Source organism: Prunus persica, chromosome G2 (genome assembly GCF_000346465.2).
Source record: "Prunus persica cultivar Lovell chromosome G2, Prunus_persica_NCBIv2, whole genome shotgun sequence".
Classification (NCBI taxonomy): domain Eukaryota; kingdom Viridiplantae; phylum Streptophyta; class Magnoliopsida; order Rosales; family Rosaceae; genus Prunus; species Prunus persica.
Genome location: NC_034010.1, coordinates 21,894,123 through 22,011,493, shown reverse-complemented (window position 1 = coordinate 22,011,493; position 117,371 = coordinate 21,894,123). Strand labels below are relative to the sequence as shown.

The 117,371-nt window shown below is 36.7% G+C and overlaps 15 protein-coding genes, 1 long non-coding RNA gene, 1 other non-coding gene and 1 pseudogene across 24 annotated transcripts in view; 10 read left to right on the top strand and 8 right to left on the bottom strand.

Moving 5' to 3' along the window:
* LOC18787483 lies at positions 605 to 3,133 on the top strand. Its single transcript, XM_007219228.2, has 3 exons — positions 605 to 1,608; positions 1,977 to 2,041; positions 2,246 to 3,133. Exons 1-3 carry the CDS (start codon positions 1,468 to 1,470, stop codon positions 2,889 to 2,891), a joined length of 852 nt encoding a protein of 283 aa, XP_007219290.1. The 5' UTR covers positions 605 to 1,467; the 3' UTR covers positions 2,892 to 3,133.
* LOC18786108 (syntaxin-71) lies at positions 7,231 to 10,008 on the bottom strand. The gene is made up of 9 exons (XM_007220882.2): positions 9,612 to 10,008; positions 9,202 to 9,327; positions 8,710 to 8,875; positions 8,537 to 8,622; positions 8,255 to 8,323; positions 8,117 to 8,161; positions 7,894 to 7,956; positions 7,696 to 7,772; positions 7,231 to 7,529 (listed from the first exon to the last, which is right to left on the bottom strand). Exons 1-9 carry the CDS (start codon positions 9,768 to 9,770, stop codon positions 7,517 to 7,519), a joined length of 804 nt encoding a protein of 267 aa, XP_007220944.2. The 5' UTR covers positions 9,771 to 10,008; the 3' UTR covers positions 7,231 to 7,516.
* LOC18784645 lies at positions 11,711 to 19,701 on the top strand. 2 transcript variants are annotated; one of them, XM_007219497.2, is made up of 14 exons: positions 11,720 to 12,056; positions 12,517 to 12,575; positions 12,831 to 12,936; positions 13,504 to 13,613; positions 13,806 to 13,874; positions 14,707 to 15,321; positions 15,747 to 16,282; positions 16,462 to 16,526; positions 16,855 to 16,934; positions 17,308 to 17,412; positions 18,142 to 18,281; positions 18,353 to 18,481; positions 18,940 to 19,092; positions 19,202 to 19,701. In XM_007219497.2, the coding sequence occupies exons 1-14, from the start codon at positions 11,873 to 11,875 to the stop codon at positions 19,347 to 19,349; spliced, it is 2,499 nt and encodes an 832-aa protein (XP_007219559.1). In that variant the 5' UTR covers positions 11,720 to 11,872; the 3' UTR covers positions 19,350 to 19,701. The 2 variants fall into 2 exon arrangements, with proteins under 2 accessions (XP_020412289.1, XP_007219559.1); XM_020556700.1 differs by lacking the exon at positions 19,202 to 19,701 and having other exon boundaries at positions 11,711 to 12,056; positions 18,353 to 18,432; positions 18,940 to 19,024.
* Positions 19,941 to 22,755, bottom strand: LOC18787585 (calmodulin-binding receptor-like cytoplasmic kinase 2). The gene is made up of 6 exons (XM_007217960.2): positions 22,379 to 22,755; positions 21,566 to 21,810; positions 21,310 to 21,478; positions 21,080 to 21,169; positions 20,675 to 20,976; positions 19,941 to 20,567 (listed from the first exon to the last, which is right to left on the bottom strand). The coding sequence occupies exons 1-6, from the start codon at positions 22,632 to 22,634 to the stop codon at positions 20,319 to 20,321; spliced, it is 1,311 nt and encodes a 436-aa protein (XP_007218022.1). The 5' UTR covers positions 22,635 to 22,755; the 3' UTR covers positions 19,941 to 20,318.
* On the bottom strand, positions 23,381 to 26,864 carry LOC18785042 (pentatricopeptide repeat-containing protein At2g46050, mitochondrial). Its single transcript, XM_007220988.2, has 2 exons — positions 24,762 to 26,864; positions 23,381 to 23,768 (listed from the first exon to the last, which is right to left on the bottom strand). The coding sequence occupies exons 1-2, from the start codon at positions 26,647 to 26,649 to the stop codon at positions 23,611 to 23,613; spliced, it is 2,046 nt and encodes a 681-aa protein (XP_007221050.2). The 5' UTR covers positions 26,650 to 26,864; the 3' UTR covers positions 23,381 to 23,610.
* Positions 28,416 to 31,413, top strand: LOC18786143 (probable E3 ubiquitin-protein ligase RHB1A). Of its 5 annotated transcripts, none has more exons than XM_007218395.2 (6): positions 28,451 to 28,588; positions 28,886 to 28,994; positions 29,528 to 29,653; positions 29,863 to 30,235; positions 30,390 to 30,499; positions 30,849 to 31,413. In XM_007218395.2, the coding sequence occupies exons 3-6, from the start codon at positions 29,585 to 29,587 to the stop codon at positions 30,879 to 30,881; spliced, it is 585 nt and encodes a 194-aa protein (XP_007218457.1). In that variant the 5' UTR covers positions 28,451 to 28,588; positions 28,886 to 28,994; positions 29,528 to 29,584; the 3' UTR covers positions 30,882 to 31,413. The 5 variants fall into 5 exon arrangements, 3 of the variants coding, with proteins under 3 accessions (XP_020412291.1, XP_007218457.1, XP_020412292.1); XM_020556703.1 differs by having other exon boundaries at positions 28,886 to 29,016; XR_002270120.1 differs by lacking the exon at positions 28,886 to 28,994 and having other exon boundaries at positions 28,452 to 28,588; positions 30,849 to 31,041; positions 31,137 to 31,413.
* Positions 33,619 to 36,893, top strand: LOC109947162 (G-type lectin S-receptor-like serine/threonine-protein kinase SD2-2). Its single transcript, XM_020556699.1, has one exon. It carries the CDS (start codon positions 34,038 to 34,040, stop codon positions 36,741 to 36,743), a length of 2,706 nt encoding a protein of 901 aa, XP_020412288.1. The 5' UTR covers positions 33,619 to 34,037; the 3' UTR covers positions 36,744 to 36,893.
* On the top strand, positions 37,229 to 41,162 carry LOC18787165 (protein DETOXIFICATION 34). The gene is made up of 7 exons (XM_007219459.2): positions 37,229 to 38,399; positions 38,763 to 39,388; positions 39,515 to 39,571; positions 39,742 to 39,980; positions 40,156 to 40,274; positions 40,538 to 40,624; positions 40,796 to 41,162. Exons 1-7 carry the CDS (start codon positions 38,124 to 38,126, stop codon positions 40,898 to 40,900), a joined length of 1,509 nt encoding a protein of 502 aa, XP_007219521.1. The 5' UTR covers positions 37,229 to 38,123; the 3' UTR covers positions 40,901 to 41,162.
* LOC18785070 (AT-rich interactive domain-containing protein 1) lies at positions 44,648 to 49,605 on the top strand. Of its 2 annotated transcripts, none has more exons than XM_007220563.2 (3): positions 44,648 to 45,312; positions 45,796 to 47,067; positions 48,218 to 49,131. In XM_007220563.2, the coding sequence occupies exons 1-3, from the start codon at positions 45,274 to 45,276 to the stop codon at positions 49,061 to 49,063; spliced, it is 2,157 nt and encodes a 718-aa protein (XP_007220625.2). In that variant the 5' UTR covers positions 44,648 to 45,273; the 3' UTR covers positions 49,064 to 49,131. The 2 variants fall into 2 exon arrangements, with proteins under 2 accessions (XP_007220625.2, XP_020413494.1); XM_020557905.1 differs by having other exon boundaries at positions 44,649 to 45,312; positions 45,821 to 47,067; positions 48,218 to 49,605.
* On the top strand, positions 52,198 to 55,455 carry LOC18786978 (ubiquitin-conjugating enzyme E2-23 kDa). Of its 2 annotated transcripts, none has more exons than XM_020557906.1 (6): positions 52,198 to 52,220; positions 52,566 to 52,645; positions 53,151 to 53,265; positions 53,380 to 53,432; positions 53,536 to 53,664; positions 55,149 to 55,455. In XM_020557906.1, exons 1-6 carry the CDS (start codon positions 52,213 to 52,215, stop codon positions 55,277 to 55,279), a joined length of 516 nt encoding a protein of 171 aa, XP_020413495.1. In that variant the 5' UTR covers positions 52,198 to 52,212; the 3' UTR covers positions 55,280 to 55,455. The 2 variants fall into 2 exon arrangements, with proteins under 2 accessions (XP_020413495.1, XP_007218489.1); XM_007218427.2 differs by lacking the exon at positions 52,198 to 52,220 and adding an exon at positions 52,281 to 52,466.
* On the bottom strand, positions 55,879 to 66,996 carry LOC18784757 (ATP-dependent helicase BRM). Its single transcript, XM_007220375.2, has 14 exons — positions 66,283 to 66,996; positions 63,955 to 65,280; positions 62,471 to 63,823; positions 62,163 to 62,275; positions 61,806 to 61,893; positions 61,615 to 61,701; positions 61,340 to 61,432; positions 61,178 to 61,261; positions 60,894 to 61,097; positions 60,125 to 60,367; positions 58,475 to 60,049; positions 57,838 to 58,383; positions 57,307 to 57,558; positions 55,879 to 56,811 (listed from the first exon to the last, which is right to left on the bottom strand). The coding sequence occupies exons 1-14, from the start codon at positions 66,487 to 66,489 to the stop codon at positions 56,167 to 56,169; spliced, it is 6,816 nt and encodes a 2,271-aa protein (XP_007220437.1). The 5' UTR covers positions 66,490 to 66,996; the 3' UTR covers positions 55,879 to 56,166.
* On the bottom strand, positions 69,672 to 69,759 carry TRNAY-GUA. The gene is given in 2 exon segments: positions 69,672 to 69,707; positions 69,723 to 69,759. It is a non-coding gene; the product is annotated as a tRNA-Tyr (tRNA).
* LOC18786519 (L-3-cyanoalanine synthase 1, mitochondrial) lies at positions 70,679 to 74,383 on the bottom strand. The gene is made up of 10 exons (XM_007218083.2): positions 73,985 to 74,383; positions 73,013 to 73,122; positions 72,816 to 72,873; positions 72,429 to 72,692; positions 72,127 to 72,264; positions 71,979 to 72,030; positions 71,655 to 71,734; positions 71,460 to 71,519; positions 71,229 to 71,309; positions 70,679 to 71,073 (listed from the first exon to the last, which is right to left on the bottom strand). The coding sequence occupies exons 1-10, from the start codon at positions 74,165 to 74,167 to the stop codon at positions 70,975 to 70,977; spliced, it is 1,125 nt and encodes a 374-aa protein (XP_007218145.1). The 5' UTR covers positions 74,168 to 74,383; the 3' UTR covers positions 70,679 to 70,974.
* On the bottom strand, positions 97,889 to 100,727 carry LOC18784980 (annotated as a pseudogene).
* On the top strand, positions 101,450 to 103,309 carry LOC18787431. The gene is made up of 3 exons (XM_007218327.2): positions 101,450 to 101,848; positions 102,436 to 102,564; positions 102,914 to 103,309. The coding sequence occupies exons 1-3, from the start codon at positions 101,513 to 101,515 to the stop codon at positions 103,091 to 103,093; spliced, it is 645 nt and encodes a 214-aa protein (XP_007218389.1). The 5' UTR covers positions 101,450 to 101,512; the 3' UTR covers positions 103,094 to 103,309.
* Positions 107,317 to 113,802, top strand: LOC18785369 (leucine-rich repeat receptor-like serine/threonine-protein kinase BAM1). Its single transcript, XM_020557089.1, has 2 exons — positions 107,317 to 108,419; positions 111,368 to 113,802. Exon 2 carries the CDS (start codon positions 112,197 to 112,199, stop codon positions 113,790 to 113,792), a length of 1,596 nt encoding a protein of 531 aa, XP_020412678.1. The 5' UTR covers positions 107,317 to 108,419; positions 111,368 to 112,196; the 3' UTR covers positions 113,793 to 113,802.
* On the top strand, positions 114,021 to 115,619 carry LOC109947217. The gene is made up of 2 exons (XR_002270178.1): positions 114,021 to 115,103; positions 115,313 to 115,619. It is a non-coding gene; the product is annotated as an uncharacterized LOC109947217 (long non-coding RNA).
* The window catches only part of LOC18786000, a 2,149-nt gene continuing 1,615 nt past the window's right edge, over positions 116,838 to 117,371 (bottom strand). Inside the window, exons 7-8 of the mRNA XM_007218748.2 lie at positions 117,258 to 117,334; positions 116,838 to 117,138 (exon numbers count right to left, since the gene is read on the bottom strand). Of these exons, the coding sequence (XP_007218810.1) occupies positions 117,038 to 117,138; positions 117,258 to 117,334 (178 nt within the window). The 3' untranslated portion in view covers positions 116,838 to 117,037. The remainder of the gene's footprint in view (positions 117,139 to 117,257; positions 117,335 to 117,371) is intronic.

Sequence of the window (117,371 nt, the reverse complement as noted above, 5' to 3'; positions counted from 1 at the left end):
TCATGAACACCCTCTAATGTGAACACACGAATTTCATGCGTGTAGGTTTCATCCACACAAAAAATATAATCAGTAAATATGATGCAAATAACATTATAAATAATTAAAAGAGTATCTTATCAAGTGTTTGACTGTTGAATTGCCGATTCTCTTACGATGTATAATTCCTTTCTTTTTCTTCTTCTGGATTCTCTTATTAATGATGTTATTTGGAATACGACTTCTTTTATTAATATGTAATTCGTAAATATGATGCAAATAGTTAATTATTGGAATGCAAATGGCCCCAATTTATATATAGTTTTACACTTTTGCCCCTTGCCCCCTTATTTGGACAGTCATAATATCTAACCAATTGATAGATATTTTACCATAATTTTCTTGGCATTACCATAATAAGTGGGGAAGGTGAAAAATCAAATAAAATGCCTACCAAAAAACCCACCACAAAGCGACACGTAAGGCTGCCTCCTCCAAACACTTAATACATCCCAATCCTAGTATCGGATTCTGTGCCACCTCATCCATCCGACCCCCATCTGGACCGTCCATTCTGTTGACTCAAACTAGGGCCCCACACACACGTACGCTCATCAAACCTTTTTCATGTGGTTGTGGGCCAAACGTGTTCCCCACTTGCTCCACTCGAGCGTGGCCTTGCCATGTTTTCCCGCGTGAAATCCACGCGCCACTTCTCCATCCTCCTCTCCCATGTCATGAGAAAAGACGTTAGGTTTTTTTTCGTTTTACCGGTATTTTTATTTTATTTTCAAAAAGGGTCATTGAAATTACCAAAATACCCTTCTCCCTGGGATAACTATCACATGCTAATGCACCCGCGGCCTACCCTACCTTGCTCATTAAAACTTACGAGAAAATAAAAAATTTTAAAAGAAAAAACACCCGCAAATTCCTAATATGCTGTATGGGGAGAGACGAAACTACCCCTATGCTTTTGATTTCTGCAGACCCACCATAAATTATTGTGGGGGCGAGCGCAGAGGAGCCATTTCTGTCGCTGTCTATTTAAAAAAATATGGGGTTTTTAGACAACTATCATGACGTGTAATAGCGGCAGGCTTTCCTTTCCGCTCACATCCAAGTAGCGAGCCACGAACTGTGAATAAGACGAAAACCTAGGGACAAAATTGTCAATAAAAGAAATGTAAATCGAAAAAATATATATATACGAAGAGGCGAGAAAGCAACAGAAAAGTTAATAAGAAACCCTGATTATATCGAGTTGTGTGAGATCTGCACAAACAAACCCATCCCCCACAAACCCACCACAACCCCCGAGCCCCCCAACCCTCTCCTCTCTCAGCGAGAAAACACACGAGAAAGTGCGAGAAAAAAAAATCCCAGCAGCCAAACACATCCCTGCGGCTCTCTATCTCTCTGTGTTTTATCTATCTGAGCTGTTGGTTTTTGAAGAGGAGGAGGAAGAAGAAGAAAGAAGATTTGGAGATGCGGATCAGGAAGAACGCCAAGGTCTCCCCTCTCCTGTTCTCGTCGCACGCTCCAGCTGCGGAGGACCTCCAGGCACACGTGTGCCAGTTAAATCAATCCCCATGGGATGTTATTTCCTTTGGTCCAGACTCGAACCAGGTCACTCTCTCTCTCTTGCTTATCTCTCTCTATCTGAGCTTTTTGTTCTTCATTTTTAATTTCTGGGTAGATCTGTGGAGACCCTTTTGGAAGCAGAAGCTCCCTCTGTTTAATTCGTCTTCCTCCACCTGCATTTCCTTCACTAGGGTTTTCATTATTTCTGGGTTCTTTGGGTTCCATGGGTTTCCCCTCCCCCAACATTAGGGTTCCCCAAAAACCCTAAAATTTCCCACTGTCGTCGTGTATTTAGCTCCCGATGCTCGATTAGGTTAATGGGTCTTCCTCATTTTCTGATATTTTCCACAGAAAATTCGAGCTTTCGTTGGTTTTTATTGTTCTTTCTTTTCCTTTTGGGTTGCTGTGTGTAGTTGGAAGAGAGCTTCTATGTAAATAACAATGGGAGCTTCGGTGATTCTCTCGGAGCTGCTGAAAGGTACACCACTTTGATCTATACCTCGATGGTTCCAATCATTTGTCTCCAATTTCGTACGATATTATCATTTCAGGCATTAGGGTTTTTTCTGCTGCCTTTCGTTGTTATTTTTTTTATTTTTTCTTCTCGCTCTTTATAATATTATTCAAAATTCTCGCGGCTCTGCTTGAAATGTTGCTGTGTATAAAATAATGCAAAACGCAGCGTTGCGTCGATGATGGATATCGGCAAAGAGAAAGCCGTGCAGATGGAACAAGAGCCCGTCGCTGATGACAAAAAGGATTCGAATTCGAAAGAGTTATTGGACGACGATAACGAAGAGGAAGGGAGGAGATCAAGCTACGCGTGTTGCCAGAAGAACGATGGAAAGGGCTGGCATTGCAAGAAGAGAGCCAAACTCGGCCAGTCTTTCTGCAACCATCACTTATCCCTGCTTAGGTCTAACCATAATACCAACATTGCTTCCAACAATAAGGGCCCCCGGGAAGCTGCGAGCAAGGTACTGTCAGCTGGAGCCCGCCGCTCCCGGGCCAAGGCGAAGAGGGGATCCTCCTCAAACCCTTACGAATTCTATTACTATTCGGGGTTTGGCCCGCTGTGGGGGCGAAAGAGGGGCGGGGATAAGGAGAAGGAAGAGCCCAAGATTGATGAAGATAGAGTCACTACTACTACTTCAACTACTCCTCCTACTCAATCTTCGTCTTCTCAAATTGATGAGAAGAAATTCGAATATGTGGATGACTACGATGACGACGAGGATGACTTTGATGATGATGTTCGCAGCGGGGAGAGCGGGCGGAAGCGGATGAGAAAGCCGGTGAAGGCGAGATCTCTGAAGTCCCTTATGTGAGTGAGAGTGGAAGAAATTTGTGATTATAGGGGTGGGGGGGAGGGGGACGGGGACGGGGGGTGTTTAGGGTTCACAGAAATTAGAGGTAATTTAGTTGCACATGTCGTTGCATTTTGTCGCGGGTGAGCGTAGTCCCTCTCCGGTACATGACAGAAATGAGAGAGCTTTGTTAGAGTGTGAATGCGGTGTACTCAAACAATTGTGCTAGTGAAAGTTTAAAAAATGAAAGGGCCGTTTCGTAATTTCCAGCAGTTTGTAGGTTCGGTGTGATGTGGCTGAACGAGAGATTCTTAATGATGAAAGAATATAAACTTATAAAAATCACACCCTTTTTAAATTTTTTTTTTAAAAAAAGAGTTATTTTCTTTTTTGGGAAATTATCTCCATGCAAAGTACACAGAATTTGGTGGCCCACATTTTGGTTGCGCCACGTGGCGGTGTGGTTAGAGAGCGGCCCATTCAAGTTCACAGTCTTCACATGATTTTTTAAACAAATTCCCTCTTTTTTTTAAATAGAAAATAAAAAATTCGTACGTAATTATTTTATTTTTGTATGTAAGCAAATTTCAGGTTATTGTTATTCGAAAGTGACGTGAAACGTAAACAAACATCCTAAGTGACTTTCAGTTGGTCTTTTCCCAAATATGGATATTTAACGTTGAATTATTTACAAGCAAATCCCTAATTCAGCAGAGGTACACGCATGCATTAGTATATATTATTTTTTTAAAATTCAAAGTTATCCCTAATTTATAATACGATTTTATTTATTGTAAATATTGTGTTCTTGTATTTTATCATATCATTTGAATGAGGAGAAAGGGTAAGAGAAAGGTGTTTGGACATTGGAATAGAATAGGCTGCCTAAACCCACAAAGAAAACGCATGTTTCATTTTCATCAAAATTATCACCTTTGAAGAAAGAGGAAGCAAGGAGACATTTAATTTCACAAAATCAATTATGAAAATGAAATATGTTTAGGGTTTCTATAATTTACTATCCTAAAATGTAGTAGGTTGCTGGATTCAGATGAATTTTCTCAACATAGTCTGGTGTTTTAAATTGTGGTACTTTGAATTAGAGTTGTTCACTAGGTGAAATCGTGTCTAGAAGTGCGGTTATATTCGTTGTACAACAGCTTACATAATGTCTGGCAAGAGTTATTACTAATTGGACTCTTCTAACCACTTGTAATAGTCAACCGACAAGAACACACGCGTCATTTTCTATTAAAATTATCAATTTTGTGTGGAAACCAAGAAGCTATAAACGTCACAAAATTAATTATGAAACAAAACTTGTTTTAAAATATATACAACTTACTCTACGAAAATGTAAAAGATTGCTGGATTTGATGAATTTTCTCAAGACAATCTGGCATGTTATTGTCAAAATGTGAATCGGAATTGAAGATTGGGTGAATGTAATCATGTCTAATTGCGCGGTCATATTCGTTATATGACAACACCAATTATATGATTGTCTAACAAGAGGTCATAACTAGTTGAATTCTCCTAAATCTACTCTATAATATGTTTTCAATCACATATTTTATTTTAAAGGTTTTTTCTTTATCGTAGAAGATCTTCAAAGATGGCTTGAACATAAAAGAAAATCAAGAGCCACAAACACCCCAAATTTGTTGATCATACCCCCTTTCCATTACCATATCAGTTTTACCCTTTAAAATTTGGGCAACGAAAACCAGCGGCCCCACCTCCTTATGAATCGAAACCCCCCATCTCGTTCTGCTTGCGCCAACATGTCTCTCATTCTCTCTACCCCTTCCTCTTTCCCTATCTTTTCCTCTATTTCCTTCTACTTCTCTCTTATCCCTCATCCTGCATTGGCAGAACTACTCAATGCCAACTGTGGGCATCTGCGTACACTCCAGTGAACTTGTCAAGCTTTCATACAACAAAATAGGTCCAAAGTACTACTTATTAATTGTTTTAGCCCCCCACGAAATCCCATTTAGGCCACCAAATAGCAAAAATTAATTTCTGCAATTTATTCCACAACCCACCATGCCCCCATATAGACAAAATATTGAGGCCGTCAACTGTACACACACTTCTTTTTTTTTATGAAAAATGGTTAACCGACAACTATTGATAGACTTGCAGTGCTATATATGAGTTGCGAGTGTAAATGCATTGCACTTTACATAATATTTTTATTTATTATGTACAATTTTTTGTTAAATTGGATTAAATAATATTTGAGTGTGTTTAGGAAAAAAATTAGTTTCTTTTATGACTTATTAGTTAAACTTAAAATTTAAGAAATTTAATAGGTGATAATGTCATGTTGGTTAAGGAAAACAAACACTTTAAGTCACTAAGGCTACTTAAGAGTGTTTGGTTAGTTTTTATGTTAATGTGTGGTCATTTTTGCTAAGCTTTTGACACTTTTTACGCATAGGATTGAGAGTTTAGTTTTCCCTAATTTGCATGAATAATTTTAATTGATTGATAAAAGGAGATCGTAAATTGGTTAATACTCACAACCCACCTAATCATCTCATTTTGAATTCCCACTCCTCTTTTATTCACTTACAATTTCCAACAAAGGAGTGTAAATAGACAAACGAGGAGTGAGAACATAAGATTTTCAACAAAGGAAGTGTAAGTGAACAAAAGAGGAGTGAGAAAATCAGCTTCCTTTAAAATAAAATAAAAAATTTACTGGGTCTACTCTTTTTTATAGGAATTTTACATGATCTACCTTAAAATCTTAAAATAAATTAAATGAACATAATGTAGATTTTTACAGGATTACCTTTCTATGTGTTGCAAAAATACGCTCAAAATCATAAATGAACTTAATTTCCAAAATCAAATTGGAAATGGACTCTCCAACGGCCCTCTTGGCCTGAAGTGCTTGGGCTTAATGAACAGCCCTACTGATCGACACGTGCATTTACAGCTAGGCAACAATTTTTTTTTAGGATCAATTTTATGATAATACAACCACTAGCTAGTCTTTGGAAGATCAAGCATTTGTTTATTCGTTTGAAAAAATAAAAAAAAAACTTGTTTATTGATCTATAAATTCCTCGTGATATCATATCACTATTATTTTTTAAGTTGGGTACCAATAAATTAATAGATTTTTTATAGTGACATTTTATACAAAAATTCTTAAGCGCCTACTTGACAAGAAAAATTCTCACCTAGCCACTTGTCATTTTCTAATTAGTTCTTAGTGTGTTTCAATTTTTTAACAACAAATTAGAAAATGACTAGTGATTAGTTGAGAATTTTCTCTCCAAACAGGCTCTCTAAGAGCATCTACAAGGGAAGAAGAAAATGAATAGGCAAATCTCATTTGCCTTGCCATATAAGTATTTTCATGCTCCAAGGGAAGAGGCAAATGGGTAGACAAAATATACATACTCTCTCCAATAAGGCAATATTGCTTTCTTCAAAGTAAAGAGGTAATATTAAGCCATACTTATTTTTTATAATAAAATATCATCTTCACTCTCTCACATACTCTCTTTGGGCCTGTGTGCCCACGTGGTTTTTGTTTGTAATTTTCATTTTTCTTATCAATATATATAATAGTAAATGTAAAAGATAAAAATAAATAATATAAGTGTTGTTTGGGCTTAGGCCTCTCTTTACCAATTTTTATATATATAAATATAATAATGATTTGTACATTTGCATTGCCTAGTCCTTTGGAGTGATCAATATTTTTCACGAGGCAAATGCGTCGGCAACATGCCACCTAGGTTGTTATAGTACAATTTTGCTTATTTCATTTGCATACTCCCTTTAAGCATCTCCAAAGGAAGAGGCAAAAGAGTAGGCAAACCTCATTTGCCTAGTCACATCAGCATTTTCATGCTCCAAAGAAAGAGGCAATTGGATAGTCAAAATATACATACTTCTCCTCAACAAGGCAATATTGCCTACTTCAAAGTGAAGAGGTATATTGGGCCCTACTTGCTTTTTATAATATAATATCATCTCCAATCTCTTACTTACTTTTTGTAAAATATAATAGTAAATATAAAAGATAAAAGTAAATAATATAATAATGATTTGTAAACTTGCATTGTCTAGTCCCTTGGAGTAACTAACTTTTTTCATGAGGCGGTAGGCAACATGCCACCTAGGTTGTTATAGTACAATTTTGCCTATTTCATTTGCATACTTCCTTGGAGATATTCGGATTTTTGTATAAAATGTCATGTTGGAAAACAAAAACAAAAACAAAAGGTTAATGTATTGGGTGTTTACATGAATTTTTCAGGTAAAATTGTACCCTTCCAAATGGCATTCCTTTGCAATGTTTTGCTAAGACTGGTTATTTAAGGAAACGTAGAAAGTTAGGGTCAAGTATCATTGATATAAAATTGGACGAGGGAAGCTCATATACACCTAGAAACCTCACGCCACACATTGATATAACCTCTAAAATTGTCCCCCCTGAAAGGATTATTCCAAAATAAATGGGTAAGAAATTTCAAACTTTCTATTACACACATATCCGTTAGAACTAGTATTTGGGTATTTCTGTTTGAGCCGTATGAGATGAAATCTTCATATACGGTTCCCTTATCCGTAATCACTGAAGTAGAGGACTCCTGGAAATAGTTGCTGGATTACCTAATTCACTTCAAGACACTGCAACAGAGAAGCATAAATATAAAAATCACATGATTTTTTAGTTTGGTTTTCTGTGGTTCTAGGCTACATACTGAGAAATGTAACACAGGAAGACGGTATCGATGCAACGAAAGAAACCTGGTCAGACTTGTAATGTTTAATGCAGCAAACAGATCAAACTTACTTGTACAAATAGGCTGCAATTCCTAAAATTAGAATCAGGAGGGTGATGTCGATGCAGAAGTTCCGGCTGGACCTCAGCTGAAACAAAATTGTAAGGGTGTGAAGAGGTGAAAGGCAGAAAGAGGGGTGTTTTGCTCAACCAAAGCTTTCCTTGCTTCCCGTCAAAATTGAATTACAAAAATGCACAACGCATATTTACCTTGATTATGGTATCCTTGAGTCTCACATTAGTATTTTTAAGGTCAGCATTTGCCCTGTCAACCTGGAATGATTTCAACGTAATTAAAATAGAGATTTTAAAGGATGATCTTATAATGTTATGACAAATCGGAACAAAATAACGATATCTCTATGATGAACCGGAACGAAAAAACACCTCATCCAGAAAAAAAGAAAAGAAAATTAAAAGACAGAGGATTTACCTTATCATCAATTTCATCCATCAAGGGAACTTGCCTATCTATTTCCTGTACAGAAAATATATATAATTAAAACAATCACCATTAAAAATAAATAAAAATAAAAAAATAAAAAGTGACTGGTTAATGGTATGAACTAACCTCATTCAAGTCACCGGCCATATTTTTCAATGTGTCCAATCCTTCTGCTATAACATCTAAACCTTGATCCTGTATGAAGTCAAATTAATCTCCCACGTAAGGATTTTCAGCACCAACTAAGTTGAACAAAAATGACCTAAAATTTCCAAAGCCCTATTGCATTGAGAGTTCTTCAACCAAATGGTGCAATTAAAAAAAAAAAAAAATTACAGCAGGAGCTTGCATTCCATCCCCTTGCTAAGCATGTGAATTAGAATGAGAATTTCAATTACAGATACTTGCCTGTTTCATTCTTCGCATTTCAAACTCCTGCCTAAAGCGATCCGACTCCTCAGTGTGTTGAAAGTACTCAGTATCATATCTCCCATCTGATTCAAATTAGGTGAAGGCATTAAAATAAGTTAAAAATGGTTTAATTAGCCTCTAATCCGTACGGAAACAATAGTATTGATTACCTGAAGTCGAATCAATTTTGATTCCTGCGTATGGGGCTGAATCTGTCCACCCACCAGTTTGTTTAGCTCCACTTGTGGATCCATCTGGTATTGATTCTATCCTCTCCTTCAGTACAGAAACTAAATCGCTCCGAGCAACAAGGTCTTCTTTCGAAAGCCCTTTCACCTATGCATGATTAACGTTTGTAATTCTTACAGTATCAGCAGACCAAAATATGCTAAGTCTAAAATTAACCGCAAAATGCAACCCTAATAGCACAATTGAAAAGATTTCAGTCTTTAGTTTGTATGATACGCAAACATTCTAACCAAACAATGCGAGTGACAACCGCACCAAGTAATTAATCTCAAGCCAAAAAGGAGTATTTTGGATCGAAAACTAATAGCAAGTTGCGAAATTTCTTGAAAACCAAGGAAAAAAATTAAGTAAAGAAACCTATTTGAACAATCAAACAAAGACACAAGCATCAAAATGAGAAAGGATCATCAAACCTTTTTAGGGGCAAGTCTTCGCAGTTTGGGGAGCTCCTCAAGCAAACGAGCCTTTGTCCGTCGAATCTCGGCATTCATAGCAACAGCAGTAGCCCTGTTCTTCTCGGTTGATACCATCTCCGATTTCTTACAATACCAACGAATTATACACATAAGTCATACTAATCCAAACATAAAGCTCCAGTTTAACTAAACACAGAGAAAATTTGTGGGATAAAAAAAAAAAAAAGCTTCATTTCTCAGAGTTGACTAAAACTGCAAACCTCAACATACATGAAACATGGGATTAGATTTTCAATTTCCATTTATTTTCTCTTTCTTTCTTTCAGCTTTCTCAGCAGCCAGCCAGAGACAACGCATATTTTGTTACGAAAAAAAAGTAGAGAAAAGAAGAGGGCAGAGAATGAGACCTGTAAAGCTGTTTCGAGGTCAGCCTGGACTGCACCGTATAGACGAGCAAATCCATCGTCCCCAGAAACATTGTTGAGCTCCCTCTGCTTATCTATGTCGTACTTGTCGTATTTCTTGCATATTGCATCAACCCTCGTGATCAAATCGATCATACTCATCTCTCTCTCTCTCTCTCAACTCTGCGACTTTGTTGTTGTTGTTGTTGTGGGTTTTCTTTGGAGGGAGACCAACAAAACAGAGCCTCTGCTTGTGTCTTTGTGTGAAGTTCTAATGTTTGACCGTTTTGATCTCAGAAATGAAAGAGAGAGAACCCAAAAAAAAAAAAACGTAAAGAAGACAAGGAGAGAGAATTTAGATGTGGAGGGCCATGGTTGTTTTGTTTATTGAGTATTTTTATTCCTAGCTTAGGGGCGGAGATTTTAACGCACAGAGCACAATGTCGTGTGTGTGTGTTTTTTTTTGTCTTGAAGCTTGTTTGGAGATTCTTATGTACGATTCTGACAAGTGTACTTGTGTGATGTACTGTCTACAAACAGTCTTGATACCATTTTTGGAAAAATCCTATATAACAATGTGATCATCGCAGTCAATAATTTTTTGCATTTGTTGGTCGTTATTAATATTGGGAAACTATTATGTGTTTTAAGATGTATATAACGCTACTATCATAATAAATTAATCATATAACTAACAAGTGAGGAGATACTGCGAGAGGCAGGGTAGGACCATAAATTTGACAATGGTGAGAAAAAAAGATTGTGTTTATCTTGTGAGTTGTTTTGGTTGGAGTGGAACAATCTTTACTAAGGTGATGTGAGTAAGCTATTCAATTAGACGAATGAATAGTTAGAGTGAAACACATATAATCCCATTTAAAGTTTATTTTGATTGCACATATTTTACATACTTTTCGTCTTTGTGGTTAAGTGGGTAAGCTATTCAGTTAGACCAATGAATAAGCCTGCATGTGTAGAGAAACTCGCATAATTCTCGATGACATAGTCCCATTTTTATACTAGTTGCGTATCCTCCTATCAATCAATAAAACACTATCGCTCTTCCATATAAAAAAAAGTTTATACTATTTGTGTTAAAATGAAAACTTAAGCATACATGAGAAAATAGACCACAATTGGAAAAGTATAACGGGAAAAGCATGCATCACAAGAGCTTTACTAATAAATCATTCCATCTTTTGCTCTTTAGCGAGTAACCAATTATCTCTTAGCACGCATCACAAAATTCCAATTAAGCATATTATTTATTTCGAGTTTTATAGATGCACTCCATGTGTGGTGTCTATTTCTCTATCCGACGGCTGAATTCAAGTGCGTGTCCTCTTTTTTTTTTTTTTTATTTCTACGATCTTGTGATTTTGACGTGCATTTGTAACCACTTATTATTATTGTAATAAAATAACACATCTTTGATTATTTACCGAAATTAGAAGAATATTATCTTTATTATGCATACCTACTTTATTATTGCACACTCAAATATTTTTTTTTTTTGGAAAGTACAAACTCAATTATTTGTTGAAAGAAACCATAAGGCTAGTCTCACTAAATTTATCATCAACTAAACAATTTGTTTGGATACATATTAATATTTTACATTTTAGAAATTAATTACGAAACAATTTTTTTTTGTTTTATAACATAGAGTTTGAAATCTCCTCAAACAAATATATAAGTGCTATTAGATTAAAAACTATTTAATTTTTACATAACAAAATTTATTCTCTCTATATTATTTAAGATAAGAAAATAACCCACATCAATAATTTAAATAATGAATTTAAGTTTGTTTGGGAGTGGTTTTAGATATACAAAAATCACAAACACATCCAAAATCACTTGAAGTGATATATGGAGAAACACGCTCCATTAGTGATTCTAGCTTATTTAGAATTACTTTTAAACGAACCCTTAATAACTATACTCACACCTTCTGATTAGTAAGGACAATAAAATCTTTTTATTTTGACAATTAAGGACAAAAAATTCTATAACGCTAATTTATAGCGTTTCGTTTGGTTATTTCACCTCACCGTCCAAAAACTTTAGGAAAGAAAGAAGACTGAAAATAAAAACAGACCGGTAGCCATGGATGACTAAGACTTGCACAAGTCAAAGGCGTCCACTCACAAATCTCCCTCAATTTACCATTTAAACGACCGCTAATTGACTATACTAAAGTATTTGAATATAAGTACTCTTAATAAACAATAAGCCCGTCTCTTCCAAGAATCAGAAGCTCTATGGCTTCGAATTCGATTCTTTGTACCTCTTCCTATTTGAATCTGAGACTTTTTGTGTGTTTTATATGCTTCATTAGCCGTTGTTGTTCATATGGCGAACTGGGTCCGTACAATAGCTTCACTGTCTCCAGCTTTAGCTACCCACCAACCACGGTTGGGCCCTCTGGGTTCCGCTATATTAGAGGTGAAGGAGTAGCTTTTCAATAACCCTTTTAGAATTTTGATTCATTTGGTTCTTATATGGTTTGGGAAGGAATATGGGGTTTAATATTCGATGGGTCGTAGTCAAAATGTTGAATTTTTATTTATTTGAAGAGTTGTGGGAATTTTTATAAGTGCATTGATTTTGGTTTTACTGTTGTTAAATTATACTATGTTTCTAGTTTTGAGATTGTTTTGTTTGAAAAGTTCTTAACTTTTTCTGTGATCATGTTTGAAACCAAGTCTGGAAAATATATCTTTCTGGTTCTTGGCTTGGGATTGGTTGAATCACAAGCAAGCTTATTTCAGTATTTTATTTGTATGTCGATTATCATGTGATGAGTGATTTGTTTAAATGGCAGTTTTATTTTAAACTCAGCATCCAATATCTAATCGTTAATTGCACAATATCTTACTGGTTTTCATGTTTTGCCTTGTTATAGTTGAATTGCCACCATGGTTCTCGTCAATGTCAGTGGCGATGATCTCGGACGTACACCGTGTAAGTATATGTTTATCAGGGTTTAAATCTTCCACTTCTCCTTTTGTGAAAGTTGATTCCCAAATGAAAGTTGTTTTCTGGATTTATTTTTTCCCCAATTGCTTTTCTATTCATACGCACTTTACTTTTTCACTGTTACATTGTATTAATGAAATTGGAGTTTTGCTATGAAACAAGCCTCTAGATCCATCAAAATTATCATTTAATACATTTTGATTACTTTGCATCCTTGCTCATGGTTCATACTACTCTCAGGCTACTGGAGACATAGCAAAGGTTCCTAAAAGTACGTTGCCATTGATTTGCTTCAGAGATGGTAGCCCCCCGCTGCCGGATGTTAACAGTTCACTAATGGATTCAGGTAATCTCACCTAGATTTAGATAAAGGGTTGGATTAAACTGAAGTGTGTGTGGACAAATATTACCCCATAGTCTCCATCCATATGCATACTTCTTTGACTTTGTGCTCGATCTAGTGCTTTGTATCCCGTAATAACATTTCTGATCAACATGCATGTCAAAAGTATTCCACGAGAGCTTAACTTGACATATAGCTATACCTCAGGAGAGTCAAGACTGCAAAGTCTGCCATGATTAATTTCCTTTTCATCGAATTGGCATTACGAATTCCCAAAGGTTCTACTTGCTGAGTCATTATGACAAAATGGTTCCTTTCTAGTACTTTATATGCTTTGGTCACATGTCTCTGGTTAATCAGCTACAGTTCGTGCACCCGACATTGTTTGTCAACTATTACTTAACATGAATGCATCTGCTTAATCAATTAATAACAGCTGGTATACTTAAACAATCTGTTTGACTGTTGCAAACTACTGGTTTTTAGTTTAGATGCATTTAGATTTTCAGTTGTGCATCCTACTTGAATTATGATTGAAAAGATTATTGAATGGATATTCTACTATGGCAGTTCTAGTTCCCCATTCCAATGGTTCATTTAAGGGAATAGAAGCTCTTCAGAGTTCAGAGCAGTGCTATCCCATGCAAAAAAATTTTACAGTGAAGTTGACAAATGAGCAGGTCTATCGTCAATTCCTTTACTTATTCTTTGTATCATAAGTTAAATATATAATATTGGAGAGGGAATATGCTGATGGAACAATTCGGTAGTTCGTTCATGATTCTTTTCTTGTTTTTGGTAAAAAAATTATTTTCTATATACCCAAAAAAAAAAAAAAAAAAAATTGTGGGTCTTACGAAACTGTTGTTCAGATTTCTCCAGGAGTTTGGTATTTTGGTCTTTTCAATGGCATTGGACCTACAAGGACACAATCAAAGATGGTATATTTTATTATCCTTAGATTTTTTACATTATTTTTATGACTTGTTTCTGATATCTACCACTTAATGTTTTACATTTGTTTTGTTTTATGCTATGCCTTTTGGGAAGTCTGTAGTTATGTTGATCCCATCTCTCATCAAAATAATATAAGAAGCAAAATGCGTGTTATTGGAAGATGAAAAGGGCTGATAATTTTTCTTTCTTTTCTTTTGTTTATTATATAAATATCAACATCGTGATGTACAGGTAATAGGGAAATGTGCATGGTATTCATGCTCAAAAATGAAAATTGTGTGAAAAACAAAACCACTTCAGAAGTTGAAGCTAATTGAGTGGTTGTTCATGTTGAGTTAATAGGAGCTGTATTTTTGGTACCCCATAGAAGGCATTAGAATCTGCTCAAGTGCAACTTTTTGTTGCATTCGTAGTGAAATGAAGGAAAGTCCAAAAACTATATCTTGAAGTTGATATCTGAAAGGTTAACCTGCCTTTGCATAGAAGGCGTTGGAATCTGAGTGGTTGTTCATGTTGAGTTAATAGGAGCTGTATTTTGGTACCCCATAGAAGGCATTAGAATCTGCTCAAGTGCAACTTTTTGTTGCATTGGTAGTGAAATGAAGGAAAGTCCACAAACTATTTCTTAAAGTTGATATCTGAAAGATGAACCTGTCTCTGCGGATGCCAGTTCCAAGCAATCCTAATAGACTGTAGTTTTGGTTTTTCTTTTCTAGTTTATCTATTTCTTTCTGTTTTTCAGTGAAGGGTATTGTATAATCATGAAACTTACATTAATTTGAATACTTAATTAAGTCTATGATGCTAAAATTGCAGATTAATCGCGCTCCAGCTTACTCCTTCAGTGCCAACATTACCGTGGAAGGATGTACAACCCTAACCATGTGGGGCCCAGACTGCAATCAGACAATTAACCCACTTTCTTGTGCTCTATCTGACAGCTACAGTCCTGCAGACAATTCTTCAGAAGCTGGTTTTTACAACCAGACAATTGAATATGTGATTTCGTGCAAAAACAATTTTGACACTTCTTGTCATAGAGATGGAGAGCCAAAATTCTACTCTTTGGATGTAGTGGGAGTATCACAAGAGTTAAAAATTGTTGCAATTGATGTTTGGTTAAATGAAACATCATCGAATAAAACCAAGAATGCCAGTGGTATTAATTTAATTTGTTTTGCACGGCATGGTGCAATACCTTCAGAAACTGTGAATGACTATTCCAGTAATATAAACAAATCCCCAATAGTCATACACTTTCCAAAGGTTGGTCGCTGGTACATTACTATTTTACCTGTCAACCTCTCAAAAGAACTTGGAGGGAGTTCAGATACTGACATGAAAGTTTGCTACTCCATGGAATCAAAACTGCTTGAATGTCCAGTGGGAAAGGCTGGAGCAAATTGTACAAGGGAAATGTACAACCTTCAGGTGAGTTTGCTGATAAATGTGTTTCTGCTTATGCGAAAGTTCTGGAAAATATTAATTTCTTTAAAGTACCAGATTATTTGTTTGATTCCACAATACAGAAATTTTCTGAGGAGGACATCCGACCTTTGGATGTATTTTGTGTTGATATTGTCAATAATGTATCGATAACATGGCAATACTTTTTTTTTTTTGCCAAGGTTCAGGCTACTTTGAACAATGTTTTGAAAATGGGTTTCAAAGAACATTCTGCATGTTGCCATATTAGATGAATTTATGTAATTTAGATTTTCTTATTCATGTTAGTTTCTCTTTAAAGAGAGTTTACAAATAGATTAATTGCTGCAGTATTTTATCTTTATCTTGATGCTTCAAGAAACCTATTGGCAGGAATTATTTATTGACAATCTGAAAATGGTTGTCTGCAGACGGCTCTGAGGAAAGGTTCAGGCTACTTTGAATCCTATTATTTACCTGTCAGTGAAAAAGTGTCTCCTGATTCAGCCAATTTTCCTCTTGATTCGCTTTTAACCAATTCTTCGCTTCATGGAGAACCAGACGAAACATGGACTTACTTTATTTTGGACATTCCTCGTGGTGCAGCTGGAGGAAATATCCACATTCGATTAGCATCAGATGCAAAAATTAATTATGAAGTATATGCTAGATTTGGCGGATTACCATCTCTTACTAGCTGGGACTATTATTTTGCCAACAAGACAAGCAGTAGTGTTGGCTCCATGTTTTTCAACTTGTATAATTCAAGTGAAAACAAAGTTGATTTTTACATTTTGTATATTAGAGAAGGTACTTGGGGTTTTGGACTAAGGCATCTCAACATCACCAGTGGTGTGTCCAAATTTCAGACTACCATGTCTATTTCCCTTGAAAGATGCCCAAGACGATGCTCCTCACATGGGAGATGCGATACTAGCTTAGATGTTAGTGGATTAACAACATACAGGTTTATGTTCAACCCTACCCTTATGTTTTTTTCTTATCTACTATGTTTAAATTTAATTTTTTCGAATGTCTTTGTTTTAAATTTCTTTGTTGGAGAGATAGCTGACACCTAGATTTGTAATCTTTCCAGAGTCACTATGATCAGTATGATTTGGTAATATAATTTTTTTTTTCTCACAGCTACTGCTCATGTGATCGAGACCATGGAGGCTTTGACTGTAGCATTGAACTTGTATCACATCATGGTATGTATTATGTCAAATTTATATGAAACTGTTGTCTAGGCAACTGGTGTTTGTTGACTTTTGTTTCCCTTCGTTGACTTTTTATTAACTTTTGTTGCCCTCCGGACTCGATCAATGCCCTCCATTGATCGATCAAACTACTTCAGTGCTGTGTTAACTTTCCATAGTTCTTAGCTACGTGAGACAATACTTAGAAAAAAAAAAGACTTTGAAGTGGTTTTATTTTATTTAACATAGATATTAATCACATTGCAAACTAGTTCCACGAGTCAGTATTATGCTCAACAATTGTTCTTTTACCTATTTCTCTGGCTGAAAATTGGCATAGGGCACGTATGGCAATCAATTTTTCTTATTGCGTCGAATGCTGCGGCAGCACTTCCTGCCTTCTGGGCCCTTCGACAGAAGGTAATGCTCTTGTTACTTATCTTTGAATTTGATTCACAATAACTAAAGACTTCTTGAAACAAAAAGCAATAATATACTTTGGCTTATATAAGAAATACTTCTGGAAGTGAACAGCTTTTCCCATTAGATTATCTTAAAAGGAGTTTGAACTGATACCAACGAGAGTGAATTCTTATATTTGAAAAACTACAGAGAGGTCTAGTGATTATGAAAACTCAAGTAGGTTCAGTAATTTTTTATTTTTTTCGTGATATACCAGGGTAGGTTTCTTGTATTTGTACCAACTCTTTGATAATTAAACCTCAACTACTTATCCAACTGGAATCCTTTTTTTCTTTTCTTTTGACAAGGAGACCATGATTTCTATATATAGGCATTGGCAGAGTGGATAATATTTACATCTAGCGGAATTGCAAGTGGAATATATCATGCATGTGATGTGGGAACCTGGTGTCCTCTGGGCTTTGGAGTTTTACAGGTGCACTTCTTTCTCTCTTTTCCTTCTTAAAGATATAATTATGGTCAAACCTAGGGGTGGGCATGGGTTGGGTTGGGTCGGTTTTTGCCTCAACCGGCAACCCAACCGAACATATCGGTTTGTGATTTCCTGGATCCAAGACCCGCTCATTACAAGGCCAACCCAAACCAACCCAACCCTCTTGTGATCGGGTTGGGCGGTTAGGTTAGGTTGACTCAAAATTGTGCCCATCCCTAGGTTTTGGTCCTAACCCCAACCCAACTCATATATAGCGGTTTATGATTTCTTGGACCCAAGACCTCTCGTTATTAGGCCAAACCAACCTCTTATAATTTGGTCGGTCGGTTTGGTTGGGTTGACCCGAAATTGTGCCCACCCCGAGTCAAACATTTGTTTTACATATTATAGAAAGATAATATTCTCAAAGATTTGGTGTCACAAACTTGTGAAGACACTAGTAAAATAGAATAAACAATGAGAACAGAATATGCAAAATAATGGCAAATGCGTAGGGGTTTTTGAAGTTAGTGTTCAATCGTTTAAGAGATGGGTTTTTTCGTGTGATAGAGAGAGATCCATATTATTAAGCAGTAATTTACATTGTGCTAAAGCTCTCTCTCGCTCTCTCACCCCATGATGCTTAGTTGCCACAGTATGAATTCTCTCTCTCTCTCTCTCTCTTGTTGTTTGTAGTTAGAATAATATTGATTAGTTATCTTGAATTTTCAGTTCATGGACTTCTGGCTTTCGTTCATGGCTGTAGTGAGCACATTTGTGTACCTAGGTACACTCGATGAAGGTCTTAAGAGAGCAGTACACACAGCCGTTGCAATCCTTACTGCCCTTATGGCATATACTAAGGCCACCAGGTACCTTCGGTTGATGGACATAAGATTCAGTGCATTTTAAATCATGCATCTAACCATGTTGAACTTTGCAGGCCAGCCAACATTATTCTTGTAATGGCAATTGGCACCGTGGCTCTTCTTATTGGATGGCTGGTAGAATTGTCAACCAAGTGTAGGTCATTTTCCTTTTCGATCAGATTCTCCTTAAATATGCATGAGAGGTGGGTTTCTTAACTATATCAATCATTAAGCATTGCCAAGAAAATTTATCTATTTCAGCTAAATATGCAATCAATACATAAAAAAAAAACCTCAAGACTTTTGTTAAGTACATTACTTTGATTTGTGGAATAAGTTTCTTTTTCTCTACTACTTACATTTCATTTTTGAACGACCAATGCCGTAAATTTTGTGCACACATATGATATACCTCACTGTCAATTTATGACTGAAGAATTATAATAAAAGCAATCCTTCCAACATTTAGATGTTATTTTGAATTAGCATGGACTGAGCAGGCATCTTCAATGAGCTCAAACCCCGTTTGAGTTTAATAGCCCTACCGGATAAGTTGCGGATACCCCTTTGCCCTTAAGTATAATAGAAATTTTGTGGTGCCAATTCTGTAGTTGTGATTATCTATTCCACTTCGTTTTCTAAACTACCAAGTATTACACAGGATGCAAGCAGTTAGGGGGTGGCTCAAGAATCTTTTTAAGACGATTGTTAGAAGATTTCGTTGGGGCTTTGTACTTGCAGGTGTAACTGCATTAGCCATGGCAGTAATTAGTTGGATACTGGAGAGCAGTGAAAGCTACTGGGTTTGGCACAGGTACATATAATGAAAATCTCTCTCTCTCTCTCTCTCTCTCTCTCTCTCTCTCTCTCTCTCTCTCTCTCTCTCTCTCTCTCTCATGATTGGTGCATAAAATGATCTGCAGCATTTGGCATATCACAATATATACATCTTCCTTCTTCTTCCTTTGCTCAAAAGCAAGTACTGCAAGTACGGTAGATACGGAGAATCAAACACTCCCAAATGGAGCCTATGAGTTGACTCGACAGGATTCATTTCCAAGAGGACAATAAAAAGCAGAAGAATAGTAAGAGCATTTTTGCAGAGTTAAGGTTATAGAGAAAAGAAATTATATTTTTTTGTTTATAGAAAAAGGTGAGAATTTGCTGCAAAGAGATGAAGACTTGTCCGATTGCATCCCTGAAGCAATTTTCTTGAGAACCAATTAAAAGGCATTTGATTTTCATGAAATTCTGGCCCCCATTTTCTTTCTTGGTAAAATGTTTTGGGAGATAGTTGGTTTGTGAATATCTTTGTGTGTACATAGGCAGTAGTATAAGTTTGGGGGCAGATGAGAAATGTTATTGTAGGCCCTGGGTGGAAAATTGATACATGAATGACAAACATGAGTGCGATTTTTGGTCACGCTATTATAAAAAAGGTATATTTCCCAAATGACTATTTCTTTTTTAGATCTTTTATGAAGACAGAGCAGTTCAGAATAAGTCTTTTTGACTTGGCTTTTGCTTTGTCAATTTAGAATAAGTCTTCCTGAAACTCTTCTGATTGTCACGGCCTGAATGAGTCGTCTTGCATGGCCATGTGGACCAAAAGATTGTATAAAACAACACAAACCACAACTTCTAAGAAATTGGAAGAGATGGTGACAAAGAAAAAGACAGTAAATAAAAACAGTATTTGGCCCTAATTAAAAGAATACACTCATATCGTTTTCAATACCTTAGACAAAAGCAATAAACCAAAATACACTCGAAATCAGGATTTCCTACTGATCTGGCTGTTCTATGCACAAACCAAACCTAACAAATTGCCTTGGGTATCAAAACAAGCTGATTGTGTTTTTTTGTTTCAAAGTCACGGCTTCATAACTATTTTTCAAGAACTTATTTGGCTTCCTACTCAACTTGCTCATGCATTTACTGTATGCTTCTTCTTTGTAAAACCCAAGCCTCTTGGTTTTCCTCTAACTGGTAAACCTTTACATTCCATGGGGAGTCCTCAGGCTCTCACTCTTGTCATGTTTAAGCACTCATTTGCGAACGAGAGGAAAATGAACGGAAGATTGGAGGTGCCACCTCTCTGTAATCCTTACGGATGTTCCAGAGGATCTCTGCGCATCTCCTCATGCTAGGCCGACTCTGTCGGCGTGGAGCCAAGCATTGTAAGGCCAGTTCAAGAATCTTTTCAATGGCTAAATTATTTGCCGCAGTCTGTTCAAGCCTAGGATCCAAAATTGAAAGAGCATCTCCATCAGTAAACTTCTTCATAGCCTGCAAAACCAACCCGAGTCACGCTTTACATTCTCCTGTAGGTTGGTATGTGGAAGGGATCTTAAATGAAAAAAGAATAAAGAGTGAAAAAGATAAGGAGTTCGCACCCATTTTGCAGTTACCCGTTCCTTGATTTCCCGTTTTGGTTCAATGGGACGCCTGCCTGTAACTAGTTCAACCATTAGTACACCAAATGAGTAAACATCACTCTTATCTGTAAGTTGATAGGTTCTCAGGTACTCTGGGTCCAAGTAGCCAGCGGTTCCTTTAACTTGAGTAGAAACATGGGTAGCACCTGAATCGCTATCAGCGGCAAGCCTAGCAAAACCAAAGTCAGCTACCTTGGCCCTGAAGTTTTCTGTTAGGAGAATGTTGGAAGACTTTATGTCTCTATGAATGATAGGATGATCTGTGAAGGAAACCCAAGCATGGTCCAGTTAGTTCCCCCTCACACAAATTCTATAACTCTTAGAGCAGAACTTTTATTTTCTGTGCTTCTACCAGAGTCTTACCTGTGTACATATGAAGATAGGTGACGGCATGGGCCACATCAATTGCAATGTCAAGCCGTGCTGCGAGGTCAAGAATGTCGCCACGCATACCTGCATTATGCCTTGCATTACATTTCAGGCGCTCAAGGACATGCATCAATGAGGAAAAGTGCACAAAGACACATGCTCTTATGTACATGGGTATAGACAAAGGGAGAGGGAGAGAGAGAGGGTACACAAACAGAACTTACAATCCAAATGTTCTCTGAGGGTTCCATTAGGAACATACTCAACAACAACAACTTTTTCATCTTCATCCTCCACATAACCATAGAACTTGACCAAATTCAAATGTTCCACCTGTGCCAGCATTCTAATTTCACTTTGGAATTCCACACCCAAATGCTTGTCATATACACTCTGCAAACAAAGGTAACTGCGTACTTGTTAGCCATATAATAATCATAAGATCAGAAATTAAATTAGTGTAAATAACTTCTACCCAACCTTTTTAGCACGTTTGATTGCAACAAAGGTCCCATCTTCCAGTCTCCCCTTATAAACTATCCCAAAACCACCTTGTCCAATCTTGAAAGAGGGAGAGAAGTTCTTTGTGGCCTTGTTTATTTCTTCCATGGTGAACTTTACATTCCCAGGCTCTCTCTCATGCTTCGAGTTGTTTGAATTGGCATAGACGCCACGACTTGAACTACGTCTTCTCTCACTCCCAGCTCCCGAAGCATCCGAAAATACTAAGAAATTAACTAAGTTGTTCAGTCTACGACATAATACAAAAATAATAAAGGCAAATAAAAAAAAGTGGTTAACTGGTCACTGTAATTCCATTAACAACTTCGACCCCTGCCGTCTGTGAAGCATTTTCGAAAAATAATCCATAATCGCCGTTTGCGCTGTTTGGTTGCTGAGAAAATGTTGTGAATGAAAGGAAAACCGCTATTCAAGAATTTAACATATATAAAGTTTGAAAAATCTTGAGGACCAAATGAAACGTCCATTTTGAACTCAGTCTAATGATAATTATCTTAACGAAGAGACATGAAAGTTGAAAAATCTTGGGGAACAATGAAACGTCCATTTTAAACTCAGTCTAATGATAATTATCTTCACGAAGAGACATGAAATTTCTAAAATTTCATTTTTCTTTCCTTTTTCCACAATGTTTCTCAGCAATCAAACACAACCCAGAAAAGAAAAGCAAGTTTTAGTACCAGATCGTGACTCAGAATCTTCAAAAAGTCTCTACTTTTTCCCAAACTCAGCTAAAACTCGTCAAAATACAGAATTACAGAAATGGAATACCAGAGGGAGCTCTGAACTCTGCAGAATCAGCGAAGCTCACGGAACTCTTGGTCTCCGGTGGAGTGAAGCATGAGACGAAGACTCCAGCGACGGAGCGGGCGGCGACTGCGACCACGCCCCGGCCGGAGCCTGACTTCCTTTCGGTTGAGGCGACGGAGTAGGGCGAGCTCGGCGACGGCGAGTAAGGAAACCGGTCCGGTGTGCTCCGCGAATCGGAGCTAGGGCGCCGGCGTCCGTACGACGGGTTTTGGCTCATTTAGTTAGAGAGAGAGAGAGAGAGAGAGAGAGAGGTACGTAGACGTAGAAATGGCGGTTAGTTGTGAGCTGTGAAAGTTTAGAGAGAGAGAAAGAGGGAGACGAGAAGACTTTGATTTTTCAAAAGACCCGTGAGGCTAACGTGCGCCGTTGAGGTCACGCGTGTTAAGGAGCAGGACCATGAAAATAATTGGACATTTTCCAATTAATGTCGATTTTATTTTTTATTTATAAAAAATTTATTTTTAAATGAAAATTTTGCTTCTATTTCTGTGGTTACAGTTTGAACAAGTCGGTGTAAAAACATTGGCCCGACAGATTATATTCATGTAACATGTAAATTGTAATTACCAAACATGCTTGTCTCGGATATGAGCAAATGCATTATTTTGTGCACAACTCCTACCCAACAAAATTACAAATCATAATTGATAGATATGATGACAGTGTAGTCACAATCACATCCGTAGTACATAATTGATGTAACAAAGTATTTTCTTTGTTAGGAAATTTTACCGTACAAATTCGTATTTATGGAAGATGCGGTTGTAGTTGTTATAAATAGACAGATTCATTATTCTCTGTATCTAGGGTATAGATTAATTTGTACGAAGAAAGATCAAGTTACTAACACTTTGATTAGAAGTTAATCAAGTATATCAATCCAACAACACCAAGAGGGTGAATTTCAAGGACAGAATTCTGCAGTTTGTTGAGTATTGCCAGAAGTTCAAGGAAACCCTTCCAACCAACATTCTCTTTTATTAGGAAGAAGACAGCTTAATCAAATTATAATTTATTTTGGGTTGATACTGATAGAATTAGACACATTATATGGGGTGAAATGATGTGACTGCCCAACAATCAGGCAAAAATGGTATGATTTTCTAACACACAGATGTCGGTGATTCAGAATTATACAGCACTACTGCATCAGAGATATAAACTTTTCTCCTTCATCAGCCTGAGCAACAACCCTAGCATAGCATACACCTCTGGTGCTTGTGGGTGGGATTCATCACCTGGAACAAATGTACAAATGCCGCCGCCGATCTCCACCCAGTACAGTCTGGAGCTTTATAATCACAACTGTGCCTCATCATCTTCCGTACTCTTGAGACGTCACCCCGACGACCTTGAGAAGAGTAGATGTTAGACATGAGGGTGTAACATTTAATTTCAAAGCAAATATAATGGGTAATTAAATAATCTTGTGCAAATTATATTTTTAATTGGTCAAATTGATTTAATGTTATTTTATTAACTTTAATCATGTCAAGGAGTGTGACACTCAAAGATAATATGCTAGTGGCGAATTAAAAAACTTCAACTTATCCATGCGGCAATGATGATGAAGGAAGGAAATTTTACATAAACAAAGATGAAGATATGGAGGAATCCGCAAGCACTAGAGGAAATAAACAAAGGAAGCATCTAATGGCAATTGGCTTGGTGGCAAGGTGGAATAATAGTTTAATCAGAGCAAGTTGCAAATGTTGCAACCGGAGCAATTCTCATTCTCTATAAATAGAGATGTTGCCGTAGAAGGAAAAAAGACACCAAAAGCTCCACACCTTCTTGAGCTTTTTTCTTCTTCCTCTCTAAATTTCTGCTATAGTTTTATTTTATGGGGAGACTCCATACCCATAAAACTTGGTAACAATTGAATCATACCCGGTTTAAAATTAAAATTATTATCATTCATAGGAAATATAATACAAGATGGCACACTTCTTCGAGTAGGATGCAAATAATCATGCAATGTTCTAACAAGTAGATTATCATAGTGTATATTCATAGCATCATTATTTTCATTATGAACACTATGATTATCTTCAATTTGAGGAATTGGTTCATTGTTTTCATAATTTTCGGCCATCCTAAGTCAAAAAGAAAATTTTCAAAAACAAAAACAACTTCAGGTTCTAATTGAGGTGTTTCTATAAATCTACCAATTTTATCACGAGTTCTCATACATAAAATTAAAATAAATTCTTACATAAAGTAAACAAATAAATAAACAACAGAAAATTAAAAACAAAAAGAAAATAAATAAATAAAATATTAACAATGAGATGAGTTTGGAAAGAGTGTATCAGATGTGAAGAATTTCACATAACCAGCAAACCTCCGACCAAGGGGATCTCTGTACAGCCTGGAGCTTTATAATCACAACTGTGTCTCATCATCTTCCGTACTCTTGAGACGTTACCCCAATGACCTTGAGAAGAGTAGATGTTAGACATGAGAGTATAATTCACAGGCTTGTTTGGCTCCAATGCAAAAAGCTTTTCTGCTGCCCATTTTGCTAGTTCTATGTTTCCATGGACTTTGCACGCCCCCATGAATGCTCCCAAGGCGCTTGGATCAGGTTCGATTGGCATTGAGGTCAAAGCCATGAAAGCCTCGTCTAGAAGACCAGCTCGCCCAAGAAGGTCAATGAGACAGGTATAATGTTCTGAATCTGGAAAAATTTGATAGTCATTAGACATTAGTTTAAAGTAATGAATCCCTTTCTGTATCAACCCTCCATGGCTACAAGCAGAAAGAACCGCAAGAAAAGCAATTTGATCCGGCATTATGTCATAAGCTAACATTTTCTCAAAAACCGCCGTAGCTTCTTCGGCAAGGCCGTGGAATGCATAAGCACATATCAGTGAAGTCCATGTAACTAGATCAGGCTCAACAACCAAGTTGAAACATTTAGACGCACTAGAAATACTACCACATTTGGAGTACGCAGTTATAAGAGAATTCGCAATTGATGAGAAGAAATGAAACCCAAACTTCACCATGTAAGCATGAACTTGCATAAGTTCACTGGCAGATGATACATTGCCACATGAGCTAACAATACTAGCCAGAGTTAACTCATCAGGACACAAATGTTCTCGAAACATTTCGCGCAGAAGTCCTATAGCCTCCTTCTCTTTTCCATGTAGTCCATAGCCCACGATTATAGTGGTCCACGAAATGACATTCCTGATGGACATTGCATCAAAAGCCTTCCAAGCATCACCTATGTCATCATTCTTCGCATACATATCAACAAGTGCGCTGGAAACTAGAACATCTGAATCAAAAGCCTCTCTTATAATAATCCCATGAATCTGCTTTCCCGGTTTACAAGAACCCAAAGTACGGCACGAACTTAGCAGGCTACTAAACGTAAACTCATCCCCCTTAACACCTTCCAACCTCATCAGATTGAAGACCCCAAAAGCCCCTTTGGCCAAAGAATTTGAAGCATAGCAATACACCATCACATTCCACAGAACCAAATCTCTGTACAATACAAAATCAAAAGCACACCTTGCATCTTCAACTAAACCATACTTTGCGTATAAATCAACAAGAGCACTACCCACAAAGCAATTTGAACCAAATCCCAATTTTACGACAAAACAATGCAATTGTCTACCAATCTCAACATCATTTAAATCGACGCAAACACGGAACAAACCATTAAATGTTATATCATCCGGACCAACTGCTTCTAACAACATCCTCCTAAAGTAAGAAAAACCCAGATACAACTTCGACTCATAGTTACCCCAACAGTTGACAAGCCCAGAAATCAAGGTGTTCCAAGCAACCACATTTCTCTTACGCATTTCACCAAACAGTCTCTGTGCATTATTGAAATCCTTGCATTTGACGTATACGTTCAAAATTTGAATTTGCAAGGACTGCACATTATACAACCCCAACTTTACAACATGCCCATGTAGTTGTTTTCCCTCACGAAGAAAACCCATTTTGGCTGAAACCTTGAGGGCATTGGAGCAGAAGGAATGGGCCGAGTGAGGGTCATTGAAGTGGGTCGACTCGGGAACTTGCGTGAAGGCTCCGAGTCGACTGGGAGAGAAAGATGAGCTCGTTTGATGAAATGGGTCGGCGTGGTTTGGGGCGTTTGTATTGGTTTGAAATGAAACTGGACGATGGGTTAGCGGGAAAGGTAACGGTTGTTTGAAATGGACGGCGAGGATTGAAGATGAGCGACATTTAGAGAGCATAGCATGACAGTTGGGTTTCTTTTGACGCCTTTTTGATCAAATACTAGCGGGAAGGGTTACAGGTTTGTTTGATAGAATTGCTACATGGGTTTTTATTTATTTATTTCATATGAAATTGCTAATAGATTTTTTAGGGGATGAATTACTTTTTTTTGGTCTAATTAGTTTGATTGACTTTTCATTTTGATTACTTGGTCATTTTCATTTTGACAATTTTAATCATATAGTTTAGTTTGGCTAGTAATCAAATATATATCGTAAGTTCCATATAGACTCGTAAATTCCATAACATGAATTGATAGATTTAATGTGACAATATATGACTATCACATATGGGGACCAAAATTGGTCAAACTACCATAACCAATAATGTAATGTATTCATTATGTAACTTCATTTTGGTTTATGACTTCTAAAACGTGTCAAACATGAATAACTCGATTTTGACACATAAAACATGCTTAATTGATACTAGCCTATTCGCACGCACTTCCGTGCTTGTGAGAGGTTTTTTTTTAATTTAAAAAATTTTATTTTAGAATTAAAAAAAATAATAGGTAGTTGTGTTCCATAAAAATAGGATTCATTATTTGATTTTTCTTTTAATTTTAATTTTTCTAATATGAAAAAGTGTGAATTTATCATATTATCTTTATTTAATTAATAATTTTAATTCTTAATATTTGAATTAACTAATGACATTTTTTGATATTTTAAATGTTTCATCATTCTCTGCCTTTTGCTTTATCTATATGGTATCCAACTAGAACAACGCAAATATGATATCCAACTAGAACAACGCAAATTATTGGTTGAGCCATTGACACAATCAATTAAGTGAGGCAATTTGTATTGTAATATTTTATTTTATTTTATGTTTTTGTTGAATTTTATAATTCTTTAATAATTGTGTCAAATCAGTCGACACTACCGCCAACTTTCAGTTGGGTACACTTGATCTTAGCCAAAAGGCCGAGAAAGGTCAGTTGGATACATCTGACGCTGAAGGAGCACATATAGGCATTCTTCTACAGTGCACCCCGAGATTATTATTATTTTAAAAAAAACCAATAACTTGATATTTGATATTGACAAAATAATTAACAAAATATAATTTTTTTTTTCAAAGAATAAGTGATAGTTTTTATTGATTAATAAAACAAAAGTACAAAGTGAAAATACGCCGAATACGAGTAAATCTTTTCTAATGATAAAATGCAACAACGTGTTGAATTGATTTGGAGAGAATCACGCACAACCCAAGAATGACTAAAATTTTGGATTCAGCAATCAGAAACATATGTATTCAAACATGCAATACAACTCCACTGCGTAAGGGCAAATTTGTATTGAAAACCAAAACTAAATTAAAAAAACAACCTAAACCTAAAACAAACTACAACAAACTCCTAAAAATTATGAAATATAAATCATACAAAGTGTTTAAATGCAAAGTTATCATGCTGTATTGTTTTCTTTATATTTTGTGTTGGTAAATTCAAAATGTATTTAATTTGAGTTAGGTGACAAATAAGTGATCTAACAAGAAAATTAGAGTTGGGGAGTTTGAATTAATGAAGTTTGTCATTTTTGTCAAGAACCGATCTACGTCATATTTCAAATCCATAACCAACCATAAAGCTTAGCTTACTTGCAAGAACAATGCATGAATTAAAGTTGCTAATCTTAAGATGAATAATTAAATATAATTAGACGAATAGCAGACGTGTACTAAACAGCCACACCATCGGCATCAAGCCTACGTAAGAGGGATATGACTCATATGAGTGGAGGGCTTACTGTGCAAAGGCAGAAAGCCACACACATACAAACCCAAAAGAGGCAAAGGCCAAACCCACAATAGCCAAAAAGGATTCTTCTTTTTCTTTCACCGACGGGACTTCTTTCTGAAGAACAAATATCTTTTCAATTTCCGAAGGTAAAAAGCTTTGCTCTTTCGGTTAACATTTCAGCAATCGATTAGTTGGTTGTGGTTGTTTTTGTGTACAAGAACTCATTTTGTTGTTCTTGTTCCATAAATTTGGTGAAAATTGCTTCTGGGTAGTGATTGGATTATTGGGTTTGGCTCCTCACTTGCAATTTTTATTCATTTGGGTTTCTTGTTTGCTATTTTCTGCCTTTTTTCTTATTCTTCTTCTTTTGTGGGTTGTTTCTATTTTGAGCGGTTTCTCTGTCAAGGCACTCACGTTGTCTTTGCTTTTCTCTTTGGATAAAGTTTTGTTGAGTCGGATTGCATTGGAAGAGTTAAAAGTTGTACGAGTATTTGGAGTTTAAGAAGCTTTCACCGGCTATCTGTTTGTATTATTCATTTTAGCAAAGGAAAGGTATTGAGGATTCTGTCTACAGGTCATATTTTTGTTCTCTGCTGGAAATACTATAAGTTAGGTGATTGTATATGTAACATCAAAGAATGGAATATGTTTTGAGGATTTGAATTCGAAGTGCAACACCAGCACTAATTTCAAGTACACATGCTTCGAAATTTCATATCTATCATGGTTTCTATTGCTGTAATTCATAGCATGAGATTTCTGGAATGATAGCATCATGGGTGTAGCTTCTATTTTGTTGGCTGGATTTGGTTCCTCTGTCTATAATTTTGCTGCTGACTTCTTTACGATATTTTTCTGCCTGTTTGTGGCCGTATTTTCTATCTGTCAACTCTTATGTCTTCTTCTTACCTCTTTTGAGGGTTATTAAATATGTTTAAGCACTTTGTTGTGACTTTTTTTCGGTTTTAGTAACATAATATCATTTTAGTTTTGTAGTATATAATCTCCTTAACTCATAGGAACATATTAGTTCTTTTGAATCTATAGCATTTGACTCTCCAGTCGCCTATGATGCCAAATAACAGGAAGCTATGCCCCAATATTGGATGGTTTTGGGTGCATAACAGTAATAACTGCAGAGAATGGGAGGTTGTTGTTGTTCTTCCAGAAAAGCTCATATGCAACTGCACGGAGCACCTGTGTATTTCTATGTCCGTATATCTTCTCACTCCAACTTCTCTTTTTGTTACATATTATAGTTTGCTCATCATTGTGTGGCTGACTGTTTAGGACTCATAGTGGAAATAATTGTATCACATAATATTAGGAGAGTGGAAAATTGTGCTTGTTTCTCCTAATCAAATTGTGGTCTATTATGCGTATTAAGATTTCATTCTCTTTTTAAAACTCTTTTCTTCAGTGTCCACCAGTTTTGGAAGAGCAAGAGTCCTTAAGATCTCATGATGTCGCAGCCTCTGCACTCAGTGCAGGACTCCTGGTTCATTGGGATCTGGAAGCATCAACACCAGACACTTACAGACCCCCTCCTCCACCTTTGCCATATGATATGGTCTTTGGATGTTCACGATCAACAGATTCTGATTCTGTCAGGGAAACAATCAGTTGCAGTAGTTTTGATACATCAGCTACTTGTGGAGATCTTGGGGAATCAGACTGCAAAGTTCAAGAAAATTCTTTGAATACCTCACCAAAGAAGTTAGAACTTTCAAAATCAAATGAACCTCATGTTTTAGCAAAAGAAGACGAGGATGTCTGCCCCATTTGTCTTGAAGGTGCTGTGCCATCAGTAGCTCAGGGAACTAATTCTTATTTTGTATGATTCTTTTTGTCTTGATTATAGGAAACAAAGAAAAGTCCATTTCTGCATCATTTTGCTATTTTAAACCGCAGGTAGCTAATGCTTTAAGCTTGTATCTTCACATGCAGACTATGAAACAGAGAATCCAAAATTTATCACAAAATGCGAGCACCACTATCACCTCTGTTGTATTCTTGAGTGGATGGAAAGAAGTGATGCCTGTCCTATATGTGATCAGGTTTGCCTTTGAAACAAGTGATATATTCATTTATCAGATAAATATTTTGTCATGGCAAGGAGTGTGTTGTACTGGACAGTATCCTTGGGATTCATCTGTTAACAATGCTTGCACAGGAAGTTATTTCACCAAAAAATAAGTAAGAAAAAGAGTGAAAAATACTGAAGCACCTCAGTTTTTTGGTGGAATGACTGGAAATGTCACTGTTTCTGTGGTGAGCCTAGGTATTGGTGACTGGATGAACCCTAGGTGATAATTATTAAGTAATCAGATCTCTGACTGATTTGTCTATGTTTTTTTAAATCCCTTATGCTTGTAAATGAAATTTTCTCCTTTTCTGATGTTTCAGGAACTGGGGATTGACCATAGCTTTAGTTTGTAGCTAATTAGTGCTCTTTCAAAATCAAAGTTTATTTGCTGCTTGAAGTCAGAGATTGCCAACTCAGTAGACTCTGGATGGACAGTAGCTGTTTGTTTAGAAACCTGCAGGGGATGGGTGTCCTGCAGATTCATTTTTTAATCTGGTCATTCTCAAATTGGAGGTTGAACTGGATCTCTTATGTTAGCTGTTTTGTTTGGTCAGTTGTTGGTAAAGTCTCTCTCTTTGTTTAGAGCTTGATTTCCAATTCTCAGACAGGTCTCTGGATTCTAAAGTGGAGATATCAAGAAGTTAAGAACAAAGCCATCCAATGGAAACCAGAAAAATGAATGCCAGTGCCATCTTCAAAGTTGTGTTGGTTTGCTACAACTCTTTTTGTACAGATCTCTTAGTTTGTTGTAGGAATCATTCTGTTGTTATCTGCTGCAGAATTTGATTTATACATTCACTGCAGCCCTTGGATTCTAATCTGTAAATCACATCTCTTTTACATTTTGGGTGGATTTGATTTGGCAAAGTTGTTTCATTTCATATATGAAATCATCCAATGATCAGGAAATTGAGTCCTAAAATATTTGCTAGAAAATTGATTTTATGGATACTGGGGATCACTGGAAACTAAACTATTCCTCAAAGTAAACAGAGCAAGAAAAGTAAAACAAAAATTAAATAGAAAATCACAACTTAGCAACCAATTTGGATTCTTTTTCTTTTGGTTTTTTTGTTTTTGTTTTTGTTTTTTTTTCGCTGATGGTGTGTGATTGTATGAACCAGTTGTACTCTAACATCCCCTTATGTCGACTTTATTTTGGTTTAAATATTGTCAAGTTCGTCTTCCAAGAACGGAAGAGCTAAGCCCTTGAATTTATAAGTGTGGGTCTCATCTCATTGTATGTGTTCTTTTTTTTATATTATATATGTATAAATTGCAGAAGATGAGCTTGTGGGATGCAATAGAAGCACATGTTGAGCCTCTTGTTTTCACAAAGGGAAACATTTCGAATCCTTCTTGGGTAGCAAAGTGCGTGTTGTTTGAGCACCATTGATCCTCATGTCACCATTCCTAAGATACAAGTACTTAGATTGATGCACTACAATTTAGAAGTTTGTATCTAACACATTCTAAACCACCAAACATTTAGGTTCTTGTGAAAACAAGGAGTGTTGTCGACTAGTCAATGTCCTTGTACCCTAATATACAAGTACACCATCGTTATTTTTATCTTTTCAAAATCAACGATGGATGGTGGCTTGAATTTGAACCTTTTTTAATGTTGAGAAATTCAGTACCACTAAATTAAGGGCTAATCGGTAATTCTCGTCATTAATATAAAATAAACCATTTTATTATTATTGAATTTCGTAAGTTTTATCCTATAGTTATAGAGATCAGCAGTACTACTATTCAACCCCTTAAAAATAAAATTATGATGATGTTTATAGAAATAAGAATATTATATTCGATGTGTTCCTATGAACTACATTCTATGAAATTCTTAAACATAGTTCCTCAGAGGTGTATTCAATTGGAATTTTAAAAGACTATTTAGGAATAAAAAAGTCTAATGAATTTAAGTAGAATGTAATGACTTATATGATTTTATTTATGAATTTTTCTATAATCAAGATTTTCACATAATATTTATAAAATTTGAAAAAACCAAATGAATTATTTTTATAATAAAAAAAAGACCACATGAATTTAACTACCCTTCATCTTTCCTATTTAGAGTTAGCATCTTGTTCATGACGTAACTACACCTCTCCACTCTTGAGGTCCACCATGACTTGGATTGAGCAACCACTAGTAATAAGATCCATTATGCAGAACTCTAATCACAGCCATGATTATTGTGCTCTGTTAGGGCACAAGTGTCATGTCACCCACCATTTGTAGCTGCCTTGTTAACCTATTTGTGGGAAAATTAATTACAGAGAAGATGTCCACAACCACATCACAGTACGTGAGTTCTTTTGTAATGCATGTGATTTGTTTGGCACTTCCTTCCATATATACATGCAGTGAGGCCAATTTTACCTGGAACTAGGAATTTCTAAAGTGACATATAAAAAAAGCTCTCAAACATGTCGAAATCAATTATAGAAGTTCCTTGAAATTAACTTCATTATTATTATATTTTCATCATTATAAATGAAGGATTGTCCATCTGGTGAATTTTAATTTAATATTAACAATTCAAATCCATATGATGATTTCATACTGTTTTTCGTTCTTTACTAGTTTTCCATCGAACATATTTAGAATACCACAAGACTTGTTTATATAATTTAGAAGTCTTAATTGAATACCACAAGACTTATCTATCTCAAATAATCTTTTACGATCTAACGACATCTTTGAAAAAGACACACCTACTCATCTAAACTATATGATTGGAATTATTGAAAATGGTCACGGAGGCCTAAAACACTTGATGTATAGTTAAGCCAATACGAATCTTATTATACATAGTTAAGCCAAGCAGTATCCTTCAAAAATCATTGAAGCAACATTCAACCCTTGATACTAAACGACATAACTCCCCGAACTGTTTTTTTTGATAGAATCCAATGATGTCCGGACAACCTAAGTCTTAAAACCTTGGAATAAAAAACATTTTTTTGTGTGATAAATACTAAAAAGCTTGACTCTTTTGGCTTTTAAAATTATAAATTAAAAGAAAGAAAATTAAAATAAATTTAGATATTCAAAGATTATGATGACCATGCGCAGCACATGGAGAATGACAGGAGCAAGATTTGTCAATGAAAATGAGACCTTTTTGTCTTGGTCTTGGTTGATTCTAATTTTATTACCAAATAAAAATAAAAATAATAAAAATGGAAAATAGAATATTTTTAGGCAATCACGTTTGGACGCGTTTAACTTTCCTATGTTGCCTCCACAGTCCACTTCTTGGTCCCCTCTCTCCCGTTGTACCAAAAAGGCAAATTCCCTCTTTTTCTTAATTTATTTAATTAATTTCTTTTCCATTTCAAAATTCTATTTCCATATTTTCTCCTTCTTTCCCCACCGATATCGCACTACCACCGTATTTTCTCTCTCTTGTTCTTCTGATTCCAACATGAAATCGGCCCACCGCCATATCTCTCTTCTTCCATGAAACCGCGCCACCGCCACCACCACCACTACCCTCCATGGCCACTACCATGTTGCCCATTTCTCGTCTTCTTCTTCTTCTTCTTCTTCTTCTGCTTCAAACCCTTCTTCTGATAACCACAATTGAAGAACCCATTGAAGAATTTTCAGCCGAAAACGAAACCCAGTTCTTTAACAGGCCCCAAGTTTCCAACTTTCCCATTGCTTCAAATCCCACTCCAAACTCGCTCACAGAGTCTTCCTTACTCGCATCGCTTCAATACCCAATACTGGGAAAAAGCAAAGTTGTGGTATTTGGGAACTCGACTCTCTCAAGCGCGAACAAGACCTTCTCTCTCGGCTTCATCTCCACCAATGGCGATAAACCCAACTGGTACTTGGGCATTCGGTACGCTTCGATTCCAGTCCCGACCTGCGTCTGGGTCGCAAACCGAGAGAGACCCATCAAGAATCTCACTTTCTCAAGCTTAGAAATCTCCGGGTCGGGTCGACTGGTGGTCAAGGACCCGGGTAATTCGATCGTGTGGTCGAGCACGAACACGGAGATTGGTGTTGACGTTCAGCTTTTGGACAGTGGCAATCTGGTTTTGCTCACCCAAGGAGGCACGGTCGCGTGGCAGAGCTTCGATTACCCGACTGACACGTGGCTTCCCGGCATGAACTTGACGAGCGAGCGAGCGTTGACGAGTTGGCGAAGCTACAGAGACCCCTCGCCGGGTTCGTATTCTCTGCGGCTGAGACCACCGAACTACGGTGAGTTTGAGCTGCTTTTCAATGGCACTGTAGTTTACTGGAGAACTGGGAATTGGACCGGTAACGGGTTCATAAATGTGCCTGAGATGTTGGTGCCTTACATCTATAAGTTCCATTTTATCGACCCGTTTAAGCCAACGGCGTCGTTCGGGTTCACCGAGGAGTCGTTGGATAACGGGTTGGACCCGCCGCTGACCCGGTTCCAGATGGACGTTTCGGGTCAGCTCCGGCAGTTCACTTGGGCAACCCAGAGCTGGAACATGTTCTGGTCTCAGCCTGAGAACAAGTGCAGAGTGTTTGGCCTGTGTGGGGCTTTTGGGGTTTGCAGTGGTGAAGCACTTAGGCCCTGTGAATGCCTCGCCGGTTTTAATCCTGTGGATGAGCCTAGTTGGAACTATGGGGACTACTCTGGTGGCTGCCACTGGATGGCTGAAGATGGTGAGTCTTGTGATGAGAGGGGTGATGGGTTTGACAAAGTTGGTGTTGTGAGCTATGAAGGTTCTTACTTTAAGTCATATAGAACTACTTTGGATGATTGCCAAAGCACATGCTTGGAAATTTGTTCTTGCATAGGGGTCAACTACGATGGCAATAGTACCGTGTGTAAAGTTTATTATGGGTCTCTCTCGAATTTGAAGAATTTGAGCTCTGATGGTGCGGCCGGTGAGGTCTTCTATTTAAAGGTACAGAAAAAGTTGAAGGTTGAGATCAAGAAGCAGTTGAATCCTGTAGTTTTGAGTGCTAGCATTGTTGGGTCGGTTGCGGGTTTGGGGTTTGTGGTGGTGCTGGTGATGGTTTTGATTTGGAGAAGAGAGAAGAAGAAGAAGGAAATAAAAGAAGGGGTTGTTCAACTTCAGCAGGCCTCAAATTTGAAGGTGTTTTCTTATAAAGAACTTCACACTGCAACACGGGGTTTTTCAGACAAACTTGGGCATGGTGGCTTTGGAGCAGTTTTCCATGGGGAGTTATCAGATTCTACTGTTGTTGCTGTGAAACGCTTGGACAGGCCAGGTGGTGGAGAGAAAGAATTCCAAGCCGAAGTTTGCACCATTGGGAACATTCAACATGTCAATCTTGTGAGACTTAGAGGTTTCTGCTCAGAAAATTCTCATAGACTTTTAGTTTATGAATACATGCCAAATGGTGCTCTCAGTGCGTATCTACGTCGAGAGGGTCCAAATTTGAGTTGGGATGTTAGGTTTCGTCTAGCAGTTGGTATGGCAAGAGGCATTGCATATTTACATGAGGCGTGTAGAGATTGCATACTCCATTGTGATATCAAACCTGAAAACATTTTGCTTGATAGTGATTACACCGCGAAGGTGTCAGATTTTGGGTTAGCAAAATTACTTGGCCGGGACTTTAGTCGGGTATTAGCCACAATGAGGGGTACCTGGGGCTATGTGGCGCCAGAGTGGATATCTGGTGTGGCAATCACCACAAAAGCCGATGTTTACAGCTACGGAATGACATTGATAGAATTACTTGGGGGGCGCAGAAATGTGGAGGCACGCCGATCTGAAGGTGGCAGAGAGGGTGGAGGTGAAAAAACCGACAGTTGGTTCTTTCCTCCCTGGGCAGCACAGCAGATAATTGAGGGCAATGTGAGGGCAGTACTTGATGATAGGCTCGGCTGCACATATAGTATTGAGCAGGCAGAGCGTGTTGCATTGGTGGCAGTGTGGTGTATACAAGATTCTGAGGCAATGAGGCCTACAATGGGCATGGTAGTAAAGATGTTGGAAGGGGTGGTGGAAGTGACTGTTCCTCCAGCTCCCAAATTGTTGCAAGCACTGGTTTCAGGGGAGTCTTTTTGTGGGATAAAGGCTGATTCTGGAATTGGGTTGTCTAATGGCAGCGACTTCTCCGGTTATAACACGAGATTATCTAGTTGTGGTTCAGAATCGTCTCTTGGTAATGGCTCCTCCCTAGTGAATGAGATTGAGCACGATAACCAGAGAAGTTCAGTGGCATTTACTGACCAAGGCTAATAAATTCCAAACCACATTCTTCACAACAGGTTTTTTTTTTCTTTTCATGTAAAGAAAACTGCAAAGAGATCTTTTGTAGAGTATGATGATGTATATAATGTTTCTGCTAGTGGAAAGTTTTGCCTCTGAAATTACATCTTTACAAGATTTTAAATCCCAATTTATACATTTTCTTTTTCAACTGGAAAACTAGTTACTCTTTGCTGATCTATGTACTTTCTTTGTGGTGAGAATATACTTAGCTATGTACAATCAGAATTAAATGGGTAGGTTGAAGTGAGAGACAGGTCCGATTATGATTGTTGGGTTTGAGATCACATTTCATGATTACAGTTTTGACATTTAGCCTTCAGATATTTACGGTGAGATATTCCCTATCTTTTTTGGTTCACCTTTTTGCAAATGATCATGCCTTTTTGCAAAGGTCATGGGATTCTTTTACAAAGGACTTTATAGATGCACAAAGAAAAAGAAAAAGAAAAAGTCATGAATTACCAATTTTTTTCACCTGCTCTGTGTGCTAAGCAATAGTTATTTTTCTTGGTGGGATATATGGATTATTTTTAGAAATCTTTGTCATTCCATCTAGATATTATTTTGGTAATTTGAGATTGGTATTGTTTAAAAATGAGAGTTATTGTCTCTTTCTATCCCTTTTTTTCCTCAAATAAGTAAAGGAACAATGCATTTTTTAATTTTTATAAAAAAACCAAAGACAGAAAAACAAAAGACAATTCTTGCTACCTAGATTTACTATGGCAATCCAACTATTAATCAAGTCCCACCTGATTTCAAAGTTTCATACCTACAATTGTTTTTTCTTTTTATAGGGAAAAACTACACACACAAAAAAAAACCCCAAAAAAAAAAAGGCAATAACAGGTGGACGAGAATGTAAAAATGAAACATATGAATAGATATTTTGTGTATCATAAATTAAACATATAACATGGTGACTTTGTGAATTGTACCCAATTGAAGGCAATATAACTAGAATCCTGCATAGAAATAACTGAACACTTGCTGTCCGACAAACTAAGACTTGGTCATCTTTTTTGTCAGGTTGATTTCTTTCTATGGTCTACCTAAATTATAGCCAGCAGCAAACATTCTTAAAGACCCAAATTCTTACTGACGCACAAAAAAGAAATTAAATAAAACAAAAAAGAAACCCAGAGAAACAGATGATCAAAATCTCCTCAGGTTTCTTCGTTCTCAAGCTTCAGAAGGTCAAAAGGCTAAAGGGTTCAATAAAAGTTTGTAAAAATAGGTACCTTTCAAGAAAATGATGCAGCTAAGGCCGAGGCCTCTGCTGGATTTTTACCTGGGCAACCAGCAGAGCTACAAAGTCCAACATTAACGATTGATGGAGTCTCAGCCATGGAAACTGCAGACCTCCACCATGCACCTCCTGCATTCATTGGCTCCAGTGATGGAGATTATCCGCCCATACGCAGCTTTGCCGACGCCAAGGTCATATGTTATTTGGAGACCACAAAGCTTTGGAGAATTGCAGGGCCAATTGCCTTCAATATTTTGTGCAACTATGGTATTAATTCCTTCACAAACATCTTTGCTGGGCATATTGGAAATGTGGAGCTCTCTGCTGTTGCAATTTCTCTCTCTGTCATTGCAAATTTCTCCTTCGGCTTCCTGGTTAGCTCCTCCTGTTTCAATGTTACAAACTTCTCCTCATGCTCATGTTTCTAAATACAATCTTCGTTTAATTTTGCAATAAGGTTTTATCATTTTAAATTTCATAAACTTGTTTCAAGAAGTCTGTCTCACTTAATTGTGTTAGCTAAACTATTCCCCTCTGGGATAGGGAGTTAGAATTTTAGGGTTTCTCTTGGGGCCATTAGCATGGTTTGAAGAAAACTCTTTGTGACAAACAATTGAATGCTTATTTGTGTGTAGAAGTATATCTATTTGGTCATTTTTGTGAGCCATTCTATTTGATTTCAGTGGCTAAAACTTAAAACAAACTAAGCAATCAATTAATGTTGGATGAATTTGCAGCTTGGTATGGCAAGTGCACTTGAAACACTCTGTGGGCAAGCATTTGGTGCTGGACAAGTAGACATGCTAGGAGTTTACATGCAGCGCTCATGGCTAATTCTATTTGCCACCTGCTTCGCATTGCTACCGCTTTACGTATACTCTGCGCCGGTCCTAAAGCTGCTTGGCCAAGAAGATGACATTGCAGATCTAGCTGGAAAATTCTCTATCCAGACCATCCCTCAAATGTTTTCCCTTGCCGTCAATTTTCCAACTCAGAAGTTCTTGCAGGCACAGAGCAGGGTTCAGGTTCTGGCATGGATTGGCTTTGCAGCTCTTATAATACACATAGGAATTCTCTATCTCTTCATTAAAGTTTTCGGGTGGGGAACGAGCGGTGCTGCTGTCGCCTATGATATCTCAGCCTGGGGGATGGCAATAGCTCAGGTGGTTTATATAGTTTATTGGTGCAATAATGGCTGGAAGGGCTTGTCATGGTTGGCCTTCAAGGAACTATGGTCCTTTGCAAAACTCTCCATTGCTTCAGCTGTTATGCTTTGCCTAGAAATTTGGTACTTCATGACCATAATTGTTCTGACTGGACACCTTGATAACCCTGTCATTGCAGTTGGCTCCCTTTCAATATGGTGAGCTGATATCTAAACAGTAAACAATTTTTCCCCGTCTTCCTTTTGATTCTTGTGAACCTCAAGCTTACTAGAGTATGCCAATGAAGCGATGAATCAAACTTTTAATTTGATTTTCTGTTTCAGCATGAATGTGAATGGGTGGGAAGGCATGCTGTTTATTGGGATCAATGCAGCCATAAGGTAAGGAACTTTCATGTTGTTTATACCGCATTAGCTGACCAAGTGATGTAATAGTTGATGTGTACTTATTCTTACATTAAATACTACGGCTTAAATGGTAAATAACTCATCAATTGTCATATCATGCGATCAGTTTATGCAATGATTTCATTCAATTTACTTCCTTGCAGTGTTCGAGTCTCCAATGAGCTCGGATCAGCACATCCTAGAGCTGCAAAATACTCGGTCATTATCATCATCCTCGAGTCTCTCCTCATTGGGCTATTTTTCGCAGCGCTTATCCTGGCAGCCAAGGATCATTTTGCTATCATCTTCACTGACAGCAAAGAGATGCAACAAGCCGTTTCTCGTTTAGCATTCCTTCTCAGTGTTACAATGTTGCTTAATAGCGTTCAGCCTGTTATATCAGGTAAAGTATTCTCTTATCAGACGGTTTGACATTGAACAACGAGTTATGATCACTGATTCGCAATTACATATAATCATGTCCAAATTTTCAATCAATAATTCCTTTACTTATGCATCCAAATAGCATCAATCTTGGAAAAACTTGAGGTAAAAAATGCAATTTTTTTTTTCCACAGGTGTTGCTGTTGGAGGAGGGTGGCAAGCTATGGTGGCTTACATAAATTTGTTTTGTTATTATGTCATTGGCCTACCTCTTGGGTTTCTTCTGGGTTACAAAACAAGTTTGAGAGTGGAGGTAAACTATCATTTCTCATTGGTCATCATGCACCATTTCATAAACAAAAGGGTTGCAACTAATATATTTTAATTGTAGTAGTAAACAAGAAATTAAGGAAGAACATATTTGAAGAAAATACATCTTCATTCATCCCTTTCATTTTAATTAGCTACAAAATTTGCAATATATTTAAGTAATTTATAGCTCACACCCTTTTGAACTAATGATTAACATGCTATCAAGCATTTTTATTTTCTCGATAACGAGCATTGTTATTTTAGGGAATTTGGATTGGCATGATATTTGGGACATTACTGCAGACAATCATCCTCTTGTGCATAGTTTATAAGACCAACTGGAACAAAGAGGTAAATTTTATATATATATATATATATATATATATTTATATTTGTTTCCCCATCAACTTTAATTATAATGTCTCAATGAGCTTAGCTTGCCATTAGGAATTAATCTTATGATTAGCCAGTATAATCTATTTTTGTGGTAAATTTAACAATTGATCCAAATTGAAATTGCAGGTAAAACAAGCCTTAGAAAGAATGCGACAATGGACTGGAGAAGAACTAGTTGATCCTAGAAAATGGAGTGGGCAAGAAAATGGATGTCAAACTCAAACTCTATAGAATACATACAGAATCAACTTCTTTTTTCTTTTCTTTTTCTTTTTGACTGTAAATGTTTGTTATAAATAGGTTTTTTTATTATTAATTTTTTGGCCAAAGTTAAAAAGGAATGGGTGAAAACTCACACACATACGATATCATAGGGGTTTGAACTCAGGATCACTTGGAAGTACACTAAAAATCTGAGTCAATTCAACTAACACCCCCATTGATAGGTATTTTTATTCATTATACAATCACAGAAAAGTCTAGCCAGCAGCATTCAAATTTTTTTTTTCCTGCTTATTGAATTACTTTCAAATGAAAATGACAGAAAACACAGAAAAGAAGAGTCGATGTAATGTCGCGGGATCTGGTGCCCTCGTCATCCATGTTCGTACCACCAGTCCATCTTCTATACCCATCCCCGCCCATTAACAAATATATAATATAATATAATATATTAAAAACATAAATTTCCTCATCCTTATCACGTTCTCTAATTTTTCCCCAAGCACATCCATTTACAAACAATGCTTGGTAACTACGATTGAATTTAAGGTATGTTGAAGTAAGAAATAAAGGTAGAAAATTTTCATTTTGTGGGAATTAAAATGGATATGTTATCATTTTTGTGGGGTTTTTAATGTTTTTCATAACTAATTCATTTGCTATTTTCAACCTGAATACAATTTCAAAGTTGACTTCCATTTCTTACTTCAGCATACTTTGAATCTAACTATCCAATCTGGTCCAAACCTAACCACCGAACATGGCCTTGTAAATGTAAACTTGACTATTGAGCAATTACAAAAAGGAATAAAAAGAACACATCAATCTCTCATCCCTTAGATTTGGACCAAGGACACAAAGTGCAAACTAAGGGGGTGTATCCAATTTAAATTTTTAATGATTTTTATAGAATTTAAAAATTTGGAGGTATTCAATTTTGATTTTTAAAGAGTTTGTAAAAAGTTTAGTGGTATTCAATTGTAACTCTTGAAAAGTAGTTAAAAGTATTTAAAAGTTTGATGGTATCCAGTTGTGACTTTTAAAAAGTCTTTAAAAATTTGTTGGTATTCAAAAGTTAATGACTTTTAAAAAGCTTCTTAAATGAATGACTTTTCCATACTTTTCAGGCTAATTGTTAATAGCAAAAGTTTTTTTTTATGTAAACTCTTTAAAAATCAAAATTGAATACCTCCAAACTTTTGAACTCTATAAAAGTCATTAAAAGTTTGAATTGGATAACACCCCCCATCTTCCAATAAAATTCTCTTTAGTAAGTATTCCAATTCCTCCTTAAGATACATAATTATCTCTAATCATCTTAATTATCAAATTTTCATATAAAATCAATCGTATAAATATTCTAATTGCCTTGATTTCTTATATCAAGATAATGATCGCATTTTAAATTAAATCAAATCATATATAAGAGATTCTCTAGGGATGACATAAATCTCTGTTGGGCTAGGTCCTCGACCCTAATGGGGGAAGATTTTGAGGGAGGGTACATGGATCCCCAAATTTTAAAAATTCCCCATCGGGGATGGTCGGGAAGGGATTGTTATCCCCATCCCTATACTCGGCCCAATAAGTTATATATATATTTTAAATTAAATATAATATAATATAGCCATGTATGATTATGATGTAATATAATACTTATTTAGTTTTGTCAAATTGAATCGAGATTATTCTGAGTTGTTGAGTTGAATTGCATAATTCAATTGACAGCTCGTTTGGGAGTGGTTCTTCTCGAAGCGCTTATGCCAGTAGCGCTTATGATATAAGCGCTTCTACAAAGAAGCAGTTTGTCTTTTGGATGTCACATTTAAAAGTGCTTTTACACTATATAAAAGCGCTTTTAATATTTTGTTGAGTGTTAGGCTGACACAATAAAAGCGTTTTTAAAAGTACTTCAAAAAATATAAAGAATATCAAAATATTATAATAAACATAGGAAATATTAAAAATTAAAATAAAATAAAAGAAATGGTATTTTGGCATTTAAAAAAAATTAAAATGGGTATTTTCGGTATTTTAAAAGTTTAATTAAAGAGAGCCAAGTGCTTTCCTTGTTTTTGTCCTGCAGCACTTTTAAGAAAAAGCACATCTCAAGTGCTTCTTCCAAAACCACTCCAAGTGTTTTTGGATCTCACCCAAAGGGCTTTTGCAATTTTTTCCAAACATCATTTTTAAAAGGCAGAAGCATTTTTCACCCATTTAGAATCTCTTTTCGCTGCTCCAAAGGCACTCCCAAACGAGCCATGATTGTAATTAAGTTAAATGATAATTTAACATGAAATTAAAGTGTTATAATGTAGGATAAATATTTTTCTTAATAAAAACTGGGGATTCGGTGCGACCCCCCGACAGGGACTGGGATTTTTTGATTTTTTTTTTTTATTGATGATATAGGAGGGACAGGAATGGTATTGCCATACCCGGCCTCCGAAAGGGCATGTTACCATATATATATATATATATATATATATAGGATTCTCGATTCTCGATTTTGTGATATTGGATTCTTCATCTGATGAAATCAGTGAAGGTGCAAAAATTGAGTGAGGCATTAGGTCATGATCAATCGGAACTGCAGCAAGGGGTCGAGGCCGAATTCACCATTACCATCTCGATCCCCCAACAAGGCCCTAATAACAATTTCATTTATACTATTTTTCTTAATAAGCAATTTAATACATGTAAAGTGCAATAAAACATAAAATGCCGATTGCCCGTGTTGTATTTTTTCTTTTCTCAAAGAAAAAAAAGTACCTCAGCAAAAAAAACACATGTAATCATACAATTAATCTATTAAAACAGAAGTACAAACACAAACTAAAAAGCATAAACGTGTAACAGGGTAGGAAGTGTGGCTACGTTGAATTAGAGAAAATTGTCATGCCTAAGGATTAAGGATTAGGATAAATCCAAACAGCTCCGATCTCTTGGACCACAAGGGTCCAAGAGATTATGGTCACCCGTCTTTGGATGTAACATCTAACGGTTCAAAAAAGTTTTTTAAAAGAAGTGCAAGAGTGAGTGAACCGTTGAATTTACATCCAACGGTGAGTGACCACATTCTCTTGGACTCCTGTGGTCCAAGAGATCGGGACTGTAAATCCAACAAATATCATTTCTCTCCAATATAACCATAAACAATTTTAGGTGAGGGCATTATGCATTGTATGACAGATTTTATAAAGTTGTTGAAATTCCCAATTTAGGTAAACAATCTCAAATAGATAAGAATCCTTGTAAAGGAAGTCTTCTATTATAGGAGGATTACTTGCCACATAAGGTGGTAATGCCTTATTATTGTGGTAACCATTATCAAGAGGATTTATTTCCATCTTGGATAAAGAATGTAATCCTTGTTGAATTTTATTGGATTACATGTATCCAATTGGCCAAGGATTATTAAATTGAAATGAATTGTTTTAAGTTTATTTTTTTTTTAAATACGATCGATATCATGAAGGAGAATCGAACACAAGACTTCATGTGCATAGATGAAGCCTCATAACTGCTTGAGTTACAAGCCTCATAATCGCTTGAGTTACAAGCCTCTTGCGTTTTAAACTACTTAATTACTATAGCAAAACTTCGACTTTAACCTCGACTAATAACTCAAAGATGCCTATTCTCCTATTTCTTTCATAATATTGTCTTTATCATGCACAACCTTTTTGAAATCAAACTCATGCTTAGCTTTGTTTGTTGTTCTCTTTTTTCTTTTTTCTTTAAAAAAAAAAATTTAAGTAGGAAGATTTGAACTTAGAACTTAGAAAGAATTTTTTTTTTTTTGAAGTATAATTGTTTTGAAAATCGTTCAATATATTCTTAGGTTCTCAAGTGGTAGAACACTCACCTTATGCAAAAGAAAATTTTCATTTGATATGGATCTTCAAAATAGAGTTATTATTCCAAGGACATTCCTAATGAACAAATTTAATATTTCCCTTCTCAAAAAAAGAAAAAAAAAAAAAAAAAAAAGAAGAGACTTTTCTCCACCAAAATCACCTCAACCCATAACATCTATAACTCAACCACCTAGTAAATAATTAACCAAGGTTAGTTGATGATGGCAGCTATAAATAAAGGGACTGTGACCCTTCCTCTCAAAAACCCTATTAGCTTTTCAAAATCATATTATTTTCCATCAAAAACTCTCTCCCCCTCTCACATCTCACCAAAAAAAAAAAAGAATGAGTTGGGTTTGGGTGGAAATATAAAGAGAGAGAGAGAGAGAGAGAGAGAGAGAGAGAGAGATAAAAAAGAGAGAGCTAGAGAAAGGGAGAGAGGCCAAAGCCCAAAGGTCAAGAATCAAAGACTCAAAGAGGACACCACCACCCACCAAAGGGTCATCAGTCATCAAAATCAAAATGCAAAAACCCCCACAAAAAAATACAAGAGCAGTACTGGTATGGTTTCTCTTTTACTCCTTCTCTCCATTTGTGAGGACCTAAATTATTAGGTTGGCCTAAATTGTGGTTTTTTGTGTGGGTCTTTCTGTTTTTCCTTCTGTTCAAAAACATGGAAATTTTTATGCCGTCTCTTTCTTCCACACATACACACAAGCACACACCCAATCATCAATGACTGCAATAAAAGAGGGAGGGAAAGCGCGGGACTGAAAAAACAATTTGAGATTTTCGTGGGGGGTCCAAACTCCGAAACTATCTGTACTTTGCCTTTTAAGCCCTAGATAGATCTATTTTCCCGCCAAAATTCCATATTCCATGAACGACCCAGATGCTTAATTGTCACTGTTTTCATGTATATATATTATCAAAATCATTCGTTTTGTTTTTATTTTTGAAGTCTTTTTCTATTGCCTCTCTGTGTGTGGTTTTGGGTTTGTTTTGTTTTTGGAAAAAAAACAACCACCAACGAATTGCTTTTAGGGTTTGAATTCGAAATCCATGGCAGGGTGGTCGATGGTAGCTGATGGGTCCGCTTTAGATTGCGCCAAAACCCCCAAAAAGAACGAGACGGACGGCTTCTCGGTCGATCTTGAACCACCGTCGGAAGCTCCAGAACGCTGCGTTTTAGACGTGCCCGATAAGCTCCGATGCTGGTTCGATCAGTTACTCGGGGTTTTTCTGAAAGAGATCTCTGCCCAGGGCTTGCTTCGGCCTTTGCCTCCAATGATCGGTAATGGGCAGCGTGTGGATTTGCTTAAGCTGTTTTGGGTTGTGAGAAAGCAGGGTGGGTTCGATACCATTTCGAAAATCAGGGTATGGGATTCAGTGGCTAAAGAGTGTGGCTTGGGTTGGGGTCTTGGCTGGGCTGTGAAGTTGGTTTATGTCAAGTATTTGCATTTACTCGAGAGGGTTATAGAAAATAAGGACTTGGAATGGAGTGTGGATATTAGTGGCCTCGATTTGACAGAGCAGTTCATGGACTTGGAGGATAAGCTTACAAAGGTTTTTCCGGAGATTTCCGATCAAAAGGTGAAAGATGGGGCCTACCCGCATGTTGAATTGTCACCTAAGAATTTTAAGGACAGTAATGAGGTGGGAAGTGAGGTAGCAGAGTCAGATAGGCTCAAGAAAAGTGTTGTTAGTGAAGCGTTCTTGGACTTGGATTCGAGGAGGGATGCTGGAAAGTTTTGCAATGGTGATGTGCCTTTGTCAGGTGGTGCCATGAAATGTACAGTTAATTTAATGAATAAGAATTTGGATTTGACGAACAGCATGGAGGATGTCGGGAAAGTGTGTGACAATGGTGAGGTAAGTGAGGTGGGGGAATCTGGTACAGGGAAGAAATACAATGATTGTGATGAAGCTGTGATGATTTTGGATCCCTCTCCAGGTGAAGTGAGTTCTTTTCGTAAAAGGAAGCGAGGGCCATCCTGTGGTAGTGAGGCGGGGGAATCACGTAGAGGGAAGAAATACAATGATATTAGCAATGAAGATGCGGCGATTTTGGATCCCTCTACAGATGAAGAAGCAATTTCTTTTTGGAAAAGGAAGCAAGAATCATTGTGTGGAATGCTGAATTGGGTTAGAATGATTGCGAAGGATCCTTGTGATCCTGCAGTTGGTTCATTACCAGAAAGGTCGAAGTGGAAGTCCTTTGGGAATGAGGAGAACTGGATGCAGGTTTTGTGGGCTCGAGAAGCCATCTTTGTGAAGAAGCATGCTGATTCAGGTGCTGAACAGTCTAACTGGCAGGTATTTCACATCATATCTTGTGTGCTATAATTATTGGGATAATTGGAAAATTTTCTAATCTTGTGTATAAATTTTGATATGCTCTGTACGTGTATTTTTCTGCAAGCGCACGTGCACACTTTTTCTGTTTAATTTTGGTCATGCTTTTATTTGATTGCCTTCATTGCTGTAACTGAATCCAATATGCTTTATTAGCTTTTGCTCTTTTTGGATATGGAATGCTATCATTCTATTAATCTCATGCATATTTATCAAACTGAATGCTATCAGTTTGATTTATGGTATGTTGGTGAGTATAAAAAGGGACTTTTCTTTCATTTTTCCAGAAATGTGGGTTTATAGAACTTAAAGATGTTGTTTGAAGAGTCCCCTTCTATTGAGGGATCTCTGAAATTAACTTATTCGAGGGATACCTTGTGGAGCCCACTTCGCTTTGTATTTCAATGATCTGAACCATCTATTTTTCAAGTCTTTGTTCATAGATGATTCTTTGAAAAAATTAGACAAACTGTTGTCCATTAAGACATGTGGTTGTGATAATAAATAGATGAATGTGGTCTTTCCAAAAAGACACTAAAATGACTACCATTTAATTAAATGGTTCAATGGTTTTTTATTTGGGTGATTTTTTGCACATATGATTTTTGAGGGAAGACCTAAAAAGTTGACTGTTCAGATCAGTAAACTACTATACAAGGGTGTCCCTCAAACTGAATCTCCCTAGCTGTTTAAATCTTTCAGGAACGCATTGCTCTATTCTCCTTGCAAGACAATTTAACAAACAGTTGTATCTTTTGTTTTTGTGAAGATGCTGCCAATACCTGATGTGTGTTCTACTATGTCATGCTAAAACTGGTGTGCTTATTTGTTATCAGCTAGTTAACAGTGAATTTTTTGTAACGCTATAGCTATGTAGCATTTTTTGGGTCAGGTCAGTAGCTCCTTTTCATTTTCCAAATTGTAAAACAAGTTTTTAACCTTCAGATAAAAATATATTGACGTACCTGTACACAGGTTGTGTAATATATGTTTTATTTTATTTCTATCTGATGTCATGGTTACTATATTAAGATATTGTTCGCACTGATAAACGATGTAAATATGTTCAGATGTATGCTTTTTTGACATTAAATCATGTTCCCACTTGTAGAAGAATCAGAGGATGCATCCAAGCTTGTACGATGACCATTTTAGCTCATCTTACAATCTTAGAGAGAGGCTAAGGTTGGAAAAGAAGCTTCTTTCTGGGGGGACAATGCCACAATCAAGAACCGGTTCAGAGTCATCCTCGCCCAGTTATAGTCCTGACATGGCAGGGATGGAGGATCAGTTACTTGGAACCAGTGATTTCACCAGTGTACTTGACAGATATCCTCCAAGCCACATTCCTCTGGGGTCAAATTATCAAGCTCATTTACCAGAATGGACTGGTGAGGCTTCTGAAAGTGAATTGAAGTGGTTGGGGTCCAAGTTTTGGCCATTGGAAAAACCAGAGCACAGATATCTGATTGAGAGGGATCCTATTGGAAAGGGAAGACAAGAATCTTGCGGCTGCCAAGTGTCAGGTTCTATAGAATGTGTCCGATTTCACATTTCTGAGAAAAGGTTAAGAGTTAAGCGAGAACTGGGGCCAGCTTTCTACCATTGGGAATTCAATCAGATGGGCGACGAAGTTGGGCTCTCTTGGACAGCGGAAGAAGAAAAGAAGTTCAAGGACATAGTAAAGTCAAATCCTCCTTCTCTTGGGATTACCTTTTGGGATCAGATATTCAAGTCTTTTCCTAAGAAGAGCAGGAGAGAATTGGTAAGCTACTACTTCAATGTCTTTCTCTTGCACCGTAGAGGATACCAGAACAGGTTTACTCCGAACAATATTGATAGTGATGACGAAGGATTAGAGTCGGGATCAGTAACTAATGGTTTTGGGGATGAAGAACGCAAGCCATCAAAATCAATTTTAAAATCCCCACACAAGCCACATGCAAAATGCAGATAGCCATCTGAAATCTGGCTTGCAATTAGATACTTTTGTTTTTGGGAGAATGAGAAGCCTGGTAATTTTGTGGAACGCTTGGAAAGAGTGTTCAAGATAGACAATCCTCTTAATGTGCCAGGGCAGAATCATCTGTGTCTTTGAAATAGAAATATTGGTTATAAAGATTGTCATTTTCAGAAGTGGTTTTGAAGGGTTTTAGTGACAAACATGGGCTTGGAAGCGCAGCTGTGGCGATGAAAGCAGCAATGATGCTCTCTAAGTCTGGTTTTCGTGATTTCATCTTATGAGATATAGTTTCATGTCAATTCTTGATTACCATCTCAAATATGAGTCGTTTTGTTTTTTGCACATTTCATTTAGGTTTTTGACAGCAAAAGCTTACTGAAAAAGAACCCTTTGGATGAATATAGTGAACAGATAAGTGGTTAGATGTAGATCCTGAACAGTGGTACGGTGAAGTCAGGTTGTGGTCTCCGTCACAGAACTTGTAATTGCAAATGAAATGGTTTTTTAAATTGGTTAAAGGAACTAGTTTTACCTCAGTCATTTTTGTTTTGGTTTCTGCATTCATATTTGCCCCTAGTTTATTGTCAAATAGTCTGATCAATGCTTTAAATTTATGCGTTGGTTACATAGCCCATATCTCGGGTCCATTATCTCACATTCACACACATGGGGGAACAGATTTGTGTAGTTTAAAATCTTATTTATTTTACTGATAAAGAAAATAAAAATACTCGCATAGTTGTATACAACCGATTACGGGGAAAATGGTTCTATTTCTCGCCAAGAGATGCTTTAGTCTATTATGGTAATGGTATGCATTAATGTATGTATATGAACAAGCTTGCAGGTTGTACCCGTATGTGTTTGAGTTAGATTTTGGGCGCTTGTTGGATCAATATCTCTGATTTTTAAGCTGCTAAACGAGGATTAGGAAATTTTTAAAGATTACAAATCCTAATAATCAAGAAATGAAAATAATCTGATTGATTCATGGAAATCGAGATGAGGATATGATTTGAGTTTAGGAGAATCAAGGAGTATTTCTAGAGATCTTATAGGTGCACTACACAAAAGAAAACCCAATGTCTTTTCTTTCTGTAGTCAACTCCTTTAGATTTTTTTTCTTTTAGTTGATGAATGCTCTCTCCTGTTTATATTTTTGAAAACAAAGAAAGTGAGAAAAAAAGAAAGAAAAAGAGAGAGAGAATAAAGCATCCATCCACGTAAGCATTCAATGAATCTCAAGTTAGACACTTTCAGTGGACAACACAGGTTTTATTTTTTTTCACAACAAAATATAGAAAGTTGGTCAAACAAATCTGCTGTATCCTTTAACTAATAACAAAGTTCGTCACAACTTTTTTTTCTTCTTTATTTAGAGAATATTTCTTTCAACTATATGGTATTTTTCTCACCACTTTAATCTAAGGTATATTATCATCGCCGTTATCAACACTTGATACGTGTACATAAATATAATCATGATTCTATAAATATAAGTAAAGAGTTAAACTATGATTAGGTGCGCATATATTTGTACTATCGCTTCAATCGCATACATGCACTTAATTAAATTCTTAGTTGAAATGAAAGAATTAAAGAGTTTGTAATTCAAATAATTAAGAGTATTTATCCATGTATATAAAATCATGTGATAAACTTCTTATTTTCTAATATCGGAACTCTCTTTTAAACAAGTTTCGGTTAACATTTCTCAAGTTATTCTCCATATGAATGATTCGTCTCTATATGAGGACTTTTCAATCTGGAAGCAACTTCAAAGAAGCTCGTGGGTTTAATTAATCATTCTATACGCCAGCTTCCAATTGTTGAGCATGGTTTTGGGGCCACGGGACATGTGTTTGAGTTTGGTCCATGTGACAATAACTTGTTTCACTTTGTTTTTCAAAGTTCAGATTTATACGTTAGTTTGTAGAGAGACGGTTGATTTGTGAGATTGAAAATGAACACACATGCAGAACAAGTGATAAAATTAAATTTGTTAAAAAACTTTTAAATATTTAAAAATAAAAATAAAAACAAAACAAAATTAAAGCCTGTTAGATGCGAGATGTGCCAATAAATAAACCAAAACTTGCCCTTGTGAAATTAGCAAGTGATGCAAGCAAGGCAAACTTGCTTTGATTGGCAAGAGGAAATGCTGATTAGGTTCTTTCTGTCAAAATCCATCTTTTAATGTAAAGAAGGCCCGTGAGTTCTAAGAATGTGCTTCACCCACTTGCCAAGCTATACCCCAGGCTTTAACCTGACCCCACATGATCATGTTGCCTTCAAGATCATAAGGTCATATCCAAATTCCAATCCAAGAGAATGGGTGGGTGCTATATTTTGTAGCTAGGGTAATGGAAGAATTACTCAGTTTCAAATGGTTTGGCATGTTATATTGTTAAATTGTTAATGTAGAATATGCAATAAGAATTTACATCGTTTTATGTTAATGAAAGAAAATAAAAACATAATTTAAAGATTTGACAAACTTATCACAAATTTAAATAACTAGCTATTGACTTAATGATATTTTTCTTTTACGATGAGTTTGAAATTCACCCATTCCCCATCAATAGAAAAGGAACTTTGCCAAAAATAAAGAAAAAGAAAAGGAACATTCAAATGTGATGATCAATTATGCATCTTAACCATTCATACTTAATCTAAGTATTAACCTCACATACACATTCTAAGCAAAAGGTGATTTTATTGTCACACCAAGATTTAATAAAAATAATTCTGATTAAAATAAGTAATTCTGATTCTCTTCCACTAGAGACCGGCCATGACACAAAGGTCATCTATAGTTGGCCTTTTCTTATTTATACATATATATATTTTTTTTCTTTCCAAATTTTGAAAAGATAAAGAATTAAGGATGTTTTGGGAATTTGATAGGATGTGTTGTTGGGAGTAAGGTTAGGGGTTCGTTTGGGAGTAATTTTGAGACTGTTAAAATTAGTTGCGGGGAGAAGCATCAACTATAAAATCACTTAAAAACACTTAAAGTAATTATATAAAAAAATAATTCTTTATAAAAATGATTATTGAACTATTCAGAATTACTCTCATCGCCGTGTCTTTTTATTTTTTGGTTTGGGTGAATAGAATCCCTGACAAAGGAGGAATCTTTGATGAAACTGTGAGCCATGTAAAAAATTGCGTATTAAATTTCAAATGGGTCCTACTAGAAATTTCAGCCATCATTTTAATTATCTCCTAGTTTCACTTATTGTTGTCTGAACCGTTTTTGGTTCTTTAAGTTTGCTAGAAACTCTTCTCTCCTCATAACTCATAGGCTCATAGCATAGAAGAACAAGGGAGAAAGATTTGCCACTAAAACCATGTCTTCCCCAAGCAAACGCAGGGAGATGGACTTGATGAAACTGTGAATTTTCTGATTAATAGTCTCATCCAAAAAATATTGAATATTTTTTTCTTTTTGTTGTGGCTTATCTTACCTGTTCTTTCCCTTGTGCTTTATCAGGATGATGAGTGATTATAAGGTAGACATGATCAATGATGGAATGCATGAGTTCTATGTAGATTTCCATGGACCCAGTGAAAGTAAACTTTCATTACCCCTCTCTTATTTTCTAATTTTTAGTGCTTCTACAAGATATTTTTTTGCTTTTTAAGTTGGCTTCTGTTATGGGTCTTTGCTAATTTTGATTCTCTATTGATTTAGCTAAGTTGGCAATTTGTAGATGTTATCAGCTGTAGATTATTTTGCCAAAAAAAAAAAAAAATCTTTTCTCTATCATTTTCTTTTACTGTATATTTTGGAATTGCAGTTTTGTTCTCTTCTATTTTATCCACTTTTTTTCCAGTTACTACTTTTGATTGCAAATCTGGAAGAAATCTAACCCCTTGATGATCATAAAGAAATTAATTTGCTCTTTGTTTCTTGTTATAACTGTGTTTGATAACAGCTAAACAAGTTTGTTGTTTGGCCATTGCTCTATTTGGATTTGATAATTTGGTTTGGGAAATAGCTACTTGAATCTCCGGTAAATTTTCTCTTCTTTTCGACTCCGTAATCCCGTTTGCTCCATATCATGGATTCTGGCAGGTCCTTATCAGGGAGGGGTGTGGAGGATAAGAGTTGAATTACCAGATGCTTATCCCTATAAATCTCCCTCAATAGGCTTTGTCAATAAGATCTACCACCCAAATGTTGATGAGATGTGAGTAATAACAGTCAAGAATTCATGCTATTGTAAAATGTGCAGCGTGCTCCATTAACCAACTCAAAATAGGAAGTGTTCAATTCTAACTGTAATGATGGAATTGAATTTCAGGTCAGGTTCAGTTTGTTTAGATGTTATCAATCAAACGTGGAGCCCCATGTTTGGTAAACACATTTAACTAGCCACCTCTTTAGACTGAAATCCAAGTTTCTTTCCATTTTTATGGTTGACTTTATTGGTCTCATATCTACAAGCCTGTGTTCCCAGATCTGGTGAACGTATTTGAAGTATTCCTACCACAGCTTCTGCTGTATCCCAATCCATCAGACCCTTTGAATGGAGAGGCTGCCGCTTTGATGATGCGCGACAGAGCTGCTTACGAACAAAGAGTTAAAGGTATTGATTGTTTTCTAGGTTCTTGTTTCCCTGTCATGCATCTGTGTTGTGCTAGTTTGAGATTTGTTGCTGGCTTGTACCACCTGTTTTTACTCATCTCGCATATTTTTCCTAATATTCTTAATTAAGTTTCGACTTTAGTGTATCCATGTTAAAATTAGTGCTGACAGGAACATATGGATTCTTCATATATGACCTTTCCAATAGTGTTAAACCTTGTGTTTGTGGAGTATAACTCTGAGTGTTGACATAACACTGCTTGTCTTACTCATGTAGATGTCAGCTTAAATTGTGTTGAGTTGAGAACCTTGCATTGTGTTATGTTTGAGAAGTAATCATAAATTTCTCCATTAATAAGTCATGCATGTGCATTACCAAACATGGAATCAAATTATACATGTATACGTAGAGTTTTGTCTCATGGATGAGATGTGAGCTTTTACTGACATCTGAACCTATCAACATATCAGACAATCTGAGTGCCTTGTTTAGTGCCTTTTGATTTTGTAATTATCATTGTACTTAAGGTTGGATTTTAATCATAACTGAGGAAGCATTCAATACACTTCTTAAGTATCCATGCTGCATGGCGGTTAACCTTCATCTGTACTGTGATGTTGTTTAAAAACAAATCTTCAACACTAGAAACAGTTGAAGCCGCCAAAATTGTTTGTTTCAATGAGTGAGAAAAATGATTCTCTCCAACACTACCTTTGATTGAAAACTAGGAACAACGCTCCATCCAAACAATCTTCTTTAAGGATTCATTTGTTTTGTAAGTTGACACTGGAGATGTTGCAATTGATGTGAGCGAAGGGGGCGCTAGTGGTAACAACATTTCTGGTTTTGATAGTATAGTAGTTTTTCTAAGTGGAATGGGATTAATGATGGTCAAGTAGTGGTAATTTTAGATCTAGTGGATATTTTGCTGATCTTGGCTATGTGTTATGATGTGTATGGGGAATTAGCCTTTTTTTCTTCTTTCGACCCCAAAAAAATATCTGATGTCCATTGTTTCCGAGAATATTCAAATGCACGTCTAAACATGACTTTGTTGGATTCTTGATTGATTATTCTTTGACAAGCAAGACGAAATTTTCGTGTTTTATTTGACCGCTGGAAGGTGGATCTGGTAGAATTTGATGTCGAATTGTCACCTTTAATAGCAAATTAATTGAATTCTAAACTGGATTGGATCCGGGCAAGCTAAATCTAACACTAATTTGGTAGAAGTTTGTTTGACTTGCAGTGCCAAGTTCAACTCAAATCAAATTCTTAATTTAAACATAGACAGGTGTTGGGGGAGGGGGGGTGGCGGTGACGATACTTTTTGATTGGGTTTAGCTTGAACCTATGAATGACCGGTACTTACACATGACATTGTGTAACTATCAGTCATTGATAGATTGGGTCCTGTTGATAAATACAGCTCTTGCTTTGCATTCCCCATAACTTTTGACATGATTATACTATTGTTCATACAGAATTCTGTCAGAAGTATGCTAAGCCTGAAGATATAGGAGCTGTCCCAGAAGACAAATCAAGTGATGAGGAGCTAAGTGAAGATGAATCTGATTCTTGTGATGATCAAGTGGCAGGTCAAGCAGATCCGTAGGGATTTCTGGTCTTTCTTTTAAAATGTTTGTATGTGTACATGATGTTGTAGCCTTTTCTTAATTCATCCCCAACTCCAAAGAAGACTGGATATTGGGAAGGGAAAGAAATTCCCCAGCTTGTATTACTTTCCTTTGCACCCCTGTAAATAAATGTACTGTTGGTTTTCATGCTTCAGTCTCTTGTTTGTTACAGCTTGGAGAGTGGTGAAACCCATCCATAGTTAATTTGGCAGAATGGTGGAGTTTGGTAAAGTGAATTCTGCCTGGGATAAAATAACGTTTTGTTTGGGAAGAAGAAAGTTGGTAATTAAATGGAATTTTCTTGGCTGCTACACTGACAGAAACCAATAAGAAAGTTAGTAATTAAATGGAATTTTCTTGCTTGGCTGCTACACTGAAACCAATCAAATCGGGTGAATTGGAATGAGAACTCACTCTTTCACATGTCATTACAGTATTGGCCGGAAATAGCATTGTTTTGCTACTTTCAGCATAAAATAACATTTTGTTTGGGAGGAAGAAAGTTTGTAATTAAATGGATTTTTCTTGGCTGCTACACTGACAGAAACCAATCAAATCGGATGATTGGAATGAGAACTACAGTAACAGCCAAGCAGGTGACAGATTGAATTGAGATTTGTAGCACTTAATCTTCAAGATCAGTAAGTATGAAGGGAATGTATTAGGTCTTCTCTAGCAGAGGGAGGGGTACGACCTGCGAGGCACGGATATAAGCTACTGACTTTTCATAGAAAAAGATGTTTGTAAACGAAGACCTACACTGTATGAACAGTATGGCTATTTGTGCCCTTATGCCACTAAAATTATGAACAAAAGGGAAGTGACAACTTCTTCCAGTACATCATTAATCAATCCTTTAGCAAAGTCATAAATGGCTTGGCCTTCTCTTTCCAGAGTCTGTCCGTAACCTCTTTACGGGATTTGCCCAACCAACTGACCCTGCAGCCTTATTCGAAGGCTGAGCAGGCTGGTTGGTCCACCCTTGCGAGGTTTGTTGAGTCAATCTCTCCTTTGGAACCGAATTTGAACCTGGACTTTTAATACTGCGACCCATACTTGGGGGTGAAACAGGGCCAGCTGATCCAGTCCTAGGCTTTACCACGGACTTTTCCCTGTCTTTTCTCTTCTTCTTGCAGATAACCAGATCCCCTGGATGAGCAAGCTGTGGAGAATCATCCTGCTGATAGTGCTCCCGACTATTACCACTTCCACTCCCAAGTCTTGATTCCTTGTGGGGCATATGGCTTCTCATCCTCGTGTCTTCGCTACTGAAAATAGGAGTACGTTGTTGTGGCTTCTGTTGAGGACCCGGGTCAGGCTCCACCTCATTTATATGTTTGTGTCTCTTGCTTTGGCCAACAGTCACCGGTCTTGGGGATGGAGCATTAGTGGTCAAAACTGGGCTAGTAAAAGAGAGTGCACTTCTGGCTTCTCGAAAATCAGTGTCTGCAAATGCTATTTTCAAGATATCAAAGAAAAGATCATGTACTTTCCTGGCTTCAGTTCTTACCTGTACATTATAGTTAAACCAGAGGCTGTCAGTTCATTTTATTGAAATACTGCACACCCTAAATACACAAGTGCATCTACTAACAGCAAAGCAAGGAAATATTAACCATTAGCAAATACAGTTAAAAATAAAGGCACTCGTAAATTATCAGAATTTACTGGCACTTGTGTCCCTCAAACTTTATACGCTTTGGAAAAGAACTAGGCTACTTTTCTATAGCCATGTTTAACCAAATTCAGTTTTCTGGGTTTAGTGCAAAAAAGATGTGTTTTAGCATACAGAGACGAGAGAAAGGTGTATTCACTAATTGCTTTTTCTTAAGAAAACACATAACAGTTAGTAATAAGAGTAACTAAGACAGTATTTAACTTAGTCATGCTTCTGCAACACCGCTTTAAGAATGACTTCAAAATCAACCACAGCAACATGAAAATATAATGAACTAGTATGGCAGAGTCAATGAGAAAGGCAGAACATAAAGCTTGAGCGACTTACCTCATGGGAAAAACCATAAAATTGCATTGCACTTTTCAACATAGACTGCACGTCAAACACAAGCTCCATCACTCCATTATACTCCAACCTCTCTATCCGCTGATCAATCTTTCGTAAATCCAAGATATTATTTCCAGATCCACTTGCGTAACCAGCATTTTCAATGCGCTTCCACAAATCTGTTAGTAAAGGTACTATTTGAGGACCTTCCTTATCTATTCTCCTTTGGAGCTTGCTAATTACATTCTTGCACTGCACGAATAGAAACATTAGTTAGAGTTCACAAAAGAAATGCTAAAGAATGCCACACCCGGAGAAAAAAAATTAGGAATGCAAAGAATAAAGGTCAACACAATTACATTTACATGTCACAACACGTCTAGCAATATAAATTAAAAGGTGATGTTTCCACAAATCTTGAATAAAACAGGAAGCAGACGCCTTATGACATATATAACAGCAGATAAGGGCAGCATTTAGCACCTCAAAACCCAGAACAAAGCAGTAATAGGACAATTCAATTGTACATACCCTTCTCTGGATGATGTCAGGCATTTTTGTGCCATAAACTGGAGTTCCACTCGTACTCCCGATTTTTCCATCCCAATTTTCTCTGTGGTGTTCAGCAGCATCTTCTGCAGGATCAGGCACGCTATTTGATCTGCCAGATTTAGGTGAAGCATGCAACTTTGACGCGTTACCAACTCTCCTTGCAGGCAAACTTCGCCTAGTTTTTGAGGATGAATCACTTTGGTCATGTTTTAAAGCATGGGGATCTCCATACATTTTGATTTCAGAATCAGCCCTTGACTGTGTTTGAGATTTATGGTCTGCTTGGAAGGGCAACAGAGATGAATCTCCACGTTGGAGAGATGGCGTCTCACTACCAGATTTCTCCTCTGGCCTTTCCATGGTATGACGAGGGCGAACCCTAAGACTACGCTTCCTCTTGATCTTAGGTTGCAAAACCTGTTCGTCTTCACCTTCATCGCGGTCATGATTCCAACTTCCAGATTGTTGGTGGTCCATATGAGAATCCCCAGATACGACAATCTCACCTTCCTCTACATCATCAGGCTGGAAAAACACCAAGAGACTAAATTGAATAGATAGCAAAGGCAAACCAAACCAGTTAGAAAGCATCAATTCAGAAAGACAAGACACATACCAGCCTCTTTGAAACAGATCCTGGCCTACCATCTATGGCAGACAGGGAACCAAATTTCTGGGAAGAAACAGGAGACACTGTCTGCATCAACCTCCGACTGTCTGAGGATGATCCTGAGGAACCAGCTTCTTCTAGCATGTGGTTATTTCTAACTCTTTCTGAAGCCTGGGGATAATCGTAGCCAACATCATATTCAGGGCCATCTTCTTCCACTTGTTCCTTAATAATTGGTGTTGCCTCAACAGCACCACTATATTCATCATCCTCTAATTCTCCAACTTCTCCCTCTTCTTCATGCAAAGAATATTCATTTCTCTCATCAGAACTTGCTTCTGAGTATTCACCATTGTCATCATCTAACTCCTTATAGCTGGGATGCTTTTTCCCCTTGGGCCGCCCCCTCTTTCTTTCAGTTTTTGGAGATGAATCAGAACCCATTTCACTGGTCTCCAAGCCAATATTACCACCCAACAAAGTGTTCTTAGATGGTCTTTTTGATAAACTAGCAATCACAGCATTTACTTCTCTTGTACCGGTTCGAAGCCATTTGGGAACCTGGTTGTACTTAGTCATCTCCTCAATCCAGTCCAGTTCTTCATCCATTTGATCAAACAATTCAACTTCTTCTTCGCTTCTAGCAATCATGCGATTTACCTCCTGCAAAGAGGGAACGTCATGAAGAGTTTCTTGGTACCTCTCTTCATCATGCAGTAAGGTTTCCAGAGTCATACGTCGCTCTTCATGTGTGGTTCTTTGGTCAAAACGCCCAGCATTGATAACCTCATCAGCCATGTCAATCTTGTATTGTTGAATGTTGTTTCTTATGAGGCTCTCAATTGATCCGATATACCGATCCTTACCAGCAAGGTCATCCTCTGAATCAACAGTACCTCCATTTCTTAGTTCATCCTCCTTCTGATGGCTAGAGATTTTGTCAACAACTGCTTCCATATAAATGACCTTGACTTCTCTCTTCTGTCCAATGCGGTGGGCTCTAGCAACTGCCTGTTCTTCATTTTTAGGGTTTGGATCAGGATCATATATGACAACCGTATCAGCAGACTGGAGATTAAGACCCCGACCAGCTGCACGAATACTAAGCAAGAAGATGAAGCAGTCCGAATCAGGGCTGTTGAAATCCACTATAGCTGACTCACGATCTTCTAAACTGGTTGTTCCATCAATTCTTCTGTAGACAAGTCGACGCCACTGCAAGTATTCCTCCAAAATATCAAGGAGTTTTGTCATGGTACTAAAAAGAAGTACTCGATGCCCTGTTCTCTGAAGTTTAATAAGGATCCTATCCAGGATCCATAATTTCCCACAGGATCTTATAAGGAAATCCTTGGAAAAATCATTGAAATATGGATAATTAAGCAAAGGATGATTGCAAGTTTTTCGCAGTTCCATACATCTGTTATTTAAGGTTTTGTACACTTTGGGCTGATAAAGTGGATTCTTTTGAACCCTGAGCTTCTCTTCTTCAGGATCTACTCGAATAGTGCCTGTTGATTTGATCCAGTCATATACAGCACTTTGAATAGCTGACATTCTACACCTTAAAACTATGGAGATCTGCAATCAAGCACCAGTGTTAGAAATCAATCACAGGAAAATAAATTATTACAAATGATAATCACTAAAGCATACCTTAGGTGGAAGTGCACCTTCCACGTCTTCAACACGACGCCTAAGCATAAAAGGCTCTAAAATTTGATGAAGTCGGTGGATGATGATAACTTTCTTTTCAGTCTCAAGCCAGTCATCTTCTGCATTTGGTGTAGGAGCTTCCTTTTGAAAGGGTTTCGAAAACCAGTCATGAAATGCTTTCCGATTATCAAATACTTCTGGAAGAAGCAAATTTAATAGTGACCAGAGTTCCTTCAAATCATTCTGCAATTGAAAAGTTAAACCAAATTCAACTCAATTTTATTATACAAAATATTAATAAAATAAAGACGACACACATTTGTGTGAAAGGAACTAAATGATCAAACAGGTCATAAATCTTGTTCAACACTGACACTTCTAGGTTCTTTTTAACAAGAACAACACTTCCATGTTCACAAGACAATGAATTATTATTATTATTATTATTATTATTATTATTATTATTATTATTATTATTATTTTATAAACTTCATAGTATATTGGTTTTTGATGCCCTATATTTTTCAAAGGAAATAAGAATTAATGCCGTGCCTCTGTTTAATGCCCTGTACAGGTATGCCTATTATAAAGCATAAACTAGGATAAAAACATTTAATGATGCTACTGTTGTTGCACAACTCAGCAAAGACTGAAAAGGGTTAAATTAGTTAGGCCTATCAAAATTGCACCATAATATAAGTGCTGTTTTCTCTCTTAAAACAAAAAACAAAAAAAAAGCGTAAAAGTGTTGTGATCTCTCTTAACGAACCTGTAATGGTGTTCCTGTCAAAAGCAAGCGCCTTTGGCAACGATACCTGTCAAGGTCACGAGCTAGAACCGACTCCCTGTCTTTCATCCTTTGTGCTTCATCAATTATTATATACTTCCAATCAATTTTTGAAAGTTTGGAGCGATCATACATGATGAACTCATAAGTTGTCACAAGGACATTAAACTTCAAGGCACAAACCTCCTATGAAGCAAAATATCAAAAGGAAGTTTAGCACTTGCCTAGAAATCAAACATTTAGGTAGATAAGCAAATCCATCTTACTTGAGAAAATAATTTTGATCGTTGATCCTTCCCACCAACATAATATATGCATGACACAGATGGAAGCCAAGTATGCAACTCACTCTGCAAAAGGAACTCAGTTAGGCATGTTAACAAACAGTAAGCAATGTCTTATTCATGTAGAACAGAAAATAAACTAACCTTCCAATTTACCAAAACAGCATTTGGAACAATTATGAGATGCGGCCCATAGTTCCCTTTGAACTCCATTAAATATGCAATCAATGCCATCACCTGCATGAGGAAAATTATATATAATTCAGTTAAATTCACACTGCCAAGGGAACTAAGGTACTACATGAGACTCACTGCCCCACATATTATATGGCAAATCCTAATATATCAACCGCCACAGCTATTCACCATATAACTTATGGCTTTTCATGTCTAAAGAGAGAAACAGAAGAGAAAGTCACCTGTACAGTTTTCCCAAGACCCATTTCATCTGCCAATATTCCATTTAACTTGTTGTTATACAGAGAAAGCATCCATTGCAACCCAACCTGCAGAACCACAGACAGTCAAAAATAGACTAGCTTGCTACAGAAGTAATAGTGGACATTAAGCAAAAGCCAAATAGTAACAATTCTTAATTACAGCAACCTACAAGTTGATAGTCTCTTAAGTTTCCAGTCCGTAACATTGAGGGTTGCCTTATGACCCTTTCATTCACAGCATGTGCAAGACTATAATACCTGAAGACAACCATGAGAAATGAGAAACAAATAGGAGATAAAAATGATTATACATATCTAAGTACATGCACTACACATAAGGAAGCCTTCAAAAATGTTTTGGAAACAAATTGATAGCGATTTGAAATCAAATTAAGAAATATGAGAAATAGTTATTGCAGATACTAGGCACATTTTCAAAAACCAGCAGTAGTAGAAACCTCCACCTCAAGAAACCAACTGCACATTCAAATTTTATGTCATCAAGCAAAGCCAAACAATTAACTTACTTGTTAACAGATGAACTATCTCTAGGTGCATTCATTTCTATAAATCGATTTCTAATCAGTACTTCCTCTCCAGCACAAGCTGCTGCCGCCCTAACTTCTTCCTCAGAGAGACCCTAGTTGTAGACAAACAGATCCAACATGGGTAAGTAACATAGAGGAAGTGATCCAGCATGGTTTATAACAAGAAAATGAAAACTTTGTACCCACATAGTCAAAGGAATTTATTAAAAAATCATGTGAAAATAAAGAAGTCAAGACTGACAAATTAAGAGGCCAGTGGGAGGGAAGAGAGAGAGAGCAACGCATACCTGCACCCGTGCAGAAGCTGCAGCAGCATTTGCTGCCTCTTCCACTTCCTGTTGATTCTTGGCAGCTGTTATTTTACTTCCAAGCTTATGAAGATATTCCTCAGTCTGACTCAAAAATGATGATAGAACCGCATATCTCTCCGCTGCATCCCCTGGAATACTAGTCTGCTGTTCTAGCAAAATTTCCCTGTACCTTTCAACATCATTATTCTTCAATGCTTCCATCCTTTTACTCCTATCATCATCCTTTCTTTTTGAAAACTCCCTCAACATTCTCTCATGATATTTGGCAACTCCCCTGTTGCGTGCAGTCCGTGCATCACGAATGGCCCAGTGAGCTTCAAGTAGCTTCTTACGCCACTGGAAAATAGATTTCAGTTGCTTCTCCCTCATGGCTTTCTGAGAGGCCTGCACTTGCCTAGCTAGCTCCATCCGCTGACGCTCACAAAGCCGAACAAACTTCCTATAAGGCCTGTCAGGCATTGCCATTATCTCCTGCTGTTGTTGATCAATTTCATCTCTTAAGCGCGCCTGTAAATCTAAAAGTCGAAGCTTTTTTTCTTCAATTTGCAACCGCAAGACAAGATCAGGCCTAATCCTTTTCCTCTCCAAATTTACCGCCAATAGACCACCAATCTTCTTAATATTTTCTGTTCTCTTCTTGTTAAGAACTTCCACACCTTCCTCAAACAGAAGATCTTTGACATCATATGCCAATGTTAGATTATTATTATTATTGCTGTTAGTATTGTTGTTGTTCACCATCACTCCTGAACCAAAGGAGTCATGTTTCCTAGTGAAAAAGGGGAAATCAAACAGTGGTCCGTGATACTTTCTAGCAGAGCTAACATCTTTTGGCTGGGGTACAGTGCTTGCTTGTGCAGGCTTCTTAACTTGCATGGCATCAGATACAGCAACCTGTGATGCAACAGACTTTCCCCTATCAACTGGAAACTCACTTCTAACAGGAGCTTTTTGAATACTGCGTTCAACTTCATGGTCCAACTTAACAGAAGATAAAGTGGAATGCTGCTCTTCTTTTCCAGAAGACACCACGGGAGTAGGTTCCTTCAACGCAGTGGGCGTTCCTTGCACATGAACTGTTGATACAGTTGCTTTCTCATCTCCAGTAAAAGCTTCCTCTTTTGGAACGTTCTGTGCATTTATTGATGCCACAGCCTGTGAATCTTTTTCATTGGACTCCATATGCCGCACGTGATCTTCTATAACTTTCCCAGAAGATTTATCCTGAATGTTTCCTCCTCCAGGAAGCAATTGCTGCTGTAGCTGCAGATCAAGTGGTGGTGGAGCAATAGCCCGAAGAAGTTCTTGTGGGAGTGTGCCTTCACCTTTCTATCAAGCAAGGGGAAATTGAAGTAAGCAACGTGTTCATAATCAACTCTACCTGTTCCATAAAAATCTATAAACCAAATATATAAATGAAAGGCAACAATAGAAGGGATAAAAACAGAGAACTAATGCACCTTGAGTCGCCTAAATGCTAGTATTTGAGCTTTAAGAACATGAAGCTGCTGTTTGGTGAACCCAAGACGTTGTTGTGGCATCTGAGTAGACGGTCCACCTTGTGTCTGTACGTGGTTGCCAGAGCCCCCATCATTAGGAACTACAGCCTGTGGAGAAGATCGACTCAACTGCTTCTGGTATTGCATCTGCAATGTTTCTGGATTGTTCAGTGGACTTTTTCCGTGGAAAGAGTGATCCACACCCTGGCTTGTGTTTGCAGATGACTGTGTGGGGTGGATAGAAGTCATTCCATTTCCAATAGGAACCGACTGCCTAGGAGGCATCTGGTTTTCTCTGCCATGAACAGCAAACTGCTTCACAGGAATGCTGTTACTATTGTTAAAGATGCTAGTATTTGAACCTGAACCAAATGGGCTAGGAGCAACCGTCTGCTTTGCTTTTGCAGAGCTAGACTGTCCAGATACATCGCTTGATGAATTAGCATGCGGAGAACTCTCACTCACAACTGGTGGAGAAGTAACCTGCTGCTTTGACACTGGAACAGGTGATGATTGTACACCCATGTTGCTTTCATTTGCCTTTTGTTGAGCAGCCATCCTAGACTGCAACAATGGAATGAGCTGCGCCATCAAGTTGGCATTTCCAGGCTGTGAAAGATCAATGTTGTGCTCAAGCGCAAATGCTTGCAACTGAGCAGCCAATGCAATCTGGTTGTTCGGCGTGTTTTGGGTGCTTTGCTGAGCCTGTGGTGCCAGCATTGGCCTTAACATATTTCCAGGCATGAATTGACCTATGCCTGACTGCTGGGCTGAAGGCTTTGATTCACTCCTTTGGTCAGAGGGTGGCTGTGCTTGGTCCATCTGCTTTTCTCCACGAGTAAAATGTTCCGTCAAGTTCTTAGACGATGATGCTTGTGCCTGATTAGCTGCCTGCATAGACATGAGTTCCTGCATTTTCATATTTCCCAATCGCATGTCCTGGTCTTTTCCAGATGGAGGCCCCAACAATCCCATTTTAGCTTGCTGCTGAGATTGCATTGCCAAACCTGACTTCTGCTGGGCAGCCTGAAAAGCATAATGAAGATAAGCTTGATGAACTGGATTTAACACTTGCTGGTCAACACCTTGACTCCTATTCTGTCCATCCTGGGAGCCATGTTGTTGAGCCAAATCAATGAACTTCCTAGATTGTTGAGGCATTTGACTGGAGCCAGGAGATGAAACAAAATTGCTCCCTCCCAGAACTCCTTGGAGACCAGCAGCTTGATATGCTAGAAGAGCTTCATTCCCTTCAGGTTTTCTTAAAAATTGTTGCTGTTGTAATGACTGCATGACGATAAATTTTATAAGAATCTCAGTCACATCAATATTTAATATGAAAAACTGCTTACACTAATGACATGAACAAAATCTATAAAATACACATCCCCCAATATCATTTGCATAACTTTGATTTGAGACGGTAAAAGTATGAAAATGCTGTGGATATTGATATCGTTCAAATTAAAACAAATTCACAGAACCTGAGCAGATCTCCAGTACAAATGTGATCCTACCAATGCACCAGAACAATATGATTGTAACAATCAGATTCATGTTTCTGAAAGTCATACAATTTGTAGGTGTGTCAGCTATACCTCCCTAGAGCAAGCCATGTAAAAAACAATGACAATAAGAACCCAGGGCTCTGGGTAAGAAAAATGTTATAGGACACAGGCTTATTTTCATTTAGTTAATAAGGCGGACGCAAACAAATTAAACCATATAATTCCTCTGTTACATATAGCAATCAAACTAATCAAAAACTTTAAAAAGTAGTGCAGCAGAACAAATAAGGGTTGGACATGGTCGCCTATAATTTAACATCATATGTAAGGAATGGAAGACAGTAAAACAAAACCATAAGCAGACGCCAGCTTGTTGTCATTAAGCTATCTTGAATTTAATGGAGCAAAAGTAGATGCCAAATTACAGTTAAGCAGATAAAAGTGCAAAGCTAAGATCAGTTACCATTAAGACCTGCCAAGTTTGACTCCTTGAATACCTAAAAGCTCTTGTTCAAGAAATCAAGTGAGCAACCAACTAACTTACCAAATGTCCGATAGTAACAGTTAACAAGAAAACCACGACACACAGATGTATCAATAGCAAAAATTCACTCCAACCCATTTGGAAGAACACTCCCAAATAGAAAACCTACATAATGTAGCAATCATAACCAAACCAAAAATGACAAAATTCACACTGACCCATCTGCAGCGACACTCTAAATTCCAATTTCACTTGATTTCCACACAAAATTCAATTTTCAGCCACACAAATTCTTACCTGCCTAGACCCTAATTGCTGCTGCTGCTGCTGCTGTTGCTGATGTTGATGTTGATGCTGCACAGAATCGAAACCCAAGTGTGGCGTAGACACGGCCGAGGACGACGAAGACGGTGAAGCAGCCGACGATGTCGATCCAGCCCGACCCGCGGGGCCCACTCCCGGGTTCCGGCTGGGCCCGCCTCCACCTCCGCCACCAGATTGCATGCAACTCAACCCAAATTCACACACATCCAACAAACTCAAATCACCCCCCAAAAAGAAACCATATATTCGAAAAAAGAAAACCCCCAAAAAGCTCAAAACCCAAGAAAACTCAAATCCCTCCAAAAAACCTCCAACTGAAACCCTATCTGGGCCCTCGGATCCCAACGTTCAAAAACCCCCAAGCTCAAAACTCTCTTAGCAACTTTCTCTCTCAATAAACCAAAAAAAAACGCGGGAGTTCCGGAGTGGGGGCTACAGACCGATGGATCCTAGAGACGCGAAGTTGACGGGAATCGGCGACTCAACTCACTCTCTTTGGTTGGGTTTTCCGCAAATCACAAATTTTTTGCGTCAAACCCTAGCGATTTTCAATTTTTTTTCAATTTCAAATTTTTATTAAAAAATTCATTTTTGTTTTTGCATTTAATTCTTTAGTATTTTCCTTCTCTCTTTTTTTTCTGCTCAAGTTTGGGTGATGAAGCACTTCTGCTTTATATGGCTTTGTGCTAAAACAACGAGGTTGGGTCCGGTTGACTACCGTTAGATATTTGCGGAGAGAGGTCCAGTTGTAAATTGCCCCTACAATGGGACCTAATTGCAGAAGTGCCACAAATTTATGACTTTTAACTTACTTTCTCTTTAAAAATGATGAATTCATTTCTGTGTGATTTTATTCCTAATAGAAGAGTGTTTACCACTATAGTTATAACTTACATTTATAAAGGATGGAAAATACCCATCAATTTTATATGTAACTTATGCATATTTATTTTTAACAAATTACAAGTTAACATACAACCACGGATACGACACATATATATAAATTCGAGATATGCATGTTTCACATCTGTCGTTAAAAATATGCATAATTTTCTGTGCAATTAAGTAACGTATCGAAAACGTGAGCATTGTCGTTACATAGAGAAAAGAAGAAAAAAGATTACACAAGCATATTTACTAATCTGATGACAGGATTACGCGATAGGTGATATGTTAGTTATTTTTATAAATTATCATAGGTCATGGTAATTAATAATACCAAGTACACTTCATCAACAACAACAACAAAAAAAGTAATACCAAGTACACTTTATTCTTCATTAGTTGTGATTTGTCACATAATCTGGTTGATATATATTAATTAAAATTTGAGTCATGACAATGATTCTAAATGAAATCTTTTTTTTTTCTTTTTTTGTTTTTGTTTTGTTTTTAGGATTTTTCCTGGACGATAGCATGTTAAATTTACACACACTACATAGATGTTAGGACTCGAACCTAGAACTTTTCCTGGATAAATATTTACTCCAAATCACTATACTAGTGAGTTGTTTTGCTAAATGAAATCATTTTAAGGGCCAAAGTGAAACCTTTTTCTTAGACTTTATTTTGTGAAACATCAAAGGCTAATATATGAGAAAAACATAGCTACATTCAAAGGGTAAAGGTATCCTAATTGGTAACCCAAAAACACCTCCAATCAATCGAATCAAAAAGACAAATCTCCAATCAAATAAATAAAAAGTAAAATAGTCCTAGCCAATCAAATCTATATGAGCTCCTATGTTTTTGGCTGTTTATATTAACTTTTTGTCATACGACAGATTCGAATTTCTTACTTTTTCTTTATAGAATAATCAACTATAAAAAAAAAAAATGTTGTGACAAATTAAGATATATTTCTGAGCCTGACAAACTTTTTCGCTATGCCACGCGTCTAATAGAACATGGCAAATGGCAATTTCCAATTTGGTTTAGTTATTTGCAAACGCCCTGAGGGAAAAAAAGAGAAGGAACCTTCATTAAAAGTTCTTAGCTAATGGAGATGGATCACAATCACATTGAGAAGGTTTAAAAGTAAATTTATGTGAAGTGTGTGGGTTAAAGACCAAATATATGTTACAATTAAGCATTAATTGTGCCATATTTTTTTTACTTATTAGACTTTAAAGATAAAATATTGGGAGTCATTAATTGTGTGACTAAATCTGTAAATTGGAGGGAAAAAATGGGTTTTATTTAAAATTTTCTAACTTATTTTGTTAGAGCTTACAATCATGCTTCTTATTTTTTTAGTTAAAATTTAGCTAAAAATGCACAAAAGTTATTTTAGGAACTCTGTATAAAATTTGAACTCTAATCATATGGAAGTCATGAATACTATAATTATTTTTAATTCAATATGATTTGTCTATCTCTATAAATAAATAAAATATTAAAAAAATATTAATTAAAAGTGTAAACTATGCATAAAACAAAGCATCATTAAATTATAGGTAGTCACTAGGGGTCTTTTCTCTCTCCTCATATTTAAGAGCTTCTAGACATCTCCCTATATTATGAGGTAGATAGGGAGCATGGTTGGAGTTGTATTTTTTCAATTTCTCCCCAAAATTTGTTTAAGGAGGTGGTTTAGGAAGCTCATTATAGATGTTCTTAGATATTATCTTTTGTAGCGTTTGAGAATGTTAATGTAAAAATGTCTCACACTGGAACCTCAATTTTCTTTATGGTATCAAAGCGGGTTAGCCTATGTGTGAAAGCCTAATGGCCACACGTGCTCCACGTCACCCAATATGTGTTGGCGACGTGTTAATCTTGAAATTAGCCACAAGTGTGGGGGCATATGAGAATGTGAAGGTAAAAATATCCCACATTGGAAACTTGAGAAACTTAGCAATGACTACTTTAGATTTTGTTTTGAAGAAAAGTAAAGATAAAGCTTTAAAGTGTAAAAAATCTTTGCCAAGGCAAATTGGATACAAGTTAGGTGCGAATAGACAGATTCTTTTACATTGATGATTTAACAAAGTTGAGTAAATTTTTTTAGAATTTTTTGTATTGGAATGGACGATAATATACTAAATTTACACACACTATACAGATGATAGGACTCGAACCCATGACATTACCTGAGAAAACAATTACTCCAAACCACTACTACACTAGTGGGTCATTTTTAATATTTTTTTTATTTTATAAAAACAAAGTAGAGTAAAATAGTGTTTTTTTGTTTGTTTGTCCAGGATCTATAAAATTTGATAAATACCAAACGTGAACCTACATATAAAGTTACAACTTGACCCAAAAAAAAAAAAAAAAACTTATAAAGTTACAGATCCCAAAACGATGTCGTAATTTAATATCTAAAGTCCAACTTTGTAAAGATTAAAAAAAAAATATCCGACCTGCCGGATTCGAACCAGCGACCTAAGGATATCTGTTATTTGCAACTACAGTCCTCCGCTCTACCAACTGAGCTAAGGTCGGATGTTGATATGTTGTTGGATTATTACAAATTTTATATTATTTCTCCTCTCTCTCTTTCAGGGATTAATCATTTCCCTAGATAGTGTCACTGCCACTTCCACATAGCTAGCTGACATTTAAGGTTACGTATTAGATTTAAAAATAAATAATAAACAATGAAATATCGAAAGGTATTATTTTAGTAGGATACTTATATTTTATCTTCTATATAAATCAAGAGGTCATTATCATGAAATTTCCAAATAACTCAAAATTATCCTCTTAAAAAAAATTTCTAAACACAAATACTTCATATAAAACGACAAACATATAAACTAATATCTATTAATGCAATTAATTTAAAAAAAAATAAAAGAAAGAAAAGTTGATGTCGAACAGAAAAATGGTACACAAAACGTGGTGTAAAAATGTGATAGGCGTTACATATTCGTTATGTGAAAGCAATAGTGTAGTCTGCCTTGATCAAAGAATAAGTTGGTTTCAATTTTTATTTTAGATTTAAAATCATAACAAGTATTTGTTAGATTAAAGATCATGCTTACTGATTCATCCAAAAAAAAAAAACAGATCTTGCTTACTGATCTTAATACAAAGAATGTGAAGCTTTTAATGGAACTTAATCTCAATTTGTTCCTTCCACAATCCACATATGACATAGAAGATAAATGGTGTGAACTGCATAAAGTTGGGTAAGAGCTGGAGATTAAATTATGGTAATGGCTTAGAGCCATGGAGAAGAAGGATGGCAAAGGGAGAGATCATAAGTATAAATCATGAAGACACAAATGACAAGCTCTCTTTCCCTCAACTTTTTCCTTCCCCCTTTTTCCCTCCTACCAAACATAGCACTAAGGCACCGTCGTCATCGTACGTAAATTCCCTGAACAATTACCCAAGTAGAGAATTTGTAGGGCAAGGCTATCTGGGAAGGATTGTGGGTTTATGTAATATCTGTGATTCTGTGTGCATATATGCTTTGCACAATCAAGATGAGTTACACGAACATAACTTAAGTAAGACACTCAAAAAGGGTAAAATGCCTCAATCACAAGCCTTCTACAACACAAATGCCTTATTGCAGACAATGTTCTAAGCACAAATTATAATCTCTGACGAATATGAGCTTATGTCTGCTGCAATCGACATCAACTGAGTACATTGATACAACTGGTTTCATAATTCACACATGGAGAGCCTTGGAGTACTTCTAAGGCCTTAGTCGACTGAGACCGGTTGCATGTTTTCAGCTTCCTTCCTCAGCTCTTCAAACAGGACAGATGACAAGTATCGCTCCCCGAAACTTGGGTGAACGGTCTAAAAATCCAACAAACAAGCAAAAGAATTATGAAGAGCCAAGATGTTTCACAGTTCACAACACATGCCAAAAACTCAAAACGTGTACAGATTGAACAAACAATTAAAAACTTGATCCTATATGCAGAGAAAACTGAAGGATAACTGGCTCTTACCACAATAAGTTTGCCTTTGTTTTCTGGCTTTTTAGCAAGCTCAATTGCTGCCACCGTGTTGGCTCCGGATGATATTCCTACCTACATGAACCAGGAGTGAAAAATATGTTTCAGTATGTTGTTACCAAGTGCCAAGGTGGACCACGAAGTTTTGGGTGCTTAAAAGTCGAACTGATGCTCAAAATAATGAGTGGTGAAATCTGTGGTTTTGGTAATCGAATAATTAATTACCATAAGTCCCTCTTCCAATGCCAATCGTCTTGCCATTTTTACTGCATCATCACTTTTAACCTGTAAAATGAGTGTTGAACATAAAAAATCAAGATCAATAAAAACCACAACTCCGAAAATAAACACTATAATTTTCCATCTTTTTTCAGCAAGTTCTGTTCTTCATAACAAAAATTCATCATATTTGGTAATTACCTCAATAACTCTATCCATCACATCCAAGTCCAAAATATCTGGTTTGAATCCAACCCCGTTGCCAGTGATCAAATGAGGACCTATTACCATGGACAACTTTGTAAGCTAACAGGACAATGAATCTTGCAGAGGATATATAAACTTCCAAAAATACAATGATGGACAAAAATACTTCGGAACCACCATACTAACTCTAAGTAACAGTAAGGTTCCAAACTGTTATGAAAAATTCCTGCCACAGTAGCAACTAAACAACGCATTTAGAAAAGAAAGAATTTGACACAAGAAAAACCACTGAGAACCAGATGTTAAGCAATATTCTACCTGGTTTGCCACCGTTTAGCACATTACTTTCAGCAGGCTCCACTCCATATATCTACCATGATAGCAAGAGAATCAACATTAGCCAAGGAAATAAAAACACATCACAAAATGCATGAATATACTGGTGAGATAACTTAAATATTATCACCTGAACATTGGGATTTTTGGATTTGAGATACTGCCCAACCCCAGAGACTGTGCCTCCGCTACCAATTCCCATTATGAAGATGTCAACTTGCCCATCGGTATCCTCCCATATCTCAGGGCCTGTAGTTTCGAAATGCACCTGTTTTTTTAAAACCATTTTGAGGTCAGTCATATATCCACCGCATATATAGCATAACGATTATCTGGTGTGATAAAACTGGTGTGATATTTGATCAAGTTAAGTGTGAGCAAATTCAATACAGCTTGAATCCAAGACTAGAAAATATGGATCATATTCGGTACCCGAGTATTGGCAGGATTTGAGAACTGTTGGAGCATATGAGCATTTGGTGTGGATTCCAGAAGATCATAAGCCTTCTTAACAGTTCCTCCCATCCCCCTGGCTGGATCAGTGAGAATTAATTCAGCTCCAAAGGCTCTCATACACACCCTTCTCTCCAAGCTTGTGTAAGACGGCATAGTGAGAACCATTTTATACCCTCTCATGGCTGCCATAAAAGCCATGCTGATTCCCATATTTCCTGATGTTGGCTCCACCAGTACTGTCTGATGCATTTACACAATATTATTAATTAGGGAAATCTGAAGCTGTAGTGCAGAGTTTAAAAACAATCCTATCTGATTAACTGCCAAAAAAAAAAGAGCATAAAACAGAACTCTTCAGCTAACCTTGCCAGGAGTTATCAAGCCTTTCTTTTCTGCATCGTTGATCATTGAAAGTGCTGGTCTGTACCGAAATTAAACAACCAACTTTTCATTTGATCCATATCAAACGGTTGACGTAAACTAAAACAAAACAGCGTTTGTAAACTAAAACAGCTTGCGAATTTACGAATTCTAAAATAGCGGTGAAGCAACAAATGTACCTGTCTTTGATGCTAGAGGTGGGTTGAAACATCTCTTGCTTGACAGCTATATAAGCTCCACATCCTTCAGTGACTTTGTTGAGATAGACAATGGGAGTTCTACCAATGAGCTGAAATATGGCAAACAGATTTTATCATTGAAAAGGCATATATATATATATATATATATATATATACCTGATATAATATTTGATATGTAACACCATAAATCACCTCTTCTGTGATTTCCTTTTCTTCACTGATTATTGCCTAAATTAATGGATTTTCTATATATTGAAGCCCAATTAATTAAATCAAAACCCAATTCAGTAATCAGTTAAACAGATAAATATCTAGTCAAATCTCCTTGATAGTTCATGATTAAGATCAATACAATGAATTTCATATGGGATCAGTAATAATAAACCAACCAGAGACAGGGGACATGTGTATGTTTTGATAGATTTATAAATTGCCACACAAAAAATCCTGATAAGTTTATAAATTCAGCATGTGGTACAATTTAAACATGCACACGGATCTATAAAAAAAAAAAAACACAACTTATATTTGATTATATTTAATTTGGCAATAAATAAATAAAACCCCATATAACCATGACGAATTGAAACTATAACGACGCGTCTTCTTTTTTATTTTTTGCCAAAACGACACAAGTAGTGGACAGTTCCACTACCACGTGACCCACACAGAGTGAGTGGCAGAAGACTGTCTACAACTTGAACTGCAAACACAAGTTCCCCAGAAAAAATAAAAAGAAAAAAGAAAAAAGATGCAGAGATCTCAAAAGGGTTATCTAAAACATAGAAAATATAAGAAAAATTTTAACATGTGAAACTATAGTCTATGAATTTATAGGAAGAAAAGAGAACATAAAAAAACTAGCATGCATCATAGAAGAAAAGAAGCTCACATTCAAACCAACAAAATGAAAATTCTTCAGTGAGAGAGAGAGAGAGGATTAATAATTACTTGGGAGACTTCTGTTTTGACGTGGGTTCCAGGAAGATCCTTAGGAAGGTTTCTGACCCTCTGAGCAAAAGATGGAGAATCAATGATGGGTTGGCTCACTTGGGTTGAGAAGAGTCTCTTTCTCACGGCTTCATTGCAGAGCAAAGTGGATCTTTTCTTCAGAAAGCTCCTCAAGGCCGCCATTAATGGATGCTATTCGAAGCTGGTACTCCTCTGTCAACTGAACAGTGGATTTTGGATAATTGAAGTCAAAAGAGAAATTGTGACTCTGTGAGACTGGTAGTAAGAGTGAGAGACTGTTTTTATAAGGATTTTGGTAAGGTAGAGTGGAGACTTGGATGATGATGATATAGGATTGTAATGCACGGATCTATAGGGAAAGTGTAGAGCAGGGGCTGGCGCACACATGTATGGTGGGCCTTTACCTTACAGTTACCTCTTGAGAAACGCTATTTGCATGTAGCACACTTGTATTGCATTTGTATGCATGTAGCACACTTGTATTGCATTTGTATGGTTCGCTAATCTATATATATATATATAGAGTCTCGATCTCTTGGACCATAAGAGTCCAAGATATTGTGGTCACCCACCGTTGGATATTAATCCAATGGTTCAAAAAAGTTTCTTAAAAGGAGTGCAATAATAAGTGAACCGTTGAATTTACATCCAATGATGAGTGACCACAAATCTCTTGGACCCCAGTAATCCAAGAGATCAGGAATGTATATATATATAAACAACCGCATGAAACATTCAAATATATATATATATATATATATATACAGTCCCGATCTCTTGGACCACAGGAGTCCAAGAGATTGTGGTCACCCATCGTTGGATATTAATCCAATGGTTTAAAATTTTTTTTTAAAAGGAGTGCAAGAGTGAGTGAACCGTTGAATTTACATCCAACGGTGAGTGACTACAAATCTCTTGGACCCCTGTAGTCCAAGAGATCAGAACTGTATATATATATATAACAATCGGCATGAAACGTTGAAAATATCAGAAGATATTTTTAATTAATGCAAACATTAAAAATTTATTTGGTATGTTAGATTGTACTAATTAATTTGAGTCAATTTCCTCAATCAATTAAAATTTTACTGCAATGTATCACTTAAGCTAACTCAATTTGTTTTCTCCTTTAAAATGTTGCATGTGTTTCGCATGTAAGATTTTGAAAGTACCGTGTAATAATAGTCTTGTAATTAAATAGCCTTTCAAAAAGTATCCTGGCAAGGTTAGGTAACAAATATTTGACTGAGCTTTATCAATGAAAAATTACAACAAGACTTTAACCTTCTTAATTATTATAATATGTTTTATGATGTGAGGAGTTGAATGAAGCATCTTTTCTTAATCATGAGTAGACAAATATATGTAAATGGGACCACATTAGCAGCTGTTGGGATTGGGAATTATCTCTCATTGTGGTGAGGGGTGGTGGTAAGTTGCTTTGGTGGGCCCCTTCTTCTAAATCGTCATTTAGATGTTTCCTATGTCGATGATTAGTACTATGGTTTTAATTGAGCTTAAAGGGTAAAGAGTAAAGGCTAAAGGGTAGGTCAAATGTTGAGATTGATTTTAACTTTATTAGAATTAATTAGTGTAAGTCCCTAAAGTCTTTTATTTTACCAAAAAACACCCATGAAGCCTTTTTTTATTATTTATTTTTTATACAAACGATAGTCTAAATTATAAATAGAATGACGATTTCTCACACATACACATTACTAAGGTGTCGTAAGGATTCGAACATAGATAACTGATCTGCAAGTTAATATTCTTTTCTATTAAGCTAAACCACATTGGGAAAGCCCCTAAAGTCTTTAATTAGACTTTATTTACACATTTTTAATGGATCTTTGAAGATTCTTTGATGTAAACGAGTTTGCGTGAGTATCATGAGGCTCATTATAAATATAAGCTCATAAGTTTCAACTTGGTTCGATCTTTGAGCCAAACTTGATTCTCTTGTAGGAAACGTCCAATAACTTGAATCAAAATTAGTATATAATTAACTTGTCAATTTGCAATGGACCATAGTTAAATGAATGATGCAATATAACACAAAGATTGTCCATCGAGAATTACTTTACTGGTGTCTGAACTTTGATCTATATTGTCATCACGTCAATGATAATAAAGAGAAAACACAAAATTACCCATAAAATATGCAAAATTTATTAATAAAGTTTGATTTGGTACTTATTATAATTCAGGTCTTATTGATAACCCACCTTTTACTTTGTATGGAAGACAGCAAAAGAATAAGAAGCAAAATGTATCTTTTATACTCATCCAATTTGGCCACAGGAACAGAAAGCCATCAATTGCATTATTGCATGTAGCCATTGCCCCATGTAACTGATGATGGGACGAGTGGTCAAATTCAAATTCCATACGTTGCTGTTTTCCATTTCAATGGAAGAAAAGCCAAAGCCACATGTATATTTATGCAGCTGCTGGTGTGTGCACCCTTTGGCCTCGGGAGATTTGAGAAGCCAAAAAAGATATGGCTCTCCGATGATGGAAGTGCAAAGGTAACCCAACTGCTCAAGCAAGTGCATTATGTTATTTTGTTTGCCTTAAGATGCTATTTTGTGTGGTGTGTGTATTTTGTATTTAAAGAAGGAAAAAAAAGAAAAAAAGAAATTACACAGGCACATCTAAGAGCAAGGAAACATACCAATGAGGGTTGGTTCAGTTGGTAAGGTCCCTGCACTGTGTGTAGCTCAATCAATATTCGAGTCCCGCTGTCAGCAGTCCTCATTGGTGCGCGATTTGTAATTTCCTACATAAATTCATATTGGTGGTAGATGACAGGTGGATACCACGCTTAAGTCCTTCTGGGTCGAAGTTGTGGATATACCCTGATGATGCTGGTGGTGAGAGTAACCAATCTCCCCCTAAATTTTTGCTCATTAAAAAAATAAAAATAAAAAACGAAACATGTTTAAGGTTACTTACCAACTACTTTTTCTCATTTTATTCACCAACTTTCTTTTGTAATTTTCGTAATTATCGATATTTATATCATATATATAATCTCAATAATACATAAAAACTCATTTAAATATACTTAAATGTCCTTAAAATTCAAAATTCCTGCCCGCACACGCCTCCATCCACATCCCAGTTTTAACTCTGCCTAACCCATCCCAACCACTACCCTTTCAAAGTTGCTGTAGGTTGGTTTCGTTGTTTGAATGAAGAAAGCAGCCGAAGTGTAAAATATCCCATAAGAATCTTTAAACCATACACATCAAATTCCATATGTGTAAAATATCCGATGAAAAATTCCTAAACCAAATACAAAGTATCCAAAGTAGGAGTTGCCAGATGTACGGAATTATTGTGCAAATCGACCATAGGGGATTATTTGTCGATTAACTATATATTATAATAACGTAAACTGCGTAACTTTTACGTAATCAAACTTTGTCAGTAGTCACACTCCACATGGAAAGAGTAGTTTTTTTTTTTTTTTCTTTTCTTTTTACGCTCATTGGACGAAGAACTTGCATGTTGACCTGGGAGAGCGAATCACATTTTTCCTTCATTATCGCTAATATAAAAAATCAAAAATTTAATATACATGTATAGTACCTCTTATAATACATACATCGTCATGGAATTAACAATGTTATATGATGAGATGTACATGTATGTATAATAATAAGTTATTATATTTAAATGGTGCATCATAAATTCGTTGATTGGGGAGATATTGAACGATTATGAGATCAACTATTCTCTCATAATTCCTAATTTTTTAGTATTAAATTACGAATATTTTAATATGAAGCGTACATAATTTTTCATGTCTGTATGTATTAGTAATCATAGACTTAGATTCAAACCAAATGAGATATAAGATTTGTACTTAGAATTTGCCACTCCCCTAGACTAGTACCAATTGAGTTTATTTAAAACTATATTATTTTGTATACCCAAAAAAAGATTCCCCTAGAGGACATTTAAATCATACACATCAAAATAGAGTATATATAAAATATCCGATGAAAAATTCCTAAAAACCAGATACAAGTATCCAAAGTAGCATGTAATTTCTTAGTCAAAGTGTCGGATTGATTTGTCTCTCTATAAGCATGAGGTAATAAATTGTGTTGGAAACCTTGTAGGAGTTGCCAAGTGTACTGATCTTATGCATCGTGCATTGCGTATGTTATGAATTAATTATGTTATGTGTAGCTAATCCAAGGATCAGTATGTGTTAGTTCCTCACGTTAAGGACGCAAAGATGAGAGAGAAAGCAAAATCCTAAAACAAAAGACGCAAAAAGCATGCGACAATTCCATACAGGGCAAAAATCAATGTTGTTATTGGTTAATTATCTAATTCATTAAACAATGTTATTTGAGTCAATCCGGCCGGTGAGTTAGTGTAATGATCTCAGGTAACTTAGTGTTTTAATATTGACTCACTCAAACCATCCTCAAATAAACATATTGTCATATTTATATAAATTGCATTTATAATTTAGTTATAAAAGTCGTAAGTTACAAATGTCAATACGAATACAGATAACTACACAAGGTTATTACTAATACGGAAAGGCAATAATTATAAAGGGTTAATCCAAATATGGAGGACTTCACTAGCAACATCAGGTGCACAAGTATACCTCCACACATAGCCATAAATCGCAAACTTGTACAAGTCAGACATAGACCACGACGCACTGCAATCTTTAAACTATCACAAGTAAAAAGTTATAAGTAGAGACTACGAACATGCAACAAACTCAAAAATAGTTGATGCACTTATTACAAACTAAAACTAAAACACACGAAGGAAATCAAGAGCTGGAACCCGAGATCTGCAAAACGACCCAACAAAACCAACAAAGGCAACCACGTCGTCCCCAAGCAAATCAAAAGCATGAACCCTATAGATCTACAAACAAAAAACAAAAACAAAAAAAAAAGATAAAGGAGAGGGAAGGTGAGGGGATGGACGGGTAAGAAGGGAGGGGAGGGGAGGTGGGTGGGAAGGAGATGAGGGGATAAGAGAGGGAAAAGTAGGATAGGGGAGGGGGATATGTGCGTCAAATAGGGATGGCAAAAATTTCCGTAGGGGCGGGTCCCGTCGGGTCCCAGACCTTAACGGGGGGAGATTTAGGGGCTAAATGGGTATCAGGTACGGGGATCTCCGAACTTGAAAAATTCTCGACTAGTATGGGGAGGGGATGGTATTGGCGTCCCCATCCCCGAACCCGACCCGAAAATATATATGTTTATATTTAAATAAATAAATATATAATTATAATATTTATGTTTAACCCTAAGTTAACTTCTCTCTCCTAATTCTTCCTAATTTTCTATGGAATTTCATATTTATGTGATTTTGAATAGTTGAGTTGAACTTTATAGTTAATTTGGATGTGTTGAATGATAATGTAATATGAAACTTAAATGTTAAAATGTATGATAAATATCTTTTTATGCAAAAAAAATCGGGAATTTGGGGCGGGTATGGGGGATAGTCTCCCGACGGGGACGGGGACGGGGATTCCCCGAGACCTAATAAACGAGGATGGGTTTGGGGAGGGGGGCGGGGATGGGGATGTATTGTCATACCCGACCCCTACTCGACCCGTTACCATTCCTAGCGTCAAAGTAGAAAGGATGGGAGGAAGATCAATGACCTCTTCTTAACTCAAGTTCTGCGTGGCTAGAAAGGTTTTATTTATTATTATTATTATTTTTAAGTATATTGAAATTATACTTTTAGTTTTGTCGAAAGTAGACCAAAGGACAGGGGATTGAAATTATGTCCTTAGTTGTGAAAATAACTTTCCACACAAAACAAAACCCTATATCTTTATTTTCAAAGTTATAGAATTTGTTAATGAATTAATATTTGATTTAGTTATAATAGTCTTCATATGGTTGATATTTCATGTTCGACTAGTATGGATGTGAGGATGAATATTTGTGATGAATTTGAAATTTAGTTATGACTAATCTTAATATAATGACGTAATTTTGTTGTGAGTGTATATCTCCGTTGTGCAAATTTATGTGTAAATATTTTATTGTCAAAAAAAAAAAGAAAAAAACGACATGTAGCCTTTTTCTTTCATCTCCCTCCATATTCAATGGTAGATTTGCTTCAAAACCTACCCAAACCTTCACTATTCCTCCCACTCATTTGTCAAACCAAACAAAGAAAATGCTTCTCCCATTTTTATCCCTTTGGTCCAAATTTTTCAACCGGATTTGTTTAAGTTGCTAGTTGAGACTTTTTAAAAAGGCTAGAAAAGTATTAGGATGCATCGTATCAGTACTTTTTCCAATCTTCTCATTGGTGGATCAAGAAGAAAATAAATAACAAAATATTATAAAACTCATCTAAAAGAATATATATTCCTTTTGTTGGACATATAGTCGTTACCTTTTGTCTCATCCATTCTCTTCCGTTCATTACATTAATTAGCATATTTATACCTAAATATGTAATGAGAGCGTATAAACAGTAATAGAGGGTTTTAAAGGGAGAAAATTTCATTAGATCAAACAAACAAAAAGAGTACAAAGAAAGAAAGAAGGTTGTAAAGGGAGACATCCTAATAGCAATGCGGTGGACATGGACAAAGCTTTCCCAATTGATTTGAAAAAAAAACATCATACTTACCCTAGCAGATTGTGTCAGTTGGTTGATATGCGTAGAGAAATTTTGGGCATATTCCACAGGATTAATAGAAGGAGACCATTTTGCGTCCGTGTACATTTTGAGATATTTTTTCTGGAGTGATTAGCAGATCGTGAGATTGGTTTGGAAACTCGTCTGGGTCGATTTCTCGTTTGGAAACACATAATTGTGCTTGTTTGGGTTAGATTGCTGATTGTTCATATAATCACATTTTTGGAGGCTAAAATTCAAGACACATTTAAATTCACAAGTAAAAATATTTAGCGTGATTCTCAAATGGCTACAACCAAATTAATTTATAATATTTGCATTTATCTAGCTACAACAAAAGTAGTTTCGTATCCAAATGGCAATATACTCAAATTATTTTACAACATCAATAAAAATGACATTGACTTGACAACCCATAGATGGAGTATATATTTAAATCGCAAAAGATGGAGAACCATTGATGGGTTGGCTCACTTGGGTTGAGAAGAGTCTCTTTCTCACGGCTTCATTGCAGAGCAAACTGGATCTTTTCTTCAGGAAGCTCCCTAAGGCCGCCATTAATGGATGCTGGTACTCCTCTGTCAATTGAACAGTGGATTTATGGATAATTGAAGTCAAAAGAGAAACGTGACTCTGTGAGAGGTTTTTAGGGAGTAAAGAGTGGAGAGTTGGATGATAATGATGTAGGATTAAAATGCACGGATCTCTAGGGAAACTGTAGAGCAAGGGCGGGCACACCCATGTGTGGCAGGCCTTTACCTTACAGTTACCTCTTGAAAAACGCTATTTGCATGTCGCACACTTGTATTGGATTTGTATGGCTTACTAATCTATCTACATATGTAAAGCCAAACGGCAAAAAAATGTGAAACATTCAAAATATTAGAAGATATTTTTGGCTAATGCAAATAGATTGTACTGGCTAATTTGAGCTATTTATATATAGCAAACGGTATAAAATTATGAAACATTTAAAATACTAAAAGATGCTTTTAATTAATGTAAATAATAAAGGATTCATTTGCAAATGACCTATTAGTGTAGTGGTATAAAGTATTTATTTCCTCAGGTAATGTCCTGAGTTCGAGTCCTAACATCCGTGTAGTGTGTGTGAGTTTAGTATGCTATCGCTCCTCTCAATAAGAAAAGTCCTAAAAATAAAAAAAATAAAAAAATAAAAAAAGGATTCATTTGAGTCAATTTGCTATTTTAAAAAATTTCTGCAATGTGTCACTTAAGCAAACTCAATTTGTTTTCTCATCCAAAATGTTGCATGTGTTTTGCATGTCAAAATTTTGAGGGACCGTGTAATAATAATCTTGTAATTAAATAGCCCTTCAAAAAGTATCGTATGCAGCTGTTTGACACGTTAAAGTAGGAAGAATTATTAGACTATAAATTCTACATTGCAACAAAGTTTTAGTTTAGGTAACAAATTGACTGAGCTTTTTCAATGAAAAATTACAACAAGACTTGAAGCTTCTTATTATGATATGTTTTATGATGTGAGTTGAATCGAGCATCTTTTCTTAATAATGAGTAGAAAATATATGTATAGAATGGGACCACATGAGCAGCTGTTGGGATTGGGAATTATCTCTCATTGTGGTGAGGGGTGGTAGCGGTGGTGGATCCAGGATATCTCCATATCTCCAGACGAGATGAGATTTAGCTCTGTAATTTGAATCCGTTTCATTCCCACTGCTTCCAGCTTGCTCTCTAGTTGGAGAGCATTGAAAACAAATTTTGGCGGTGTTGTTGTCGTTACAGATGGTAGTTGAGAGAACTCACTGAAAAAAATCGTCGCTTGAGGCACGTTCTCTTCATCGCATGTCACGCGTGCCGTTTCAAGCTACATCGTGTCTTTCCTATAAACTGTCCAAATCCAGAATTGTTACATCATGGGATCATAGTGTAAAAGTTCCAAATTTAATTTAAAATGAAAATAACACTAAAGAAATAGAAACCAATTTTGATGTAAATTAGTTGGACTAACACTGAGTAAGAGTCTTACATCTGTATTGATTTGTGAAGTCGTTTTGGTTTGGTGTTTAGGGAAAAAAAAAAAAAAAAACCTTGTAGCAGTGCAAGAAAAAGCGTATGAGGTTTCTAAGACACACAACATTAACTATCTCAACCTGGAAACTAGTTATTTTAAAAAAAAGTTAATATAATATAATTTGAGTGTTGCTATTTCCACCCACCTGTCTTATTTTTCCACCCACCTTATCTTTCCACCCATCATATAAATTTTAAAAAACACAATCTTATTTTTCCACCCACCTTATCTTTCCACCTGCTAATATTCCTAAAATACCCTTTTAATTATTACCTCATTTCCTCTCTCCTTTTATTCTCTCTGCTCACGTCTTCTCTCTCTATGATGGCTCACACATCTCTCTCATTTTTGCTTTATCTTATTTTCCATCTCTCACGCTTTATCTCTCTCTATCTCTCATGTTTACCATATATCTTTCTCTGCCTTCAATGAAAACCACACCATCTCTCAAATCAAACTTCCTCTGGTACAACAAGAGTTGTCCTTCTTCATCAAATATTTCACCATGTATTTCACACTCTTCATCACATCTTCATGCAAAATATCCCCCACCAAATCATTGCATTCCTAAAAAACCAACGACTCATTAACCCCCAAAGCCTTCTTCACCTTCTCATACCTCAAAAAAATTCTTAGCCAAACTGGTTTTGTAAGGAATGTTCTTTGTGTAATCAACAGAGCCCAAATCGTAGAATTGTTGATTCATCCCCAAGTTTTCAGATTTTTAATTTGTTTAAGAAAAAAATCAAAGTCCAAGAAATACTCATCTCCCAATGCTTTAAGTAATTGTAAAGATCTTAGAAATTCTTTTCAAATAGGATTTCCTTACTTTTTCGCCAAAATTGTTCTCTTCAACTTTGATTCTCTTGTTGTTTTCTTCTTCATAAACAATTTGATTGAATGAATAGAAAAGAAAAGAAAATTATTTGAGAATTAAGTTATGAGCACTGAAAAGTCGTAACAGGAATCATGAGCATAGAGTCGTAGCTTTCTTGTGTTTTTTTTCTTTCTATCAAACGATAGGGTTTGTGAGAACTTGAGAAGTCTACGCCATTTTTTTTTCTATATATTTTTTTCCTTAAGTCTTTTAAAGTCATTTTACAGTATGGTTAAATTTGTCTTTAAAAGTTTAAAGATAAGGTGGGTGAGAAAATAGGACAGATGGGTGGAAATAACAGCACTCTATAATTTTTTAGTTTAATGTTATAATTACTTTGAAATACCCGTTTCTTCTTTCTAGCAATTGCCTATTTGGAAAACATCAATCTTTATGATATTGAAAGACCTAATGTATTTCCAACCACTACTTCGAACCCCAATATCTCCCCGCTCACCTTTATTATTCTCTTTTTCCATGACTCTCTCTCTCTCTCTCTCTCTCCAGTGCTATTCTTTCTATCACTCTCATGAGTCATAACTCCATTAGTGCTATCAACGGTGGCTCTGATTAATCTTTGAACAACAAATGGACTCATTCAAGCCTTTTGTCAAACACTTGGTGTGCAGCTTAGGGTCGCCTGAGAACCTCCAGAGCCAGCTTTCCGTCCACTATGGAGTCACCTGACCCCTCTTGTCCCTCTGTGCATCCGACTCTTGGTGGTGGTAAGTTGCTTTGGTGGGCTCCTTCTTCTAAATTGTCATTTCGATGTTTCTTATGTCATTGGTTAGTACTATGTTTTTAATTTAGCTTTCATATTGTATTCATTCATGAACCAAGTGGAGTGGGTAAGAGCAAGTCTAGCGCAATGGGCTAGTTCAAGCAAGAGGGGGTCTTAGGTCCGGAAGGAGACTTTAGCATGCAAGATCCAGCCCGGGTAAGGCGTGGAACCCACAAGCGAGAGCAAGTCTACGGGGCGATCTAGCTCGTCTCCTTGCCTTCGGGCAGCTGACGTCACCCTGATGTTAGCACAAGATTTTGAATTTTTTTTTAATCATTGGTGTGTGGAATGCACACGCCAACGGTATTTTTTGTTGTTGAAAAGCTTGAGTTGACATCAGCGCTGCTAGAAACCAATAGCTACAAGCCACGTGGCTTCTCCTGGAGGCTCTGATCCAAAAATGTCCTCCAATCTAACGGCTGCCCATTTTTTGGCTAAAAAAAGGGGGAAAAAATGGAAAAAAATTGTAAAAAATATCAAAAAATTCTGATTTTTTTAAATTATTTATAAATACCTACCAATATTATTCACTTTCCACACCAAATCTTCATACAAATTTATCTCCTTCTAATATTTTTCACTTTCCACACCAAATTCTCTACTACAATATTCCATTTGTGTAAAAATATAAATGCCCTCTTCCATCAAAGCCGGAGGGTCGTGGACAAAAGTTCGAAGCGATCAAAATCTTGGTGACGAGGTAGAAAAAATTAATTGCCATTTTATTCATGTAATAACCTGATCCTAAATTAATATTTAATTATTAAATTATTCAAATAAAAGACAATTTTACCACGAGAATATTTTAATGGGTTTAAAAATTAGCTTTTTGTTCTGAAAAGAATTTACCATTGCGTAAAGCACGTCGAGATGAATCCGTAGACACATAATGGGCTCAAATCGTAGTTGTAATGGAAAAGTTACAATCAAAAGAAGCTTAGTGGCAAAACCATAAAAAATTCAAAAAGGGTTTTTAAAAATCTCTCTCTCTTTATCCCTCCATCTCCCTCTCCCTCTCCCCCGATCTTCCTCTCTCACATGAACCCCCCATGGTTTAGCCGTCGAGGGTTTTAGGCCACCGCCACCACCCTTGGTTGCCGTTGAAGACGGGACCAGTCCCAAATGAACCGGCCCGACTTCCCCTTCCTGCCCTACCCCATTCCGGCAGCTCCAACCACCACTATCGCCGGAATTTGCTCCAAAGTGGCGGGATTTTTCGTAAAACATCTGACGTTCGTCCCGGCGATTCCGGCCACCAATTCCTTCGATCTAGGTATGCTTCTTCTTCCATTTTCGTGTTCTAGCTGTTTTGATACTTGCTTTGAATTGATTTGGAGCTGTAAGTGTTTGATTTGAAAGCCTAGCTTTTCAATTTGAGATTTCATCAGTTTTATTGGGACGCATACTATGAATTAAACACCTGATTTTCAGTTCACCCATATTAAAGATTTGTAAACAATTAGTCTTTCTCTATAGTGACATATTTTGAGTATAATTTGGTCTCAACCTCTCCCAAACTTAAGTTATTTGCCATGTTTTTCTTTTGTAAAATTAGATCTAGGTCCATGTTTTTATTCTTCTACGTATGCTTCTAGTTGTTCTATTTTTATGTACTTTTTAAATGATTATACTAGACATTTGAATCTCAATGTACATAGCTTGTTCTTAAATAGGCGAGCTCCTTTTTGTTTTCGCATTTAACTGAAATGAGATGATTTCTTTAGAAGTGTATGTTTGTTAAGTCATATTCTCGGAGAAGTTATTGGTTAATCTTGAGTCTCCAGGATTATGAGAAATTGATGGGCTTTCTCAAGGTTTTGGTTAGCAGACCATGCTATCAGTAAAGATTGGATAAATTAGATGTATTTCTTAAAAGTAAATTTAGGTTTTAGTTACAAAAAAAATTTCACTTTTGGAAAAAGCCAAAACTTTTCCGAAAAAGACAGAAAAACCTCTCAACTTTCAAACTAACGACATGCAAATGTAAAGGATTCCTTAGAAAATTCAAAAATAAATAAAGGCATTTTTGTCCATTTTGGCTCTTTAAAAAAATATTTCTCTCTCATTTGGCCTTTTTCAAAATGCCCCTTTCTATTTTGGTTAACTGGTATTGCAACTTGTATTCATTTTACTTTACTGTTGCCCCTTTGGTCTACAACAGAATTTTTCGTTTTGAGCAATCTAATAAATAATTGTCCTTGTGTTTTTATTAATTTTTAACACTAAAAGGAATCATATTTTAAATTAAAGCTGGTCATAAACCAAAATACCTTCATAGCTCTGCCAAGGACTTCTGCATATTATTATTGTTATTGTTATTAGCTCACTAAACACGTTGAATAGGGTTTGGGATGCTTCCTTTTTGAGAAACAGGTCTGTGGCCTCTAGGTATTATCATTGGGATAGTAATTTGATTCGAAGTTGATGAAATCAATTTCAATATATGTGACTTGTGTGGTAGTTATTTGATTGGAGCATGCTGAGGTGTGAAAAATAAGTAAACCATGTCTTTACTGTTATAGACAGTTAAGTTCTTTCTTTTTTCACTTGTGCTTTATTTTTCTTTCATGGATTGATATTGCGCAGCACTAACTAGTTATATTCTATTCAAAGTCTAGTAGCTCTGAGATAGTTGTGTAAAACAAATCAAGGAGCTATGAGAAAAAGCTAAACAATAATCCATGTATTTAATGTTATAGACAGATAAGTAATGAAGAGATTTTAGATTGTGTAGGAACTTTCAGAACGGAAATCGGAGGTCGTGGGCCCTATTGGTCCGGTTGACCAAGTTTGGGTAGTTTGACCCTTGGATTGACCATGAGTCTTCCGAGGTAGTTCCACCCTTCGAGAAGTACCAAAATGACCTCATAAACAAGTCTTGACTATTATGTGAGTTATTTTGATTATGTTGGAACTATGAGATTGTTTTATATTATCTTATGGAATTTTTGGACATAATTTTGATAATTGAAGTTATGGAATAAATGAGCATAGAATACTTGTTTGGTGGGTTATGAAGGTGAGCCATGATTCTCGGCTATAATTATTAGGGATTGAGTGGACGTTTGTTTTTAAGTGTACTTCGTTCTTTTAATATGGAATTTCTTGCACAATGAGTTTTGATTAAAAATTGATTTAATTTGGGTTAATAAGGATATGAGATTCCTAAGGGTTAATATTTTACATTATTATTATTATTATTATTATTATTATTATTATTATTATTATTATTATTTACCTCCCCTCGTCGGAAAAAAAGTCATGGAGGTGCTAGATTTGCCCCTCTGTGCTAGCGCTCAAGGTTTTAAAGCGTTATGTAAGGGGTCTAGAAATCGCCTTAAGGAGCCACTCGTTTGGCAAGTTACACATACTAGCATGGTTCAAGGCAATGCGAGGTGCCCGATGTGTTGCAGAGGTGTCTCTAATGGAAAGTTGAGGCGATGGTTCACGAAGGGAAGAAGATAACTCTATACCCTAATTTTCTTTTTCCCAAACGACGTCGTCTTTAGTTTTTGTTTAATGAAACGCACGTTTCACTGAAGTTTATTAAAAGTCAAACTCTACCGTTTTGGGGAAATAAAATTCCTTTTCCTTCCCAAACTTTGACAAAATTAATAAATAAACAATAAATGAATAAAAACCTAACTTACAGCTCAACTAGTTAAAAGTGAAATGTTGAGTCTTGACCAATCTGTTCAAACCAAATCGTTATCACTGCAGCATATATGTATGTATAATTCTACAAACCTCCCCTAGCTTATTCTTATTTCTTTAGCAACTCAGCCTAGATAAAAATAGTTTTAAGATTGATTATTTTGTTTCAATTACTTGATTATAGCTATGGTAATATATATTTCATTTTAATAATCATTTTAATATGTTCTTTATTTTTATTTTTTTAATTCTGTCTTATTAAAATGTTATTGCCCCTATTTTCAAAACTTCCTAGATCCGCCACTGACCAAAGGAGTACCCCCCCAGTTGCTTTTGGAACAGTCTAGTCGTTTATGATAATGCCCCACGAGTCTCGGGGATGCTTGAAACCGTGTGGTCCGAGGATATGCGTTCTCGGGCTGACTACATGTCCCCTTAGTTCTGCGAGGAAGTGCGTTCTCGGGATGACTAAGTGTCCCCCGAGTTCAGTGAGGAATGCGGTTCGGGTTGACTCTAAGGCCTCTGAGGATGTGTCGCTTATTTGACAGGATTTGACGGAATATTATCGGATCAAGTGAAGCTTGCTTGCCGGATCAAGAAACCTAAACTTATAATGATATAGAGAAATGCCTTTTGCGAATGCTTTAACAAAATATACATACATAATGAGTCACTATCTAAGTTTCGGGTAAAACATTAAATGTTTGAATTTGATCAGTTTAGAAGAGTAATTTACTACGTCATTAACAAGCCATCACAAAAGATTTGATATATAATATATGTGAGATGATGGAAACCAATGCTCCTAAATGGAGTATGGATGAAAGGGCCATTATAAATACTCGACATGTATAAAGTAAAGCTTGTTTGCTTGATCAAGAAACCTAAACATATAATGATACAGGGAAATGGCTTTTGCGAACGCTCTGAGAAACAAAGTATACATACATAATGAGTCACTATCTAACTTTAGGGTAAAATATGAAATGTTTGAATTTGATCAGTTTAGAAGAGTAATTTACTACCTCATTATCAAGTCATCATAAAAGATTTGATATAAAATATATGTGAGAGGATGGAAACCAATGCTTTTAAAGGGAGTATGGATGAAAAGGGCCATTATAATACTCGACATGTATATAGTAAAGCTTGCTCGCCTGATCAAGAAACCTAAACTTATTATGATACACGGAAATGGCTTTTACGAACGCTCTGAGAAACAAAATATACATATGAGTCACAATCTAAGTTTCGGGTAAAATATGAAATGATTGAATTTGATCAGTTTAGAAGAGTAATTTACTACGTCATTATCAAGTCATCATAAAAGATTTGATATATAATATATGTGAGATGATGGAAACCAATGATCCTAGAGGGAGTGTGGATGAAAGGGCCATTATAATACTCGACATGTATAAAGTAAAGCTTGCTCGCATGATCAAGAAACCTAACTTATAATGATACAGGAAAATGCCTTTTGTGAACGCTCTGAGAAACAAAGTATACATACATAATGAGTCACAATCTAAGTGTCGAACAAACTATGAAATGTCTGAATTTGATCCAGTTTAGAAGGAGTAATTTCCTATGTCATTATCCACTCATCATAAATGATTTGATATATAACATATGTGAGAGGATGAAAACCCATGGTCCTAAAGCGAGTATGGATGAAAGGGCCATTATAGTACTCGACCTGTATAAAGTGAAGCTTGCTCGCCTGATCAAGAAATCTAAACTTATAATGATACAAGGAAGTGGCTTTTGCGAACGCTCTGAGAAACAAAGTATACATACACAATGAGTCACTATCGAAGTTTCGGGTAAAACATGAAATGTTTGAATTTGATCAGTTTAGAAGAGTAATTTACGACCTCATTATCAAGTCATCATAAAAGATTTGATATATAATATGTGGGAGAAGATGAAACTAATGCTCCGAAAGGGAGTACGGATGAAAGGGCCATTATAATAGTCGACGTGTATAAATTGTAGCTTGCTCGCCTAATCAAAAAACCTAAACTTATAGTGGTACAGGGAAATGGTTTTTGCGAACGCTCTGAAAAACAAAGTATACATACATGATCAGTCACTATCTAAGTTTCAGGTGAAATATGAAATGTTCAAATTTGATCAGTTTAGAAGAGTAATTTACTAACTCATTATCAAGTCATCATAAAAGATTTGATATATAATATATGTGAGATGATGGAAACCAATGCTCCTAAAAGGAGTATGGATGAAAGGGCCATTAGAATACTTGACATGTATAAAGTAAAGCTTGCTCGCCTGATCAAGAAACTTAAACTTATTAGGATACAGAGAAATGGCTTTCGTGAACGCTCTGAGAAACATAGTATACATACATAATGAGTCATTATCTAAGTTTTGGGTAAAAGCTTGCTCGCATGATCAAGAAACATATACTTATTATGATACAGGAAAATGGCTTTTACGAACGCTCTGAGAAACAAAGTATACATACATAATGAGTCATTATCTATGTTTCGGGTAAAAGCTTGCTCGCCTGATCAAGAAACCTATACTTATTATGATACAGGAAAATAGCTTTTGCGAACGCTCTGGGAAACAAAGTATACATACATAATGTGTCATTATCTATGTTTCGGGTAAAATATGAAATGTTTGAATTTGATCAGTTTAGAAGAGTAATTTACTACGTCATTATCAAGTCATCATAAATGATTTGATATATAATATATGTGAGAGGATGAAAACCAATGGTCCTAAAGGGAGTATGGATGAAAGGGCCGTTATAATACTTTACGTGTAGAAAGTAAAGCTTGCTCACCTGATCAAGATACCTAAACTTATAATGATACAAGGAAGTGGATTTTGCGAACGCTCTGAGAAACAAAGTATACATACACAATGAGTCACTATCGAAGTTTCGGGAAAACATGAAATGTTTGAATTTGATCTGTTTAGAAGAGTAATTTACGACCTCTTATCAAGTCATTATAAAAGATTTGATATATAATATATGTGAGAAGATGAAACTAATGCTCCGAAAGGGAGTACGGATGAAAGGGCCATTATAATTGTCGACATGTATAAATTGTAGCTTGCTCGCTTGATCAAAAAACCTAAACTTATAGTGGTACAGGGAAATGGTTTTTGCGAACGCTCTGAAAAACAAAGTATGCATACATGATCAGTCACTATCTAAGTTTCAGGTAAAATATGAAATGTTGAAATTTGATCAGTTTAGAAGAGTAATTTATTAACTCATTATCAAGTCATCATAAAAGATTTGATATATAATATATGTGAGAGGATGGAAACCAATGCTCCTAAAGGGAGTATGGATGAAAGGGCCATTAGAATACTTGACATGTATAAAGTAAAGCTTGCTCGCATGATCAAGAAACTTAAACTTATTAGGATACAGAGAAATGGCTTTTGCGAACGCTCTGAGAAACAAAGTATACATACATAATGAGTCATTATCTAAGTTTTGGGTAAAATCTTGCTCGCCTGATCAAGAAAGCTATACTTATTATGATACAAGAAAATGGCTTTTACGAATGCTATGGGAAACATAGTATACATACATAATAAGTCATCATCTAAGTTTCGGATAAAATATAAAATGTTTGAATTTGATCAGTTTAGAAGAGTAATTTACTACGTCATTATCAAGTCAACATAAAAGATTTGATATATAATATATGTGAGAGGATGGAAACCAATGCTCCTAAAGGGAGTATGGATGAAAGGGCCGTTATAATACTTTACGTGTATAAAGTAAAGCTTGCTCACCTGATCAAGATACCTAAACTTATAATGATACAGGGAAATGACTTCTGCGAATGCTCTGAGAAACAAAGTATACATACATAATGAGTCACTGTCTAAGTTTCGGGTAAAATATGAAATGTTTGAATTTGATCAGTTTAGAAGGGTAATTTACTACCTCATTATCAAGTCATCATAAAAGATTTGATATATAATATATGTGAGAGGATGGCAACCAATGCTCCTAAATGGAGTATGGATGAAAGGGCCATTATAATACTCGACATGTATAAAGTAAAGCTTGCTCGCCTAATCAAGAAACCTAAACTTATTACGATACAGGAAAATGGCTTTTACGAACGCTCTGAGAAACAAAGTATACATACATAATGAGTCATTATCTAAGTGTCGGGTAAAAGCTTGCTCGCCTGATCAATAAATCTATACTTATTATGATATAGGAAAATAGCTTTTGCGAACGCTCTGGGAAACAAAGTATACATACATAATGAGTCATTATCTATGTTTCAGGTAAAATATGAAATGTTTGAATTTGATTAGTTTAGAAGAGTAATTTACTACGTCATTATCAAGTCATCATAAATGATTTGATATATAATATATGTGAGAGGATGAAAACCAATGGTCCTAAATGAATTATGGATGAAAGGGCCATTATAATACTCGACTTGTATAAAGTAAAGCTTGCTCACCTGATCAAGAAATCTAAACTTATAATGATACAAGGAAGTGGCTTTTGCAAACGCTCTAAGAAACAAAGTTTACATACACAATGAGTCACTATCTAAGTTTCGGGTAAAACATGAAATGGTTGAATTTGATTAGTTTAGAAGAGTAATTTACTACCTCATTATCAAGTCATTATAAAAGATTGGATATATAATATATGTGAGTGGATGGAAACCAATGCTCCTAAAGGGAGTATGGATGAGGGGGCCATTATAATACTCGACATATATAAAGTAAAGCTTTCTCGCTTGATCAAGAAACCGAAACTTATAATGATACAGGGAAATGGCTTTTGCGAACGCCTTGAGAAACAAAGTATACATATATAATGAGTCACCATCTTAGTTTCGGATAAAACATGAATTGTTTGAATTTGATCAGTTTAGAAGAGTAATTTTAGTACTTCATTATGAAGTCATCATAAGAGATTTGATATATAATATATGTGAGAGGATGGAAACCAATGCTTCTAAAGGTAGTATGGATGAGGTGGCTACTATAATAGTCGACAGGTATAAAGTAAAGCTTCCTCGACATGTATCAATTATATCCACTACGTCATCAAGTAAATTATATATGTTTTCACTAGGGTAAGTTCAAGTCCAAAAGTCACTTGTCCTTGTGTATATAACTTCTGCTTCCTCTCAAGTGGATAACATTCATTTAGCACTATAAGTATAACATTTCAAATGTGGGGTCTAGAACTTCGATTCAAATGTGGGGTATTGTTGGAAGTTTGAATGAAATTCAAAAACATTTGTCCCACATTGGTAAAAAGTAGAAATAGTGAGGTCTTTATATGTGTGGAAGTCCCACACTTAGTAAATGGAAGTGGGCCAAGTGGAAGCCAATTGCGCTTCAAAAACGATTTGGGCTTTGAATATTATATAAAATTATATAATATTTAATGGTAAAAAAGATGGGCCTCATTTATTTGACACAAAAAAAGCATTCTACAAGCATTTCACATTGTCTGAGAGGAAAAGAATCAAAGTTCGCCAGATTCTAAGTCCAAGTGCTGGGGCTTAGAATACAGATAGTTGAATTCTATATTACAGTTTATTTTAAATTCTATTTATATAATTATTTTAAATAGTCACTCATTGTTTTTTTTTCCAACAATTTTTTGGGACAGGTAAATTGTCAAGAGAAGATTCATGCTATGAGGAGAGGACCTTGCAAGCTAGTCAGTGTTTACTGTGCTTTGGTAATGGCAAGAAAACATAACTTATTTAGATATCATTTTTTATTGCAATCAAAACTCAAGCATGGATTGTTTTTTGTAGATACCTTTTCAAGATCATTCTCTATGGCCTGGCCACCACTGCAATATCAAATTATTACTCTTATAAAACTTAAGCAACCAACACAGTACAATTTCTGGATGATGATTGTTTGCAAAAGCAGAAATCAAAGTTGACAACGCCTTAAAATCAGCTTCATGAGTCGCAGCTACCTGCTCATCAGCAGAAGAACCACCTGTGCTTAGCTGTAACAAACATCACCAGTTGAATAATCAACATTTTTGTAATCAATCTGTCCCAGACTCTCGTCTTGGAGGTTTTCTGTCTCCAACAATTATATTTTGCACTCACCACTGAGTGGGGATATTGATGTCTTCTTTCCCATCTGGACTCCTGGTTAGGCTTCTGTTCTCTTTCTGAATGGTAGCATGTGTTCTCCTACGAGTTTATTTTCTGTTTGTTTCTCACTCGGTGCACCTAGCTTCCTCGTCTTCCTTGATTTATTAGAAACCTTACTCATGAAACAAAATGGGTTTAGTACAGATATAATAAAATCTTCCCCATCCAAAATTATGAATGCATCATACCACATGCTTGAAGGTTTTCCATTAGCCATAAAACTTAATATACCATCTCTTCCAGATCTGCAAGATCACTGATAAGGAACACTTGTGAATATATAATGGACAACTAAATAGAGACATTCAAGCAAGAGAAAGAAATGGTATAATTAGTAGTTTTAGTATACTTTCTTCTCACTCTCAAAGAAACGGATCTTAAATATACTTTTCCTCGTATGTATCTTACCAACAGTATCTCAATGTTAAGGTCAAGTAAATACCTAAAAAAAACCTTGTGGGTTGGGTGTTTGTATCAAATGAGTAGAGCAAATTTATATCAGGAACTGATCAGTCTGGTCATGAAAAAACTTATACAGAAGTATAGATGCGGGCTGTTTGACGTACGTACGCTCCTTGCAGTTTTCTGGCAACAACTTATAAGCACCAAATCTAGCATGCAAATCTGGAAGGAAGCTTGAGAAAGTTGGTTAAAGAGCATATATGTTGCGAGGATATAATGATTAATGCACTTGTTATCCTGACTAGCTCAAATTGAACTAATATACATTCACTAGCATATATCAGTAATGAATTGGTTAAGGAGATTCAGTTGTGTCTGCTTCTGCACCCATGCTTGGCTGTTAAAGCATACAAGATACAAGTGAAACAATTAAAATTCTCCAAACAAGAAACGACAATGGATTGAGACGAGGCATCCATAATGGTCTTTCTCCATGCAAAGTGCACGCCTTCTTTTTTCTCAGAAATCAAAGTTCACGCCTTCTTTTTTATTTTTTTGGGCTCTAGACAAGGACTTGTACTCTTTGTATGTCAGGGATATTACTCTTTTTTAATACAAAATATCTGGGCTAAATATGTAATATCCAGGGTGTAGGATTTTAGGGTCGAATAACATAGGGAAAAGGCTGCGAGAAGCGTAAAACTCGCGAAATTGAAAACCTAGCCTAGGGCTTTTATGTGGATATCCAATACATTTGCTAGCATATAGAAGCAAGTGGTGTGTGAAGGCAACTGACAGCGGCGGCGGCGGCATGGAAGATCTGACGGCACCATTAAGGTCGAACTATGAGAGGTCCTTATATATATGTTCCATGTTTTTGAAGAGAGAGACTGTTTCTTACGTTATCCATTCCATCAAATTGAGCGATTTGTTTTCCTCATCATGCTCCTGCCGCTTTGATCCCGATCTTCCTACTAATCCTACTGATATTGGTGGTGATGGCGATAGAAGCAAATGCACGTCGTGCTCCAAATCCCTCAAAGCCCCCGACGACGACAAGGAGGATTGTAGTGAATTAATCCATCCGGATGATACGACAACCAGAACTGAATGCGCGGCTTGCTCCAAGGGCAATAGTCAATTATGCTCAAGTGTTAACATTGAGGCAGGGGCTACAGCCATGGCTCGGGAGATTCACCAACCCCGACTGCCGGCCTTTGATTGTTTCAGCGCCCTAGTTGATGAGGCAAAGCACCAACGCCAACAATTGGTAACAACAAAACATGGTAATATCCTTTCCATTTTCACCACATCAAACATGCAACTGATATGCAGGAGGACACTTGGATTGGATGCCCTCTTATTTGTAGACATCTAGAGGAGAGATGGCTTAGTTTATACAACGAGATAATAAGAAAGACACACAAGCTCATTGAGATCCATATGACGAGCAATGAGAAAAAAAAATGGTATATCCTTGATTTGTTTTTATCTATTTGTTGATTGCGGTGTGTTCTTGTTTGGTGGGGCTTTGCTTGCTTTTGGTTTGGACTTGAGTGTTTCTGGTGTGCTGTGTTATATATATAGTGTAGGCAACAACAAACAAGTATTAACAGTCACACACACACACATGGTTGAAAAAGAAGAAAACATATACCTAAGTTAATAATTTTGCTCATTTATCTCATAATCATATTGCAATATAAATACATATCACTCAAGTATTAACCAGTTAGTAAGTTAATTATTACGACACTAACCATTTGTGTAACATCCCATATTGACCAACGGAGAGGGGGTGATGTGCTGTATATGTACATGTCCGCCTCCATCTAGCACGATGCCTTTTGAGAGTTCACTGGCTTCAGAGTCATGGGAATTCTGAAGTTAAGCGAGTTGAGAGCTAGAGCAATCCTAGGATGGACTCATTGGGAAGTTGCTCGTGAGTTCCCAGAAACAAAACCATAAGGGCAGACAGGGGGGCCCAAAAAGGACAATATCGTGCTACGGCGGAGCCGATCCGGAATGTGACAATTTCTTTAGAATCACTTCACAATATCATTTCACGATCCAAACCGTTCATTTTGTCAATTACTCAAATACGCCTATTCAAAAAGCAAACAATGATAGACTTAACTATGAGCCCTAAACAAGCTTTGGCATATAACAACAAAAGTACCATAAATGACATTGTAAGTACATATAGTAAAATCTAAATGCTCAGAATTATACGGACTCTTGAGATGTTATATTTCACAATTCTAGATTACCCTATAAAAAGTCCTTATAAGCGATTTGTGAACCTTACATTACTAATCCTAACAAATTTGTTGGCTAACATGTGTCCCAACAAATCATTAGAATTAGCAAAGTGCCTTGGCTAGAAAGGCTTGATATTGAGAAGGATCCTATGTCTTGTCTATTTTTATTTTCTCATTTTTTACCTGAACAAAAAGAACGAAAGAAAACAAAAAGAGAAAATAGACAATTCCTTTAGGGGTCGTTTGGCGCGGCGGACTGTCATGGACTGGACTAAATCCTGGGATTGTCTCGGATTAGCTCGGATTGGCCTAAGCTGGATTAAGTACTGACCTATGTTTGGTGCTGTGTCGGACTAAAAAATAATTTTTTTAATTTTTAAAATTAATAATTTTTTTGTTATTATAATTACCAAATTGACATGTACATTTCTTTCCTCCAAACCAAAGGCTTTTTATTTGTTGTTAAAATTATAAATTCCACCGATTTTATGCATGATTTAATCTTTATTTGTATGCAAACATAAAGAATTTAATTAATTGAATCTTTACCATGTGATATTATGTTATTATACCAAAATATGTTGGCTGAGGATAAAATAGATGACTCAGAAAACTGTGACAAAAATATAGGCAAACATTCTTTATATCTTGCATTTAACCTGGTAAACTAGAATTAGGATTTAAACAAGAGTTGCATCCGAAACTCTATGACTAAGACATTTCTGAAAACTACATATTAGAGCATAGTATTACCAAATCAATCCTCAGCAAAATTTGGTGATAAAAAACAAACAGGGAGCTTCCCTTTCTCATTAAAAGGGCAAAAGTTTCCAAAGTCCTCTAGAGATAAATATAAAATGGAAAATCATATCTCTCTGAACTTGGAAAAGTAAAACTAAAAACACCAAATGAACATAGTAGAAAGATGACGCATCTTCCCAACTAATAGATATGTAAGTCTACAACTATCCAAGAAACCAATAATGATCAACAATTGAATTTTTCTCATACAAGCAATCTCACAACTAAACTAGCACCACGATTTCAAGCAAATTTTGTCATTGGTTCATTGCTGGGTATAGGTAGCATAATCACGTTTTCCAAATTTCACCTTTACAAGTATACTTACATATAACACTGGACAATTGAAATTGCTAAAACAAGAATAGTAAGCTACATGTTTTCTATTTCCTTGGCCACCTTCAAATGAAGCTCTAAATTCCCAGAACATGAACCTCATTCTTCTCACAAGGCATCACGATAGGCAATCCATCAATTAATGGCATCAGCAACAGAAGATATCCCTAGTTCCACGCTAGTTATCTTATAGTGCTGAAAATTACGAGAGCTGATGATCACTAACTAGACAAAATCAGAACAAAACTAATTGCCGTTAGAAAAGTGATCAAGAGTGTACCTTTTGTATTTGGGCTTGGTCTAATCTACCTCCCAACTCCTCCAAGTCAATCTCTTTTCCATTGATAGTTTCTCTACTGCTCTTTGTTTATAGTTTCTCTACTGCTTTTTGTTCAATCTAGTATTCAACAAAAATTATTAAAGTCAAAATGGCTAACATTTTCTGATATCCTGAAGCAATGCAATGCTTAATCTACTACAACTTTCAAAGTGATCTTACCTCATCAGAAGAAGAATTAAAATAAGTGGCAAGCACATAAGTTGAGCTTTCAGAGATGCCACATCTTTTCAACGATTCTGTGATCTAGTCACGTTCAAAGCTAAGAGTTACATATTTGTAGCACGAGAAAAATAAGCAACAGGCCACAAAACATATTAGTTAATAGGTGGAAAATTACATGCTTGGATCCTGAATAATTGTAAACAAGCTCATAATGAAGCAGCTCCCTGCAACATAATGACTTTAAAACATAAGACAGATATATCACACATAAGTTTTGTTCCACTTCAATTGAAGTAGATGGGTTCATTCTTACTTCTGTTTAAAATTAAAACATCTTTAAACTACAAATTCAATAACTTTCTTTTTCTCTTTTGGAACTGAAAATTAGATTAACAAGCGATGGAAATCCAGTTTGCAGTTAGAGCTATGTTAAGTACATAAGCAATCATCGGTTCTCAAAAATTAATACATTGGAAGAAGAAAAAAAAACTTGTTCCTACCAGGGGTCTTGACAACCTGCCTATTCCTCTTCTTGACACCAGACTTGGAGACCTTGAGACTCCTGTGACCAACACTTACCCTGGCAAGAGCTGCTTTCTTCAAATCGGGTCTATAGAAATTGTCCGCCACCTGAACAAATTACAATTAAAAAATAATTCAGCTAGTGCTGATGTGAAAATTGTAGGAAACTAAATGCAACTTTGTGCTCTACCATGAGAAAACAAGATGAATGACAAAAATCCATATGCTTGACACGAGAGGGCTTAAAAGAAACATACTATTCCAGATCATTCAGAACAATTTCAAACCATTAATTCTGTTATGATCGCATGATTTGTGAAGAGAGAGAGTTTATGATAACAATAACCAAAGCTTTGACAATAACCAGAGCCATACCCAGACTTTGACAACAACCAGAGCTTTGACAATAACCAAAGCAAAACCACACAAACAGCTATACCCAAACTTTCACTACATGGGTCAAGATTCATGCCAAAAGTCTACTCTACTTCTGAATTTCTAGGTTTTCTGAAATACCCAATTGCAAATTAATTGCCAATTAACATCATGTATATATATGTAACTACAGATTCTACTAAAATTAGAGAAGAGAAGAAGAAAATAACAGAGAAAAGGAAGGAGAGATTCTCAGAGCACAGTCAAAATTGTTGAGGAGATTTGCAAAAATCAAAGAGATGGAAGAAGGAATAAGAGAGGTATCCAAAGGGAAAGACCAGAAAAACTTACTGCGTCAAGATTCGAAGAAGATGAGTCGATGTTGAACGAAGGAGAGGTGTAGTCGCAAAGACGGAGTCGCAGAGAAGGAGTCGCGAACTGGAGAGAGGCGTGTTCAATATAGCGAAGGCTTATTTTGCGAACCCATTTTGAGCTTCTCTGTATAAGGAGAACGAGTGAGGCGTTTTTTTTTACTGTTGGGCTCTACTATCCCATTTAAGTTAGTTCTCTTGCTAACCAAACATGGGCTTCAGGTCCAATATAGCACAGTCCCATTTAGTGAGCCATACCAAACATGCCCTTAGGATACTGATTTCCCCACTCCCCTTTTATCCACTTACACTCCTTTTTACTTTTTAATATTTTTTATTCACTTTTGTTCTCTTTTATTCTTTCTCTTTCCTATTCTACCCTTATCTTACTTCACTTTTATATTTTTGTTTTTCCCACTTGCACTTCATTTTTAATATATATATTTTTCAATGGATAGATGAATTCTTTAAAATTCTACAAAACAAAACAAAAATATTTTCCCCAGCCCCAACAACCCCCCTCTCTCCGTTAGCCCCCTCCTCCTTCCATCTCTGCACTCAGGCCCACCACCCCATTACCACCCTCATCATCCACCACTGCACTACCCCCTAGCCCTAACAACATCAATGGCTCGGTCTCCCTCGACTCCTTTTCTCTACTCCTCTCTCTGCAAATTCAAAAACCAAAATTTTATTTTTCATCTCCAAAGTCAACTTTCTCTATTTCATCTCCAAAAGCAACATCAGTCAAAATCATGTTTTATTCCCACCAAATTCTCAAATGTCACTGACTTGTTGTCCTTCCTTGTAACATTTCTACTAAGTGATAACAAAGAGAAATTTCTAATGCTCGGGTCTGAAGCTTTTCGCTTCAAGGAGCTTTACACTCTGTGATTCAGCTAAACCAATTAAAACTTTCTCAACCCACCCCCATGCCGCACCCCACACAGCCACCCACCCACCGATAGCCATCGCTGCCCCAACGTAGCCAACCAAAAACGACCTTATCGCCCCACCTATAGCCACAGTCAAACCCCAAAACTTTTAAAAAAAAAAAACTGGATGGTTTTTGAAGAAAGAGGGGGGAAGAGAGAAAAAGAGGGAGAGAAAATGAGAAGGGGTGGGCTTGGTTGTTGTTGAAGAAAGAGGGGGGAAGAGAGAAACAGGGGAGAGAGAACACGGAAGGGTGGGTGTGTAAGGGAGAAGAGAAAGAGCGTGGCTAGGGTTTGGATATTATGTTTTTTGGTTTCAAAATATTATTTTTAAAGAATTCTGCATTATTTTTTTTCACACATCAACACCAAAGTGAGTATTTCACTTGCCATGTCATCAAGGGTAAAATAGGAAAGAGAAAGAACAATAAAGAAAAAAATTGATTAAAAAATATTAAAAAAACAAAAGGGAGTGTAAGTGGAGAAAAAAGGAGTGGGAAAATCAGCTCCCTTCCTTTATAAGGATAAAAATATATAATCTAATTAACAGTTTCTTTAATTTTTTTTATTTATAAACAGTTTCTTTAACTTTGTTTAACTTGCATTCAAGAAAAAAAAAAAAAAAAAAAAAAAGATTGTTCATGCTCTACATGTTCCCCACAAAAGAAAGAAAATAAGTGTTCATGCCACTCAAATGTCAAAAACCTATATATATATATATATATATATATATATATATATATATATATATATATATATATACCCAAACTACCATTTTCCTAACACTTTCCAAACCCCTTCTCAAATCTTCACTTCACACAAAGCATGCCAAACCCAAAACCACCATTTCCCTTTCTCTTCGCCATTCTCTTCTTCTTCATTCTACCCCTTTTCTTTTCCCAAAATGGCGAGTATGTCCGGTTCGCCGAGGCAGGAAAGCGGAGAGTCCACATCACTGACGACCTGGACGACGTCGTAGACGACGAAGAGGACGATACTTGGAAAGAATGGGGCAAGAAATCCACACCCTCTTCCGATTTCGATCCGCCCCCTGATTTATCCAAAATGGACATGTCCGAGATCCAGGCTGAGATGATGAAGCGGCATATCGGCCCCGCTTTCGGGTTTGTGAAGCTCCGGCTGGGCGTCAAACGGACTCGGGTAATCCGAATTTGCTCTTCCCCTTTGAATTCTTATTAGGTTTCAGCTTGAATTGAATTGGGTTAGTTTCTATGTTGGCTCTGATATAGTAACTCGTAGTTTGGAACCTCAATTTGATAGTTTTAGTGTAATCAGTGAAACGAGTTTTTTGAGCATGAATTTGGATCAAACGTTCACTATTGAATTGAAAGAGTATTGAGAAGTTGATTGGAAGTTGTTTTGATCTGGAATTGGACTTGAACATATATGTGAAAGAATTTGGTTTAAATTGGAAATTGTGGATTAATGTGTGGAAATCTACTGATAAGTACTAGTTTTACAAATTGCAGGCTGGCTAAAATGCACTATCAGAACACTTTTTGTAGATTGGGAACCATGAATTGAGCACTAGTTATAAACTTATATCTTTTTTTTTGTAGTTCTTGTTGTAGTCTCTGTTTTAGATGTTAATTATGAGCTTGAGTTGATGTATTGGCTTTATAGGTAATAGAAATGACTTTTGATGGTTTTCTATGTAATTGATTGAGGCTTTCAATTTGGCTTCAAATGAATGTTAAATTTATTGAGGGCTTCTCTTCCCCTCGCAGGATACGGTGGCTGAGATTGCTATGAAATGGACCAAAGTTCTGAGAACTGGAGCTCTTGGGGTAAGATTCATGGGTGTTGATCTAAGCACAATCATGTTCAACATGGAACAAGGCCAAGACATGACAGAGGTATGCTTCTTTCCCCCTCACACTGGGTCTTTTGTCCTTCAGATCAAAGAGAATGAGGTTCCCTTGTGTCCTGCTGGAGAAATTGCTCCTTGATTGTAGATGTCTTTCATTTCTTAAGACACAAATAGAAAAATCTGAAGTCTTGGGCATGGCTTACCTGTCCATAAGAGAAGTGTTGCATGCCAATCATATTCATGTCTTGCTTAGCATACTTTTTTGAATTGATGAGCTTATTATTGCAGATCATGAATTTTTTTGATGGATGATGACCTGATTATTGTAGAACACGAGTTTTTGCTTTCTTTTGTTCTTATACTGTTTTATCCCTTTCTTTACCTCAATTCTCCAGTTGAAGGAGTTTGTGTGGAACCAACCAGAGGCCTATGAAATAAAGATTGGCGAACAAGTGTTTCGAAGACCTGGAGATCCTCCATTGGAGGAAGTTGTGGAGAAGCTCCAGAACGAGAAAAAGAGAGTGGAGAATGAGAGTCCAGCAGAGAGCAATATGCATTTGAAAGAGGAATTGTAGTTATACCAGTAAGTTTTCTGACATGCAATATAATGATCCCATCTCTAACTCCATAGCAACATCCACTCCGAATATTCATGCATTATTATTCAAGTGGATTTTAGGCTGTTGATAAAGCCGACGTAATTACTTATCACAATTCTGTGTTTATTTATTTATTTTAATGGAACCAGTGCATAAAAACTGCTCAAGAGTGGGCAGGCCATCAATTCACCACACCTCTTGAACCACTTTGGAACTTCATTGCCTGAAAATTTAATATCGAATGTAGAGCCCTGAGAAAAAGAATTTCAGAGACTGAAGTTCGCTACAACATATAACAGAGATGCACAGCAAAATATTAATTGCTAAATTTGAATTGAACAAAAAAAAAGAAAAAAACAAAGAGAGTAGACAATATGACCAGAAAATATTAATGCAAAGATATCATTCAACATTTAATGGATCAATTGACATACTTTTGGTCCTCGTCAATAGCAATATGTCTCTGCTTTGGCTGATCCGTTGGTTCTGAAGATGATGATCAAAGCCATTGCTCTTCTTCTGACCCACGAGGCCTCCCCAACACTAGTCGTTGATTCATTCATCATCGTCAACCTGTACCTGGTGGCCTAATAGGTGAACCCCGCAGCTTTTAAAGCATATCGGCCCTCCATCTGGGTCTGGGAAGTTAAATATAACTTGAAATCTATACGTATTAGTATTACCCTGCTGCATTGGCGTCTTTCTTCCTTTCCCTTGGGATTCAAATCCGATAATGGAATCTTGGTAGAAGCACTTGTGGAATTTCCCGAAGCCTCTTGCAATCATGCAATCGTGTATCCAATTCAAACTTTTAATGACTTTTATAGAGTTTAAAAGTCTATAGGTATTCAATTTAGACTTTTAAAGAGTATATAAAAGTCTAGTGGTATTCAATTGTGACTTTTAAAAAGTATTTAAAAGTTTGGTGGTATTCAGTTATGACTTTTAAAAAGTATTTAAAAGTTTGGTGGTATCAAAAAAGTAAATGACTTTTAAAAAGCTTATTAAATGAATGACTTTTCTATACTTTTAAGGCTAATTGTTAAGAGCAAAAGTCTTGCCAATTTACTAGTGACTTTTATCAACTCCATGAAAGTATTTAAGAATTTGTCATCTCTATGAAAGTCACTCACTTAAAAAAAAGTCTTTATAAGCATGAATTGGATACACCCTCCTAAGAATCAACAAGTTGACAAAGTTACTAATGCATTCCGGAAGCGTGACAAAATTGTTTCCCGATAAATCAAGTTCTGTTAATGCGTTCTGTTGCACAGACACGGGAATGCCACACGGGGACATGGTGACACGGAAAATTTTAAAAAATTAGAACATGGACACGGCAATTAAAATAATAATAATTATACATATTAAAAAATAAAATATTTATGTTTATAATTAATTTCATAATACCATATATATATAATGTAATCCAACCTTTCTAACCCTTTCCAAATATAGTTTTTTTATTTATTAAGTTGATATGAATTATTATAAAATTAACATATTAATTAAATATATATACGTTTTGTTGGCTGGGTGGGTATAGGACAAAAGAATTTTTGTTTTGTTGGATAATCGTCTATTATATTGGGTAATATTTTGGATTTAATTAGGATGGAGGTGTAGTTTATGGTTGGGTTGACAGGACCTGATCTAAATTCCGCTTTGGAATCCGAGTTGGACCCTGTGCGTGTCCGACACCTGGCGGATGTCGGGCACGAATGACTTATTTGCTCTTCTATACAAAGCACGATAAAATAACAAGGTTGACTGCTACCAAAAAATCGGCAGAGTTTCCCTTGTAACTGGCTCAATACCAACACATTTACACATGCCAAACAAGTATATATATATATATATATACAACCAACTGCCAGCATACATATATATATACATTCCAACAGTTCAAGTCTAAGTCTAGGGCAAAACATCATAGCGGTTACTAAGAATTTACAAAGGAGTCAATCTTTTTACAAAACAGAAAATCCTACATTAAAAGGAAGGCGCTTAAGGTGAAAAACGGCTCGGTGGTGGATTCCTGTGCACGTCTACTGCCTGGGGGCGCAAAACATTAATAAGGGCGAGTGGACCCAAAAACAAAGTTTAGAAAATAGCATATGAACATACTAACCACACTGTAAAAACAGTTATACAAACTAAATTATTCTCTTTATTCTTGAAATCAATGCACTTATATAAGTATGCATGTATATAAGCCAATCATAGTCAACATTAGGCATTAAAAACAGTTTAAAACTACCACCTAGGTGTACCCTTTATTTCCGTCAATTCCTTGCATCACCATGGGTAACACATACTCACAGGTCTCAGTGACACAAAGTCAGTTCGAGCCGCAACTCGCAGGATTCAAGGGACCGTAGTCCACCTGATCAGCATTACTCACTCCATACGAGTTCGAGTATCAAAGAACTCGTGGGGCAACTGTCAAGCATGCTGACTAAACCGAAGGCAACCAATATAATCTGAAGGCAACATTTAATCTCTGGATACAAGGTGATTTAGGAAAATATAAAATTTATGAAGAAAATCTGCTGGATAACTGAATTCCTGTAATCTTTAAAATTCTGTTGCCATTTATCTGATAATTAACTAGAATTTCTTTTCTTATATCTGTTAAAGGAGATTTTACTCGGCAGCATGCAAAATAAAATATTCAAAAGCATAAAACAGCTTATAACACTAATCTTTGAATAAAATTTATTCAAGATCAAATACAGTAACTGAAACTGAACTACTTAAATTCATTTATAAAAACAAAGAGTTCACTCACTGCTAGTCCGTGCTCACTGGACCTCTTGAAGGTCCCTCCTGCGGGTCAACTGGTGCCCGGGTGCCTAATTCAATGACCATAATATTTTATTAATACAATATGGTATTAATTTAAAAACTCTGACACCCGGCTCTTAGAAGTACGTGCGTCAAATTAAAGTTATCCCTATGCCTATAAAAGCTTGGAATAGTTTAGCAGTATCTTGGAACTCAAAAAGCGCTAAAGTTCCAAACAGTCAACCCAGGACCCCGCGGGTCCATGACCTCACAATATGATCCGGAAGCCTCTAAACGTTCCAATATATCTAGTACACATGTTCCGAAGGTTTGGTCTCGATCGGACGGTCGGATTGATCACGATCGTACAATTGCACAATTTCTAAACCCTAGCCCTAGGGTTCGCGATTTCGGAGTATCCGGAACTCCGATTCACGATCTGTTGAATCCTACACGATTCTAAAATTGTCTAGAGTAACATATTTGAAACTGATTACGATCCAAAGGCTCCACATTATTGATCCCGAAAATCGCACAATATGTAAAATCCATTCGAGGCTCAAACGGTATCCAAATTGAGATCCGCAAATTCCTACGCGCTCGTGACAACCTAAGGATCTCATCGAGACACAGTGCCACTTCACTACCCTCACCCACGCTCCGCCGCACGCGCCGGCAGCGCTGGGTGTCCAAGGCTATTACGCATCGCCGAAAAATCTCAAAACGGCTCCAAACTCCTACCCTAGGTATAGCACCATATTTGGAACCACTTTTGTTCTTGGACCTACCCAAAAAACTGACCGAAAATGGCCGGAATTTCAAACTCAAAACCGATGAAACTTTGTATCGTGATTTGATCTATCTAGGCTAAAAATCGTTCCAATCCTACCCAACCAGCAGCTAAGTCGTGAAAAATAGGTAAAGATTCATACCTTACTCTACTGATTTGGTGGTCGGAGGACGGAGTTTGAAAGCTTGGAAGTTTGTCAAAACCGGTTGGGTTTTGGACGTTTTCCGGCGAATACCGCGACGGTCGAGTGGCAGGGAAGGGCGGGCTGAGGGGCGGAGCTGACGTCGGTGCGATTGGGTCTGGTCCGGTTGGTCGAGACTAGGTGTAGCGATGGCTGGGTGGCGGCTGGGGAAGGGCGCACGGGAAGGAGACTGCGGGGAGAGAGAAGAGAGACTGAGGGAGAAGAGAGAGAAGTGAGGTTTTAAAATTCTGACTTTTCAAATTACCGTTTTGCCTGTCTACGTATTTTGATCGTTTTTTCTTCGTTAAAGCTCCGATTCGAGTCCACTTCGTGTCTACGAACTCGTTTCGTCGTGCTTTTCGCAACGGTGTGTGTGAAAGTATCAAATCCCTTCTTGGTCAAAAAGTTAACTTTTCTTTAATACATTATTTCAAGGGCAAAATTGTCTTTTCCTCTTAATAAATTACTAATTAAATATTAATTTAAGTTTGGGTTATTACATGAGTAGTGGGCCCACTGAGGCAGTTTGCTTTATCACTATTGTCTTTCACTCTTTTTCGTTTCTTTTATTCAGTATTCAAAAACGACCCCGTTTGGGCAAAGTAAAAATAGGGTATCACTATCAGGATATCTTCTTCATTTGCAAAGCAACGCCGCAACCTCCATTTATTACACTGCCTCTGCAACTTTTCATCTGCTAATTGAGCGGTGCACTACGTAGGAGGACCCCATCATCGAGGTGATTGTTGGAGCTTCCAGGCAATGGCCTTGCTTCGCCAGTCACACAACGCTTTCTCTGCAACCTTTCAAAAATTCCCCGCCGTGTCTTGACCATGAGTTTGCCGTGTCAGGAGTCTCTTGACTGTATCCAAAGTGTTGACCCGTGTCCAAGGCATGTCAGAGGCGTATCTGCGCCCTGTCCGAGTGTCCAAGTGTCGGACACGCCGACACTTCAGCTCACTACCCTGTCCGTGCAACATATCAAGAGGCACGAGGAAATCACTTTCTGAGAAATTGCATCCGAAAGTGACCTATCAATATATGATGACGTGTATGTGTTTGCATGTTCATGCGCATATAGGAACAGAAACAAATTTTCAATTGTGGGAGCCACCTAGCTATTCTCTGCATATTGACGTAAAAGAAACAACATTATCATCTCTTAAAAGGAATTTTGATATCAAATTCAAGGTTTCACACTGGAAAGGTAATTTACTTCTAGAAAAGAGGAATTTTGATATCAAATTCAAGGTTTCACAATGGAAAGGTAATTTACTTCTAGAAAACGGTGGTCAAGACTCACCCATGAATGCGTCTGTGTGTGTACCACCTAATTATTTAAAATTAAAAACATATTATTCTTGCACGTCTCCCCCCTCTCCCCCACCTCCTCCTCCCTTTCTACTCTATGGATCTCTTCTTTGTCTCCTCTCTCTCTCAGCTCTCACCACACCCACACCACTAGCCGACAAAGCAAACCCCATCACAACGTCTTCGTTGCTTCCGCGATCATTTTCCTAGATATAATCCCGTTACGATTTTCTGTGAGTCCTTCGTCTCCAATTGTTTTTTATTGGTAGTTGACTGTTGTTTTTTATTGCATTGGTTGGTGCTTTGGCTTTAGATTTTCATTAATTATTTGGAGGATTTTTTGTTGTTATTTTTTTGAAGAGTAGCTTGTGATTTGGTTGTTAAGGATTTTTGTTAGAAAACTTGTTTGTTATTTGCTGAGTGTTTTGGTTGATTTAAGTATATGCTTGGGAGGTTTATTGCGAATGGAATCTGGGTGCACTTAATGTCCATGTGCTTAAGTATATGTTTTGGAATCTGGGTGCACAAATTAAATGAAGACAATAAAAATAAAACCAGACTGCTTAAATTCTAATATTAAACCTAAAACCAGGCTGTGAAGTTTATGAACTCAAAAACCAGCATATGGAGAGTAAAGAGCTCAAAAGCTTAATCCCACATCACCAACTCAAAGTATCAGTCGGAGAGCTGCTCCTGAACTCATTCTGGGAAACTACTTTTCCAACTTGGTGAATTAATAAACGTATTCAATCTAACACAACTATATTCAGAATGGCATTAAAAAAAAAAAATAGAGAGAAAAAACTCAATTCTGCATAATATCAAACCGCATTTACATTTGCAAGGTAAATTTTATATGCAACTTCTCAACCAACAACTTCAGCTGTGTCATGCAAGGAAAATACCAAATAGTAAGAGAAGTCATAAACAGAACAAGGGTAGTTTGATGAAGTGCAAGCCATCATCTTTTCTCATTCAATTGGAAAAGCTACTGCTAAATTCGTAAATGACAAAACCTACTCAATAATCCTACTCAATAATGGCTTACAAATGGACTCCAAGGCGGGCATGTACTGGAAATACGGGTCAGATTGGTTCACCTTGGCGATCTCATACACGTGCCTCAAAGACAGTTCAGAAGCGACCACGTGTTTGAGTCGGCTGCTGCCTGAGTCGAGGCTGGTGGCCTTCCTCAGGTACCAGTTGACAGACGGTGACTTTACCATGAACTCGTAGGTGTTGTTCAGGGTCACCACCACGGGTACGTCTAAGTTTAAACATTTGGGTCTGGGCGTTGAAGTCCTTGCAAAAGGCCATCATGTTCACTGCCCTGTATTGACCCAAATCCTTGCTCAACGGTTTGGGTGTGGCCACGCCCGCCGGGAGTGTGACCCGGATATTCGCCAGCACGGGTCTTCGGGTAAGAATCTCCTTCAGGTTGACATGGCTTCGCTGCTCTCACATCGACAACAACACTTGCAGGGTCACTTCTCTCACTCTGATGATGGTTCGTTCCGGAGAACGTGAGCAAATGCGGTTGAGATATTTTGGGTGGTAGCTGGGTTGTAAGATTTTGGGGACAAACAACTGATGCCTAGTGGATGCTTTTTTTCGGTGGATGCTTTGAGAAGAGGAAGTCTCGGATGAGAAGAATCGGTCTCTGATCAAAAGAAAATTTTATGTTATTGAAGAAAGAGAACAACTTTGTTGGAGGGAGATATCGTGTTCTTCAAGAACACAATACAGCCGTTTTGGAGGGAGGAGGCCTCGTCCCAGTGCAACAGTTTCACACAATTCACTTACAATTGGTTATTGCGTAGCAGTTAGATTAGATCCAACGGTGTTCTTACATATAGGTCCTCACGTAGAGATACTTGCTAGAGAACGACTCTTTTCTTAACGCCAGGCTAGCGCATCAACTAGAAACGGCTGGGGGTGGCCAGCACATGCAGGCCTAGGTGCAAACCCAGACCAAGGTAAGCCATCTGCTGCCATATTTCTTTCCATTGTAGCCCAGTTGCATAAAAGTCTTTGCATAATGATTGGGTGTCTGGAGAATCACCCTTGGCATAAGGAGAACAAATAGGCAAATCTGGAACGTTAGATCGAAGATGATTCGACCGTCAAATCGTGTCCGATTTTATATATGTTGTAGTTGGTGTTGTGAGGAGTCTTTAGGTACAGACGGATTGGCAATTGGACATCCCGATCTTAAGTTAGTGTGTTTTGAGGTTAAGGCGAGCGATCGCTGTTCAATTATGCGTAATCATGCAATCAAGAATGATTCGACAATTGGATCGGGCCCAAATTGATGCAGGGTGATGTCGGAACTATTCAGAGTCCATTGGTATGATCATATGTGAAATTTGAGGTCGTATGCCCGAGGTGGGAGACAATGGGTGTCATTGGTCTTGTTTTTCCATCAACAGTGTGTACGTCATAGTTTTGGAGTGTTCTGGACGATAATTGATCGCTTTGGATCCCCGGTTGGTCCGAAGGGCATTTTCGTTATTTGGGCATGGAATCTTGGATTTGCTCAAGATTGAAGATAAGGTTGACGACGTGGTTGGCCATGACATTTTTGGAGTTGTTGGTGACTTTCGCAAGTTGCAAGAGAGGTGAGTCTCAAGTGATGTGTGCCTCGATTTGCATGCAAGTGCACGATTAGTTGAGATGAGTGAGGAGCTCAATTATTATTGGATTTTGGAGTTTTGTGTTAAGTTGAGTTACGTAATTTGCTTAGGTATTGTTGGAGCTTGAGTTGTCATTGAGGATTCGTTGAGTTGTTGAAGACGCGGCTTATGTGAGTAATACCATATGGATTGTGAGTAAAACCATCTGGATCATGAGTAAAATCACAAATTATTATATTTATTATGATGTGGTTTTGTAATGTTAATGGATATAATTAATATGTTGTGATGGTTTTTGAGAAACTATTTTGTATGAGTCTAAAATCAATCAAATGTGGTTTGATTTTAAATGAGTTGCAGGTTTTTTTTATTTAAATGGATGGTATTTAGGGGAATGACCATGATATGTTGTGATTGTATTGTGGTGTACATAAATGAATGGGCACATAAATGTATATATATATATATATAAATATTTACTGTTGTGGTGATTGTATTTGAGATAGAAAACAATATTTAATGTGGAGAGTGCATTTTGTTGTTTACAGCGTGTGTTGATGTTGTGATTGGAAGGAATGATGTGAGAATACACTGATTCCTTCAATTGGAAGAGAACCAGCAGGATGGTTTGACCGTGGCAAGTAATTAGGGAATTGTAGCCCTGGGGTGCGAGGCACCAAACCATTTAGAAATCTAAGTGTCGCCATTACAATGTTCATAAGGGTAACACATAGTTACTTCATGACTTCGGCGTGAATTCGTGAACATGCAACGTGGCATTTTAGATGGTGTAGGTGTTTGTGAGTTGGGAGAGTCTAGCGTATGTATGTGGACCGATTTTTCCACTTTTTTAGACCTGCAGCTTTTTTGTTCTTTGGACCTTGAATCTGGACTGGTTTGTCAATGCCCCTAATAATAGACCCCTTTAGGTTATTCAGAATCTGGACGCGAATCTTGGGTTGTTGCAAGGGAGAAATTTTCCTTCTGCTGGGAGTGATTAACTGTGTATTGCCCCATGCATGTCCTTTCAAGATGAGACTCAGAGGACATGCATTTCCTTTCGGCACCTAGCTTTTCTCTGCATATTGACGTAAAAGAGGCAACATCATCATCTCTTAAAGGAATTTTCATCTCAAATTCCTGAAAAGGTAATTTACTTCTGAAAGACGGTGGAAATTTCAGGGGTTCACACTGTAGTTCACCCTAACCCATGTTTGGTGCATTAGAAAGTCTCCCTTCGTGAGGCTATGGTAACGATTATAAATACACAATTAATGCTTGTATCTTGAGATATCAGACAAGCATATATACTTCACCAGTTTTGGTTGTGCCTTTATCTTTGTCTGAATACTTGTGCTTCTTCGTCTTGAATTGATCATGACTCTAACTAACATGGTTGGAGTAAGGTGCTGCTTCAAACTCCTCTATGCAATTGTGGTGCTGATTTTACTACACATGAACAATCCTTGCATTGGATGCATCGAGAGGGAAAGGCAAGCACTCCTTGCACTTAAACAAGGTCTCGTGGGTGACTACAGCGATCGCCTCCTTTCCTGGGAAGGAGAAGATTGCTGCGAATGGGATTGGGTCCACTGCAGCAAACAAACTGGCCATGTTGTTCAGCTTTATCTTGAAGAACAATCTTCGCGAGGTAAGATTAGTCCTAAACTCATTGAGTTGCAGCATTTGCAATATTTGAGCTTTAGTGGGAATAATTTCAGTCGGAGCCAAATTCCAGATTTCATTGGATCTCTGAGCAATTTAATATACCTCGATCTCTCTAATGCAAATTTTGGAGGTTTAATTCCATATCAACTTGGAAACCTTAGAAACTTGCATTATCTCGATCTTGGGTGTCGATATCATCCTTCTTGCTCTACTTATTCTATTTATGCAAAAAATCTCTATTGGCTTCCTAATCTTTCTCGTCTAAAATACTTGGACCTAAGTGTCGTTAATCTTAGTGATGTTGTTGGTTGGCTGGAAGCAGTTAATATGCTTCCTAAACTAACAGACTTGAGATTACCGATGTGTAATCTTCCTCCTCCAGTTATATCCTCTGTTTCTCTCTTGAATTCTTCTAAATCTCTTGTTCATGTCGATCTCTCCGAAAACAATCTTAACTCATCAGTCTTCCAATGGTTGCCCGGTACTTATACCAACCTTGTTTATCTTGATCTCTCGGAAAATAAATTGGGTGGAAGAATACCTGAAAGTATTGGACAGATGTCCAATCTGGAGGTTATCTATTTGAGAATGAATTCTCTTGAAGGAGTAATTTCAGAAACTCATTTCTCGAAACTCTCCAAATTAAGCATTTTGGATTTATCCTCTAACTCACTAGTTTTAAACTTCAGTTTTGATTGGGTTCCTCCCTTTCAATTGCGTGATATAAGATTGGGGTCTTGTAAGATGGGGCCGTATTTCCCGAAATGGCTTCAAACTCAGAGAAGTTATTACCGGCTGGATATTTCTGATGCTGGAATTTCTGATACCATTCCAACTTGGCTTCGTGGTTTGCGAAATGAAGTCGGGCATATGGATTTGTCCAACAATCAACTCAGAGGAAATTTGAGATCAGAGTTAGCAGTTAATTTAAATGTGAGTTGGAACCAATTGGAGGGTCCAATCCCTTCAATCCTATCACTCCCTTCAATGCTAACACAAGGAGGATCATTTCTAGATCTCTCCAATAATAATTTTTCAGGATCAGCTTCATTTTTGTGTACAACCGAGGTGAGAAATTTAAGCTATCTTGATCTCTCAAGCAACCATGTATCCGGAGAACTTCCAGATTGCTGGATCCATTTTCAACAATTAGTCTTTCTTGATTTGAGCAACAACTCTTTATCTGGGAAAATTCCTACCACGATGGGATACTTGTTTCGTATGGAGACACTAAGGGCCAGTTTGGCATTGCTGTGCTGTGAAAATAATCGCTGTCATATTTGCTGTGAGAGAAATCAACTGTGAGACAAAGCAGTTTGGCGTTTGGTAAAATTTTTGTTAAAAGTGTTGTAGATATTGATTTTATGTATAATCAGAAAATGATTACTGCATGATCATTAAACCCAGCGCCTCTTCGTAACTGATTCCTACATAATCAGAAAATGAAAGCACATCATTAGCTGCTTTCCCTTATAACTTTCTCTCACAACAATTTTTAACAATAAGTGATTTTCTCACAGTTTAATAAACGGGTTGGGCTTCTCAAAATTTTTAAAAAATCACTTATCACCCGAAATAAGCAATGCCAAACAGGCACTAAGACTAAATAATAACAGATTTGTTGGAGAGTTGCCTTCACAATTGAAGAATTGCAGAGAGTTGACACTTGTTGATGTTGGGGAAAATAAATTATCAGGATTAATACCTGAATGGCTAGGGGAAAATCTGCTAAATTTGTCTATCATTATCCTTCGATCTAATCAATTTTATAGGAGCATCCCGCCACAATTATGTCATCTTACACAACTTCAAATTTTGGATTTGTCGATGAACAACATCTCTGGAATTATACCCAAATGTCTCAACAATTGGACTACTTTGGCTCAAAATGGACATTCAAGTCCAAGTATCGTACATGACAATATAATTCAGTCGGGAGGATTTTCCTTGGATTTGCCTTATGATGATGAAGCATCTTTAACATGGAAAGGAGTAAGGTCAAAATATAGAAGTATTCTGGGACTTGTAAAGAGTATTGATCTCTCATGCAATAAGTTGAGTGGGGAGATTCCTACTGAAATCACTTATCTTGTTGGTTTGGTTTCTTTAAACTTGTCGAGAAACCGATTAACAGGTCAAATACCTTCAAGGATTGGAAATTTGCAGGAGTTAGATTCTCTTGATTTATCAAGAAACCAGATAAACGGCAGAATTCCAATAAGTATTTCTCGGATAAATCGTATTGGTTACTTGGACTTGTCAGAAAACAACTTGTCTGGAAAAATTCCAATAGGCGCTTAGCTTCAAACCTTTGACTATGCTTATGGTGGAAATCCTCTGCTTTGTGGAGAACCACTCCCAAGGACATGCCCTGAGGATGAAAAAGGTCCAGGACAATCTTTGTTGGTGAATGAAGACGACAAAGATGGGCTCATAACACAAGGATTTTACATCTGCATGGGGCTTGGGTTTGCTATTGGATTTTGGGGAGTTTGCGGCACTCTTCTGCTCAACAGGTCATGCAGATATACGTACTTCAATTTCTTGACTTTTCTGAACGATTGGTTGTACGTGAAGGTAGAAATCATCAGGCAAAGGATCCTTAATAAATAAAAGGTAATTACTACTATCTTTCTTACATACTAGTTATGAAAATAAATTATGCAAGTTAGTTGTTCTTAACCCCGAATATACATGCAGATATTACAGAACATAAGAAATGAAAACTAAAAATTAAAATTGAAATGATTATCAAATGGGCCCTTAGTTTATATGATTTATCTCTTTCAATCTTATGGGTTGTTTAACCTTTGTCTTTAGCGCAGGCACCTTTGAGACGACATGCTTCCCTTCAGTTGAAGATGGATGCGATGAAGGACTCCTGTTTCTACTAGTTTTCGAGTATTTGAGTGATGATAAGGGATCTCACTGAAATAAAGGAACCATTTTAGTATATTTGTTGTGCTGTTATTTGTAAGAACTTAACGGGAACTTCTCCCATGAACTATTTGGTATGATGTTCTTGTGTACCTCATGGTGTATGTTTTTTTCTTTCGCAATGTAGGAAATGTAGACGTAGAATTGCCTTTTACTGTATTGCTATTATGAATAAAACAATGGAATTTGAGTTAACATATGTCATTATCTTTCGTCTGTGTAAGAAAGAAAATACTTGTCTTAAAACAGAAGAAAAGAGAAATTGATGATACAATGGGCCTAATCAAGTTTGCTGTATTCTACATTGGGCCATAAAGTATCTGAGTCTCACAAACACATGGAAATAGCAACAGAAATGGAGGAGGAAAAAACAGAGCAAAAACAGGGGAGATGATATTGCTCGCGGCACTAGCTTTTCTATTTATACAAAAAGACATGTACGAATTAATAACAACACTAGAAAATTAATTTGAACAACTTGTGCACTAATTCATCAAAAGTCATGAAATGTAAAAAAAGAAAAAGAAATTACGCTTCTTTAGAATCAAGGTTTCAATGATGGAGCCAATTGCAAGAGACATCGCTTATTAAGTAAATTTTTATGGATTGGCTATGAGATGTGCTTTGTGACAGATGAAAATTGCAGAAGTGAAGCTTCAGAGTGAACTATACAAACAGACCAGCAGAAACAGTTTCCGGGAAAAAGATGTAAAGAATGTACCACAATTTGCATTGGTGGGTGCTCTGGCTTTAGATTTGAACCAATCGTGACAACGACCACCATGAGGAGGGTGAGGAGAAGGCGGAGAAGTCGAAATCTAAATGAAAGCAATGATACCTTGATATCGGCATCAGAAGTCAAAAGATACCATTATAATGTCTTATCCCTTTCTTTCCCTCTAGCCTCCAGTTAAAGGAGTTTCCGTTGAACCAATCCGAGGCCTATGAAATAAAGATTGGCGATCAAGTTTTTCGAAGACCTGGAGATCCACCTTTGGAGGAAGTTGTTGAGAAGCTCCAGAATGAGAAAAAGAGAGTGGAGAATGAGAGTCCAGCAGAGAGCAACAGGCATTTGAAAGAGGAACTGTCGCTATACTTATAAGTTTTCTGACATGCAATATAATGACCATTTTTGTAACTCCATAGCAACCTCCACTCCGAATATTCATGTATTACCATTCAAGTTGATTTTAGGCTGCTGATGAAGCCGACGGATATGCGAAGTGACAATTGTAGACATGATTATGTATCGAGATTCTGTTTTTATCTATTTATTTTAATGGAACCAGTGCATAAAAACTGCTCAAGAGTAGGCCATCTATTTACCATTTTCTCATCTGTGCGGGATATCCCGGTTAGTCACCTGCAGGTGAGAAAGGTAAGTATTTCACCATTGATTAGACTGAAAACCCAGAAGCAAATTCAATAATACTCAGCTTCTTTGTTTGAAAGGAGACAAATTCTGTTCAACAGATCACAACAGAGGAAGTACATAAAATTTCTGACTCTAAGATTCTAAGTCTCTGATAACGAAGTTTGTCGTTTGCATTTTAAATGAATTAATACATTCATAGCTGGATAGGGAATAAGAAGAAGAACAGTATGAAAAGAAGCTACTTCAACTTGTTACTGAAGTCAGAAAGCTCAAGGATCCGAATCCTGGGAATTGTAGCTGCCTCCTCCCTCTCCTTCTGTGTATTGTAACCCCAATCCCCTGATCCAATTCATCCCAAATGAGCAACCGCAGCGAATGAGTACCACAATGAAGCCCATACAATGATATAATAGACAAGTTAAAGAGCGTGTTTGATAAGGGTAAAGGGAGAATTTTACCTAGATACAAATTCCAACCATCCAATTCAGGTTCTTTGATCACATTTTTTAGGGTTGCCAGTCGATCTTCGACAAAGCTGGTCAATGTTGAACGTATATTATCGAAAATTCTGA

Coding starts and splice junctions, on each gene's coding strand:
- LOC18787483 (XM_007219228.2), top strand. CDS start 1,468: ATGCGGATCAGGAAGAACGCCAAGGTCTCCCCTCTCCTGTTCTCGTCG. Junction 1,609..1,976: donor TTGGTCCAGACTCGAACCAG/GTCACTCTCTCT, acceptor TGCTGTGTGTAG/TTGGAAGAGAGCTTCTATGT. Junction 2,042..2,245: donor TCTCTCGGAGCTGCTGAAAG/GTACACCACTTT, acceptor TGCAAAACGCAG/CGTTGCGTCGATGATGGATA.
- LOC18786108 (XM_007220882.2), bottom strand. CDS start 9,770: ATGAGTATGATCGATTTGATCACGAGGGTTGATGCAATATGCAAGAAA. Junction 8,876..9,201: donor GAAGACTTGCCCCTAAAAAG/GTTTGATGATCC, acceptor AATCATGCATAG/GTGAAAGGGCTTTCGAAAGA. Junction 7,773..7,893: donor TCAAGGATACCATAATCAAG/GTAAATATGCGT, acceptor ATTTTGTTTCAG/CTGAGGTCCAGCCGGAACTT.
- LOC18784645 (XM_007219497.2), top strand. CDS start 11,873: ATGGCTTCGAATTCGATTCTTTGTACCTCTTCCTATTTGAATCTGAGA. Junction 16,935..17,307: donor TCTGGGCCCTTCGACAGAAG/GTAATGCTCTTG, acceptor TTCTATATATAG/GCATTGGCAGAGTGGATAAT. Junction 19,093..19,201: donor AGCTACTGGGTTTGGCACAG/GTACATATAATG, acceptor AATGATCTGCAG/CATTTGGCATATCACAATAT.
- LOC18787585 (XM_007217960.2), bottom strand. CDS start 22,634: ATGAGCCAAAACCCGTCGTACGGACGCCGGCGCCCTAGCTCCGATTCG. Junction 21,479..21,565: donor CAATCAAACGTGCTAAAAAG/GTTGGGTAGAAG, acceptor CTTTGTTTGCAG/AGTGTATATGACAAGCATTT. Junction 20,568..20,674: donor AACGGGTAACTGCAAAATGG/GTGCGAACTCCT, acceptor TTGGTTTTGCAG/GCTATGAAGAAGTTTACTGA.
- LOC18785042 (XM_007220988.2), bottom strand. CDS start 26,649: ATGCTCTCTAAATGTCGCTCATCTTCAATCCTCGCCGTCCATTTCAAA. Junction 23,769..24,761: donor AGAGATCCCCTTGGTCGGAG/GTTTGCTGGTTA, acceptor ACTCTTCTCAAG/GTCGTCGGGGTGACGTCTCA.
- LOC18786143 (XM_020556702.1), top strand. CDS start 29,585: ATGGGAGGTTGTTGTTGTTCTTCCAGAAAAGCTCATATGCAACTGCAC. Junction 30,236..30,389: donor CTGCCCCATTTGTCTTGAAG/GTGCTGTGCCAT, acceptor CTTCACATGCAG/ACTATGAAACAGAGAATCCA. Junction 30,500..30,848: donor CCTGTCCTATATGTGATCAG/GTTTGCCTTTGA, acceptor CTGATGTTTCAG/GAACTGGGGATTGACCATAG.
- LOC109947162 (XM_020556699.1), top strand. CDS start 34,038: ATGGCCACTACCATGTTGCCCATTTCTCGTCTTCTTCTTCTTCTTCTT.
- LOC18787165 (XM_007219459.2), top strand. CDS start 38,124: ATGGAAACTGCAGACCTCCACCATGCACCTCCTGCATTCATTGGCTCC. Junction 39,389..39,514: donor GTTGGCTCCCTTTCAATATG/GTGAGCTGATAT, acceptor TTTCTGTTTCAG/CATGAATGTGAATGGGTGGG. Junction 39,981..40,155: donor CGTTCAGCCTGTTATATCAG/GTAAAGTATTCT, acceptor TTTTTTCCACAG/GTGTTGCTGTTGGAGGAGGG.
- LOC18785070 (XM_020557905.1), top strand. CDS start 44,970: ATGATGGCAGCTATAAATAAAGGGACTGTGACCCTTCCTCTCAAAAAC. Junction 45,313..45,820: donor AAAATACAAGAGCAGTACTG/GTATGGTTTCTC, acceptor AATCCATGGCAG/GGTGGTCGATGGTAGCTGAT. Junction 47,068..48,217: donor CTGAACAGTCTAACTGGCAG/GTATTTCACATC, acceptor TCCCACTTGTAG/AAGAATCAGAGGATGCATCC.
- LOC18786978 (XM_007218427.2), top strand. CDS start 52,423: ATGTCTTCCCCAAGCAAACGCAGGGAGATGGACTTGATGAAACT. Junction 52,646..53,150: donor TTTCCATGGACCCAGTGAAA/GTAAACTTTCAT, acceptor GGATTCTGGCAG/GTCCTTATCAGGGAGGGGTG. Junction 53,665..55,148: donor TTACGAACAAAGAGTTAAAG/GTATTGATTGTT, acceptor TTGTTCATACAG/AATTCTGTCAGAAGTATGCT.
- LOC18784757 (XM_007220375.2), bottom strand. CDS start 66,489: ATGCAATCTGGTGGCGGAGGTGGAGGCGGGCCCAGCCGGAACCCGGGA. Junction 62,276..62,470: donor CAGCTTCTGCACGGGTGCAG/GTATGCGTTGCT, acceptor GTCTACAACTAG/GGTCTCTCTGAGGAAGAAGT. Junction 61,702..61,805: donor ACTTAAGAGACTATCAACTT/GTAGGTTGCTGT, acceptor GTGGTTCTGCAG/GTTGGGTTGCAATGGATGCT.
- LOC18786519 (XM_007218083.2), bottom strand. CDS start 74,167: ATGGCGGCCTTGAGGAGCTTTCTGAAGAAAAGATCCACTTTGCTCTGC. Junction 71,520..71,654: donor TGATGGATAGAGTTATTGAG/GTAATTACCAAA, acceptor CTCATTTTACAG/GTTAAAAGTGATGATGCAGT. Junction 71,074..71,228: donor ACAAAGGCAAACTTATTGTG/GTAAGAGCCAGT, acceptor TTGGATTTTTAG/ACCGTTCACCCAAGTTTCGG.
- LOC18787431 (XM_007218327.2), top strand. CDS start 101,513: ATGCCAAACCCAAAACCACCATTTCCCTTTCTCTTCGCCATTCTCTTC. Junction 101,849..102,435: donor TGGGCGTCAAACGGACTCGG/GTAATCCGAATT, acceptor TTCCCCTCGCAG/GATACGGTGGCTGAGATTGC. Junction 102,565..102,913: donor AAGGCCAAGACATGACAGAG/GTATGCTTCTTT, acceptor TCAATTCTCCAG/TTGAAGGAGTTTGTGTGGAA.
- LOC18785369 (XM_020557089.1), top strand. CDS start 112,197: ATGACTCTAACTAACATGGTTGGAGTAAGGTGCTGCTTCAAACTCCTC.